Source organism: Bos indicus x Bos taurus, chromosome 3 (assembly GCF_003369695.1).
Source record: "Bos indicus x Bos taurus breed Angus x Brahman F1 hybrid chromosome 3, Bos_hybrid_MaternalHap_v2.0, whole genome shotgun sequence".
NCBI classification, from domain to species: domain Eukaryota; kingdom Metazoa; phylum Chordata; class Mammalia; order Artiodactyla; family Bovidae; genus Bos; species Bos indicus x Bos taurus.
In genome coordinates, this window is record NC_040078.1 from 19,756,769 (window position 1) to 19,894,996 (window position 138,228).

Below are 138,228 nucleotides of genomic sequence, written 5' to 3' on the forward strand. Positions count from 1 at the left end.
ACTCTCTTTTTAAAAAAAAGCTCCAAGAAATCCCAGCAATGAAACACTTTCTAAAGTGTCTAGGCAAAAGGAGCAGGCATGGTGGGAGAGAGAAGAGTAAGGTGACAAAGATCTGGCCAGAATCTCGGGTTCCTTACGTTATGGCACTGGTTGTCCTTATCCCCTCTGCCAACACACTGAGCACCTGTAAAGCACAAAAGCTCTACACAAGACCTGATCTTAGAAAACAGTGTACGCATCCCAAATCAGATGGATAAAAACTATACAACATCCTCAGCCTTCATCTCTCCTGTATTTTCTTGCATATGAGTGGATACCATGTAAGTTCCACAGAAAGGCACACTTAGCAAACTCAACAAAATTTTATAAAGTTAAAAAGTTTAACATATACACAATGGAGTATTACTCAGCCATTAAAAAGAATATATTTGAATCAGTTCTAATGAGGTGGATGAAACTGGAGCCTATTATACAGAGTGAAGTAAACCAGAAAGAAAAACACCAATACAGCATACTAACACATATATATGGAATTTAGAAAGATGGTAACGATAACCCTGTATGTGAGACAGTAAAAGAGACACAGATGTATAGAACAGTCTTTTGGACTCTGTGGGAGAGGCAAGGGTGGGATGATTTCAGAGAATGGCATTGAAACATGTATATCATACGTGAAACGAATCGCCAGTCCAGGTTTGATGCATGATACAGGATGCTCGGGGCTGGTGCACTGGGATGACCCAGAGGGATGGTATGGGGAGGGAGGTGGGAGGGGGGTTCAGGATGGGGAACACGTGTACACCCGTGGAGGATTCATGTCAATGTATGGCAAAACCAATACAATATTGTAAAGTAATTAGCCTCCAATTAAAATAAATAAATTTATATTTTTAAAAAAGTTGATATTAAAGCTTGACATTACATAAATAAATGTTTGAAAGCAAGTTGTTCTGACAGCAGACTACCCTCCTCATTGCAATTTCATAAAATCTAGCCAAAGCGAAGTTGGTATCTCGAGACCAGACTGTTTCCTAACCCCATGGGCCTCTTTTCTGGCCACTTTCCAGCATCGCAGAGGTGCAGCTGGAGGATTTGGGATCTACATACACTTCTCGCACATGAACAAGTTTTCTTTCCTTTCCAGTTTTTAAAAATTCTATTTTAGCTTCTTAAACGGGCATCTGGGCTATGGACACACAGTGGATGCAAATTTACTTAGGTGATTTCTTCTCAGGGAAATTAACTCAGGAGAGTGGGGAGTGCCTGCCTGTTCCTTTGGGAGCAGAGTATATTTCTTTGTCTTCCCCAAAGCTTACATCTAATCCCTCCTCCCAATTAGGTTTCTTCCCTAATGGGTACACATCATAATCTAAGGCAAAGTTTCAGGTCACTTGATGGTACAACTATTAAAGGCTCTGGGTATGTACATATTAGAAATATTATTTCAAAATCTTCTGATAGAAAGTCAGTTATTTAAAAAACAATCGGTCCATAACATCCACCTTTCTTTTACCACTATGCTTCAAGCAATGATGTGAGCTGAGAAATCTGGTCCTTATTATTCTGGACCCTCAGAAGACGTGTTCCCTAAATTTGGCTTCAAATTTTCCAGTTGCATAGAGAGCTTTCCTGAGCCCAAGTTGTAGCCTATAGCATTGTACCCTGCTATAATTTTCTTCTTTAGGACATTCTTAATTTTTACACAATGTTTGTCCTCTGTATTTTTTTTTAAGAGGAAAAAGATGAACACAGTACAAGTTGTGGCCCTTGCACATTAAGTTGAAACAGTTTCCATGGAAACTCCAGTATGAGGCTCTGCGGTCCCTACTGCCCCAGTCACTTCTGTCTCTCTCTCTTCCATCTCCCGCTCCGTGACTACTACAGCATCTACCTCAGCCACCTCTTCAACCATGGCAAAATCAACTCCATTGGGCTGTTGTCGGGCCATGGCCTCCAGTCTGAGACGGTACTGTTCTGCCTCCTGCTCTTTCTTTAGGAGCTGGTGTCGGTACTCCTGGGCTCTTCGATTAGCCTCCTGGAGGCGCTGCTGAAGTAGCTCTCTCTCAGTGCCTTCCTGTAAAAGTAAGCCACACAGGTGAGGATTCCTAAGAGCAGACAAAAAGACAAGGGTTCAGGCCTTGAGAAGTCTGGCTTTTGAGTCTTTGCCTTCTCTCCACCACTGCTAAAAATATTACCTTGCTTTCTTCCACACTGTTTGTCATCTCTTCTATCCTTGGTTTCTTAGTCAGTGGCAATTTCTCTGCTTCTTCTGCCTCTTCCTCAATGACAGTCTCCTCTGCAACCTGACCAGCAGGTACAGTTAGAACTATAAGCCAAAGGACACCAATTGGAGGTGATGAATACATAGTAAAACAAAGAGATTTTGCTTACTTTGAATCAGAAAACAAACTAAAACATATTCTCTGATATCTTACTGTTCATATCTCTTCGGATTTTAGAATCAACGGTAAGGCATGGCTTTGTAGAGAGAAACCAAAAAGATTAGAGGCACTAAGAAGACTTCAGAGGGACTTCCCTGGTGGTTAAGAATCCTTCTTGCAATGCAGGGGATACAGGTTTGAGCTCTCTTTAGGACACGAAGATCCCGTATGACCTGGAGCAACTAAGCCTACATGTGGCAACTAGTGAAGCCCGTGTGCTCTGGAGCCTGAATATCACAATTACTAAGCCTGCACGCTACAACTAGAGAGTTCGTGCACCACAACTAAATATCTTGCATGATGTAATGAAGACCCTATGTGCCACAACTAAGACCCAGAGCCAAATACACATTTTTTAAAAACAGAAAGATAAAGACGACTTCAGAAAGGAAGGGCAATGGTTTGCAGGTGTGGAAGCCATGCAGTTAAGACCCAACTCTGAAGCTTTTATATAAAAGTGTCTGACTATAAATCAGAAGGTGTGACCACTTAGCTTGCAATTCTGGAGGAATAACTTATCTAAAGTAGGTATAATGTCTTAAATAAGAATTTTAAGAAAACTTTCATGAAAGCAGTTTACCATCAGCTATATCTAATTTAACTATTTCTCTTCTCATAGATAAGTGAGAAAAGGGTCAACACATATGCATACAACACACAAGATGTACTGCACACCTATTAGAATGGCTAAAATTTTAAAAACAGTGATAACACCCAACACCCAATTCTGGCAAGAATGTGGAGAAACTGGATTATTCATAAATTGCTGGTGAAAATGTAAAATGGTATAGTCAAACATAAATTTTCATTTTCTGGGGTAAATGTCCAAAAGTACAGTTTCTGGGTCATATGGTAAATACATGTTCAGTTTTGTAAAAAAAAAAATTTTTTTTTTTTCACTGTAGAAATTTTTTTTTACAAAACTGAACATGTATTTACCATATGACCCAGAAACTGTACTTTTGGACATTTACCCCAGAAAATGAAAATTTATGTTCCTATAAAGCCTGTACATGATGAGTCATAACAGCTTTATTCATATATAGCTAAAAGCTGGAGACAACTTAAGTAGTTAAGTGATTATATAAAGTATGGTACATCCATACCATGGAATACTACTCAGCAATAAAAAGAAATGAACTACTGATACAAACATCAACTGGATAGACCTTCAGGGAATTATGCTGAGGGAAAAAAACCCTATTGCAAAAGCTATATACTATATGATTCCATTTCTATAACATTCTTGAAATGACGAAAGTATAATGATAGAGAACAGATGAATTAGTGGTCACCAATGGTTAGGAATGGGGTGGGAAGGGAAGTGGCTGTAGATACAGAGTAGCACAAGGAATCCCTGTGATAGAATTACTTTCTATCTCAACTGTGGTGGTGCACATACAGTAAATTGCACAGAACACAAACTCACAAATGAAGGCAGAGAAAACTGCAAAAAAAATTTCAATAAGGTTGGTGGGTTGCACCAAGGTAAATTTCCTGTCTGTAATATTGCACTATTTGTATATTATACAAAATAGTACAGTAGGCTTCCCAAGTGGCACTAGCGGTAAAGAACCTGCCTGCCAACGCAGCAGACATAAGTGACATGGGTTCAATCCCTGGATCCGGAGGATCCCCTGGAGGAGGGCATGGCAACCCACACCAGCATTCTTGCCTGGAGAATCCCATGGACAGAGGAGCATGGCGGGCTACAGTCCGTGGAGTCGCAAAGAGCTGAATTATGAGTGAAGCGACTTAGCACACATGCACAAAATAGTACAAAATATTTGTACTATTATTCAAAATGCTATCACTTGGGGAAACTGAGTGATAGATATATGGGATTTTTCTATATTATTTCTTACAACTGTACATGAATTATCATGTACAATTACATGTACAATTATCTCAAAATTAAAAGTTAAAATTATATTTAGGTTTTAGGATGCATTATGATTTTCGTTTAAAGCAAAAATTGATAGCATCAATTGATAGCAGTAGAAAGCAGCTTAGATATCTGCTAAGTGGAAATGGAAGTTTTGTCTGGAATTTAAAATTTCTTACAGTTAATTCACAAAATTTTGGCTTTCCTTCTTTGAGCCTGGTTAAATGCATCTGTAAAAAGTAGTGCAGTTTATCCAGGCAAAACCTTGAAAAAAACTCCCCCCCTAGGACTTTCCCAGTGGTCCGGTGGTTAAAACTCTATGCTCCCAATGCAAGGGGCACGGGTTCAATCCTTGGTCAGGGAACTAAGATCCCGCAAGCCAGAGGACTTTAAATTTTTATTTTTTTCCCTTAAAACAACTTCAATCTTAAAAAAGCAAAAAAAAAAAAAAAAACCCCAAAACACCGTTCTCATTTACTTAATTCTAAGTAGTCTCTCACCTACTCTGTGAGCTCCCCCAAACTTTAAGTGATAATGTCCACAAAAACATCAGTAGTATATTTCCAAATAAAATTCCAAGAACTTATGATACCAAAGCTTGGATTATAAAGGTTTAATTCCTACTCTTTCTTCCCATACTGCAAAGATCCATCAATTCAAATAATTTAAAAATTATAGAATCCTCATAATTATTTAGGCCAACTCAAATTGCTGATGACACAAAAGGCAATGATACCAACCCTCCTTTTTCAACCTCTAGTATTTCTGAGGAATGAAGTTGTAACGTTAGTTTCTCTTTTTTTAAAAAAAATTTTACTTAAGTATTTTTTAATAACTAATACATTCAGATGGTTCAAAGATTAAAAGCTATAAAAGCATATACACTTAAAAGCTTCTCATCCATCTCTAGCTGCCCAGGTGCCCTGCCAGAAGGGAACCAATGTTAAATGTTATTTCTGAATGTTCTTCCAGAGATAGTCTAAGTCTACAAATATATTAGCAAATATACATATAAACTTATCCCTTTAAAACATACGGTGTAGCATACTCTACACACTGCCTGTATCTTACTCTTGTCACTTAAGGTATTTTGGAGATCAGACCATACTGGTATATAAGAATCCTCTTCATTGTTTTTAATAGCTGCATAGTATTCCATTGCATGAGTAGGGTATACCATAATTTATTTATCAAGTTCCATTAATGACTTCTACTTAGGTTCTTTTTAATCTGATGATTACAAATAATGCTGTAACAAATAGTATATAGGTCATTTCTGTGTGTGTGAATATAAATTCATAGAAAAATAACTTTTTAACCAGAAGGTATGTGCAGCTTCAATACTGATGCATGTTGACAATTTGCTCTTTAGAGGATGCATTCACACTCTTACCAGTGATTTATAAGAGTGCCTGTTTCCCCATACCCTTGACAGCATCATGCTTTAATGGTATATTGGTACAGTATTTATATTTCTCTTGCCATAAATGAAATAAATTTTCCTATTTTTAAGAACCATCAGTATTTTCTGTGAACTACTAGTTTGCAATACTTGCTCTTTTTTCTATCAGATTATTGGTTTTACTCACATATTTTATATATATTAGGAGAATTTGTGGCATCACACTCCAGTACTCTTGCCTGAAAATCCCATGGATGGAGGAGCCTGGTAAGCTACAGTTCATGGGGTCGTGAAGAGTCGGACACGACTGAGCGACTTCACTTTCACTTTTCACTTTCATGCATTGGAGAAGGAAATGGCAACCCACTCCAGTGTTCTTGCCTGGAGAATCCCAGGGACGGGGGAGCCTGGTGGGCTGCCATCTATGAGGTCGCACAGAGTTGGACACGACTGAATCGACTTAGCAGCAGCAGCAGCAGCAGGAGAATTTGACTGGTTTCGGTTTTTTTTTTTTTCTTTTTCAGAGCTTCTTTGCCCCATCTAGGATATGGCATTCTCCATTTCCCCCTAACTTGCCCTAATGCTTCGTTTTTAGAGGTGTGTTGAGTGTCTAAAATATCTTTTAATAGGACAACTCACCTTGCTGTCCATCTTGCACAGTCACAATAAATGGCTGGCCAATGCCTCCAGCAGGGATTGCAGTTTGTATATTACCCAGAGGGATTCCATCGGTCACTATGGTGATGACCCTCTGGCCTCCACTCCCCACCACTTGCTGGATTGATGAATCAACAGAATTGCCCTCTATGATTTCTTCTGAATTAGCTAGAGATGACAAAAGTAAATATAAAACTACAGCTTAAAAAATTAGGAGTAGAGTAATTTCAGCCTCCTTGAAATTGATAATATCAGGAATAGAAAAACTTGAAATGCATTAGAACAGTATTTTCTAAAATGTCTTCACTGACATGTTAGCTTTCACCAGACAGGTTCTATATACAAACACATTTTCAAAATGTTAGTTTAAATATGCTTAAATTTGTTTTTATTTTGCAGTAAGTATCAGAGACCCTAATAGACAAATGAGCATTGTGACTCTCTAATAGAAAATAAGATATGCTGAGTTTCCCCAACATACTTGATCTTGGGACTCTTTTTTCAGGAAGTATCTTGAAAGTCTAAATAAATCTATAGAGCCTAGAACTATAACTATAAATTAAAGTAGACCTATTTCTATAAGAAATAAAGGCATTTAATAGAGAATTAACAAAATAACATGTCAAGAAGTCAAAACACTGAAGAAGTTTGACAGACAAAAACAGGTGGCTTCTCCCATCTGATTGATCAACAATAACATTAATAGCAACGAACACTATTTACTATGGGCCAGGCACTTTTCTATTAATAAGAACTTTACATGTATCACATTGAATAAAGATTTTCACTTTGGTTAGTCAATATCCCCAGTAACTATTAGGGGAAACAGCTCCTACTACTATGAAATTTCTGTATCTAAAGAGTCACAAGGAGAAGTTTGCAACAGGGGCAGGAACTATCCATATGAGATGCGTTCAGGCAGTTCAATGGAAATAGAGCATTCACACCTCTTAGAAGCAAAGAACAGTTAAATGTTAGAGCTGAAAGGACCCTGATAGATAATCTAATCCAACTACCATGTTAGAGATGAGGAGACAGACCTGAAGAAGTCAAATGATTTATCCAACATCAAAGAGCAAATTATAAAAATTAACAAGCACAAGTTTAATATGTTGCTTTTTCCTCTGCCATGCTGCTCATTCATACACATCTGAGTAGAGATCTTTATGATTGCTACCAGTTGGAAAAATAGAATTAGAGGAATGTTCTCAGCATCTAAATGTCTATGGCAGAAAGAAATCAACAATCTGCTTTCATTTATGATGGAGCAGATTGCCAGAGGGCTCCAGAAAGATTCCTAGATGACTATGTACCCCTATCTATAACTATTTGCCTCCTACCTATATGAAGTCTTAAACCTTTTCCCTGGAGGCCACTAGCTCTGGCTAAGGGACATGAAACCTTTCTGTTTTAAAATCAGAAGGCACTATACAGGATTTATCTCCACAAATCCACTGGGAATGCCAAAGTAACATCTCCAGTGAAATGAAGCATGCCAACCTGGGGTACACAGGATGGAACAATGAGCGAGGCAGCAGTCCCATGTATTTTGATGCTTTAATACAAGGTATCTAGGCTGCTATTTTGAATCATTCTATGATAGTATCAGTCAAAACACAACATAGAGTATTTCCAAAACTATGCTATATAAGACGAAACATTTCAATCTGATGTAACTCGAGTCAGTGCAAACAAGCTTGAAGCTGCAAGAATACAAAGGAGTAACTTACTCATTCTCTGACATTATTCAGCTGACTGATTGTATCACTTAGTGATTTTTCATCCTGATGCTCAGTGACTCTACATCCCTTTATCCTAGTTGTCTCTAACCCTAATTCTTTAACATTTCATGGAAAAGTAAATCTGCTGGAGAGTTGAAAACAAAAGAAGAAATGGTGATTCACCCAGCAGATATCCCTTACCTACCTGTGGCTCTGTGTGAGTTGGAGAGGGGGGCTGATGCCTCAGCAAGAGCTGCAAGGGTGGCCAGCACTGAGGTGGTAGAATTTGAGAAGTGTACTGTTGAGGAGGCATGGGGGTCACCTATTTTGGTAAAAAAGGCAAATGAGGTCCAGTGGAGAGAATAGAGATGAACTAAAATAGCTTATTAAATCAAAATCTCAGCTTTTCCTTAATCTTGCTTTCTAATACAAACTTATATAAACTGATTATCATGGTGTTAAAACTCTTAAGGTTTAAAGTTTTCCCTTTAAAGTGGATTAAGATAATATGCTTGGTATAGGGCCATTACATTCTCTTCATCTGATCATTCTCTTGGCACTGTCAAGGCTGAGCATCAGCAGCTAACACACCAAGAGTTCCAACCACTCCCAAGGCTGGCTGTTCAGAGCCCTTCTTGGCAGCAGGCAGTAAGCATACAGAGCATGCCACACCCCAAGCTAGGCAGTGGTGAGGGAATAGGCCCCTCCTGGGCTTTAGTCAGTCACGCCTCTTCTCTTCACCAGAGGTGAGAAGACTAGGACTGACCTCAAGGGCAAGGACAGTTAAAAACATGCAGTTTCACATTTTGAATGTCAAAGGACAGTACAATAATTGATGCTAAAAAATAACAATTACTTAGTTATGTCATGATGTGCTATTTAAAAAAACTTCGTTCATAACCTTTTCCTTTATGTATGTAATATACTTACAGCTAAGTTCGAAGAGGGAAGTGCATTAGATCTGGCAACAGGCATGCCTAATTTTATGAACCGGAAGTATTACTCAACACTTTTGCATAAATCCAACTTTAATAACATGAATTGCACTTCCCCAGGTCTTTCACTATAATTTCAGAAATAACTTATTGTACCAATCACAAATTAATTGCTGCTTGGCGCCAAATCCACCCTTCTTTGCCTTGTGATACTGAAGCTAATCCTATAAATATTTCCTGTCATCTGGCAGGAGATTAAGTTTTATCACATAGAAGTGACTGCTCCCCATACTGGCTATTCCTATATTCTTTAGAGTTCTCCTCACCTCTTAATAGTTATCCATTGTTACTAACAAGTTTTTAGAAATTAAGTTTATTAATTATATATTTATTATATATATTTATTGTATATACATAAGTATTTCTTACATATGTATAATAAAATTATGTATAATTAAAATATACCACACATGATTTTGTCTCCTGAATGAAATGGACTGATACACTTATCTTTTTTTAAAAAAAGTAATTAGTTACTTTTATTTATTTTGGCTGGGCTGGGTGTTCATTGCGACATAGGCTTTCTTCTGGTTTCAGGGAGCAGGGGCTCCTCTCTAGCTGTGGGGCATGGGCTTCTCATTGTGGTGGCTTCTCTAGTTGTGGAGCATGGGCTCTAGGGCGTGAGGCTTCCACAGTTGCAATTGCTGGGCTCGCGACCACAGGCTCAGTCAGTTGTGGGGCACGGGCTTACTCTGCACCATGTACAAACCTGTATCTCCCGCACTGGCAGGCAGACTCTTTACCTCCGAACCACCAGGGAAGCCCTAAATGTACTCTTACTTTTTGTTTTCTCAATAATATACCTTAAAAAAAGTCAGTTATCTGTAAAATACTTTCAAAGCTTTTGGATAATGACTGTGGGAGTGAAGATAAGGGTGGAGAAAATAATGATATGCTTATTTCAATTCTCTCATACTCAAGGAACCCAGTGAAACACAGTGCGTGACCTCTAGAAAGAGCTTGTGTCAATCTAATGACCTTGTAAGAGCAAGATTAGCTATAGCTTATACTCTAATTTTCCTGCTTAGTTCATGTTTTTCTTATCACTCAGACTATCATACCAAGTGCTGACATAAGAACTCACAAATGAAACAAACAAGGGACAAGCAAGTTTTAGATACATCCCTCATGGAGGTTGGAATATATGTGACAGTAAGTCATTAACAATAAAAAATACACTGCTATTATTTTATCACAGTTAAATACACACAGACAAACACACAAACAAGGCTGTTACACTTAAAGTTCAAGTAGGACAAATCAGGTAGGCCACCAAGCTAAAGGAGACTACTTGTGTAGAACTGCTTCATGAAAAAGGCATTATATACTTTTTAGCATATGATGATTCCAACCTAAGGGTATTTGTTCTCCCTCTAATTCAAACATAATGACTCACCCAACTTCTCTTCAATAACAAGATGAAGAAAGAACATTTGTGAAAAATTAGGTTTAGTATTCTGATAGAATACTAAATTGAAAAGTTGAAACTGAAAAGAAATGATACAAATGATCTCTTTAGACTTATCCCAGAGAGTTCTGGAAAAATAAAGTACCTTATTGTTAAACAATGCTAATTGCTTCGTTTTAATACAAGACCCCCATCAATAAAGTGAAATGTGCATGGCTGCTGGAAGGAAAATGGCATTGTTAGTGACAATTTGTTACCTACTCAGAATGTGGCTTATATAAATAAACTCTTCAGATCAGGATTAGGGGCATGTGCTATGGTTGGCTAGGCAGTCTCACCAAGTCAGTGAAAACTGGTGGTGGTGGTTTAGTCGCTAAGATTCAGAAAAATTAAGTAATTTGCCCAGGGTCATGCAGCTAGTGAATCTCAAGAGCCCAGATTAGAACCTATGTCAGATTCCAAAGCCTGTACTCTTTATGAACCAATACAAGGCAATTCGTACTTGACTTTGGAGTGCATCTTATGATTCTACAGAAAAAGGAAATTTATCTTCATAACTCTGTTTTGCCCTGATTAATATTTAAGTTAAGTCTGCCTTCTCCAGTCACTGCAGTTTGATGGTGGCACTGATGATAACTGATATCTTTAGTCACAAATGGAAAATTGAAAGCAATCTTTACAGTCTGGATTTTGGTATCAAAAATATCCACCAAAATGACAATCCTGGGATACTTACAGTTAATTCTTATAAAAAAAAATTTATGTATTTATTTTATTTTGGGCTGTGGTGGGTCTTCGTTGTGTGTTCGGGCTTTTCTCCAGTTGAGGCAAGCAGGGGCTACTCTTCGTCGAAGTGCACAGGCTTCTCACTGTGGTGGTTTTTCTTGTCTCAAAGTATAGGTGCTAAGTGTGTGGGCTTCAGTAGTTGCAGTGTTTGGGCTCAGTAGTTGTGACTCCTGGGCTCTAAAGCACTGGCTCAGTAGCTGTGGTGCACAGGCTCAGTTGCTCCACAGCAAGTAGGATCTTCCTGAACTGGTGTTGCTTGCATTGCAAGGCAGATTCTTAACCACTAGACCACCAGGGAAGCCCACTTTCAGTTAATTCCTAAAAATATTGTTGGATGATGGGAAACAAGAGGGCTTCTCCACCATTCAGGAAAAGAAAATCTTTAAACCCAGTTCAACAACACAACCCGAATTTGACTTAGAACTTTTCTCCTTTCTTTTATGTGCACTGATAGGCCAATCCCCTCAAGGGAAACAGCTAGGTAGAACTGCTTCATGAGTAGGATGACACCGGAGAGATCAGCTCTAATTATGAGAGGGTTCAGCAATTTCAATTTGCTGCTGTCAACATACAGAAGAGAAAAAAGGAGTAGGTTTGCCAGAAGCAACATGACAAGCATGATATAGGTCCACAGGAACCAAGGCTAAGAATCCTTATGCTGCACGCCTTCAACTTTGTTTATCATTTCAGGTAAGAGTCTGGAGAATTTCAGTAGTTAGACTAAAGACTTAATTCTAGCCCATGTTGTAAACATATTACTTTATTGGCTTCTAAAAACTTTTGAATTAAAAAAACACTTGCTCTAATCAGTGCGGCATGAACCACAACAAACCCAAATGGCTGTGAATATTCTGATTACATGTATACATATATTTAAGATAAACTTTTTGAATCATCCAGCTGAAAACTAAAGCATAGCAATTTTAAATGACAGTTGATAGCTTATAAAATGAAGGGCACTACTGCCCCCTTGTGGGCCTGAGAGAGTCAACCTTCACTGAGAAGTTACATTTTCATTCAACATTAGCTATTACTGAAGCCCTGCTATAAAATGGGTACTGAAATACAAAATCTCAGTCTCACCACAACCTCGTGAAGTAGATTATTATATTCTAATTTAATATATAAGTACAGAAGGCTTAGGGAAGTAAGTAGTATTTCTAAGGTCAAGTATCTTGCTGCTGCTAAGTATCTTAGCCAATTAATAAATCAGTATTTGAAAGCAGTTCTGGAATGCAAAAACCTTTGTATACTGTGTATCTATTCTTTCTAGTTTATACTGCCTCTCAATAATAATACATCAGTCAAGATCCTCCTCTGATATTTTACAAACAACTATGAATGCAGTTGCAATTTTTAAATGAAAATCAGAAAAAGAAAAAGAAACCCAGGGTCAGTAGGAACATTTATTTAAATGAAGACATAATCTCCTCATTGTAAAAAAATATCTGTAAGGAGATGTTGAAAATAAACTTGATTTGTTCTTTTTTATTTAAAAAAATTTATTATAGTTGATTTACAATGTTGTACTAGTTTCTGCTGTACAGCAAAATTAGATTTGCTCCTTTCTAGATAGATTTTTTATTTTTATTTAAAACATAAATACTGTGTACTGGTGGTACAGTAGATAAGACTCTGCCTTCCAATGCAGGGGACGAGGTTTGATCCTGGGTCCAGGAGGATCCCACATGCTGCAGAGCAACCAAGCCTACTAAGCTAGTGCTCTAGAGCCCACGAGCTGCAACTACGGAGCCCACACGCAGCAAGTGCTGAAGCCCACACACCTAGAGCCTGCGCTCCTCAATAAGAGAAACCACCACAACGAGAGCCTGTGCACCCAACTAAGAGTAGCCCCCACCTGCCACAACTAGAGAAAGCCTGAGCAGCAACAAGGACCCAGAGCAGCCAAAAATGAATAAATTAAAACAAATACATACAAGTGTCAAAAGAGCAACACCAAGGGCGTTTCTTCGCTATATTGTTGTTTTATATGTTCTCAAGAACAAATCAGGACTCTTCAACTTTAGTCGAATAACCATACTCACCTCTTTTATATCAGCATCCAACAACCATTTATGTTTATTTTCTTATTTGTTACTGATTTAGACTATAAATATTTAACTATTTTCCTTAGCAGTACCATATTAAAGCACCTTATATTTTCATTTTGGGGTCAGACATAACCCTTCAACAGATTAATCTGTAGGATATTTTACTTTTAACACAGTCAAGCATTTATGTATAATCCTAAAGTATGATCTTCCCTTCCTCCAGAAAGAATAAAGCATTAGCTTTAAAATCTATTATAAATCTTCCATTTGGGGAATATTTTAATAAAGGAGGGGATATCAGACAGAGTATCTATTCATCTTATTAAAAAAACCTGTAATTCGGGTTCATTTTAAGTCTAAAATAAATGTCACATTATCAGAACATCACCTGAGGTTGTCTTGGTGCTGGCTGAAGAAACAAGGCTTGCGAGGTTGACAACTTCTCCTGACGTGAAGATGAATGGGGTAGCCATAGTCACAGGGTTGGCTCTCTCGGGATTAGCATTCACCTGATTCTGCATTGCTTCCTATAAAACAACACAAGATATTTCAAAGTAAGAACACTTACTAACTAGCCTCAGTTATATAGTTACTGAACAGCCATGCCCTCTCCCCCCGTCAATGCTCTGTCAGGCAGATCTAGTTCCGGCACACAATGTCCTAGGGACCTCAGAGTTCTCATTACCACCACTGTTTTTTTCTCAGACCAGGGCAACAGAGAGCTTAGGTTGCTTTCCCTATTACTTCTACCTTAAAAAAAAAAAGGTGTATATTTGCAAAGACTTTTAGACAATTCACTTAACCTCTCTGGACCTGGCTTTTAATTTGAAAAATAAAAGGGTAGCCTAAAAAGGAATTTCCAGCACTAATATTCTATGATCAATTATGTATAAACATGGTGCTAGCTGAAGATCCCTGCAGAGAATCTACAGAGAACAATATTCTCCAGAGTTTTGTCCAACTACTTATTCCATTCTGCCACTGAAGAAATCCCTAAGAGAATATATAACAAACAATCAAATGAGCACCAGATTTTAAAGGCTATTTTCATACACTGCATTTTTGCTTTCAGGGATATCTGCACAATTTTGGTATAAAGATGCTTATCTCTATTTTATTTCGTTGGCTATTTTTTTTTTAACACACAACTATCCCTTTGCTACGAGTTTCAATTGAAGCAGATTATCCATTCTCTGGTTACCGTAAAATTCCTTCTTGAACCTGCCCCTTCTACCCTCCATATCACTTCCTTAATTCTAGCCCTCATTGACTCTTGCCTGGCCTAATGAAAGTCACTAGACGGTAAAGAATCTGCCTGCAATGCGGGACACACAGATTTGATCCCTGGGTTGGGAAGATCCTCTGGAGAATGGAATGGCAATCCACTCCAGTATTCTTGCCTGGAGAGTCCTGGAGACATAAGAGCCTGGTGGGCTACAGTCTGTGGGGTCACAAAGAGTCAGACACGACTGAGCGACTAACACTACTACTACTACTATACGGTCTTTAGCATTGTCTTCTCTCTCAGGTCTGTGTACCGCACTTCAAACAATTACCTTTTTAAAAAACTTTCTCGTATCAATCCTATATTTAAAAGCTTCTATTGAAACATCACAAAATGGCCCATACTCTTGCACACCCCTATGTTCAGAACTCTGCCTTTCAAGTCTTAGCTCCTGCCACTCCTAAACTCTGCTTCTCTTGACCAATCTCTAGGCACAGAACTATTAATACGTACTCTTTCCTGATCATTCCATGCCCTTTCACACTTCTGTGTCTTTGATTTGCTTTTTCTAGCCTAGAGTATCATTTTCTCACATCTCTGCCTAATGCTCCTTCAAAACTCAGTTCAGAGTCTACATATACTTTGATCTTTGCCTTAAGCATGATCAAAACTCCCTCGTAACACCTACCAGGTATCTGTTTATCATCATAGTGTTACATCAGTATAGTACTGTACTGCTTTATATTTTCTCTTTACCTTCATTATGCTGTAAACACTCCAAGGACAGGGCTATGCCCTATTAATCTTTGTATCACTCATCCTGTTATTTCTGATATATACATACTGGCTTAAGAAATCAATGGATGATACCATCACAGCTGATTTTTAATTCTGAGATAGTTTCCTTACGACTCAATATGCTTTAGAGCTATGTTCTATCTCACATCAGTTGATGTATGTTCATAAAACATAAAGAGGCTTTTCATATTATCCCAAGTCAAGCTTAATTAAAAAGGGAAATTTTCATGGAGAAAAAAAATTTCTAAAGCCACATAAATCTCATTTTTGTACTGGTCACAACATTGCTCTTCAATCACCACAGATAATTCAGGGGTTTATAGAATTTTTTTTTAAGATATTAATGACAATCACAAGATTGAGACATAATGAAAGTACTACTTTGATAAGATACAGAAAATTCAGTTTTGATTCAGCTCCTACGAAAAATCCTTAATTTCAGCTGAAGTATACTGTGGTGGTATAAAAAGAACAGGACCTGAAGGATGACCAGAATCTCAGCATTGTTCTTCTCCAGGGCTATGTCAAAAGCAGATTTATCAAACTTGCTGAAAGCATGGACATCAGCTCCATATTTGATAAGCAGCTCTACAACATCTCGATGGTGGTGCTCTGTGGCCCAGTGCAGAGCTGTCATCTTTAGCATGTCCTTGGCATTCACATCTGCACCATTCTGTCATAAAAAAGTAATTTTTTTCAAAGAGATACTGGTTATAGTAGCACAGGTGCAATATCCCATCACCAGATACTGAGGATTTCCATAGTGATTACACATACTCAAATTTAGAAAGGTTTAAGAAATATCAAGGGAAAAACACGTCTAAAATTCTCCTGCATGCTGACAGACACAATGCCTTCAACGAGAGAGTCTTTTAAGGACATCACTGGGAAATTATAACAGATGGGAGAGAAAGGGGAAAAGAACAGATTTTTGTTGCATTTATTAACAGTAAGCTGAGTGCCTGAAACAGGCATAAGAGCAAAGAACACCTGCAGAAGAAGAATGAAGAACAATCAATAGTCTGTTTCGCCTTCAAAAGATTAGAAAGTAAAATACTCATAGCTATGATGACTCTTGAAAGAGCTACAACTCAGTGCTATAAACTGTCCTAAAGTTAATCTTTTCCAACCTAGTTTCCTAATGCCTGTTTAAGTAAGAAAATAGAAAGGTTATTTGTCTTTTTTACAATATAGACCCACCACTATTCTTGCTTTACCCTAACAAGTAGTTCCACGATGTGTGCATGTCCATCAGCTGCAGCCATGTGCAAAGGGGTCCTGTCCACTTTGGTCCGTGCATCCCTGCTAACTCCTGCTCGAAGGAGCACTTCTGCTGTGGAATAATGACCATACTGGGCTGCAAGGTGGAGGGGTGATGTTCCAAGCTGTGGGGAAATAATACTCATTTAATATCAACTGTGTGCAAAGTCCTAAATCGTTACTGGAGGGATACAAACGAAGAAAAGGAGAAGCCTAGGTTCCTGTCCTTGGAGAGAGAATCTGGCTGGACACATAAACTGAAGAAATGATTTAACTAAAATTAATATACTAATGGACAAATAAACATACTATCAATTAAATAAGTGCTAAGTATAATGGCTTTAAGTCAGGTGGACTTAACAAGTAAAATTCCATAAAGGGTATGATTTTAAACAGGGCTTAGAAGGTTAAAAAAATAGAAGAGAGCATGTTGAGTCAGGAACAAAGTGGGGGGACAGGCAGGTTCAAAACAATTCTTGAGAAAAGGGCAAAAACTAGAAAGTGACATGTGAAATTTAGGGTGCAAATCTAATTGGTTGAAATAGAAGTTTGTTACCACAGTAAAGCAAAGCAGAAAGACTGATGAGATGAAGAGCCAAAAGAAAAAAGATTAGCAATAGTGTGTCAATAGCAACAAACAAGGCTGTATCATCTCAAAGTAAATCTTGTTACTATCAAAGTTATCTATCAGCATCCATTTGGTCAGAGATCTAGCCCTTTCCTTGGGTTATGCTCTTTAATTTAAAACCTATTTCATTTATTCTTTGCTTTTCATATATTCAGTCTCTCTGCCTGACTGGATTTAACTCACACTGTGCTTTTCAAGTCTATTTATAGAAATGTTAATCTCCTGGGTTTCCTTTCTTCCTTTTTGTGATGTGTTGGCCTCTAAAGTTATGAATTAATCACCTCAGAATAGAGGACACCGCTTATTGAATTGTTAAAATTAGGCAATGCTAACAAAATCTATGACTACTGAGCAAGCCCGTGTTATAGACTAGACCCTGGACCTTCTGACACTCTGCTCTCCAAGCTGATTGTTCGAACTCATGAAATTACACCTTCCTCTTTAACGTTTTTTTAACAGTGAAAAAGGAAACAAAATGGCTAGGCTATTCGTTATTAATGAGGACATTTTAGAAAAAAGGAAACCAGGAGTTTATTAGTTTAGAAATGTACTCTTAGTATACTGATTTTGTTTAATTTCTAGCTAATTACAGAAGCCTATAACCCAAGTACACTCCAGAGAGAAGTAAACCTTTTAGAAAATACTCCAAAAAACATTATAGAAAATTACAAGTATATAATACCTTACAATTACCACCTATCTATCCACAGGAGATTCGTTCAATTTGGAAAACTAAAAGAAAAAGAAAACCATATATTCAGATGAGACAAAGATAATGAAACTCTTGTAGGGAGACTGAGGCAGAAAGACAATAAACAAAAATCAATTCAGACTATTTAGTCTTTAAGAAAAAGGCTACTAACAGCACACGCTGGGAATAATTAAGAAAGCTTACCCAGTCTGTGGTGAATGGAGCACCATTTGCCATCAATGTTCTCACTTCATCATCTTGGCCTTTTCTTGCTGCTTCTAGCAACCTCTTCCCTAAGTCCACCAAAGACATCTTTATACATAGGAACACAAATTTTCAGGAAGCTGTAACTCAAACACAAGGAAAGATGCCTGTAAAAATATTTTTAGAAGACCTCTTGTATTAGAATACATATTCTAATACAAGTAAGATACTTCTCAAGTGGACTATCTGATAAGGCACTTCTTTTCTACTTCAATACAAATTGTCAGGTATTTGCAAAGTTTCAGGCCCTAAACCGTAGTTCCCTCACTTTCAATCTCCAGTAAAATACTTTGAAAATACATGAAACACATTGCTGCCTTTCTAGCTTAAGGACTCAATAAAACAGCATTGCATCCCTTCGAAACAACCATGGGTAGAAATAATGTGTTACACAAAAATGAATAGACAAACCAAGGATATTGAGACTTGGGTATGTGGAGGACACTTTTTCAAAAATGAACAGAGATGTCACTGTACCTGTCAGAGGTGCCTCAGCAATACCTAGAGTTTTTTAAAGTCATCAGTTTGGCCAGATTATATACTTTGTTTAAAGGTACAGTTACGTCTAAAATCATTACAGTTTTTCACTTAATAATGCTGGCATTATTAAATTGTTGTGAAAGCTCACAGTAAAATAAAAGCATCTGAGTAGGAGAGTTTTTTCCTCATAAAAGGCATACAGTCAACTCTGTCACTTCCCTGGTGGTGCAGTGGATAAGAATCTGCCTGCCAATGCAGGGGACGTGGGTTTAATCCCTGGATCTGGGAAGATTTCACGTGCTGGGGAGTAACTAAGCCCATCCACCCGTGGGCTGGAGCACCCTGGAGCCTGGTCCACCCAGGAGAAGCCATCACAAAGAGAAGCCCATGCACCATAACAAAGAGTAGCTCCTGTCTGCACAAGTGAAGAAAGCCCAAGCGTAGCAAAGAAGACCCAGCGCAGCCAAAAAAAAAAAGCTGCGTTAAACACATGAAATCAAAGGCAATAAATGATGGAGATTGTCTTAAAAAGCAACCAAAATGGCCATTTAAATTGATAGTTGTTGTAAAGTAAATAAGAAAGAGGCCTGGGCATAAATTCAGAGTTGCAGAGGATAATAAGTTCCTGTATGCGATGGAGAATTGTCTGAATGGTATATAATCACCACATATTACAAACTTTCCAACCAGTGAGGAAATGGCTGTTCTTGATAAATCTAATTTTTATTATCTATTTGCTTTCATCTTGTACTTTTTTTGTCTTAGTTGCTCTGTGGCATATGGAATCTTCCTGGACCAGGAATCAAACCCATGTCTCTTGTATTGACAGGCAAATTCTCAACCACTGGACCAGCAAGGAAGTCCCTATAAACTTTTCTGATAAAACGGTGGTGATACTAATAACTGTGATTTTTAAATATTGTATAAAATACATCATTTGGATGATGGGCATTATTTGGTGAACCAATATTTTTCAAATGACCCATATATGTCACAAAATATACAGGTAAAAAGTGTGATTCAAAGGAAAGCACATCAATGGGTTTTAAGGTAATCAAGTATAAAACATTCATTGACATGGTTTCAGATTCCTCACTGCAACTAACTTTTAAGAAATCACCTGCCACTTGTTGGGTTTTTGTGTAACATAGAAGAAGAATAATCACCATTACCTGAACAATCTATTAAAACACTCCTCTGGACTTCCCTGGTGGTCCAGTGGTTAAGAATCTGCCTGCCAATGTGTTATATCTATATATAAAAAAAGTATCGCCAAGCCCTAAACACGTCTATAGGAATCCCCTGGCGGTCCAGTGGTTAGGACTTGACACTAGCACTCCTAGGGCTGGGTTCAATCCCTGGTCAGGCCACTAAGATCCTGCCTCAAGTCACACAGCACATTCCCTCACCTCCCCCTCAAAAAATGAAAAACAAAACAAAACCCAAAACACCTCTACGATAACTGATTACAAAGGGAAAGAAAGTCCTACACAGGAATGTTGAGAAATGTTGACATGCAGCAGATTAAATTCTCCTAATATTGAAATTTCAGCTCTATTCTCTACCACAAAAAAATATTCAGTCGTAGGCTGAGGTATCTGCTTAAGGAGATACCTAGTTTGTTTCACATTCCTGGGAAGCTGATACTTCTGGAAGACAAGATCCTTTAATTAAGTCGATTTTAATCCCACTGCAACTAGTGTCCTTAGCTCCTGAACTCTAACAAAATATTTTTGAGCCCTCAATTTTGTCCACTACAGTCTGCCTTCATATATATGTCAATTTTATCACTTTCAAATCATATTTATGAGTCTGTGTATCAGTACCTCTAAATGACAAGTGACCCAAATGTTTCATCCCATTGTTTAAACTGGCCACCAAAAACCTTATTTCTTATTATAAATTGTAAGTTAAACTTTGGGGTCAGAATGTGAATAGGCTGTTGCATTCATCATTTGATAGGAAAAAAAAAAGTTTCCTAGATATGTATTCAAGGTTCTTTTCTTCCCTTATTCTCACTCTTTGCTTTTAAGTTAAAAGTAAAATGTATTTTTAAAATAATGGCATTTTGGGGGCTCTATGTGTCATTCTCCCATATACCACAAGATGAGAGATGCAGCCTAAGGATAAGAGACAGTCTAGGTACTTCTGAGCTCCCTTGATTACTAAAAACAAAAGGAAAACATTCTCCCTTAGTGAATGTACCTCCACTTTCCCTACTGATCTAACTTGCCTCCCAGGATTTTGGAGATGAATAAAATAACAGAGCATCCACTTCCCCTCCCAAACGAACACACAAGAATTTTCAATAAGTGTTTTTTAATAACTGATGAAGTGCTTGAGCTCTTCACAACAACGTACTCTATTACAAGAGAGTAATTTCGCCTGTTGATACAAAAATTTAGGTGGGGCACTTCTTTCACTGCTCTCAAAGCATATATGAACATAGATGCTTAAGAACATCTCTTGTGGACTGGGTGGATCAAATGGTACAATGAAAATACAGTCTCAGATGGCCAAAAATGTTAAGTTGCTGAAGGTAAATCATAGAATATTCTTTTCCATAGATGTTTTAAAAAGAGAGATGAGAGAGAAAGGTCCTTCTGGAAAGGGAGAGAAGAATGGGACGATGTCTGCGGGCTCAAGAAAATCTGTGAGAAAAGGAGAATGGTTAGGGAAGGAGAAATGGAATTGAAGAGTCCATGATCTGAAGACCTTTTTCTATTGCACACGTCCCCACTGCTCCGCCAGCTGTACAAACTGTGCAAGAACTGGAGGCGGAGCCCTCACTGCTCTTGCTCAGATTGCTGAGCTCATTCATAATCTTTAGGCTATTCCTGGGATCAGAGAGTTAGGGAATCCTTTTTCTCTTCAGTCTTTCTGCAAGAAGGATCGACTAGGGACAGGGAGCCAGGGTCTCAGCCTCGAGGTTAGCCCCCAGCCCGCGCGCCGCGCTGCCCCCTAGCGGTCACCTCTGTGGCCTTGGCTTCCCTCGGTCCAGCTCCCCAGCCCCAGGTCTTACACCCACCCCCTTCTTCACCTCCCAGTCCCCTCCCCTTCCTCCCGGCAGCATCCCCTTCCTCTCCTTCCCTCAGCCGCCCCCGCTCTGGCGAGGGGGCGCCGCTCCGACTGCACCGAGAAGTTCGGGGCCGAGCTGGGAAGCGGTGCAACTTTTCTCGGCAGTCTCCCTTCCAGCCCTGACGCCCCCTTGAGCCCACGCATCTCTTTTTCCCCCTCACCTCCTCGTCCGGGACGCTGCCGGCTGTGCTTTCACCGAGCCTGCCAGTTTTGTCCTGTTTCCTTTTCTAGTTAAGACTCCCTGTCAATGACGGTTACTTTTTGGCCTTTTCACATATGCATATTTTGGGGGCCTTTAACCCCCCCTCGTGAAGAAATGGAGGCAGCAAAATGGCGGACCCGGAAGTGAAGACTCGGCGAATATAATTTCTGGCGGAGGAATCTATGAAGAGAAAATGATAGGAAAACCGTATATGTATTCGAACAGGACGATGATGCGCCCCAGAGGTCACTGTCTATCCTCAGAAGGCCTTTTGAGGTAAAATAGTGTGTATTCGAGACGTTTTAGACAGGACTATTTAGCAAGGCGGAGGATTGTCGATTACGTGTCGTATAGGTCCGGCAGGGGACGGACCCGATGGTTTGTTTTGGCGCCAAGAACCTGGTGAAATCGGATTCTGCTCATCTGTCCCGCTGTTTTTTGGGTGTTTTTAGGAAAGCCATGTTTCGCAGTCCCACCCTCGGGTGAAGATGTCTGGGACGTTGCAGGGTTTGCGCGTGAATTGAGCTCTTCTGCCGGACGGACATGTTTTCCGCTACAGCCTGAACGTAAGGATCCTAGAGCCAAGCGGTCAACAGTTATTTCTTGGTGGGGGCTTAGAAGAGGATGGAGCAGGAATTGCAAATTCATTAAGGCACCTTACTTACCAGTTGATTCCCATCTCCACCTACCATTCGCCAGGAACTAAAGGACAGCGCGAAGCTGGGAAAGAAGACTTTTGAAAATAAATAGAAAAGGAGACATCACTGCTCCACTCTTTATTCGATTTTGGCTTGGTGGAGACCATCAACGCTTTTCAAAGCCTATGGGGAAGATTTACGTGCTTTTTAAAAAAAATTATTTACGTATAGATGATAGTGTGTTAATATCTGCTGTACTGTGTTAATATCTGCTGTACAGCAAAGTGATTCCGTTGTAACTATATATATATGCTTATATTCTTTTCCATTATGGATTATCACAACGTATTGAATATCGTTACCTGCGCTATACAGTAGGACCTGTTTATCCATTCTGTATGTAATAATTGTCATCTGCTAATCCCAAACTCCCAATCCATCCCTTTTCTCAATTTCCGTAGATCCTGTTCATGTTCTTTAAAGGACTTCTTTGGCTTATTGCCCAAGTTGGTGTTTACAGCATCTTTGAGGGTCAAAATCAGTCTTGTTTATAACCTCTTCGGTGTCTCATACAGTAGGCACTCATAATCTACTTATAAATTACCCCAAATAACTTTTTTTTTTTTAATGAAGTGACTTGTAAGTATAAGCATATAACATATTTGGGTTAAGTCGTTTGTTTTCTTAGAGACCCAGGCTGAGATAATGAAGTGCAGATTTAATGTCACAGGTGCCTTCTGCAGCATCTGGAATTACTGCCTAATACATTGGTAGTCAGTGGGCAAGCACAAGAGTGGTTGGTTACAGCTTTCCCCAAAATAATTTTTTTAAGTTGTTTTCACCCTTGTAACATCTGTTCAACCTGAAGTTCATCATTATAATGTATAAAGGCTACTTAAATCCTTCTTCCTCAAAGTTGAACATCAGATAAAATATATAAGCTGAACATGGAAGCAAAGCTAATTTTTTAGATCTATGCTGCTTCCTGTGAAGAGAGAAAACTAGAATCCAGTCCTGGGATTGAATATCTTTATTAAAGAAGTGATTAAATGGCAGCACAAATCAGCAATAATTTGGGGAGGAATGGAGACATGGTGTAGGGTCAGAGTTGATTGTTCATTTCATAGTGTCAAGGGAGCTGAAGAACTGTGCCCAAGGCCCATTTGATCAGTATCCTACACTGAAAATGCAGGAGGGCAAAACTAAAATACTAAGGCCCATGCCTATGCCTTTTAGAGACTAAAATCTTACAAATTATCATAACAGCAAGATTGCATTTTAAGCTTTGAAATCTGATTTTCCTCAGCTAGCATTTTCAGCCCACAGGAACAAAATTGTAAATTGAGTAGGTTTAAAGAAGGAACAACTTTTGAGAGAGTATAACTTTCTGAAATGATTCAGGGCTTTCTTCTTATCATCTCCCACACTGTGTTATTTCCTCTTGTTTCATACCTTCAACTGCCCCTAATTTCTCTGCAAAAAAAGTATATCACAAGAAGCAGCAGGATCACCTTAACCTTTTAGAAACCCTACAGTTTTATAGCAGATAATCTCAAAATTTACAGGGTTTTCACCAACCCCTGAAGAAATATTTATGTTTCTTGGCTTGGAACAACAAATTAGGAAGGTTTGAGCAATCTCTGAAAGCTGATTAAAGTGAACTAAAAAAAAAAATCAGTCCTCCATTTTACACTGCTATACAACTCAGTTGTGGCCTCACCAGTCTTTTTTCTGGATTTAATGTCTGGGGAAGGAAAGGAGGGATCCCTGTGACCAATACTCCATTGCTTGTACCCTTGACTTTGTGACTTGAGGACTTTGGGGAAAAACTGGTAAGATAAATAAATAAATAAATACATAAAACACAACTCAGGCAGATTCATCAGCACCACCTCAACACAGTAGAGGGGAGACAGCAAGATTGATAGGGGAAAAGGGTGGAAGGAAGGGGGTTTGAAACGTCAGGCAATGAGGGCAAAGTGGTGGAAGAGAGAGGTCTTGGGCTTAAAGCAAGTCCAGTTCGAAGGAGTGGATGCTGGCAATGGGAGCTCTCCAAAAGTTGAAGGTGCTGTACTCGAGGAGGGCATCGCCTTCTGGGTTTTTCTCCTGCTCTGCTCCCGGTGCTTTCCCCGTCATTTTGGCAGCGCTGCTGTCCTGGATCTTGTAGGTGGATGTATCTGACAGACCCAGGCCTTCCAGCTCCGACAGATCCAATTCTGGAATGGGCATCCTCCAGAAAAGAAAGGAGCTGTACTGGCTACTCACAGGGTCCCTCATAACTTCCTGGAAAGAAACCAATTATCAGTATTCATGCTACAGCCACCTCTTTGTGGCCCATGGCCTTTTCCCATTTGCCTCTGTACATAATCCAACCAGGACAAGTTTCAGGAATCTGCCTCTATTACCTTTTCCTGCCATTTCCTAACTCTGCCCCATCTTGGAATAACTTATTTACTACCTACTGCTTGGGTCTGGTTTTCAAGGCCTTCCAGAATCTGGCCCCATATTTCCTAGTACATTTTATGCTACAGCTATACTTACTCCTGTCTCTTAACTCTACGCTCTCCATCTTAAATACTATCCAAATTTCAAGGCTCCATTCAAGTCCCTAGAGGAATCTCCATTGACCTCTTACTATATTTCATATCCTTGATTTCTTCCTGTTTAATAGGTCATGGTACCTCTGAAGAGGGTTTCCATGTCCATGATTTTTCTATTTTCCTCCCTGCTTTCTAAACCCTACGGTAAACTCACTTCTTCCAGGAGGACATCCTTAAACTTAACTCCATCTAGCCTATTTCTTGCAATATTTCCCACAATGCCTTGTAGAGTTTTACCTGACTACATCAGTTTGAGGTTACAGATCACTGTTATGTGTTTTATATAAGGATAATGTTAACTCTTTCAAGGGACTGAGAGTTTCCCCAAGTAAAAACCAGTCTATTTTACACCTTCACAAGTGCTGGGCTTCGCACACACACAAAAAAACATCCAAAGCTGCTGACTAATTTTCCCTCAGTATGTAATACATTGAATATTTTCCCACTCCCATTTATAAGCCCACAGATAAATCTTACAGCCTATCTGTTTCTCTCTAGCCTACCTCTCCTTCAGAACAAAACCTGGGTTCTTAAAGTTAATTTTCCTATGCTATAACAGGATTTCTTTTCTCTGATCTCAGTGCTGGAATACACTTGATACAGCAAATGGATTGGAAATTTCAGGAAAGTTTAGATTAGAAGGAGAAGATCCTTTAATAGATTACTTTTCCATGTTCTAATGAGTACTCCTTTCATCTTTCCTGTGTGTCCCATGCACACCCTCAAGTTAGACTATTACACCTCCTTGCGACCTCCCTGTTGCTTACTAACCAAGGGAGGGGGCAAGAAGCATTAGTTGAAATGTTCCAAAGGAGCAGAAAGAACATTCCACTGCCTCTAAAAATAGAACCCCCATCTCACCCATCTCACAAGGCTTTCCTCCAACACACTCCATTGGCTTTCACCAAGCTTTGAGACTCCTAGTGACCTTAAATAAGTTCCAAAATGCCCCCATAAATGTACGGTTATATGCGAGTATAGGGGTTTTAGGAATGTTAAGTGGGTAGACTAGGGTATTTTCAATATTAAAAGTGAATTCTGAGTTGCTCTTTGTCTTCTTAGATGAAAGCTCCAAAATAAACCCTGAGAACTGAGCATTACTCAGCAGAGAAGCTGCTTAGAAGGAGAGTAATTTGGGGACTGGAAAAGGGTGGGGGAACATGTTGGAAAGGTGAGGTCATCATCCTATGATATTCAGCGCTGATCATCTCCACAGTAATTTGCAGAGACATGTGCACAGAAAGCTATTAAAAAAAAAAAAAAAAGTTCCTATAAACCAACTAACCCTGGCTTAGTCTGGGACTGTAGAGACTGTAAGAAGTAAACCTTCCCAGAGGGATTTTAATTAACAGTACTAGTTTGCCCATCTAGCTGGTCTCTTTTATATTTCCTCCAGAGTAAGCTTAATATAATACTGAGCACATCATAGGCTCTCTCTTTTTTTTTTAAGAAATCCTATTTTATTTATTTATTGGCTATAACATGCAGCATATGGGATCTGAGTTCCCCCACCAGAATCAAACCCTCACCCCCTGCACTGGAAGCGTGGTGTCTCAACCACTGGACCGCCGGGGAGGTCCTCCTCCCCCAACCTTTTTTTTAGAAATTCTATTTTAAATAGGCTCTTTAAAGAATAGAATCATGGAGGAGGAGAGGGAAGCATAGGATTTTAAAACAAGAAAACACCTTAGAAATTATCCAGTCAGTTTGGATAGGGTCTCATAATTTCCGGTCTGACCCTTTTTTGATGTGTTATACATAGTTGCCTGCAGCTTGATATAATCCTATACCAGTATTCTCAGAACTGGCAAGAATTCTTACTTCCTGAGGAACAGACATTCAGTGGGTTTGGTGTTGATTATTCCTGTGATTAGTATCTGAATGGTGAAAATGCAAAAGGCAGAAGAGAGGAAGATAGGATCTGAGAAAGGGAAAAGCTCTTTGACAAACTGACTCCTTTTTCAACCAGTGTATGTATAAAAACCATCCAACCAATTCTGAGTGTCTGGCAGAGCTACTCTTGAAATTAAAAAAGCAAAAGGAAATTTTACAAAATAATAACTTAAAAAGCCCCAAATCCCTAGCCATGCCATTCATTGACTCAGAGACATGTATGTGGTACCAAATGCATTTCAGAAAGGCACTCAATCAAGCATATCAGCGCTTAAGTCAAGAATATTGGCTGTACCAAAAATGAAGCTAAAATTTGCATTAGCAATGACATTTTTAATATAGTATGGATTTAATTCCCAAGTACCTGAATTTTGCATAAGGTTCCTTTTCAGCTAGCTTTCTCTTCCCCAAATATTCTCTATCCATGCCTCATCTATCTTTATATCATTTATTTATCTCAAAGGGCTTGGATAGTGCCTTGTACCACAATATATGCTCAATAAATGCTTCCCACTATCCTTCATTTTAAATTATTCACTTGTTATAGGCAATAATAACTTCTAAATATCACCATCTATTCTTAGAGATACACAATTAGCAAATATACAGCATAAAGTGGCTCTCTCTGAGCCACAAGGACACGCCCAAATACCCTTTGTCCAGACCCTCTGTGGGAATCCAGGGCCTACCCAACAGGGCCTTGCTGTGTCATGCTGCCACCATAGAGGGGACAAGGGATGATGGTGGAGGGGAATGGAACCTCCCTGGCATCTCATTATAGGTGTCTCATTCTGGGCTTGGATTTTCCTACTAGCCATGTCCTTCCCCCACCTACTCTACTGAGCTACAATGAAGCATTCCCTTTCCAAAATCTGCCCCCATATCTAGCTCCTGTGGACTGTACTGATTGCAATACAAAATCAGGCAGTTGTCCAACACAGAGGTCCCTACCTTCCTACCTCAAACTGACTTCCGAGCAAAGGTTTGGGAATAGGAGAAGAAGATTTAAAAGAAAAGTCAGGATTAAGCTCAGTATTATCACATCTCTCCCCCCAAACTCCTTTCTATGGAGACAAATAAGTTTGGGGTGAGGGTAGACACATCGATGGAACATGACAGAAAAAAAAATGAAAACACAGGGAAGTAGAGGCCAGAGTGATTGATACAGGAGGACTAGAGAGTCATTTAAAAAAAAAAAAAAAAGCAAATGACAGCTCGAAAAAGAAGATACAGATAACTGATGACAATAATTTTCTTATCTTCAGGACAAATTTTAGGCAGATTGACAACTGAAATAGGGAGATAAATGCTGAAAAATAGCTACACGTAAATTGTTAGAAATTAATGTCCGTGTAAAAGATTATAAGGCATGGATGGAGATCTTCGGAAAGATGTAAAACGGTGAAGAACTACCTACCTATTGTTCCCACCCCACCCTCATTAGTGGGTCTTCAACCTAACTAGCAGCACCTCTCAAATCTTTTCAGCCCATTGCCCCCCTCCCTCAGTCTCGTTTACCTGTTATCAATGAATTACTAGCGTGTTCCAAAGATGGAGGGAGTACCTCAGGGCTCCGGTGTGTGCTCTGGGCTGGAGAAAAAGAAAGCTACTGGGGCTTTGACGGCTTTGTCTTCTCACTCCCTCTCCCTGTTCAGTGACTGAGCCAGTCTGCTCAGTCTCCCCCTGCAATGCAGCCCCTCCTAAGAAGGGCGGAAGGACTCCCCGCCCCCTCCCGGCCTGACTTGGCTAATTCAAATGATAGGTTCCAGAACACTTGAGGGAGGGAGACAGGATTAAAGCATCTCCGTAGGTTTATTGGTCTGCACCACGGTTCCAGCACCCCCGTGCTGACTGATGGAGTAATGAATGAGCACTTAATTGTCCTCTAATTTTAGGTTTATGGATTAAAAAATCTTGACTCTAGATAACGATGGAGAAGAGGAGTGTCCCTTTATTCCCCGATTTAAGGATTTTGAATTACTCGAAGTGTTTTCGAGAATCAGAAAAAATTCTCCAGCCCTCCCTCCTGATTGCCTCCCCACCCTCACAATGGGTAAATAACCTAGCCCCCTTCCATTTGGAGAAGGGTACAGGAAGATCGGGACGGGGGTGTGCTTCTGCGAATCTCTTAACTCGGTTGGGGATGGAGGATTCCGGGGCTCCGCTTCCTTTTTGCCCCGCAACCGCCGGCGCGCAAAGGGAACGTGCGGTTCCGGACTGTCCAGGGTGGGTGCCAGGCCCTCCTCGAGGGCCCACCTTCCCGGGTTCGCCCGGCAGGGCGGCGGCCCTCGGGGGCTTCCGAGGCCCCTCCCACGTCCTTGCACAGCGCAGCGCCTCCTCTGTCCCAAGCAGAGCTGCGCGCTGGGCTCTCAGCCGGACGGGTTTCGTAATCGCGTCGCGGCCGTTTCCGCCCTCGGCCAGCCCCACCTCTGCCGGTCCGCCCTCGGCTCCCCCACCGCGCCGAGGAGCGAGCCCGGGAACCCACACTGGCGTGCCCCGAGCGGGAGCCCCCCATCAGCTGCCGCCGGACGCCTCAATGCCAGAGCAGAGCAGGTGAGGCTTTGGGGTCTGTCCCTCCGCCGGTGCGCCCCGCCTGCCCAGCCTGGCGGAGACGCACCGGATGCTGGGGGTGGGGGAGCAGGCAGTCCGCGGCTGTCGAGATGCTGGGTCGGTGGCAAACGCGGATGCGCTGGGTGAGTAACCGTCCCGGTCCACGCTCCGGCGGTGCGCAGGTGAGGCCAGTGAAAGAGCAGAAGGGAAGACGGGTCTGGAGTGCTGGGGGGAGATGGGCGGTGGAAAGAAGGTCTCTTTTGAGACTCACCAACCTCGGTGCTGGGATGTGCCAACAAAGTGAAGCTGAGCTGGTCCAGGAAGGTCTGAATCTGAGACAAGCAGTCACGGAAGACAGCGACAAAGTCGGAAAGATTCACAGAGAGGCCCCAATCCTAGTTCAACCTTGGGAGAAGCAGAGAATTTCTGGATAGAGTTGCGGGGGTGGGGGCAGAAATGGAGTCTATGGGACTAATTATATTGGGGAGGGGGAGTTGAAGGCCTATCTCTGCTCTCAAGCCTCCACAAGACCTTTCCGGGGGATGGGCCCGGTTGGTGCTGGGCCGAATGCCTGTCACTTGACTGAAAAGCGGGGTCCCCCCTACTTCTCTAGAGCCCCTCAGCAGCCCTCCTCCCTGGAGGTCTTCAGAAGGGCCAGCTGCAGCCCCGGGCTCACGGCCAGAATTGCCCGCTCCATTCTCTCCATTCTCTTTCTCTTTCCCCAGCTGCTTCTTGTGAAGGCTTGTCAAGCAGCGGGTTGGAGGCCTTGGGGCTGGAGGCAGCGGGACCGGGAAAACCGGTTTGGGGCTAGAACAGGACTCGGGAACTACCTCTGTGCATCCTTTCTCCCTGAACCTTTCTCCCATCCATTCTCCTGCTCACTCCCTGGCAGTTTTAATGTTCTTAAGCTCCGTTGTGACCTTGGTGTCTTCTCCAGCTCTGTATTTCACCCTTCCTATTTGGGACTCAAGCCAGGTCAAGGCACTGCTTGACTCAGGATATGGCCTTATCTGATCAGATTCTGACCTCTCCTGCTGTTTACCCAGCCCCTTCCCCTTCATTTGTGGGGTTGAAATAGTGGGTAGTGGGTTCAGGTGCCTCTTCCTCCTGGACTGACCAATTCAGGACTTCGTTTGTCCACAACTCACTCTTTAGGGATTTAGCTGTTTTAAAGGAGAGCGGCAGCCAATCACTCTTACTTCCTCTTCTGACCTTGTTCCCCTCCCCCTTCTCTGCCACCGCATTCACCCGGCCCAGTCTTCTCAGGCTGACCCCACCGCCAAGTTTCAGAGACCCTTATGTCCTGTGTCCTAGGGAATGGAATTTCCTGGTCACTTCTAATCATCATTGGTCATTTCATGCCAAGTCCCACACACACTTTCCCTCCACCCAGCCCTGGCCAGGTCCCTGGAAAAGGAACAGAAACGCCCTTGTTCCCTCCACTGCCCCTTTCCCTCTCTCCTCCCCCTCCTCTCTCCTTTTCCCTCCCACCATCCGCTTCTGTCCACTCAGCTTTGAGCAAGGGCCAGGGGGTGGTTTGGGGGAGAGTCCAGTCTTAGCACAGCCGGTCTGGTAGTGTTGGGGGTTTCCTCTGATTCTTCATTGTTTTCTTCATCCCCTCCCACCCCCCAGCCCTTACCAACCAACACCACCACCATCACAACAAACCCTGTGACTGACTGACTGTCCCACTGACCACAGCCCTCCTCTCTGGACAGCTGCATTCTGACTTCCTCCCTGTCTCATTACTTGTCCCTCCAGTGGTGGAAAGGGAAGTTAGAGGAAGCCTGGACTCCTGGGTCCTTCCATCCCCCAGAAACTGTACCTCAGTGTCTGTGTGATCTCATCTCAAGGCTGAGAAAAAAAAATCCCTCTCAGCTCTTAGATCAGCCTAGGGTGCCAGAGCATCGGGGTTCCAGTCCTGGAGGGAGGGGAGATTCCTATCCAGGCTCCAGTATGGTGTCTGTGAAATTGCCCTATCTGGAATCTTTGAGGTTGCTTGTATTATCCGACTGGAAGAGGCACTGAAGATAGAGGAAACCCATGTGTCCTACCCTGGCAGGCAGTAGTGAAGTAGTGTCCTTGGACACTAATGCTGCTGGAAAGTTCCTCACATCTGGTTGGCTGATGAAGATTGGGGGTGGAAGTGCTAAGGAGGGAAGGGAGAAAGAGAACAGGTCACAGCATGAGGGGAGGAGGCAGGCTGGCCCAGGCCCTGTGGGTTGTGAGGCAGAGCGGAGTGGCACGACATGACACGTGAAGAGGGTGGGGAGCCTGGAAAGAGATTCCTCATGGGACAGAAGATGCCTGGCATGTGTACCTACGACCTGGGCACAGGTGATCACCACAAGACGCACATAGAGAAAGGGCCATGCCACGTATGTGCACGCTGAGGCGCACACACAGGAGTGCGCTGATGCAGAGCACAGATGACACAGTGCCAGCAGTCTTCGGAAAGGCTCTCAAGGTCAAGTAATGAAGGAACTAGTAAATGGCTTTGGGGAGGGGTTGGATCTCACTTGAGGGAAATGAGGAGGAACAAGGGCAGGGAACAGGGAGGGAAGAATTCCTCACTGAAGAAAATCTTTCTTAGGTTCCAACCTGCTGCAGTTAGTCACCCAGGAAGGACCTAGGCAGTCAGAGCCTTTCTTGGTAAAGAAAATCTAGGTGTTCAGGGTAAGGTAAAAGGGAGGGTCAGGGGTGGAGGCCTTGTTTGTGAGAACAAAAAAACCACCATTTCCTCTTTAAAGTCACTTAAATGCCCCTCCCCTTCTGCCCTAAACCCAGGGAGAAGGGAGGTGGAGCTTGAGCACCCCAACTTTGTTCATTTCTGCCAGTATCTTTTGGTCCCCTCCCATCCTGTCACCTTAGCTTCTAGCCCTCTTCCTCTCTCAGCAGCTACAGCTTCTTAACCCCTTGGTGCCCTATTGGTTCTTTGCCTTTCTCTGATCATCATACTTTGAGGTTATGTTTACAGAGGTTAACATTGGTTACAGGACTGTGGCCTTAAACAGGAGCAAGAAGATACAGGCTCATCAGGAGGCTTCTCAAGGAGTGGGGGATGGGGGATTTCTCCTTAACTTTTCTCTCTCTTTACTCTCTGTTCATCCAGGGTTCCAAGTCTGTGGAAGACATAACCTTGCACCTGCCTGCCCACCCCACTCTCTGACCTTGCTAACCTCTCAGGATCTGAGACGCTGACCTTAACCGCTCAGCTCAGAGCTCCAAGGACTCCACTTTGTCTAGACCTGTCCAGCGAAACCCAGGGCGTTGTTACACCTGAGGGGAGTGAGGCGAGGGCAGTCAAGGCACAAGAACAAGAGCCCTCTGGGGCCTCAGGCAGAGGAGTGAAACTGGAACCATCAGGGAACATGAGTGAATTTTGGCACAAACTGGGCTGCTGCGTGGTAGAGAAACCCCAGCCGGTGAGTCTTCCCAACCCCACCCCAACACACACAGAAATCAGCTACCATAGACTGTGACGAAGACACATCATCTGGAATCTGCCGTCTGAAGAGCCCACTTCTTGCCTACCTCTCTATCAGAACAGCTTCTAAGGCCAGGCTGGTGTGGGCATGGAATAAAGGGGCTGAATGATGGAAGGGGTGAACAGTGCCGGCTGTCACTTCCTTTTCCTGTCCATTTTGAGTTGGACAGGAGGTTGTAGGTGGAGCTTAATACCTGTCAGTTTGCCCCATTGTTCCCTCATCAGCCAGAGGTGACTCTGACATGCCTTTCTCTGTCCACTGTGCCGGCCACTGCTCTTACCACCCTGCCTGTGTCCTCTGCATCTGTGTTGTTCTAGCCCCGGCTTTCATACCCTAATGATTTCCCTGTTATAGTGCCATATCCCCTTTGCCCCCAGACCCTTAGCTCTTCCCTGAGTGGTTTTCAAGACTTTCTTCCCTTCTTCCACTGTGATGTAACTCCCCGTCTTCTCCAAGCAGAAGAAGAAGAGGAGACGGATTGACCGGACCATGATTGGGGAACCAATGAATTTTGTCCACCTGACTCACATCGGCTCTGGGGAGATGGGGGCCGGAGATGGACTTGCCATGGTAACGAAGGAATGGGGAGAGGCTGAGATGGGATTGTGGCCTGGAACTGTGCCCCTTTTTGAAAGTTGAACCTGGAGGCATAACACAATACTCGAAGGGAAGCAAGAGGCTAGGATTCTAGTCCTGTTTGCAGGCTGCATAAATCTGAGATCTGGCATTTCAGGTCTCTGGTGTAGTCGCCCTCATCTTTACAATTAGCAAATTGTTCTCCACTGGGATGGAGGATATATGTCTTAATAGTTACTTAGAGGGCTTTTTTCCCAAAATCATAACCCTTTCTTCTATTAAGAACTGTCTCAAAAACAAAACAAAACAAAACTGCTGTCTCAGCAGTTTGAGGTTGGGAGTGTTGGGTCAGGAAAAGGGCTGAGCACCTCTGTTCTAAATACTGTTAAATATGCATTTCTGCTCTCAGAATAACCGAGGACTTCCCTGGTGGTCCATTGGTTAAGACTCTGCACTTTGAATGCAGGGAGCATGGGTTTAATCCCTGGTCAGGGAACTAAGATCCCACCTGCCATGCCCCACCTCCCAAAAAAAAAGAGGGGGTGGGCTTGGAGATATTGAAGGAATCTTTTCACCAGTTATGAAATTGAGATAAATATGAGAGAGTCCTTTGTGAGAGAATCTTACCTATAAAAGACCTAGTATATCGAATCTCATAAAGGTCAATGTGAAGGGAGGCATTGAAACTTCCCTTGGAGGAATGGAGGCTAGTTTTTACCTTCTCGTGATTATTTTCTTGTCAAGGAGATGGGGTCAACCTCTTCCCTGGAGGGCACAGGGCAGAACTCCTGCTGTGCTATATTAAGGTTTTGGAGGGTCTCACATGTGCTTTTTCACAGACAGGTGCAGTTCAGGAGCAGATGAGATCCAAGGGAAACCGAGACAGGCCATGGAGCAATTCTAGGGGCTTATAGCTCCATAGGAATGGTGAGTGATGAGAGCAACTGATCCAGCGCCTCTAGCCCCCTGCCTTGGAACTGTGATCCTTTGCAGGAATGGGAAATGAAGGGAAGAAGAAAGAATTAGGATCCAGAAAGGCAGAGAGAAATGGATGTACAGAGAGAAATAGAAAAAAAGAGCACATTGTGGAAGCAGTTAAGAGTGTAAGCCAGGTGATGCTCTCTCCCAAAGGTTATCTTCGAGGCTAATCTTCATTTTTTTCTTTAATCAGGATCTGCTGCGTGTCCAGCCTCCACTCTGTCCAGCCCCAGAGAGATGCTGCCCCTACCAGTTCTCCTCCCAGAATCAGTGGCCCAGGGCCCCTCTTTCCCTGTCTGTCTCATAGTGCCTCACAAGGCTTGGGGGCTGGACTCCCTTTCCTCCCTCTGGTTGCAGCCCCTCCTGGAGATGGGGTCAAGGCAGCAGGACTGACCAAGTGATGACTAATTGGCCAGAGGAGCTCGGCTGAAGCCTTGGACACTCTCAGATCTGAGATAGGAGATTTCTGAGAACTTGGAATGAGTTCCTGTCTCCTGAATGATGGTCTAGGTGCCATATGTTTTTAAACTGCTAACCTGGAATTCCTTACATGTGGTGGGTAGGTGAGATGACCTAAGCTGAAGCCAGCTTTGCTGAGGAGCTCCCTACCCCCCTGTGTTTGTCTTTCCTCCTGGAGGGAACTGAAGTGGATGTCAGGTCGGGTCTTGGGGGGTGAACTGGCTGCTCTTTCTAGAGTGTGGACTTTAAGTTCACTGTCCCTCCTATCTCTTTGCCAGTACCGGGTTCTTTCTCTCAGGCCTCTAGCCCTGTTTCTGCAGCATTGCTGGCTCCCTCAGATCTTTTCCTCTTTTTTTAATTAAAATTTTAATTTAAGATGAGATCTCTTAATTACCCCATCTTGCTACTACCTCTGCCCTTAACCCCAACCTTGTCATGAGCCTTATTATTTCCCATTGGATAAGAGTTAAGGGGTGAGTCTTAACCTGGAGACATCCCTTTTTAGTCTTGGGGATCTGCCTTCTGCCAACCTCCCTTCTGGCCTAGGTGAGAGGAGGAAGAGGGATCTTGGAGAAGAACCCAGAAGGCCACAAAACTAGGAGTTTATGTCTCAGGGTAGACTTATTGATCACTGAGGATGGTAGGGGTGGTGAGATAAATAGGTTGAAAACAGTCACCCTAAAATGAGCTTAGGATCCTCATAGCATGGGAGTTGGAAGACCTCTAGAGCAAGTTGTCTCAAAACTAGGCACTTTGACATCTTGGGCTGGATAATTCTTTGTAGGGAGGGACTGCCTTGTGCATTGTAGGACATTCAGCAGCATCCCTGCCCACCCTAGTTGTGACAACCAAAAATGTCCCCCGATGTGGCCAAATGTCTCCTAGAGGGCAACCTCCCCGCTGAGAGCCACAGCTTAGAGTCAAGATATTTTCCTCTTACCTGACTTCCACTTGTTCATCCTAAGCCTGAACCATGGATAAATGAGGGCCCCTTGTAAAACAGGTTCAGTAGGGCTGCACCTAATCTCCAGACTCTACTCACTGTGTTGCTTGTGCTTGCGTGGGTTCACGCCTCTGTATGGACATGTGCTGCAATGCTCCATCCTTATTCTCTCCAGGGGAGGGGTTCCTGCGGTGTGGGGGCCTGAACAGGGTGAAATGGGGTTGCAGAAGGAAGGAAGAGAAACAGTAGAGCTGCAGCCAGCCCAGCTTATCCCCCCCAAATTTAAACTGTATTTCTGTGCCCTAGTCCTAGAACCAGACACAAATAAGACTCAGGGAGTTTTGTCTGAAGACCAGCATCCCACTGCCCACCTGGCTGAAGAGTCTGCCTTAGGTGGGAAAATACTGTAGGAGCAGGGTCTTTAAGGCGCTTTCAGTTTTCTCAGGTGTTTTGTTCTGGCCCCTTCCTTGCAGGGTATTTAGAAGGGCAGAACAGATAAGCTCCTGCCTGCTCAGATGAGAAGGCTGGGGTCTCTTTAGCTCAGTAACAGGAAGCATCCTGTTTGATGGGAGTGGGAGTCAGGAATGTGAGAACTAAGGTCCACTCTGCTGATTCCACCATCCATCTGGTTCGCCCCCACCTATAGTAACTGAGGTTTTCATTTTATCAAATTTCAGTGTATTTCCTGCAGTTTTTCAGTGTCTAAGCTTGGTCATAGGGATACATTCCCAATGTACTCAGTTCCAGTCTAGCTAATTGCTCTGCAAGTACTCAGTAGCCTGAGGGTTATACTAGATCTAAAGTGTTAACAGGATAGGGCAGGAAGATGAGGACCTCCTGGAATCTCTGGTCACCCTGATCTTGAGCCTTATTCTACTGCCTGTTCTTTACACACAATCTTCTTTTCTTTGGTGCTCTCTCACCTTTAGCTACCTTCTCTAATGTGTATGCTACCATCATTTTAACAATATTGAGAGTGATGGGAATGGGTTTGAGAGTCATAATTTATATTAAAAATTGTTGGACTTTTAAATACATTTTGAAATAAAAAAAAGTTGAAGCAAAATAGTTGCAGAGTAATCACTACAGGTATGTGTGGGTTAGAGGGGATACATTGTTAATGAAGGCCACTCCAAGAAAGTGGCTGTCGTAGAGTTTTGTTCTGACCTTGCCTCTTCTGAGGAGAGAAGGCTAAGTGTTGTGAAGGCAAGGAGAAGATCACTATCACCTTCCAAGGGCTCAACTTGTTCTTCCTGTTCCTTTTTTGGGGGCATTCATCTGAGATTTTTCAAGTCTTTAAAGAAGTACTTGTTTAAAAACAACTTTAGAAATGAGGAAGATGAAGACTTCCCTGGTGGTCCAGTGGCTAAGACTCCGAGCTCCCAATGTGGGGGCCCCAGGTTCCATCTCTAGACAGGAACCAGAGGCCCCTTGCCACAAACAAGAGTTCACATACTGCAACTAACCCCGAGTGCCTCAAGTAAACCCGGCGCAGTCAAATAAAAATTTAAAAAATAGAGGACATGAATAGACATTAAAAAAATAGAAATGAGGAAGATAAGCAATATCAACATTTTTATCCTGGAGGAGAGGGGAAGAGACCAAGTCAGATGCTGTTAGCTACTCAGTTCAGGTTTAAGGTTCAGGAGATTTATGGTCTCCTTCAGATACCTCTGTACAAAGATACATGACCAAACAGCTTTTTTCTAGTTTTGTTTTTCTGTACTAAAAATATATCCAGTGGGTACTGGGATTCGAGGGGGAGGAGAGGTTGAGATGCTGACACCTCCTCTTGTGGTTGAAGTGGCCATTACCTCTGATTTCTCTTTATCTGGGTGAGGAAACAAAATAGAAGGGAAAATATTATAACCACATCCATATTCTTTTCCCTTCCCTTGCCTCATTTCCCTCTTTCCACAAACCCTCTTCCCCTCAACACTATTGCACACTATGCTTTATTATATTGAATAATGGTACTGGACGTACAAGGAGAAAGACAAGGACAGAAACTGACAAAATAACCAAGTATACATTTTATTGTCTTTCCCCAAAGGACCTATTATCCTGAGACCTTGAGAATATTTTATCAGGTCAGTCAGGAACTTTGGTAGCTCTTTTGGTAAAAGTAAAGGACTATCTTTACTTGAGAGTTCTTAAGTTTCTGGGAATAATCCCAGAAGGACAATTCTTTGGGTTAGTAGTGGTTAAGAGCATTGGCACTAGGGTCAAACAAACCTAGTTTAAATCCTGCTGTGATTCTGCTACTTACTAGCTTTGAAAGCCCTGTTTCTTCATCTGTAAGGTGTGAATAATAATATACGGTTGTTGTGAGGATTGATCCAGGCAAAGTGCACAGAGGAAGACCTCAGATATTGGTGGCTGTTACTGTTAAGCTGCATTAATAAACTGAAAACCATGAATATCTTCCACATGCATTAATCATCTCCACATCAAGAATTCTTTATATAACTACCATCTTAACAATTTGGTCAATAATCATCTAGTGACCAACAGTACATGTTGCCTAATAGCCAAACAGCAGTTGCTCAAGAAATGGTATATGGAATCAATGGCTAACAATAATGTGAATAACCAATGCATATTATGAATCAATAACCAAACAAGTTAACAGTTCATGCAGACATGCTGGCTGGTTTAGCAGCAGGTTTCTGTATATCAGGACTTTTCAGATTCATTAACAAAAATCCTGGCTCATCACTAAACACTTACTGGTTCCATCTCTGTGAACATTGTAGAGAGGTTGTTCCAAATATCCTCCAGCCCAATCCTGACCCGTTTCCAAAAAGCATAGGCTGGGTGGGGGCTGGGAATGGGACTGGGGATAAAAGGGGCGGGTCTGAGTCTGCTGGTTAGAGGGGGGAAGGGGGTAGTGGTGGTGGTGGCCCTGGTGGTGGCCCTGGTGGTGGCCCTGGTGGTGGTCTGAGTGGTGCAGCTGGTGTCAGCACAGAGACCTGCATCTAGGGGGCACTCCTCCCGCTCGCGGTTGCAGGGGCATAGGTGGTAGGTGCAAGGCCGGTGCTCGGTGCGGAGTTGACTCAGCGCCCCAACTCGCAGGCGCCCCGAAAGGCCATGCAGTCTCCCGGCCCGGGTCCGGCTCATAGTGCCCGACTTGCAGTGGCAGTGCCACGGGCCCCAGGGCAACAGCACCAGCCGCAGATCCTCCGGAGCTGGCATGGCCGTGGGCGAGGGAGGCGGCCACTGGTTCAGCGTGGACCCTGCTGAGGACCACGGGTTCGTGGTACTGTCAGAGGGCTGTGAGTCCACATTAGCCTTCCAGCTGGAGTGAGGTAGGCTTGAACTCATCTTGATGTCGGAATCCTGGTCATTCGCTGTCAAGTATGGGCTAGGTCTCCCAGGCGTAATGCGAGTCGTACTGTCAGTCTCCGACTCGGTGTCATTCTTTCTGGCGTAAATCACAACCCCTTCTTCCAAAGACCCATCTTCCTCCTGCGACAATCGTGACCTGCTGCCTGTGGCCACGGTAGAGGCTAAGAGCTCCGCAGCGGCCGGGCCTGCCAGGCGGTCGGCAGCGGCCAGGACGTCGTCCTCATCCTCCATTGTCACCCTCATCCTCGGGGATACAACGCCCGGAGCGGTCCGGGAGGTGGTTCTGTAGCTGCGGGTCATAGGGCCCCCGAAGCGGAAACTGTCCCGCGGCATCGCGGTCGAAGTCAGGCCTTCGGCCCCCGCCGCCCGGGGCCCCAGACTCAGCAGCAGGGCCCAGAGCAGCGCGCCGGCGGCGGGGACCATGGGGCTGGACGGTGTGGGGTTGGGAGGGAGCCAGTGAGGAAGGCTGGGGCTCCCACCTTTCTCCCTCCCTTCAGCTCTCGACCCAGACCCACCGGGTCGTTAGAACCGAGGCCCGCGGGGGCAGGGGCGGGGGCTCGCACGCGCGCGCCGCGCCCCTCCCCCAAGCCCTCTCCCCAAGGGGCGCCCTGGCAGGCCCCGGGACTCAGGTGAAAATCCCCGGGAACATCTGCAGCGAGAACTCCGTGCAGGAACCGACCGACGGATCGTGTGTGATGCAGCGGTTGGGTAAAGAGTAGTTCACTTCCTGGGCGCAGTGCTTAATAAATCTCTGATTTATTAAGAGATAAATTTACTACAGATCAGAATTTACTAAAGAGGACAAAGTACAGGTTTTGAAAGTGCCCCTGCTCGGGCTCACAGGCAGCAGACGTGACTACTGACGGGAAGAGGGAAATAGAGGCTACTGGTTCCTGGCTCCCTGGAGGAGGCCTGCCTTCCCCGTCCACCCGCCCCTCACCTCTACACACTGCGGGAATACCCCAGGTGAAAAGGATCACGGACTCAAAAGGGATGAAGTGATTTGCCCAAGGTTCTACAGCTAAAGCAGCACGGCTTTGCACTTTCCTATAAAAAAAATGCCAGGACATGCAGCCCTCCAGCTGAAACGAAAGTTACCCAGCACATCAGGGCCCTGCTTTGAAGTCGGGGGCATGGAAGGAAAGACATCCCACAGAGATGTGAAGATCCAGTGGTACTGGGGTTGAAGATGAGATGATTTACAAAACAGCTCAGGTTTAGGGTATAGGCAGATCCGTATCTTTGATTGGTTCTTAAGCCCATTTTTCCAGTCCTATGCTAGGTTCTTCCTGAGCCATGGAGATCATGGTCCAGCCTAGGAGGAAAAGAGGGGGAAAAATCGGTACAAGAGCAGACCTGGTTTTAATTCAGGGGTTTGGGGAGAGAAGCCAGGTGAATTGGAAGATGCTTGGGTCAGTCATCATTCCTTTGCTCCCTAACAACCCTCCCCCACTGGATATTCTCTCCTATTCACTGCCAACATCCTTTCTTAATTTCTACAGCTGGTCTGAATCTCCTTAAATTCTTTGCTGTGATTACTCCTTTATTCCTTGATGCACTTTTAGGGGTAATTTTTTCATTCTTTTTACAGTAGTGTCCTTAATTTCTTCTCTGCATGTATGGCATTTTCCCAGATATACGGAAGCAGCTGAAAGCAGAACCTGTCTTTCAGTTCCTTTGTATCTCCCTCAAGGCATTAAGAAAACGGGAACTGGCTTTTACATATCCCATCCCAAACTTTTATCCTTAAACCAGGACTCACTGTCTGACAACTTCTGGGATGTGGACCTGATCCATGGAGATGAGTTGGGCCAACTCTCCAAGGCTGTTCAGAAAACGGATCTTTCGTGTGAACTTGGAACTGAAAAGAGAGGATCAACCAAGTGTGTTTTATACTAAGAAGAGGGCTCTTGGAGATACTTACAAAGTGCAACATAACAAGTAGAGAGTGGTTAAGGCTAGAAAGAGCCACAGTGGGGCAAGAAGGTCTTAATCTTGATTGTGAAAGTGGGGAGGGGGCAGGGGGTCTTTGTCCCCCGAACAAGTACCTGATGAAGGGCCGAAGCAATGCCAGGAATGCCTTCATGTACCATGTAGCGTGGACAACCACCAGAGCACGCAGGTTTTTCCGGAGCCTGAAGAACATGAGACCATCCTACTCTCTTTCCGCCTTCATACCTGATGATCAGGTGGAGCTACCTTCTGTACTTTAGTTTCCTTCACTTCTTCTCTAATTTCTAGAGTTCTCTGACAGTTGGATTGAATCCCCATTCCTTTAATTGCCATCTCAGCTCCATCCATCTTGCTTAACCTTCTCATTTTTTAGGAAACTCTTCTCTCAGAATCCTTTAGCCTGGTCTTCTCAGCCCCACTTCCTTCCTATGCCCTGTGCCCTATGCTCCCCATATTTCTTTTTGTATAGTCCTTCATCCCTCCATGGCAAGGTGAAGACCAGTGAGGAGAGAGAAAAAAGGAACCAGAAGAGAAAAGTGGCCAAATGGAAGATGGAAGGAAGAAAGGAAAAAAAGAAAAACCAGGAGGGAAAAAAATCATATAAGGCAGGGGTTGTGGGTTCGGTCCCTGGTAGGGGAACTAAAATCCCACATGCCTTGGAGCAACTACACCCATGCACTGCAACTACTGAACTTGTGTACCTAGACCAAAGAGTTTGTGCACTGCAACAAAAGATACTGTGTGACACAGGAAGACCCTGCACGTCACAGCTAAGACCCAACACAGTTAAATTTAAAAAAAAAGGGCATAAGGGTCAGGGATGAAGGCAGACAAGAAAAGACAATGGAGATGTGGAAAATGAAATAATCAGCAACACTATGAGAAAAGGAAGGGCTGCCTGCCATGTGCCAGGCAAGGCACCATGTTGATTTATTTGATTTTCACAAATGCTTAGTGGCAAAGATATTAATTTTATCATTGTCATTTTACAGAGAAGGAAACTGAACCCCAGAAAGGTTAAATAACTTGTCCAAAGTCATACAGGTAGTAAATGATAAAGGTAAGATTTGAAACTAGATTTCCTTGACTCCAAGAGAAAACAGAAAATAGGAGAACCTTGGAAAGGGTTGTAGGGGGACAAAGAAAAGTGGAAGAGGGAGTTCCCTGGTGGCCCTAGTGGTTAGGATTCCAGGCTTTCACTGACAGTGCCTGGAGTTCAATCTTTGGTCAGGAAAATGAGATCCCAGAGCCAAAAAAAAAAAAAGTAGAAGAGACCAATTAGAAGAAAAAAATGGAAAGATGAAAGAGAAAAGGATAAGAGAGAGTTACAGTTCTCTTGTCCAAGAGGCTCACCGCCGATCCAGAGTGTGATAACATTGGCGTATCCAGCTCAGAGGTGGAACCTGCGCCCTACTTGTGCCTCCACTCAGGTGAACCAGCAGATAATTTTCAGCTACCAGCAGCTCCAGAGTTCCCACTATGTACCTGGACAGATGAAATTGTCAGGGAAGGTATGCATTTTGGGTTGTGGGGAAAGAGAGGGACATTGCTGTAGACTCGACAGTCAGGGGTGCTTTTTAACATTTGCCTCCGTAACATCCACTCTGGAGCCCTTTAAGCCTTGCACCTCACCTGAACAAGTGTTCCATGACATAGGTGTAGTTGGGGATGCTGCTTCTGGGTAGGTAACAGGAAGCAAAGAGGATAACAGCATTGAGGCCATCACCATGGTAGCCTGGGGAGGAGAAGGAGAAAACTCACTCAATAAATAAGTACTGATGGGCAGTACGTCTGTTTAGGTTGAGCATCTCTGTGGGTCTCTAGAAGTTGAAGGAAGGATTCTGAACCCAATAACTGAATTTCCAGCTTCAGCATTTTATTCAAGAAGTCACAGTTCTTAACCCTTCATTTATTATAGCCATTACCTCCATGAGATAGGACTTTCTTATAGGGCTCAATGACAGTCATGTCCACTCGCTGCTCCCGCTGTCCTGTTCGGAACACCCTCCAGCGATGACCATCTTCTCCAGCCACATCCCACATACAACTGTGGCCTAGCCTTTCAGCTGCCTCACTGGCCCCTAGGCCCTCTGCCCGGGGCAGCTCATCTAAAAAGAGGGATGGGGAAGGATCAACAAGGCAGAATACGTGTCTTCAGCATCTTGAAACTTCCTTAGATTCTTAGCATTTATTACCCCAACAACTAATTTCTCATTTTCCCCCCATGACTAGCCCTGGTTTGTCCAGTCAACCCAACCTGTTGCTGATTTCTCTTTCTTGTGACTTATCATCCTCACTTTGTCACTGGACAATGGCCTGAAGGTAATCTTGAACTATGGTAGCTTGATGGCCCCTGCCATTTTCCCAGATTCCTTCTTTCTTCTAATGCTTTTCCTTCCTTGGGTGAGCTCATTTATTCCCGTGTCTTCAGTTACTGCCAGTATGGTGATGACTCCTCTCTAACCTAGACTGCTTTCCTGATACCAGACCCATATTCTTGAATGTCTGGAGTGGACACCTCTATTTTGTGTTTCTCTGTCATCTCCAAGTCACCAGTGCAACTCACACTCATTCTCTTCCTCCTCTTTCCTATATTCTTTCTTGATGAATGACCCCATCCATTTAACTGCCTAGGAGAGAAAATTCTATGCCATCCAAGACTCTTACTTCTTTACCAGCCCTCAAGCCAGATCCTCGTCCATCTACTTCCATTAGATAATAAATTATTCTTTCTGCTTTCACTGTCCTGGTATAACTTCTTAGCATTTCTTATCTGACCTTAGTACTAGCCTTCTATCTCCCTACTCTTAGCTGTTTTCCTCCATCCCACCCACCACTGCTAGAGCAAACATTTTTTCCTCCCCTCCCATTTTCACTCAAATAGCAATATTCTATATTCACTAATTTTTTGCATGATTTTTCCATAGCCATAGAAAGAACTGCTTCATCTTAAAAAATAGTTTCATTCTATCCCATTGTATGGGTGTACAGTAATAGAATTAACATCCTACTCACAGATCTTTAGGCTGTTTTCAATCTTTTAAAAGCCATTAAACCTGATCATGTTATTCCCTTGATTAAAACTCACTGCCTACAGGATAAAATCTAAGCGCCTTAGTGTGGCAGCTGGGACCTCCATAATTTGACCCTTGCCTATTTAAGACAGTCTTTTGTCACTCTCTTCACTGCCCAGTCCTTCAGATCTGTAATATAATAATGTATATTTTGGTTTTGTTCCTGGCTCCTGACAATAAAGGTGAAAGTAGTCTCTTTTCCTATTCATAACAGGTCTCTTTCAACCACACAAGTTTATGTCAATGAGGTGACTTTGGAAAGCTCCTATGGATGGGTGACTGGTTACCAGGCGAAGTGACCATGATTAGAGGGATGAACTTTTGCCATCTGCCCTCTGAGAAGGGGAGAGATTGGAGGTCATGCTAAATCACAAATGGTCAGTGATTTAATCAGTCATGCCTACATATGAAGCCTCCATAAAAAAAAACCCTAACTGAGACTTCCCTGGTGGTACGACAGATAAGAATCTGCCTACCAATGCAAGGAACATGGGTTCAATCCCTGGTCTGGGAAGATTCTACATGCCACAGAGCAACTAAGCCCAAGAGCCACAACTCCTGAACCTGCACTCTAGAGCCTGCCCTGCTGCAACTCCTGAGCCCATGTGCTGCAACTACTGAAGCCTGCGTGCCCAGAGCCTGTGCACACTGCGACTGGAGAGCAGCCTCCGCTCGTCCCAACTCGAAAAAGCCCACGCACAGCAATGAGGACCCAGCACAAGCGAAAAGTCATACTATAGACAAACAAACCCTAACTGAAGGGATGCGGAGAGGTTCCTGTTTGGTGACACACAGAGGTGCTGGGAGGTTGGTGCTCCCCTTTCACATAACTTGTCCTATGTATTGCTTCCTTCTGGCTGTTTCTGAGCTGTATCCTCTTATAATAAACCTGTAATCTAGTAAGTAAACTGTTTTCCCAAGTTCTGTGAGCTGTTCTAGCAAATTATCAAATCTGAGGAGGGTGTGGTGGGCACCTGTGATTTATCCCCTGTCAGTCAGAAGCACAGGTGACAACCTGGACGTGTGATTGAAGTCTGAAGTCTGAGGGCAGTCTTGTGGGTGAGCCCTCAACCTGTAGTGTCTGTACTATCTCCAGGTAAGTGTTGTGACTGAATTGTAGGACATCCAATTTGCGTCTGGAGAATCGGTGGGCGGAAACTGATACATTTGGTATCAAAAGTGTTGTGAGTAGAGAAGAAATCAAAGTTTTCCTTAATATCCAAAGAGTCACGCTCAATACCTTGAATTCCCCATCATGCCACGCTATTGCCCAATTTGCTTTTTCCGTCTAGAATGCCTCTCCAGCTACCTGATAAACTCAGAATTGTTTCCTCTGTGAAGTCTTTCTTAATACCTCTCAGCCAGAACTGACCTTTGCCTTCTCCCTGCTTAATCTGTATCCTACATACATGTAGATCATAATCTTTACCAAACTTAATCTATACATGTTTATTTTATACTAAACAGACAATTCCCTGAGGGTATGGATTATCTTATTCATCTTCATAACCTGGCTGTAGCTCATTGATGTCTTCCCTTGTGGCTCAAATGGTAAAGAATACACCTGCAATGTGGGAGACCCAGGTTCAACCCCTGGGCCGGGAAGATCCCCTGGAGAAGGGAATGGCAATCCACTCCAGTATTCTTGCCTAGAGAATTCCATAGACAGAGGAGCCTGGTAGGCTGGAGTGCGTGGGCTCGCAAAGAGTTGGACATGACTGAGCGACTACACTTTCACTTCCAGCTCACTGATAGCATTTAACAGTTATTCAATAAAATTTCCCTCAATAAATGAAGTGGCCCTCCCCTCATACTGACTACATTGGATCTGTAGGCTCCACCTTTCCATTCCAAGGAAATTCTGCACATCTTACCTCTTGATCCCCTTATTAGTTCTAACTTCAGTCCCATTAAATCCATCCTGAGCTGCTTTAAGACTGGCCTCTACTTCTACCAGCTCAGTCCTCAGCTTTCTTTCTCACCTTCCCATTCAAATTCATGTCCACTGTCCAGCAGCTCCGAGTCTGAAGGTGTTTCCAACTCGTCTACCTCCAGGTCAGAACTGCCATCAGAAGAGGAAGGTCCAGAGTGGGTGGGAGACGCTCCACTATCTCCAGGCCCCTTAGTCAGAGTCAGTCGCAACTCCGGGGCAGAAAGACGCTTGCGCATGGGGCGCCGGCCACACAGGGCTAAAGTGCTGGGGGTGCCTGGGGTTGGAGGAGGAGGAAAAAAAGAAGAGAAAGATGGATGTGTTGGCGCAGGACATTAGAATTCCTGTATATGTAAGTGATACTATGGGGTGAATTCTAAAGAAGGACTAATGCGGGACATTTGGGAAAAGGGAGGTAGACCCACAGGGGACAGGCTGGCATAACCTTGACTCTAGAATCAAGGACTTGAGGCCTAGGTTCTCATTTACCTACCTGCCTGTGTGTCTCTTTCAGGATCATGAGGATCCTCAGAAGGGCCAATCTCTTCAGAAAGCAATCTAGACGGGGAAAGCCAAAAAGGGGGCAGAAACATAGGTTAAGGCTTATTAAGCCAGGTATCACTTTATCAACTCTGTTTCCCTACCATAATTTTATTTCTTCTTTCTTTTCCCATCTCTCTCTCTTTCAAGTCCAAATTTACCATCCCCACCCTCCATTTGTGACCAGCTCTTCTTTTCCCCAGCCTCACTCATACATCTCACCTAGGGAATTCTTCATCTTGCCATTCTTCCTTCAGCTCCAGTTCCCCAAGTCTCAAGGATGCTCCTAGTATTGCTGTTTCTGCATTCTCCTTGATGCTAAGATAGTCCCGCAGAAAGAAAATATTATTATGAGACAAACTAGGTATATCTTTTATATATATATATATATATATATATATATATTATTTATTTGGCTGTGCCAGATCTTAGTTGTAGCACCTGGGGTCTAGTTCCCTGACCAGGGATTGAACCTGGGCCCCTGCATTGGGAGTGCAGAGTCTTCCACTGGACCACCAGGGAAGTCCCTAGGCAATGTCTTAAGGAAACTGGATAGTAGGTGAGAACACTGGTGTGAATAGTAGTAAGGTACAGAGCAGAGGCCAGGCCTTAAAAAGAACTCAGATCTGTTGTCTCCTAGATGTTTCTACCACCTTCACTTGTTGAAAGGCAGTCATCCCTACTGCTGGGTATAGGAGCAGAGGGAGCATGGAGGGTCCCTCTAAGATCCCTCTAGCTCTAAGGTCAAAAGCTAAATTATTTTGACCTGTGTGGCAGTTGTTCCACCTGGACTGTCGGGGTGAGAGGTATTTCACATCACAATAGGCTGGAACCTGACAGACCTGCCCAGCTGTCACTGGGCAAAGCTGGGAAAGATGGCACCTTGTCAGGCTTGCTTTACCTCCATCATGCTGGGGAGTGGTTAGGGGAACCATGGCATGGGTGGACGGGTGGGGGGAGAAGATAAGGAGGAAGAGAGATTTGCTGGGAAGGAAGACCTGGATCTTAGCACAGTTCTGGGGCAGCTTTTCTCATGGCCATTCTGCAGGGTGGGAGTTAGAAAATGGAGAACAGGGGCAGATATCAATGTATAGAAATTTCCTTAAAAGAAAAGCAATAGGGAATTACCCTGGAATCCCATTCCCTAATTCCCATAGGATACTGGTACTTCCTACCTAAGGCCACCCCCATCCCTTCCCTGCCAATTAGTTCTCTTAGTCTAGTCTCTGCTAGGACTTGGTAAGAGCTGGATGGTGGGAAAATCCCTGAGGACTATTCACTCCTTGTTTCCGATCACGTCAGCCAAGATCTTACTCACCCGAGATCCACCGTCTTTTCTCCGGCTTCTTGTATAGTTCCCATCTTCACAAGTCTTCCTGTCACCTTGAAACACTTGTAGTTGTCGGGGAGCTGGATGCCCCAGCTCCCCAACACTTCTGTGCCCCCTTTTTCTCTGTCTCAGCTGTCGTTGCTCTTGCCTCCAAGGAGGAAGGAGGGGTGGAAGGGAGGTAACCTCACCTTCAAACAGGTTTTGCCACCTCCCTTCCCAAGAAGCAGGTCTGCACAAAAGACAAACCCTGCCTATGTGGGGGCGGGTTGTGGGGAGGAGAGTACATTTTCTAAAGTGGCTAGTCTTGGGTGAGTCTAGGAAGACAATTTTCTAGACTCCTTAAAACCTTCTGGAAGCTGCTTTAAAAAAAAAAGGCAATGGTATAAACCATTTTGGTTTTAAAATTATCGTGTGCCTACTTTTTCAAGCATAAGCAAAATCAAGGACACAGAAGTATGTGATAGAGTTCTGGAAGAAGAAACATTAAAGGAAAGGCTGAGGATGAAGGGAGATAAAAAGACTGTTGCTCCTTATTCCCAAAGAGAGTCAACAGAAGGAAGACAGTAAGTACAGTAGAAAGAAGGGAAATGAATCTTGAGGAAGTTAAAACAATTATCCAAGGGAAAGGGCTGATTATAGTTGTAAAAAGAGACAATAAGACCTCAAACAGGAAAAAAGTATTTAATACTTTAACAAAATGCAAAATAAAAGTAACCAAGTTACAAAACGTAAATTCCTTTGGTTCAATAATCACACCACTATTTTACCTTCCAATGGCTACAAACATCATCCCTTCAAAGTGAAGTCAGACCGTTTCCCTTATATGAAGACATCATGTCAAAACCATCACATACCCCACTGTTCCGCCAAACTGTTGACAACCCACAGGAAACAGAGCTGTTGGGGAGGAAAAGAGGGAGAAGGTTGGTCTGAAGAGAAAAGAGGGACTCTACACATGCAGAACAAGTCGGGGGGTGGGGGGGCTCTGTGCTGGGTCACTATGGTAGGAATCATACCCCTGTACATGCTACATGAGGCTGAGGACCTTGGTACAATTACAGAGAAACAAACAATCCAGTGACCCTGAGCACTCCCAGGGAAACAGAAACAAAAACAAAAAACCAGAGGGGCTGAGGTGGCAACGGGACAGAAACCAGGGAACATCAGTTTTGCAGACGGGGAAATGAGACTTGAAGGAGTGAGTGTCTGGACAAAAGACATAGTTTATGGCACTCGTTATGAAACTTCTTGTTTCCTTCTACTCTCTCCAAGAGGAGAATGAGATGGGTAAGAAATCAGTAGAGCCAGGGCTCTCATGGTATTTTTGCCATCTTTTGAGAAGAGTGCCCAGGAGTCTTAAGGTCTTCCCAGGGGTCTCCTGAACCAGGGGTCTTCTGGATCCCTGTGGCTCTGGCTCAGAGATTCAGAGAAACTGAGAGCTAGGCCACCTGATCAGGACAGAAGACAAGGGCCTCCAATCTGCCCCTAAATAATCCTGAAACAGTCACAATAAGCTAATAGAAATTTAGCCATTTGGGATCAGACACCATCACCTAACTGGGGGGCAGAGAGAGGAGTTATGGAGGTGGAAATGAGCTAAAGGCTAAAACCAGAATAAGCTTAAGGTAGGTACTGTATTCAATAAATACTTGAATTAATAAGAGAATAAATGAATACTGGAGACAATGCATGTTTGGTTCCATAAGAAATACCAGTTCTGTCAAAGAGCCTGACTGAGGGCACTCTTGGGGTACACATTATTTCTGTGCCACTCTGCGGCACCTGTATGTTACTACATTATGTAATACATACTAATGTATGTTATCACATTATGACCCTGGCAAATGAAACAGATGATAGTCAGTGCGGTATTCAACAGTTAAATTAAATAATAAAATTTGTTTGATTGGTTGAGATTGTGGGGGAAAAAGGTAGAAAGCCAGCTCAGCTTTCTTTCTCTTCTTTCTCCTCCTAGTAATGACAACAGTACACCAGATCCTGGAACAATGAAGAAGACGGAACTGCTGAAACACCTCAAAACATGCATTCAGGATGGTTCAAGCAACCTCTCTCACTTTCCCCTTCCCTCTCAACGGTCATTTCTTAGACAGGGAGGCAGTGGTAGGTTCTGACAGCGAGATCTGACTACATTTCTCGAAGATGACTTCGGCTGAGAACTTCGGCAGCCCCTGATCCAGGGGGCACTCGTCCACCAGGCTGTTCATGGGCGTGGGGGGCAGTGGAGGCTCCTCCTCATCCTGACTCAGTCCAGAAAGCAGGGAGTTGCCTGCCCTGTCCAATTCTTTGTCCACCTGTTCCCTTGACACACCCTCTGTCTCAGGCTGTCCTAAAGGGATGTTCGTGGAGTCAAAATACGCTGACAGGGCTTCCTGGAGCAGAGGCAGAACTTTCTTTCGAGAGATCTGGGTGTTGCCTTGAAGATAGGCTTGGAGGTCAGGGTGGCTGCTTGGGACAGGGGTCAGCTTCAGGGGTGGAGAGTGGGAATGTTCCAGGATTCCACAGATCTAAAGAGGAGACAAGATGGGGAGATGGTATATAAGGTGGTGAAGCAAAAGGCTGAGACTTCTAAGAGACGCCTCTAGCAGAAGAGGAAAAAAAAAAAATGTGTTTTTTTTTTAATTTAAATTAAGTCATCCAGAGTTGTTTTATTGCTTGCACATCAGCTAATACTGATTATTAATATACAGTATTTTAGAAACAGAAGAAACGTTTGAGATCATATATTTCATTTTATTAATAAGTAAACCAAAGTCCAGAGAGATTTGATGTCTTGAACACAGATGATGGTAGAGTCTGAACCAGAATCTGGGACTCCCCGCTCCTAGAATTTTGTTGTTTCCAAGGGTACTGCTCTGTTTAAAAACTTGAACTCTATCCTTAGCTGAGATGGGCCAAGTATCTGCATTGAAGTCAGGGGAACGATAGAGGCAGAAAGAATGAATAGATCCAATGGGGCTGGGAAGTATGCCAGGCACTGCGCTATGTCTGGCCATTTTCAAATACTAATTTTCTCAATCCTCACAACTACCTTACTGGTTGGTATTACTATTACCCTCATTTATAGTTAGGGAAACTGAAGCTTAGATAGATTAGGTACTTGCCAAAGGTCAACTCTGAATGAAGCAAAGCTGATAGTTGAACTCAGGTCTGTCACTAGAGCAGTGTCCTAAATTATTATATACCATCTTACCAAAGGAGAAAGAGAGGAAATGGTAGGGCAGACGGTGAAAAGAGGACTACCATTTCCCAGCATAGAGGCAGCCAGGGCGATGGTCAAGTCATCAGAGGGACTGTGGCAGGCAGAAGAGGGGAGATTCAGGAAGGTGGGGTCAAAGCACCCTTTCCTTCATGACATGATTACTAAGAGTTCCTTGTGCCCAGCAATGAACTTCACATATGATACTATGTTTCACGATCACATCACACTAGGTAGTAATATGCCATTTATGGACTCAGAAGTCAACTGACTTCCCTTTGGTCAACGTGCCAGTAAGTGGCAAATCTGGGACAGTAAAGCCTATTTATCTACCTTTAAAAGGGTAGCTCTTTCCACAATGCCAAACTTACTTTCCATTGAATGAAATTATGTTTGCTTCCTGGAGGAGAAGATAAAGACAGAGAGAGGTGGGAAAAAGCAGACATACCTTTTATGATCAAAAAGATTATCTGGCTGAATCCAGACCAGTCTAGCAGTCCTCATTGCTAAGAAATCCAAAGAATCTCTGGACTGCCTTAAGTCCACTCTTAAATTCTTCCCTGAGTTTATAAGTAACCAACAGAGGAAAAGAAAGGTGAAGAAGTGAGAAAGATGGCCAAATGGAAGATCAGAGTTAAAAACCAAACCTGCTCCTCAACTACTCTGCAGTTAGCACAGAGTAACTAATCCTTGCCCGGTTAAAGAGTGAAAAAGGTTTCTCTTCTGTTTTCAGTTTTCAAAGCAATAAAGTAAAAAGAAAGAAACTGATTTCCAGGAATTAGGAAATAGTGATTAAGTCAAGTTTTAACTCCAGATTTATAACAGGTTCTTTTAGCCCAATTTCAAGTCCTACTAAGTAGGAATTGTGTCTCTAATTTTCTTTGGAATCTCCGTTTCTCACCAATAGCATGATTAAGGATAGTCATATATAGAGAAAATGGAAAAAAAGGAGGAGGGAGTCTGGAAATAGATCAAGGACCTCTGTATAAATACAAGAACCAAGGAGAAGTCTTTATAGAACAGAGCAGTGCACACAGGCTGTACTCCATAGGACCCCTAGGATAGAGACTCACCGTCATTCGAAGTGCTGCGTGGGGACAGAAAACAGCCAACTGCCGCACTGGCTCATTGTAAGTGTTGAAAAAGATAGTCATGGCAACCAGGGCATCGTAGCTGTGAGCCTGGCAGAAGGCACAGAGATCTGCAAGGAGGCCAGACCTCTGCAGAAAAGCCTAAAACAGAAGAAACGGACAGGGCTGAGGGCTACAGCTGGACCCTCATTATCATCCCCACAGAAGATGCTTGTGAAAGGCTTCTTGCATGGTAACCTGGGACTTGTACTCCATAAAAAAGGTATCTAGTATTTCCTCTGTGCTATGTGTGTGCTGGAAGGCAACATATAGAATGAGGAGAATATAGGCTTTGGGTTCCGACAGAATTGGTTAGAAAATCAGCTCTATTGCTTCTCAGTTATATGATCAAGGATCCCTGATCATAAATTTCCTTATGTCAAATGAGGATAAATCATTTATCGAACATAATTGTTTTTGGTTTTTTTTTTGCTTCTTTAGCCATGAACTTTATTGTTTGAATATTTGCAATTATTATTCTATACACAAACGTTAATTTCTTACAAAACTCTGTATTCCATATTGCTAGGTCACTTTGCTCTTCATTTTATGTCACATTTCCATCAAGAACTATTTCCCCAAATCACAATCTGCCTGATTGTGTGTTGTTGTTGTTCAGTTGCTAAGTTGTGTACGACTCTGCGATGCCATAGACTAGCCCACCAGGCTCATCTGTCCATCTGTCCATGAGATTTTCCAGGCAAGAATACTGGAGTGGGTTGCCATTTCCATCTCCACATAATTGTTTTAAGAACTAAAAAATGATAATGTAACTAACATGCTGGACATGTCCAAGGCTATCTTGCTTTTGCAATCAAACAAGCAAGGTCTTTGCCTTGTGGGTATTTTTATTCTAAATAAAAACAGAATATAAATGGTGCATACAAATAAGCACAGACAACATGACAACTGCATCCTGGGCTCTTCATTCTTTGTCTGTCTATATTCTTCTCCAAAATCTCATGCAGTGTTTCCTCCAATGAATAACACCACCAGCTGCTCCAGATTAGGGCTTTTCTTTGTTCTTGGTATTTCTAATGAGTCAATTTATACTGTGATTATGGTACTTGGAAAGCCTTTTGTGTTCTTTAATTTTTTTTCTCTAGTTTTTTTTATTATAAAAAAAGTTTTTTTAAAGAAAGTTTTTGGCTGTGCCATGTGCCATGTGGGATCTTAGTTCCCAGAACAGGCTCTGAACCCCTGCTCCCTGCAGTGAAAGCGCAGAGTCCTAACCACTGGACTGCCAGGGAATTCCAAGCCTTTTGTGCTCTTATGTTAGGTTCCCAAACTAGGTTATGAGTAGCAAGAGAAGAGGCCAAACTATCCTTTTTTTAGTTATTTAGTGTTTTTTACATGTTACTTAGGAGAAAGCTGTGCAGTCTATGAAAGTATGTGTTTAGATCAGGTTGTTGACTGATTTAACCCAATATGATATGGAACTAGGTATTAAAATACCACTATGAGAGTTATATTCATTCACCCATTTGACAGATTCAGTGAGCATCCACTACGTGTCAGGCACTGTCAAAGTGCTGGAGATATACCCCAAAACAAAACAAACAGGGTCCCTGCTTTGGGGGAGTTGATAAACTAGCAGAGGAATAGAGACAAAAAACAAGGAAACCATGAAACGTGATTATTTCAGTGTGCTAAGTGTTATGAAAAACCTGTTGGCAGGTTAAGACTCTGTGCTTTCCACTGCAGGGGCCCAGGCTTGATCCCTGGTCAGGGAACTAGATCTTGCAAACTGCATGGCCAAAAATAAAAAGTAATTCTTAGAGACTTTTGAGCACAAAGGGTATTACTTTAGTTAGGGTAATCAGCAAAAACCTTTTAAAGGAGGAGATACCTGAGCTAAGTCCTGAACTAAAAGAAGGAGCCAGCTCTGCAGGAGTGCAAAGGCTCTGGGTTGAGAGTGAGTTTAATGGTTCTGAAAAACAGAAAGCAAATCAGGGTGGCTGCAGTACTGTAAGTGCAGGAATGGGGCTGGAATGAGCAGATGTCAGAGAAAAGGATGAAGGCCTGATCAAAGATGGCCCTTTAAACCACAGTAAGGCTTTAGGTTTTATTAGAAGTGTGATGAGAAGGCAGTAAAGGGAGGAGGGCCAATAGGATCTGACACGTCTTTTTTTGTCCATGCCTTGTGGCTTGCAGGATCTCAGTTCCCCAACCAAGGATTGAACCCAGGCCAGAGCAGCCAAAGCACCAAATCCTAACCGCTAGACCACCAGGGAATGCCCCTGGATCTGACTTATGTCTTAAAAGGGATCACTCTGGCTGCTGTGGGGAGAACGGTTTGCAGGGACTGAAAGTGGAGACAGGGAAACCAGCGTGGGGTCACTACAGGTCACTGGGGGTCTCACAGTGCAGTGAGAGATGATGGACTGTGGAGTTACAGTAGAGATGGAGAAAAGTAGGTACAAGATATATTTTGGAGGTGAGCCAGGAATAAGGGACAAGGTTACAAACAAAACTGAAGGTTTTCTCTCTCCACTCACACCTACATCTTGCTCTTACCTCCATATCCATATATATTGCACTAATGGCCACCTTAGTGCCTTGTCTGGAGATGGTCTTCTGGTCCTTTCTCAGCATCTGCTCTGTGGTCAGTCCTAGAAATTGGATGTGAGACTAAGGGTCAAACAAGAGAACCAAGAGAACCCAGGGTCCTAGGATCAGGAAGGTGATGACACCAAGACACGTCAAGGAAGAGGAAAAACACAGTCGCTCTTTGAGGCACAAAGAACAGGGCTCATACCTCAGGATGTAATTCTAGAATGGAAATTTATTTTAAATAAAAAATTATTTTCAATTACTGGGTCACAACAGTTACCTTTAGAGCAAGGGACTTTGGGGAGCAGGGAGAATGGAAGAAGGGAGGCTTTTACTCCTGATTTTCCCCTTTCTGGGTTGTTTCACTTTTCTAAAAGTACATGTGGGACCTTTTTAAATATCCACAAGCAGTGAAAGAAAGTCGCTCAGTCATGTCCAACTCTTAGACTGTACCCCGCCAGGCTCCTCTGTCTATGGAATTCTCCAGGCAAGAAGAATGGAGTGGGTTGCCATGCCCTTCTCCCGACGCAGGGACTGAACCTGGCTCTCCTCTACTGCAGGTGGATTCTTTACTGTCTGAGCCACCAGGGAAAGCTGGTGGTCCATTTCTTTCTCTTTTTTAAAATATCAACAAGAAATAGCTGGGTAAAAAAAGTCATGGAAGTTTTTCTTCTTTTATTTTGTCCTTTCTATTACTGTTTTTGTTTAGTCGCTAAGTCGTGTTTGACTCTTTGCAACCCCATAGACTGCAGCACGCCAGGCTTCCCTGTCCTTCACTATCTCCTAGAGTTTGCTCAAATTCATGTCCATTGAGTCAGTGATGCTATCTAACCATCTCATCCTCTGCCTGCCCCCTTCTCCTGCCTTCATTTTTTCCCCAGCATCAGGGTCTTTTCCAGTGAACTGACTCTTTGCATCAGGTGTCCAAAGTATTGGCACTTCAGCATCAGTACTTCCAATGAACATTTAGGGTTGATTTCCTTTAGGATTGACTGGTTTGATCTCCTTGCAGTCCAAGGGACTCTCAAGAGTCTTCTCCAGTACCACAATTCAAAAGCATCAATATCCTTTGTATACTTACCCTAAATGTTTCTTCTGCTTCCCTAACCAGTGATCTAGATCTCCCTCTCAGTACAGCTGACCCTCTGTATGCAGGCTTCACACTCATAGATAAGGAGGGCCGGCTGTATTCATATATTTTGCTATTTTATATAAGGGACTTGAGTTCATCCAAGCATTCTGGCATCTGTGAGGGATCCTGGAACCACTTACCTGCAGATCCGAGGGACAACTATATTCCTTCAGCATACTTATGTCTATATTTTCTTTCTTTTTAAAAAAAAATTCATTTTTTTTGGCTGTGCTGGGTGTTAGCTGCAGCATGTGGGATCTAGTTCCCTGACCAGGGATCAAACCTGGTCTCCCTGTATTGGAAGTGCAGAGTCTTAACTGCTGGATCACCAGGGAAGTCCTTAAATGTCTGTATTTTCTAATTCGACTGAAAACCTCTGAGACTCTTAATATATTCCTTCTTATCCACACAACATACTAGCCAGCTTCTTTCTGGTGTAAAGCTTAAATCATTTAGCATGCTCTGACATTGTTTCGCTGGTTTTCAAGCATATAATGAACAAGGCTTTTGTCCACTAGTTTAACATTTCATACCTGATACATCAAACTTGGCCTTTTGCAGAGAATCAAAGATGTCATTTCTGCTGGGCAGATCTGGGAAGAGGGCCTCCAGCTTCTCTACATAGTGGCTGTCCTTGAGGGTTGCCTTTCCAATCTTAAGGTCCATGTTCACACAGTCCAGGAGGATTGTTCCTGCGGAGAAGGAGCATGGCAGAACTCAAATGCTGTGGCACTCCATTCCTGGCAACTAGAGCACACATTACCCTCAAACCCAATGGACACAATACCTAAGGAGACTGTATGGCAACTCACGGAAAACAAAACAACTGGGACCGTGTCCTGAGTGAGACATCCCAAATCCAAACTGAAATGTAGGCACAGAAATGGGGAAAAGGTAGAAAGGAAGTGTATCTCAATTCCTGGAGATTTTGAAACCTAGTCAGAGAGAGATGACCTCTCTTCCGTAGGCCAAATTCCAGTTGGAAGAGATAGTTGAATCCAGTTCTCTCTCTCTCTCTTTTTTTTTAACAAATGGAGAAAATAAGAACAAAAAAGGTTAAGAGATTTGTTCAAGGTCATATAACTACTTCCTGGGCAGAAATGGTATTAGAATTCATTTCCTGCTTCTTTGGCTAGTCCTCCTTCCATTATACAATGCTACTAATAGGCAGCTCCTAGGTCTGTTGTTTCATGCTTCCTTTCTACTCTCTCCAACAAAATATTCCCCAAGCCTTCAAAGGACAAAGTACTTGAAAGCCTTTATAATGCCTAACTGCTCCTTGAAAGAACCTCCTTCGTTATGGACTAACTGGCTTTGAGAGGGTATGGTCAGGCTGGAAGACTCTGAACTTCTTCACTTTCCCTTCTCTGGGATGGGATAAAGGGTCAGGTCCCAACCCCCAAGCCACCCTCACCATGAAGAAGGGCTGCAGTTTGCCTGTCCAAGATCTCTGGTGCCCCCTGCAGGATTCTCTCGGCCACCAGGGTAGCGCAGGACCCCACCAGTTCAACTGAAACATGGCAGGGAGGGCAGTGTCTCTGATCGATGGGCCGATGGTCTAGCACCTCTGCCACTGCCTCCTCTAGGGCTGCGTCACTTCTGTGTGGGAAAGGGGGGATGTGGGGGAAAGAGAAAGAAAGACAGGTAGGGGCACTCCAGCTGCACCTCCACATGAAGAAAATACAGACATCCTAGGTGAACACGTAGATCTTTGATCACTTCCACCTCTGCCCCACTCCTCTCAATTCTTGTCTTAAATACTATAACTGAGGCCATCTTTAAATACTGCATAAGTGAATTTGACAAAGTATCAGCTACCCATATCTCATCCACGTTTGATGTGCCTTTCCAGTTGACACCTGGACACCCAACATCTAAATCTCTCCTATTTCCTTAATTCACTTAACATCGCAATTTCATGCAACTCACAGGATCCTATGGCTTCTGGCTCAACTCCCATCCATTCCCTTCTCTCCAGCCCTCTGCTGCTGCCTTATTCTAGGCCCTTAATCTCTCTCATCTGAACTACTCCAATAGTTCCTTAACCAAACATTTGCTTTCAGGGTCCTCCTAAACTGTCCTCCACAAGGCTACCTGCATGATCATTTGAAAAATGCAAATTTGGTTCTGCTAAGACCTGGAATAAAGAGAACTGACAATAGCTCCCCGCTGCTCTAAAATAAAGTCTAATCTCCTGGAAGGGCCTACAAGGTCTTCATGATCAGGCCCCTGCCTATTAGTTATCTTTTTTATGTCCTGCTTCTCCCTCATAGTTTATGTTCCAGTCATGCAAAACAAATTCCAGTTCTCCCAAGTCACCATACTATTTCATGCCTACCTGCATTTTACTTATCTGAATGTTCATTACTCTGCCTGGATACTTTTCCTAATTACCTCACCTCCTCATACACCAAGCAAACATCGAGTCTTTCAAGACTGAGATCAAGGATCCGTTTTGTTAGAAAAACTTTCCTGACATCCTCCACTCCCCACTTGTATATTTAACCACTCCATCCTCCATGCACCTACTGTCCCCTAAATGACAGTTACCACTTACCTCTAACACCCATTACAAGGACCCGTTTGTCTAGTTCCCTCCTGACTAACAACTGCTTGAGAACAGACTCCACTTCACCTTCATCCTCTAAACAGAAGTTTATTAATGAGTGAGTAGATAGATGGACTAGCGCCCGAAGGCTATCCTATCAGTACCCCTGCTATAACCAGTGTGCTCAAGGAGAAAAATATACATATTAGTATTAGTAGGAGCCAGAGACACTTGGAAAGATCAGTATTCATATTGCTTTGTTGGCCAGTTTTTTCCAATCCTAAATTAGGGATGGAATTATTATAGGTGTGTTCATTTATTAAATAGCACTAATGAGATACTGCTTTATGAAGGAAATGATTTTGCTAATTTTTTAAAAATACAATTGTAACCATTATTCAAAGGTTTCTATTACAATAAATCTGCCATGAAATCTTAAAACAATGATACCAAAGGTAGATCTAAATTATTTCCGAGTTATCCTTTAGTTTGAACTCTTCATGTTTCTATTTCTTTTTATTACTTGTATAATTAAAGAAGTGACAATATTTTTTACTGCCTTTCTATATCTGGTATCACTCATCAATTATGATTAGCCCATGAGATCCCTGAGAGCAAACATTCTTCTCTTTGAAAATCTTACTCATCACAGCCCATGGCACACGATATGTATCAGCTTTATTTCTTCCACGTACTTGGGTAAGACATGATGGTCAACAAGGATGAGGGTGAGCTGGCCAGCCTGGTGCAGTGCATGGAGGTCAATCTCATCCCGGAAAATCAAGACGGACTCTGGAATGTGAATCTTCTGAAGGAAGAAGACATTGTCACCTCGTAGAGGTAGCTCTGAACGTTTTATATTTAAAACTGGCACAAAGACTTCCTCGGCCTCAGTTGTCTGGATAGGAAAGTGAAAAGAAGATATGGCTGTGTTATGTGACAGGATAGGAAGTCACAAGACCACTGGGACTAAGGAGACATGATCTTGGGGAAGTTACTGCCTTCGTCAAAGCCACAGTTTTCCAGTCTGATCAAAATAAAAGGATGACCCTTACCCTCTTTCTTTCTTAGCAATAACATGAAGGTCAACAAGACAACTCATGGAAAAGGCCTAGTTCTGGATGCTGCAGAGAAGAAACTATCGGTCCTCCAGAGCCGACACGGGCATGAGGAATATACACAGACCACTGACACCCACTGTTGTTCAGTTGCTAAGTTGGGTCTGACTCTTTGCAACCCCATGGACTGTAGCACACCAGGCTTCCCTATCTCCACTATCTCCCAGAGTTTGCTCAAATTCATGCCCAATGAGTCAGTGATAACCCAGTAACTGACTATGAATACTGCTTTATGGTTTACAAATTCTTCTGCTCATTGTACAAAATACATCTGCTCATTTGATCCTTACAGCAACACTGCAAAGTATTATCATTTCAGATTGTATAGTTACTGATATGAGACTTAGCAAAGTTAAGGGATCTGAGTTACCTAAGGCTAAATGCTATCAAACAGCAAAGCTGGGTTTTGAATCCAAATCTTTTCTTTCTAAGGGACTCTGTTCCTAGGTACTCACCTTTGCCAGGTAAAAAGCCAGGGCAAGGGCTGACACCATGGAGTCCAAGTCACAGGCTTCATTTCCCAGCACAACATGTATGGGTCGGGACTCCTAGAGAGGCGGGAGAATGGGATTAACAAAAGCATCCTCTAATCATGTCCATTTATCTAATACACATGTAGGGCTGCACACACATCCTCTCGGTGATCTTCATAGAGGAGGTAGGTCAGATATTCTTATGGGTCCTCATTTCCCGGATAAGGATATTAGCTAAAAGGGCATATGTGTTCTGGCCAAGCTTTAAGCATTCCACACGTGTCTACTTAATGGAAACGTACTCCTTCCTCTCTACCACACTGTCTCCTTGAATGTTAAACTTTCAGAAGAGCAGTAAATAATCCTCTGATTCTTACGCTCCTTGGGAAACTCAAGGAGTAGTCAAAGGTACAGCATCTGGGGTAGCTGATGTATTCAAACCATATCAACTCTGGTTTGTACTTTTTTCCTATTTTCAAATAGGGAAAAGAATCCTTTTACTTCTAAATGAGAACAGGCGAATAGACTTTGAAAATAAAACTAAAAATAAGATCAAGTCCCTTATCCAAATATCTAGTCCATGAAATTCCCCCTACTCAGAGGAGTGTCAATGATAGCCAGATTAACCAACACTCTCACACCCAAGAAACTGACACTTTCTCCAATGGGTTCAGACTAAAACAAAAACAATTGCTGCTGCTGGAACTTTTATTTTTAAAGCTTTGAAAATCCAGCAGCTGATAAGAAGTCTGAAGAGGGAGGCACATCTGTTGTTAGTATTAACCTTGTAATTTTGCATCTCCCTATCGGACTTTAAATAAAATACACTAAAACCTACAGATGCCCAAAATAGCAAAGATGCATTTGGCCAGGTGAGATGAGACCATATCATCCATGGCTCGGCTTAGGCACAAGGATTCTCTTACCAGTTTACTTTTGAATTTCTATCTCAGCCTACTTCTCAAAGAGAGGAAGGAATACGAGAGATTCCTTAAGAGATGCACTAGCTGCTGAATTTCAGCCCCACTGGCCTTTTGAACTGCACAATTCTTGGCTGCAGGGGCTGTCTGCCTGTGCATTGTCATATGTTTGGCAGCACCCCCAAACTCCACCTCCAGTCATGACAATCAAAATGTCTCCAGATTTGCCAAATATTCCACACGGGACAAAATCACCCCCAGTTGAGAACTGCTGGGTTACAGAAAAGTGAAAATCCACTCTGGCTTCTTCAGTCAGGGAAGATATGCTAGACAGAAGATTTTAGAGAAGTGGGGAAGCATTTAGAAGAGTAAAACATAATAAGCAATGGTTTATCAAGTAATATAACTTTAGGAAGAAAGAGAATCTAGGGGGACCTAGAATCAGCTTCCCTGTATTTGACTGTTATCCACTCTCCTCACTCGCCAGAAACCCAAAGCCAGAAAGGGCCAATTTTAGAAGACTTCTGGTGGTAAAAACTGTCCTGTCTAGTAACTAGGTAAGCTTTTATTTTGAAACCACCCTCTTCTCCATCTTCTACTCCCAGCCCTAGTTGCTGTTCTTGTTCAGTTGCTAAGTCATGTCCAACTCCTGTGACTCCATGGACCGTAGCCCGCCAGGCTCCTCTGGGACTTCCCAAGCAAGAATACTGCAGTGAGTAGCCCTACAGAGAAGGACAAAAGGCAGAGGTTGTCTGTCAAGGTTTTGCACAAACAGCTTCTGGGAAAAAGGGTTTCCCCGGTGGACTCAGTGACAAAGAATCTGCCTGCGATGCAGGAGAGGCAGGAAACATGGGTTCCAATTCCTGGATTGGGAAGATCCCATGGAGGAGGAAATGGCAACCTACTCCAGTATTCTTGCCTGGGAAAATCCCATGGACAGAGGAGCCTGGCAGGCTATAGTCCATGGGGTCCCAGAGACGGACACGACCGTGCGACTGAACACACACGCACCCCAAAGGTCACATTTTTTAATTTTTTACCTCTGGGGAAAGTCTGCCCTTAGGTTCTCCCTTCTGCCCATTTCTCTAAGCCTATTTCAAGAGTGTGGCAGCCAAGACCCATTCACACTGAACAGCATGGGAGAGGGAAGATTCTTTTCAATATTAAACTCTTTGCCAACACAATATGAGAATTCTGTACCCAAGACCCAAGGCCCATAATAACCCCTCTGACTTGCAATTTGTCCTCCTGATACCAGAGAAGGCGCCTCTGTTTCCTGGATACCACGGACCAGATGGCTGTGGACCAAAGTGACAACAAAGCACTTGAGATAAGTGGCTGCAGAGATAACTGGCTCACAGAAGCAGTAAGGGAGGGCACGTGTTCTCTAGAGGAACTATATACACAAGAGAGGCCACACGGTCCTGACCCCGGAGAATAAAGGTAAGAGAAACACAGGACAGGCAGAGCAGGAGAGGTCTATTGCTGGGCTTGAAGAGGCCCTCAGAGAACCCTTCCAAAATTCACACTGGTGCTGCTTCCTTCCAAGTGGCAGCTGAACTAGACTCAATCAGATCCCCAGCACCAGGAGAAGGCTAAGCAGAAAGTAGGGACCAAATACAACGTCATGGCTCTGAGGGGAGGAGGAATGACCACCAGAGGAAGGTGAATAACTAAGCCCTTGTGCTCAGCCAAGCTCAGACCGCAACCAGAAAGAATTAAAACGAAAGGAATACTCTGGGACCGTCAGCAAATCTTGGAACAGGAGCAACCAAGGGAGGTGGTGGCATTCCTTCCCCCCGCCCCCCGCCGTCAGCACCCACCACTCCCCTAGCCTGACTGGTCCATTCACCGCCCACGATGCGCACATTCCCAGCTCTGTCCTTTGCACTGTTTGCTTTTCTCTGAGAGCAGCCGAACTGTCACTGGAAAAGACCACAGGCTGGGGTTGAATCCCAGCTCTGCTTCTTGTAGGACTTTGGCCTCTCTAAGCTTCTTTTTCCTCATATAAAAATGGGGATACCACTGTAACCAATTTCATGAAGTTGTTATGAGGATTAAATGAGACAGCACATAAGAGCCAACTCTGTCATAGTTCAGAGGAGTTTCCTTCCATCTTCTTTCTCCAGCCCTTGCTGTCCTTACCCGAGCCCCCGCTCTCTGCAAATTGTCCCTGCACCCAAGCCACACCAGCCTCTTCTACTTCCAGCTTCCTGTACCTGGGGTACAGAACTTAACTACCACCTTAAGGAGCTCGCTATCTGTTCATGGGCGTGTATCACAAATCCTTAACATAGCTTACAAGTTAGGTGACTATATACTTTGCTGTTCAAACCAGTACTCTTTTGAGAATGAAAAGGGCTGCAATTAATGATTATATTTCAATAAACTATCCTGGGCAAGCCAGGTATATGAATGCCTAACTTACAAGGTACGATTCTCCTCATTTAGGAAAAACACGTGTAACTCTTAACCCCCATGCCATCCCCCACTAGCTGAAAGCACAAGCCAAACAGCCTCAGTTTTCTGACCATCAGAGAAGAGTTCAGGGCAAATATAGCTATACTTAGAGCATGAGGAAACCTGAGCTGCCAATGGAAGAAATACAATCTGAGAGCCACAAGTAGATATAAACTTTTTTTTTTCCCTTCCTTTAAAAAACCCACTAGTTGAAATGACTGTATTCTGATGTTCTTTGTGGCCTCAATGGTGTGAGAGGGGATGGTTTTAGGGCTAGCAGAGTCAACCCCTTCCCTTCTGAGGCTGAATACGGTCTGATGCTTACTCTACAAACTAGTTAATGAAGAAAGAAAAAAGGAGACAAGGAGTCAGAGATAGAGAAGCATTTCCGGCAGGGAAGATGGGACTAACTGACAGTGATGCAAGGACTGTAAATTTCTAGGGAGAGTCAGCCAATCCTGATTTCTGCCTCATGCCTGAGAAGTGCAGACAACACACGTTATCCAAAGCTTCTGGATGAACACCTCAACTAGAATGTGGCCGCACCCTGAAGCCAAGACTAACCCGCCTGCCGCCAAACTAAAAGTGACAGATGACTTACCATGACTAGGACATTTAGTTAAATAAGATTTCTTTTAAATAGAACAATCTACTATCATTGTGGTGGCAGACTAGAAAATTTCACTGGTATCAAATGCTGAAAATATGGTATCAATAGGAAAGTTGGCTGAGTTATCAGCTGTTTCTGTCTTATATAAAAGTCCAAGTATTCACAATTTCCTAAAAGTTATACTGTATTTTAACAGCAACCCTCAAACTTAATAGTGTCTCTGGGGACTTCCCTGGTGGTTCAGAGGCTAAGACTCCACGCTCCCAATGCAGGGGGCCCAGGTTCCATTCCTGCTCAGGAAACTATATCCCACAATCCGCAACTAAAGATCTAGCATGCCACAATGAAGAAAGAAGATCCCGCATGCCACAACTAAGACCCGCCACAGCCAAACAAATACATAAAAACTAAAAAAAAAACAAAAAACCCACAACAGTATCTCATGGAATAAACCTACATGTCCATTGACAGAGGAATGGATAAAAGAGATGTGGTACATATATACAATGGAATATTACTCAGCCATTAAAAAGAATGAAATAATGCCATTCGCAGCAATGTGGATGGACCTAGAGATTGTCATACTGAGTGAAGTCAGTCAGCAGAGAAGGAGAAATATTGTATGACATCCCTTATTTGTGGAATCTAAAAAGTAATGATACAAATGAACTTACAAAACAGAAAGAGATTCACAGACTTAGAGAACAAACATGGTTGCCAGGGAGAATGGACAGTTAGGGAGTTTGGGATGGTCATGTACACAACGCTGTATTTAACATGGATAACCAGCAAGGACCTGCTGTAGAGTACGTGGAAGTCTGCTCAATGATATGTAGCAGCCCGGATTGGGAGGGAGTTTGGGAAAGAAGGGATACCTATATATGTATGGTTGAATCCCTTTGCTTGTTCACCTGAAACCATCATAACATTGTTAATCAGCTATACCCCAATACAAAATAAAAAGTTTAAAAAAATAGTTTCTAAATCATGTCTTTCTTTAGCTAAGAAACAAGTGTGGCCTCTGGGAAGTTGGAAATGGAGAAGAAAAAGATCTTTCTCACTTTCTAATTGTATAACTTTTTTGTATTAACTTTTTTTTCACTCTGTACATTTTCTACTTCCATAATTAAAAACAATCTAAATCATTGGGTGTCCACCGGTATCTCCTACTACCAGGCCACCCACTAACATTGCTAGTCTAACTTTCTAATTTCTCTTGGCCCACGCTAGGTTGTGTGATAAGAGCTCTAAGATATGATCTTTCCTTCGCAAGTTTGGAAAAAGGAAGATCTAGATCTTGTTCCCTGGGAGAATGAATTCAGGCAGAGAAAAGTCAGGATATCAGTTAATACTGAAAAAATCCAGTGTTTCTCAGCTTCATATTCCTGAGGAAGACATACTCTTAACCTGGGACACTTCTAGAGAGTAGATGCTATAGAATAGAGGCATGCAATGAAATGCTATCTGGTAAGGTTTCAGGCTCAAAGACTCTTTATCAAATGGTGAAAAAGACTGGTTATTTGGGTCATTAGGGAAAAATCCAACTTCTTGGCCCTTGGAATGGTGCCCAAAAGCCTCTATATTAGTCTTTAATGAGGTCCCTGTGGTGGAAATCAGAGGTAACCAAAATGAATTGGTCCCAGATTGTCTTATACATTAAAATGACCTTCCCAAATTTGTATTTCACAAGGAAAAACGTAGAGTAATTCGTTTTACACTAACTGAACTTCACTCCTATTCTTTGTTTTTGGCCATGCTACACGACACACACGGGATCTTATGTCCCCCACTAGGGATCAAAACTGCACCCGCTACGTTGGAAGGGTGGAGTCTTAACAACTGGACTGCCAGGGAAGTCCAGAACTTCACTCCCATTCTTCAGGTGAGGACATTCCTTTATAACAGCAGCTGATTCTGCAGGAGGAATTAGGTGACTTTTAGGATTTGTTACAGACCAGAATCTTATTTCCCAGGTGAATTTGTCGAGTTTAAGATACTTTAAAAGGAAGCAGAGTCAACCATCTGTCAAGGTTTCTCCAAGGGTAGTATAACTTGAAGCAGGGGGGCCAGGTGACCTCCTGGAGCCTCTCTCTGGCCCGTTGTTTGCTGCTAACTGGGAATAGCGACCTAACGTTGCACGACCAGTTAGCAAGGCTGGGAGACTCCAACTGGCTCAGAGAGTACCAAAAATAAGCCACAAAGCATTCAGGAGTCATGCATACAGTTTTGATTCCAAATATACTTTGTGCTTATCCCCATCCAGGTCGCGGATTTTTATGTAATTTGTGTGTGTTAAGGCCAAGGAAGTAAACTGGAGGCAAAGGAATGCAAGCCTGATGTACTGTGTGCGTTTACCTTAAAAACAGATTTAAAGTGTAACACCATGACCACCTTTAATTTAGAAGGAGTTAGGCCCGTCAGACAAAAACCGCCGTTGAGAGGCGACAAAGCCGTGGGCACAGGTTCCCTCGTACTCCCGGGGTTCACCTGGAGGCCAAGGCGCCAGTAAGGCCTCGTGAATGGAGAACTGAAAGAAGGGCGGGGAGAAGGGAACAAATACACCTCGCGGCCGGCACAGCCCGGGTCCCATTGACGGAACTAACCCAGAGACACCGAGCAGGGGCTCAGAGGCAGGACCCGGCCCCACGATTCCGCCTCCCCGCTCACGAGCAGACCCCAAAGGCTGGCGCCCCTAAGTGAGCATGCATTCCCACTCTCAAAGGCTAGGTTCTCCTTCCTCCCTCCTCAGGTTTCCAAGCCTCCACCCCGCAATTCCGCGTTCCCTCCACACAAACCTTCGGTGCTCCCCAGATCCCACATCTTCGTCTTTCCTGGACCCCAGGATCCATTCCTTACGATAACAAACAGGGGTCCCTTACCTGCAGAGCAGCTCGACAACCCTGCAGGTAGTTCTCCATGGTGAAGCCCAAGGTGTGCCGCCGCCCCTCGCCGCGGAGAGGTTAACCGGCGAATGAGCCCCGCCCCGGACTCAGGGGCTTGCGGCGAGTCGGGAGGCGGGACTCGAACCCGCCACACGGCGATTCACCCCGGGAGGAAGTGCGTAACCGGGCGCCCCGGGAGTCCGACGATGCCCCGCCCCCAGCGGCGGAGGCCAAGTTCTGCGCCCAGAGACTCACGGGAGGCGCGAAGTGCAGCGTGGTGCGGGGGCATCCTGGGAAATGTAGTCCCGCATCTCCGCTATGGTTTCCCCAAGAATTGCGGGAAGGAGAATTATCTGAGTTCACAAGTGTGTATGTGTCATATAATCTATCCTTGTGGCTTCTGAACTTTCCGTCTTTAGTCAGGCTAAGTATAGCGTCTTTCCATAAATTATATCGACCACCTGGTTGACATCTAAAATTCCCCTGGGCAAAAACAACTAACTCATCTTTCTTGAATTCTCTTCCTTACCAAATTGACCAATTATGTGGTCTTCCTTGTTATAAAAAATTTTAATAATCTCTGACCCCTCTTCTTTACCTAACACCTACAGTCTCTTGCCAACTCCTGCTGCTTCTTTTACAACTCTGTCGCCTGTTGGCAAATGTCTCATTCTTCCCCGGTCTGTTGTAACCTGGGATCTATACTCCCTGCTTCCCCAGTTGTTCCAACTCCCCTTTCAGCCTGCAGAGTTGCTTGAAGTTTCATCCTGCCGTAGCCCTGAGTAGAGCTTGGAAGGCCTTTCAGAATGTAGAGTTGTGTTCCAACCTCCTTTAACTGCCACCTTCCAGCCCCAGAGTAGTGCAGAGTACTGCAAGTATATGTACTCTCATCATCAAAGGTTCCCTCAGTTATGAATCCGTCCCTTTTTTTTCTGCCGCCAGCCTCACACCAGTTTTTCCTCCTCACCAAGCTAGGAATTGAGAGGAAGTGATGGATGAGAAGCTGAGGCCTTTGGGGGTAACAAGGACCAGACCACAGGGATATGGGATCCCCTGCATGCTCAGCTAGTTTTCTGCTTGCTGCACTCTCCCCAGAGCCCGCTGCTTCTTCCACACCTTCTGCATTACCAGGGTGCAGCCCAACCGGTTTCATTTCTTAACTAAAAAAAACGAAAAAATGATACAGTAAGGATTTCGAAAGGATCGGGATTTTTTTCCCTTTAAATGAATAAATATGAAAATATCAGGCTCTTTGGCCCTGTTTTTGTGGAGGCAGAGCAGAGGACTGCCGCACCCAGGGAGATCCAACAAGCTTCTGCTGTCCAGCCCTGCTCCTCCCAGCGCAGCCAGGGCCCTTGCTCTTCCCTATTCTCACCAGAGAGGCACAAGTGCTCCATCCCTTCCAGCGGCAGGCGGAGAGAAGAGAAAGGGTCTGTTGTTTTTCTCTCCTTGTTTCTCTCGCTCACTGCTGATCACCAAGCTGCTGACCAGGTCAGAAACCCCGAATAGAAATCCGCCAGTGCCGGGCAAGCTCCTCCTCCTTCGGGGAGCTTGTCCTTGACTGATTTTTCTTTGTCCCGATGGTGAAAAAAGAGAGAACGAGAAAGAAGAAAAGAAAAACCACAAACTTCCTTTGAAAACCAGCGCTTGTAGACGGGGCCTGGAGCGCGCGCCCTGGACGCGGCGATTCAGAAATCCTGAAGACGCTCTGAGCGATCTGGGCGCACCTGGGCTGCACCCCTGCCTGCCTGCACCCCTGCCTGCCTGCACCCTTCTCCAGGGCCCCCCGGTCGTGGGCGTGAGCCCGGAAGTAGCCACGAGCCAGCCGGGACCGCCGCTCGTAAACGTGGGGAAACCTGTGTAGACTCTGGCGTTGACAGCTGGGAGGCGGCCGGGACTGTGGCGGCGACCCCCTCTGAGCCCACCTCCCTCACCGCAGTCCGGGAGTTGAACCCTCCTTCGAAGTCCTGGAACAGCCCCCACTTCTTTAAGGTAAAAACCGTCTTAACCATTTCCTTCACCTTTTCTCCTTTTCCTCTCTAGCTTTGGGGAGGTGACACTGCCTATCCTCCCACCCTGGGTCTCTGTACGTCTGGGTTTCTAGAGGCGCTCGGGCAGAAGGAGTAAGTAAAAGAGATGCTACCTTTCCCCCGTTTAATTACACCTTCCCCCTCTCCCTTGCTAACAAGTAGACAGGGCACTGTGGTGGACTTATTTTGAGGGGAAAATCTAAACCATTAGTTGCGTGAAGATTTGGGTCAGAGTGAGAGGGAGATTGGAGGGGAACCCTACGCTCTTGAAGGGAGAGTAAAGTTCCTGGGGAGCGGGGGTGGGAGCGGGGACGTGTCTTCTTGAAGCTACAGACCTGATTCCTGCATTCTTCCAACTTCTGGCTATTTATTGCCACTGGCTAGGGAGGAGCAGGGGCTGTTTTACCTCCTCTGTCCGCCACCAGAGGATTATTCCAGAAAGTATAGGACTTAGTTAAGAGGGGAAGAATGAATTCCTAGTTTGTTTAAGGACCTGTGAGTCTCAGAATGCATCACGCTCTGGAGTACTCCATGCTCACTCCACTGGTGTGCACCTTGTAGCCTGGAACTCTTCCATTACACTCCCTCCCCTCTTCTGAAGGATTAGCCCTCTTAGCTTTCAACCCAGTTTCTCTGAGACCCAGCTTCCTCTGGTAGTCCAGTTCTGGGTTCTTTTGGCTCACTGGACTGCCCAGCCCCCACTTAATTATAGATCATTTCTGGCATTTGGATAGAAAAGATAAGAAGTAAGCCCTGTTTTTCTCCAGGCTTTTAAAAAATTGTCCCAGGCTCTGGTTTCTGCTTCTGAGGCTCATTCTAAATGTCATTTGGGAAGGAAGGAAAAAAGGAGAGAGATTAAAAAAAAAAGGTGTAAGGCCTGCGGGCAAATTTTGCTACTCTGATTCTAAATTAATCACATGGAAATAAGATGCAGCTAGCATAGATTGGAAAATCCCATGGACGGAGGAGCCTGGTAGGCTGCAGTCCATGAGGTCGCTAAGAGTCGGACACGACTGAGCGACTTCACTTTGACTTTTCACTTTCATGCATTGGAGAAGGAAATGGCAACCCACTCCAGTGTTCTTGCCTGGAGAATCCCAGGGACGGGGGAGCCTGGTGGGCTGCTGTCTGTGGGGTCGCACAGAGTCGGACACGACTGAAGCGACTTAGCAGCAGAAGCAGCAGCAGCATAGATTATATTTGAATCAGAAGGATGATCAATTTGGGTGACTAGTCTTATTTCCATAACTTTTACATTTCTCAACTTCACCTCCGAGGCTTTACCTTAGCCCTAAATCCTACCTGATTGTGAAAGGAAGCATAGTCTCAGGTTAGGAGGAAGCAAGAGAAAAGATTTCTAACAAGTTTATTTCTCTACCTTTCTCACCCTGACCAAGGTGAAGAGGGGAGCAAGGAGGTTGAAGGGAGATATTTTCCAGGAGGCAGAGTTTGTGGCTTTTTATCATCTACTATCCATGGTGTTAATTAAATGTCATGCTTAGTGCTGGGAGAGAGCAGGTTAAACAGGTCCAGAGTTGACATTTAAAATGACCTAGATGGGAATAGATTGAAAGAACATTTGCACAGATAGGTGAATGTAGAGGGAGTAATTTTTTTAATGTAAATCAATAATCAGTATTTTCATATTCCATGTAGTGAGCAAGGGAGTACTGGGTTTGAGCAGTTTTCAGAGCATAGAGGAACTGAGGAGAAGTTGCTATCCCAACTCCAGCTGGCAAGAGAAGCTAGCTTACTGGAAGAACGGGGCTGGGGGTGGGGTGGGACAAGTTGTACCTCTAACCTGAAATCACTTATCAGAACCCGTCTCTGTTTCAAGTCACCTTGCCCGCATTTCCCCTCTCCAGCCTACAGGAAGCTCCTCCCAGGACCTTTTTGTTGTGGTTTGCAATTGTATAAAGCTGGAATTATAAAGGTGGAATCCTTCAAGGAGAAAGACTTCTTTCTCACCAGTGTTTCCCCTTTAGGAGTATGATACTGACTCTTTTTCTCCACCCCAAGCACTGTTTAGCTCTTTGGCCTTGGGATGAAGCAGAGAAAACAGGACCCTAAAGATATAAGCCCTGTGTGCTCAGGATGTTCCCTGAAGAGTCAAGGGCAGGGGTGGGGGATGAGGCAGAGGAGTTACCCTACTTCCAGCTATGGTGGGTTTTACTGACACAATGCTTACTTCAAGGTTAGCTAAAGATCACCGTATTAAGATCACTGTCAGTATTGTATAACATTTCTTTCTCCATCTCTTTTCCTTCTTTCTCCTTTTGCTCTCCCTTTCTATCTTGTCTTCATTCCTTGTTGTTTCTGTTTCAGGAAAGCTGACGCCACCCAATGTCCTCAATCCCACCAGAATTATCCCTTCCAAACCTTTGAGTCCTATACCCTCTTTGGTCCCATCTGGTCACAGCAAGTTAGAGGTGACAGCTCAGCCTGGGACCCTTCTGTTTAACCTAAAACTGTACTGCCCGTAGCCTGGAGTGGCTGAACAGACGCTCACCAAGCCTTCTGCACTACATTCCTTTGCCAAATTTTTCTGGGTCTGTTTACTTTTCAGCCCAATGATTTCCTTCTTATTGGATCCGTCTCCCTTTTGCATATCAAGCTTAGAGTAAGGTCAGTCTCTGAGGACAGTAAAGCCCCTCAGTCAGCCCTTCCTGACCATGGAACACTATCAACCTGAGCATCCAGCCCCTGGTGAGACCAGGACTGCAGAAGCGGTCAGCCCTGAAAACCACAAGGTCTTGTCAGAACCCAAAGAGCACCCTCAGGACAAGGATGCCAAAGAGGCAGACGGGGCAGCTGGAGAGCAGGAGCCAGTAGACCAAGCTTCACTGCCAGCCCAAGGCCAGGATAACTTCGAGTCCCCTCCACCAGATGCTAGCTCAAGCCAACCAGGGCCAGCCAGGGAGACTCGACCTGAGACAGAGACAGCGGGGGCCTGCTCCAGGCTCCAGGAGCTTCCCCAGTCCCCTAGGGCCCGACAGCCTGAGCTAGACTTCTACTGTGTCAAGTGGATCCCCTGGAAAGGAGAACAGACACCTATCATCACCCAGAGCGCCAATGGCCCTTGCCCTCTCATCGCCATCGCGAATATCCTTTTTCTTCAGTGGAAGGTAAGAGGGAGTTTGGATGGGGTCTTAGGAAATGTTGATCATTCTGCTTTTCTCAAGCCTGTCAAACTTTCCAGGTTTTTCTTCCTTTATCTCCAGGTTGAACAAATGAGATCAGATATTTGCAAAAACAAGACAATTATCTGTCCTACTCCTGCGTCTTCCACTGTCTGGCAAATGGGAATGCCTTGCAGTTCTTCCCATTCAGTCCCTTGCTCCAGTTGCAAGCCGTTTTTGCCCACCACACCTGACTGCTGGATAAGCCCTGCCCTCCCGCCTTTCTCTGGGTTCCTCCTTCAGTGCTCCCTGAAGGAAAGCACACACCTGGCTCACTTTTTTTTTTTAATTTATTAATTTTTGGCTGTGCTGCGTCTTTGTTGCTGCACACAGGCTTTCTCTAGTTGTGGCCGGGTGGGGGCTACTCCTTGCTGTGGTGCGTGGGCTTAGCTGCCACATGGCATGTGGAATATTCCCAGACCAGGGATCGAATTTGTCCCCTGCATTGGCAAGCAGATTCTTTACCAATGACTGGCCAACTCTTTGATCTCTCCTTGCCTCCAGGTAAAGCTGCCGCCTCAGAAAGAAGTGATCACATCCGACGAGCTCATGGCCCATCTCGGTGAGTGACTGGGCCTTCAAGAGGAATTACCTGAAAGGTTCCAGTGCTATCTACTGAGCCAGAAATCCAGAGTATTGAGAGGGACTCCGCATTCAGGGATCTTATGTGGCAGGGAGGGTAAATGTCTATAGGGTTTCTCTGCAAGGCTGGGGAATGAAAAGCAAAAATCAAGGTGTCAGGAGTCCTGGGTCGTCACCCTCATTCTTCCCTTAGCTTTCACATGTGACCTTGAGTGGGTCCTTCACCTTTTGTGGCTTCTTTCTTCCTCTGATAAACGAAGGCCCTTTGCAACTCTGAAAATCTGTGGTTCTGTGATATACCTCTGTTTTCTTAGAGAAGAGGAAGCAGCTTTTGGGACAGTGGTGGGGTAAGCTGATAAGGAATCCTGTCTTGTAGGAGACTGCCTTCTGTCCATCAAACCTCAGGAAAAGTCAGAGGGACTTCAGCTTAATTTTCAGCAGGTGAGGTGAAAGGTCTGTGAACTGGGGGCTTGCAGGTTCATAAGGGGCACCCAGGCTATTAAGAGAAGCCTTTCTGATGCTTCTCAAGAGGGTTCTTTGAACCATCATTTCTTTCTGCAGGAGGGAGAGAGTGTATCTCTGTCTTAGAAAACATGTTCGTTTACATAAAATAAAGAAGGATTGAGAAAAGGGAGGACTTTCCATTGTAAGAGGAAACCAGGGGGAAAAAGCAACAAGATTAATTGTTTTGTTTTGTTTTGTTTTGTTTTCTGGAGGTAGGAGTGGAACAAGAAGAGGGAAGGCTAGAATATCCATCATTTTCTTTTTCCACCAGTTTTATTGATATATAATCGACATATAATACTGTGTAAGGTTTATTTTTTCATTTCATTTAATTTTTTTAATTGAAGTATAGTTGATTTACAATACTGTGTTAGTTTCAGGTATATAGTGTGGTGATTCAGTATTTTTGCAGATTAAATTCTGTAATAAGTTATTATAAGATACTGGGTATCTTATAATTAGTTTGGCTGGGTATATGGGACTTACCTGGTGGTTCAGTGATTGAGACTCTGTGCTTCCAATACAGAGGGCATGGGTTCGATCCCTGATTGGGGAACTAAGATCCCACGTGCCTCACAGCCAGTAAACAAGTAAATAAATAAAATTTTTTTTAAAAAGATACTGGCTATAATTCCATGTGGTATACAGTATATCCTTGTTGCTTATCTATAACACTAAGTTTAAAATGTACAGTGTGCTGATTTGACCTATCCATTGTTTTCTTTTCCACCCCAGAATGTGGACGATGCAATGACAGTGCTGCCTAAACTGGCCACAGGTCTGGATGTCAATGTGCGGTTCACAGGCGTCTCTGATTTTGAGTACACTCCTGAGTGCAGTGTCTTTGACCTCCTTGGCATTCCTCTGTACCATGGCTGGCTTGTTGATCCCCAGGTGAGGGTGGGAGGGCCCAAATGAGACAGCCAGCTCAAGCTGAGAGAGAAGCAGAATTTTGTGGGGTTGGGGTTAGGGAGGTAGGGAGTAGATTGGCTAGGGAGGGGATTGATGTTTCAAGGTTGGATTCAGTGTGGAATTCCTTTAGTTTTTAACTTTTGGGGGTAACATTCAAACACAAGCAAGCAATTTGAAGATGGGTCAGTTCTTTAGACATCAAAAGTTTCAGGAAGCTTTTGTCATAGGGTTGCAATCCTTGTGGGCTTGGTTCATTTCCTTCCTAAAAAAAGCTCTCCATTTTTGGGGGTACCACCCCACTCCACTGCCCACGCAGAGTCCTGAGGCTGTGAGTGCAGTCGGGAAGCTGAGTTACAACCAGCTGGTAGAGAAGATCATCACCTGCAAGCACTCCAGTGACACCAACCTTGTGACAGAAGGTGACATTCCTCCCTTCTCCTCAGCAATCTTATGTGGAGGGAATGATGGCTACCGAGGTTTAGTGTTTATTGTCTGTTTTTCCACCACCACGTCCCATGAGAATGTAGGCACCGGGAGCGGGAGTTTGGGGAGTTGTCTGTTTCGTTCACTGATGTATCCCCCGGTACCTAGTGCAGTGCCTGTTTGCTCCGATAGCATCTATTTATCTGGCTGAGTCTTAGTTGCAACATGTGGGATTTTTTTTTAGTGGCAGCATGGGCTTCCCACGTGGTTTAGTGGGTAAAGAATCTGCCTGCAGTGCAGGACATGCAAGAGACTCAAGTTTGATCCCTGGGTTGAGAAGATCCCCTGGAGGAAGGGCATGGCAATCCACTCCGGTATTTTTGCCTTATGAATCCCCGTGGACAGAGGAGCCTGGCGGGCTACAATCCGTAGGGGTGCAAAGAGTAGGACACGAGTGAAGCAACTTAGCATGTGTGTACACCTGCATCTTTCTCTCTCATTTTTTAAAAATAATGATTTATTTATCTGTGGAGGGCCTTAGTTGTGGCATGTGGGATCTAGTTCTCTGACCTGGGCCCTCTGCATTGGGAGCATAGAGTCTTAGCCACTGGACCACTAGGGAGGTCCCCACCTGCGTCTCTTAGCTATGGTGTTTGGAATCTAGTTCTCTGACCAAGAATCGAATCCGGGCTTCCTGAATTGGGAACTCGGAGTCTTAGCCACTGGACCACCAGGGAAGTTCAGCATCTGTTGAATGGATGAATTTAACCAGGCTTCAAGGAAGGGATTTCCCAAGGTGGGACTGATCCCTAGGGCTTTGATAGGGGCTCTCTGGATGATCCTCCTGTGGACTTTGGATTTGAGTCCCCTGTCCCTCTTTTCTTGTCCTTGCTGCCAGGCCTGATTGCAGAGCAGTTTCTGGAGACCACTGCTGCCCAGCTGACCTACCATGGCCTATGTGAACTAACAGCAGCTGCCAAGGAGGGCGAACTTAGCGTCTTTTTCCGGAACAACCACTTCAGCACTATGACTAAGCATAAGGTGATTCGGGTTTGGAGGTGGGAGGTTGGAGTGCTGTCTATTTCCTCATGCCTATTTCTTCCGGGTCAGTATTTCAGTCAGGACAAGGTAGATTAAGCTGTGGTAACAAATGACCCCTAAAATCCCTGTGGTTCACCATGACAAAGGTTTATTTTTTCATTCATGTGTGTGTCCACTGTGGGTTGGCTGCAGTTCTGTCCCACATCATCTTCAGTCTGGGGCCCTGGCTGACAAAACAGCCTTTCTCTGGAACATAGGAGAGCAAGAGGAACACACCACGCACGGCGTTGGCTCTGCTACCATCTCACTGCCCAGAGCGAAATGTAAGGAGTGAGCTTGCCATCAGTGGGCCAAGAAAGTGCACGTCCTCTGCCAGGAAGGAGCAGTGGAAGTTTTGAACAATACTATAGTTTTCCAAGGCTTCCCTCGTGGTTTAGACTGTAAAGAATCTGCCTGTAGTGCAAGAGACCCGGGTTTGATCCCTGGGTTGGGAAGATCCTCTGGAGAATAGAATGGCAACCCATTCCTGTATTCCTGCCTAGAGAATTCCATGGAAAGAGGAGCCTGGTGGGCTACACTCTATGGGGTCACAAAGAGTCAAACACGAGCGAGCGACTAACACACACATAGTTTTCCAAAGCTAGAAATTGTCTAAGCGTTCTAGGAATTGAGTAGAAGAGAGAAAGATCTTTGGTTCTTAAAGGACTTATCCTCATAGGCATCCCGTGAGCCCAGAGAACCTCGGGAAGTAGGGTAGGAAGACTCCCGCCCCGCAGTGCTTGACCGCAGTGACTGCCACACTTACACGCCACTGACCATGCCCTCAGCCCTTCTGCCCACAGCCATGTGTACTTAGCAAGAGGTCCACGCACTCACACTGCACGTTTCAGCTAGCGTGCCGACCAGTCACAGGGGCTCTGCGAAGCTCAGATCACTTCTGCCGTGCGCTGCTCCTGCCGCCCGTCCCACCAGCGCGTGTGTTCTCTCCCGCACAGGGCCACTTGTACCTACTGGTCACTGACCAGGGCTTTCTCCAGGAGGAGCAAGTGGTGTGGGAGAGCCTGCACAACGTGGACGGAGACAGCTGTTTCTGTGACTCTGACTTTCACCTCAGCCACTCCCCGGGCAAGGGACCCGGAACGGGAGGTGGGAGTGGCTCCCCAGAAAAGCAGCGGCAGGTGGACCAGGTGTGTGGGGCCTTGGGGACCGGGGTGGGGTGCAGAGCGCATGTCTGCCTCGGAGAGCTTTGTGCCCAAGGCGGGCAGCCTGTATCTTATCTTCTAGAGACTGTAACTTATGACACTGTGCCCTTCTCTGGGCTCTGTAGACCATCTCTGCGCTTGGTGTGTGTTCTCTGGCATCACAGATAAAATACGCGGCTGTGTGTTTCTCTCTGGAGGAGGAGTGGGGAGATTGGAAGGATAAGGAAAGGCTGAGCTGGTTTGGAAGCCTAAGCCCAGCCTGGCCAGCCCCCTGCCCCAGCCTCCCTCACTGCCCTTGTTCTTGCCCCTGTCTCTAGGACTACCTGATCGCCTTGTCCCTACAGCAGCAGCAGCCCCCGCCCCAGGGCACATCGGGTCTGAGCGACTTGGAACTGGCCCAGCAGCTTCAGCAAGAGGAGTACCAGCAGCACCAAGCGGCCCAGGCTGCCCCTGCACGGGCCCCATCACCGCAGGTGGGCCTGCTCCTCCTTGCTCTTAGTGCTGCCCCTCCAGCATCCCTGCATCCCCAGCGTGCCACTCCGGCTTCCCTGATCCAGACTTGTTATTGCCACCAGCATTTCTTCAAGGTTTCCCTCGGGGCCCTTCTGTCTGTCCCTCTGCCCTGGGTCCCCTCCTGTCTTTCTCTCCCCACAGCCCCTCCCAGTCCTGACCCTGCTTCCATCTAGAGTCCCTGTCCTTGTTCCGCCATGGGTTCGGATGGGTGACCAGCTGTTAAATCTGACACAGGGGAGAGGAGCTGCATCTGGACGCCCAGCTGCTGAGCGTCGGCAAAGGCCGAAGCAAGAGTCCGACTGTGTCCTCCTGTAGCCCTGCTCGGGCCCGGCTGCCTTGCCTCCGCTTTCAGAGGTGGGGGCTATTTGCTTGCTCCCCCTCAACTTGAGATATGCAGGGTAACTTATTTATGGGATGTTGGGGATCAGAGCAGGCAGTGAATGCTAAGGTCAGACTTGGTGACCTCTTTGCCCTCATGTGCTGCCTCCTCTTCCTCCCAACCATCCAGGACAACATTGGAGTTGATGGGGTGAGGATTTCTGATTTCTAACTCTTTTCCCCCAGAATAGTCACATTAATGTACAGACTCAGGCTCCAGGGTGAAGTTCCTGTCTAGAATCCATCTCTGCTATTTCCCACCCCTGACTGGCTGGGTCATCCTATAGGCCCATCCGAATCCATCCATCCATCTGTTTGTTTCAGGGTTTGATTTGGGTTTCTATCTCTATTATTTTTAATGCCTTCCTAGGGGTTTGGAAATAAAACTTCTTTCCTGAAGTCTGTTGTTTGCCTTACCCTGCAGCGGTTAAGTATTTGACCCAATTGAGGAATGCAAAGCGTGGTGGGGGTGGGAGGGGTGCAGGGATGGTAGAGGCTAGAGGGGGTGGCCTGTCATTTCTAATAGAGCCAGCAGGGGGAGCCAAAAGTCCACTTTGTCCTTTCTTGTTTTTTGTTTTTTTTTTTTCATGTGGTTGTTGCTGTTTACCCACTCCAGTATTCTTGCCTGGAGAATTCCATGGACAGAGAGCCTGGCAGGCTACGGTCCATAGTGTCGTAAAGAGTCAGACATGACTGAAGCAACTTAGCATGTACACATGTTGTTTAGTTGCTAAGTCATGTTCACCTCTTGCCACACTATGGACTGTAGCCTGCCAGGCTCCTCTGTCCGTGGGGATTCTCCAGGCAAGAATACTTCAATGAGCTGCCATTTCCTTCTCTAGGGGACTGTCCCGACCCAGGGGTCAAACCCATGTCGCCTGCATTAGCAGGCGGATTCTTTACCCACTGAGTCACCAGGGAAGCCCCTTCTTTTGGAGCTAGAACTCTAATTTGGGGGGTGGGTTTCTAAGTCCCAGCTTTGGACAGATGAATTTGAGGACTGTATGCCCCGCTAACCCACCCAAATGTTCCCATTCAGGGAAAGGGTAGCTTGATCCTCCTACTTGCTTCTCAGGTCATACAGACGGTCCTTTGCTACTTCTAGCCATTTCTGGCCTCGTGGTTCCTGGTTCTCTTATTTTGCCTGAAATTTCCTGGGGAAGAGAGAATAATGGGCGTGAGGGGGGATGCACAGAGGAGGCAGGTTGTTGACAACGGCAGTTCAGAGCCTCAAACAGGACTCCTGTTGAATATCCAAGGGCACATCAAAGGCACCTCCAACTTCAAGGCCTCCTCCCAGCCAGTGTCCTGCTCCACCCAAACTTCAGTCAGGGGACACAAATGACAGTGAAGTTTGCCAAAAGAAATCAAGCATCAGCGAGATGTTCTGGCCAGAATTCAGGAAGAATGAATAGGACAGAAACTATCCAAGCGATCTTGTTTTGCACACCCAGGACAGAGCTAGGGGATCCAGGTGCAGGCATCACTTTGAAATGAGAGAGGTGAAGGAATTTAAAAGAAACTTTGAGTTCTGGCCTCAACAAGAAGCTGGAACATGTGGTGCTCAGTGAGGGGTCATTATTTGGAGGCCCAGCTAGTCTCCTGCAGGCTCAGCCAAACAAGAAAATCTCAGATCCTTGAAGGTCATGCGGGGATGAGGTCTCAAAGGTCTTCCGCCCTGCACAGGGCTAGTAGGGCTGACCGGCAGTCCCCTTTCACTGCATCCTGCAGACAGCAAAGTCAGATGTTAGGAAGACCTGCCACCATCGTGGCTCAGGCACTCTGTTCTCTCCCTCGTGCTGGTCCAGAGCTTGTTTGGTTTCTAGAGTTCTAGAGTTCTGGTTCTAAATTAACCAGAGACCCAGGAGTTCTCCAGGCCATGAATATGCCCCACTGTGTGCAGGGTGGAGGTAAAAGATGAAGCTCTGGGGCTCCAGGTTAAGAACCAGCCAAGCCTCACCTGGAGGGAAGAGTAGAGGGACTTGCCAAATTTTTTTCTGAACTCGGCTCGGATACTTAGAAGATCAGTCTCACTTCGAGAAATAAGGATGCGCATCAGTGCTTGGTAATTGGGTTCAGTCTCCTGGTAGAGGAAAAAACAGAATGGGGATGTGGTGGTAGGGAAATTCTCACAGGGCAGGGATTGGGCCACATGGTGAATTATTATAGGGAGTGCTGGTGAGGAGAAAGTCAAGAAAAAGAGAAATATACATTATCTGGGGGCAAACATTATCTGTGTCCATCCTCAAGGGAGATGATGTGGCAGGAAAAATCAGTTGCTGCGGGGAATATTTACAGCAATATCACTCATTCCTTCCACATCTTTTCTGGCGTTGCCATTAGCTTAGAGTCTCACTCCAAGAGCAAGGACTCAAGAAAGGATAGAGATGTGCTACCTGTGAAGACTTACAGCATGATAGTCAAGAGACTGTTAACAGGGAATGTCTAAGGAGGACACTCACCCTATCCCTAAACTGTCATCGGTTTCTCCTGGTTAGACCCCTGAGGTTCAGCATCATTCTCTTTCTCCTGTACCTGCAACAGGCCTCTTGCCTTTTGGTTAAAGACAGTCACGGAGGGTTCAGTTTAGAAATAATAGAGGTATATGTGTGCTAAGTCGCTTCAAGTAGTGTCTGACTCTGTGCAACCCTATAGACTGTAGCCTGCCAGGCTCTTCTGTCCATGGTGTTCTCCAGGCAAGAATACTGGAGTGGGGCACCATTTATTTCTCCAGGGCAGGGGTTGAACCCACTGTCCCTTATGTCTCCTGCATTGGCAGGAGGGTTCTTTACCACTAGCGCCACCTGTGAAGTGAAAGTTGCTCAGTCGTGTCTGACTCTTTGCGACCCCATGGACTATACAGTCCATGGAATTCACCAGGCCAGAATACTGGATTGGGTAGCCTTTCCCTTCCCCAGGGGATCTTCCCAACCCAGGGATCGAACCCAGGTCTTCCACATTGCAGGCAAATTCTTTACCAGCTGAGCCAAAAAGGAAGCCCAAGAATACTGGAGTGGGTAGCCTATCCCTTCTGCAGGACATCTTCCCGACCCAGGAATCAAACTGGGGTCTCCTGCATTGCAGGCGGATTCTTTACCAACTGAGCTATCAGGGAAGCCCCAATAGAGGTATCATCAAATCAGGAGCTATAACTGATTATAATAATGTTATCATGAGAGATTTCTAAATAAAGTATTTTGGTTGGAAAAATCCTGTTTGTGTCATGAGCTGGGTACTGCTGCTGTCATCATTTTCTAATATCCTCTTTTTCAGAGTTTCCTCAGGCACCTGCCTTCTGAGACCCTTCCCAGAATTGCCTGAAACCCACACTTATGGCAACCCTACACATCATAAACTCCCAGAAGAAACAAAAAATGATGGAGGGAATATAGGATGCTATATTTTATTTGGACTCATTACCTAATTGTCAGTGGGCCTGATGGCTACTTTTTTTTTTTTTTTTTCACTTTTAATTTAATCTGATTAGTTTTTTGGCTGCACAGCTCGTGGGATTTTAGTTCCCCCACCAGGGATCAGCAGTTAGAGCACAGAATCCTAACCACTGGGCTGCTAGGGAATTCCCTGATGGCTACTCTTTTGGACGGCATGTACCATTGGTTTTGTATTGTGACGAAGATTGCTGAATGCTTCCCAGTATCCATTCTTCCCTTCTTGCAACTCTTGTACTCCACAGTTGTAGAACTGGGGTAAGAGTTGCTCATTAAGTGAATATTCCCAGTGTGTAAAGTGGCTCTCCACACTAAACCTATATCAAATATCATTCTTCTCTTGTTACCTGAGGGTATATTGGCATCTCATACTGCCCTAGGATCTTTATAAAGAACATTCATTTTATGGTTCAAATTGGTCTGAATTTGGACTGCAAGGAGATCCAACCAGTCCATCCTAAAGGAAATCAGTGCTGAATATTCATTGGAAGGACTGATGTTGAAGCCAAAACTCTTAATACTTTGGCCACCTGATAAGAAGAGCTGACTCATTTGAAAAGACCCTGATGCTGGGAGGGATTGAGGGCAGGAGGAGAAGGGGACGACAGAGGATGAGATGGTTGGATGGCGTAACCAACTCAATGGACATGAGTTTGGGTAAACTCCAGGAGTTGGTGATGGACAGGGAGGCCTGGCGTGCTGCAGTCCATGGGGCTGCAAAGAGTCGGACACGACGAGCGACTGAACTGAACTGTCCTGAATCAGCCATCACTTAAAGGTCATTTTTCTGAATAAATATTTATCACAATTATGTTTTTACATATTTCTCACAAAAGAATAGTATGGAAGTATCTTGACTGAGTTTTTCTTTTAAAAAAAAATTTTTTTTCCAGAAAAATAAGCCTGCATCACTTCTTGACTCCTTCTAAGATTAAACCCACAATTTATATCCAGGAGTCTAAAGTCCTGTAATCCAAATACATTACAATCACTGCTGGAGTACAGGTTCTTTTTATGACAGGAATTTAGAGAACTACAACTTTTCAAGTGAATCCTAGAGTTCACTGATTATAATAGTACAGGATTTATTGGATAAGTACAATAATCTACTGTCAAAATGGAAATCTCTGGATGATAAATAAATGCTTCCCTGATGGCTCAGTGGTAAAGAATCTGCCTGCCAATGCAGGAGACACGGGTTCAATCCCTGGTGCAGGAAGACCCCATATGCCACGGAGCAATTAAAGCTCGTGTACCACAACTCCTGGCTCGAGCTGGAGAGCCCAAGAGCCGCAACTACTGAAGCCCGAGTGCCCCAGAGCCTACGCTCTGCAACAAGAGAAGCCACTGCAAAGAGAAGCCCACACACCACAGCAAAGAGACCCCACTCGCAGCGACTAAAGAAAGCCCTCACAGCAGTGAAGACCCAGCATAGCCGTAAATAAATAAACAAAAAGAAAACGTTTTAAGAAAGTTTCTGTGTAACATTTTGAATAGTTGTCAATAGGCATCATGGTTTCTCAACCAGTGTACCAAAAACTATTCCATCTTCAAAGTTTGGGTGGGATTTTTATTTATAGGCCTTGGGGGACAGTTGTATTAGGACACCTAGTTGAATGAGCAGAATGACTGGATTCTGTTTATGAAATTACTCAAACCAAGATTGCCAATTTAAGTTTGGATTATATAGAACAAAGTCTGATCAGTATGGAGAAAGGTGATCTTGGGTACCAAGAGTAGGCTATAGCTTATAGTATAGACCAACACCTATGGAATAGACTAGGAGTTGACATGTGGCAGTTAAAATTTGTCCTATAGGATCATTATGTGTATTGTAGGGAGACTGCTGTGTGACCTTGGGCGAGGTACTTAACCTCTCTGTGCTTCAGTTTTTTGTCTATTAAACAAGGATGGAGTGTTAATGTGAGGACTTACTGAAACGTGCTCAGCAGAGGCCTTGGCACACAAGGAGCCCCTCAGAAACGGGCGGCTATTTCTTTCTTCTTTTTAGTGTTATCGCCAGCCTCATTCTGGCAACAACTGAACCCGGACAAGGCAGTGTCTTTACAGAGCAAATTCATATCTGTATCTGGCCACCTAGACATTCATTGGACCAAAAATTTTAGCTTTAGGGCCCTGATGGGTCAATGGACTTATCTCTAACCACAGCTCCCTCCTCTACTCTTGACAAGACAATTTGTAAACTTAGGAAAAGAGAGCTACTCCATGTTTACAAAGTAATATGAGATGGTTACATTAGCAACAGCGTGAAACTTCCTCTCTCTTGCCCAGGAGGTGTCTCCCGCCGGTTTTTGTTCCACCGCAAGGGGAAAGGAGCGTCAGTCTTACCTGGAGGGCTTGATGAAGTTTATCAGCAAAGTACAGGGGTGTGTTCCGGATCACCGAGGCTGGAAGCAAAGAGACAAAGATGGAGACAGACCACCGCCATTCCACAGGAGACCTCTGCCCCACGGGTTCCAAGCAGACCCCTTACCTAGGTTGAGCAGAGCCACGCAGGCGGCTCCATGGAAACGGGCCCGGACAGTCTTCTCCAGCTCATGCCCCGTGTACCACTGGTACTGGTTCAACACTGGTGCACACGGAAGGGAGTTAGAAGAATACATGGGGGAGGGGGTGGCTATCCCAGAGAAGGATGAGCCCTCCCCACCTTCCTCAGCCAGAACTCGTCATTAAAGCAAGTTGGAGAGACCGGAAGACTCCTGTGTACCTCGGACGAGGTGTTCGGGATTGCGCTGGGTGAAGACAAGGACCCACGTCCTCTCTGTGCTGGGTCCTTCAGCCTGCTTTAATGCCTGGGAGCAGGGAGCAAATCAGAATCACTGGTTTGGGGATTGGGGAGCCACGGTTATGGTGTTCCCAGAATCCATAAACATGGAAAAGCTTATTTTAACCTATAAATTAGTTGCATTTATTTATCTGTGTAGCACAGCATGTGGGACCTTAGTTCTGCAACCAGGGATAGAACCTATGCCCCCTGCCGTGGAAGGAATTAAATGATCCCCAAATGCCCATGAGAGGAGAATGTGTGAGTTCAGGAGTCAGAGTCCAGATGAGTGGAAAAAGCTCCATGTGTGACACTGCCCGACCCTCCATGTCCGCCTTACGTCATCGAGGATTCCTTCCCAAGGCAAGGACAATTTTGCAAGACAAGTGGGGACACAGGTCACCGGCTCTAAGATACAGTGTCTTACGTGCACGACGGTGTAAACTCCCCCCACCCCTTGCTCACCTGGATGTCCTGTGCAGCCAGGTTATAGTCAATGATTCCAGTGTAGGCCTCGCGGCCCCCCTAGGAGGAGAAACTCTCAGGAGGACTCTTTGGAGGGCAGTTTTTTATCACCAGACCAACAAACCAAACCCTGGTCTTCCCCTAAAGCCCTCTCCTGTTCATTACACCACAGGTGGGTGCTCCCCAGTGGGGTAACTCCCTTCCTCCCAGACCAGTCCCCCTTACCTTGGCCAGGGCCAGGAGCAAGTCCCGCAAGATGCCCCTGGTCTCAGACTTGATGTCCTCCGCAGCGTCCACTTGGAAATCTGGGATGGGAGCAGGAGCTCTCTGAATCCTCCTGATTTTTCCCAATGAGGATACCTCCAGGACCTGTCAGATGCCTGTGCCCTGTCAGTCCCGCTGTCCCCTGCTTGATGGCCACTAGTTCCCAGCATGTAAGGCAGAAGCACCACCATGGCCACCCTGAAAGCATCTCTAAGCCACGAGTAACCTGTGCGCTGTGGGGTCGTGCCCTGTGGGGCCTCATCTCCCAGTGCCAGACTGCGGGGAGCGGGAGGCAATCAGTTACTCGGGTGGTGGCCAGACAATGAAAAGAGGATGGGGGTGCCCATATTGTGACGCAAGATGGCTAGGGCCAGTCCCCCTCCTTGGAAGTGAGGCTAGGTGATGAGGGAGGTAGAATGTGAAGAAAGGAAAGAGCAGGAAAGGGAGAAAAGGAAGGGGAAAAGAGAAGCAGGAAGGAAAAAGGGGTAGGAGAGGGGTTAAGAAAATCAATTTCCCGGGAGGTCCAGCAGTTAAGACTCCACACTTTCATGCAGGGCACACTGGTTCCATCCATGGTTGAGGAACCAAGATCCCACATGCCCGGGATCTTTTGGCATAGCCAAAAAGTTAAAAAAAAAAAAAAAGATAGGCCGAGGTGGGACATCAAAGGAAAACTGGGGAAAGCAAGAAAAAGAGGGGGTGTGTTAAGATGAGGGTGAGAAAAAACTAGTTACCAATTAGTGGGTGAGGCATGTGGCAGTCACTGCAGGGACAGCAGCCAGGGGCCGAGAATTGACACCTACAAAAGCAGGTCCCCACCTTTCCCCCTGGCTGCATCGAGCTTCCATTCAGCCTGGGATGTGGGGTGATGGCAGAATCAGCAAGGGGCTGGGAAGGTGACTTGGGTGCCCTTGGGACTGTCACAGGGCTCAACATTGTCATTACCTCGGGATCCACCCTGGAACCCCAGACTATGACAGTTAATGATTGCTTCTCTCTCTTTAATGATGACAACTGGCTGTCTCCCTGGGGAGACTGAGCCCAGTGGGCGGTGGGGGAGGAGAGACCCCAAGGGAACAACAGAAGCAGAAAGGCTCCCAGAGGGCTCCCTGCAGGGAGTGCAGGGGAGGCGAGGACTGTCCTGTCCAGCTCTTAGAGCTCCATCCTCCACACTCTTACTATGTTTGTAGACTGCCAGGCACTCCTGCAGCTGGGGTGGGGTTCGGGTGGCAAGAATTTCCAAGGCCACATCTTCAGCAGAACCTGAGCCCTACAAGAAATTGGGAAGCCACTCTGAGACTGAGCCATGTTGTTAGAATGGTGGGGAGCAGACGCTGACCACTTGTCCTTCTGAGGGTCAACAGGGACTACTTTTCCAGGGGGCTTCTGCCAAGTCCACTCCTCTGGAGTGGGCAAAGGCAAGGCAGTCAACGTATTCTTTCCCTCAATAGGGTCATCACTCCTGGCAAAGCTCCTCTCCTGGTATCTTCAATGTGCTTAGTTGCTCAGTCCTGTCTGACTCTTTGCGACCCCATGGACTGCAGCCCACCAGGCTCCTCTGTCCATGGGGATTCTCCAGGCATGAATACTAGAGTGGGTTGTCATGCCCTCCTCCAGGGGATCTGCCCAACCCAGGGATTGAACCTTGGTCTCCTGCATTGCAGGCAGTTTTTACTGTCTGAACCACAAGGGAAGCCCAAGAATACCGGAATGGGTAACCTATCCCTTCTCCAGGGATCTTCCTGACCCAGGAATTGAATCGGGGTCTCCTGCACTGCAGGTAGATTCTTTACCAGCTGAGCTACCAGGGTACCTTCAAGGCTGTCCTCAATTCCCGGGCATCGAGATGGGCTGCAGGCTGCAGCAGAGCAACCACGATCCTCTCCAGGTTGCCAGAGAGTGCTGCCTGCAAGGACTTCAGTAGGTCCTACAAGAAACAGTCCCCATGGCAGAGGAACGGCATGAGGGGGAGAGTCCCAGGTGTGTGAGGAGGTTTGGGAATATTTCGCTGGCTCTCATCTCAGACCTAACCACCAGGCTTACCTTCCCCCCACAGACTGGGTTTAGCAGGGGGTAAGGGCTGGTCTCAGCTGGTCTCAACTGCTCTTGTTGTGCCCAAGTTTCCTGGGAGCTTCTCATCCCAGCCCACTGCTCCTGGGAATCAGTGTGGTCTCACCTGCTGGGTGCGTTCATGGAAGGCTCGAGAGATGAGCTGCCTTTGCTCTCGGCTCCGGTTGGTCAGCACGTCCAGAATGGCAATACGGTCAACACCTGAACCAAGGTGAGGGCTGGCCCGTGAGCCTGGCAGAGCCCTGTCAGGGTCTTTACAGAGTTGAGATCCCCTTAGTCCTTGACTTGAAGCCTCCGGAGGAGGAAATGACAAGGTCTGGGAAAAGCTACATCACCCCTACCACCATTTGATCCTGAAGAAGTTGCCAATGGCATGTAAATCTGACCCAAAGTTAAGCAAAGGTGGCCTGGTACAGTGCAGAAAATGGCCTTTTGGGATCACAGGCTTGCTTTAGAATCCCAGCTATGCAATATTTTGAGCTGTGTGATCTTGGGCAAGGCTTTTGACCTCCCTAAGCCCCAGTTTCCTCATCTGTGAAACAGAAATAGTATGACTTGCCTCACAGGGCTGTTGTGAAAATGGAGATAAATACCTACTGGGTACCAGACACACAGGAATGAAGGCATTCCACAAACATCTATTGAGTATTGTCAGTTCCTCCTTCTGGCTCCTTGGTCTACAGACTGGTTTCTAAAAGATAGATGCCCAAGCGCAGAGGGAAATGGCTCACCTTGACCTGCTATGGCCTTCAGCAGCCTCTGTACATCCTTGTCCGCACTGAAGCTCAAGAAGGTCCTGAGGGTGCCCAGGGTGCCCCAAGCTGCAGTCTGTAAGATAGGGAGGTACCAGAGTCTGCCCATGCTCCTCCCCAGTGACCCAGCCAGGCCCTTGGCATAGCCTCAGGCTAGATCTTCCTTTCCTACTCCTCACCCCACCCCACAGCCTCTGCATTGATATGAAAATAATTTTAAAAAATAATTCCTACAATCCCAGCAGCCCTTACCTTGTTGGCAAGGCCCAGGTGACTGAGGATCTCCTGAGTCAAGGAGAGTCCCATCTTCCCGTGGGTCACAGACATGGTGCTACTGGCTGCCCTGGGGGGAGGGACATAGGAGCCAATTGAGGGGAACGTCCCCCTCGCCCCTCAGGGCCTCTTTATGACGCCCAGGCCTGGGAGCCTGGGAGCCCTTTGCCCACTCCTTTCCCTTGTTGCAGAAAAAAAGAACAACCTGCTTGGCAGGTTGGGGAGCCCAAGGGGAAGGTAAGAATGGTGCCCCCACCTTTCCCACCACTCACCGTCGTTAGGAAGCAAGGTTTGATCAGGGATGCTGCCAGACCTAGTGCCAAAACAGACCCTCCCAGACTCCAGGGCTGGTCCCCAGGGTCCCCAGCCCCGTGGTCTGAGATGGATGATCCCCTCCTGAGGTGCACCTCCCCCTCCCTTCCATGGCCTGGCTGGTTGTTCCTGGGGCAGTGTGGAGGAGGTGAGGATTAAGTATGCAGAGTGGGAAATAACAGCACCTCCCCTCACCGTCAGCCCCAGACTACAAGTGAGACTGTCACCTGCCTGTCAGCTTCCACCACTGTGCTGCGTGTCTTTCGCCCTCGGAGTTTCCCGCTGGAATCTTTAGGTCAGCAGCCACAGTCTCTGAGCTGAGGTGAGTGTGTGTTCTTGTGGGTACATGGGTACCTGGACAAGGACTCAGGCACTCATGTTAGAAAAGTCCTTTCTCCCTCCCCCAAGTGATCAGCGAGTTCCTACCAATCTCCCCCCTCCCTCAGCATGAGAGCCCAGGTCCAGTGCTTACCCAGAGGTGCTGGGGGCTAAGTGGGTGTCGTCAGGCTCTGGCGCGGTGCCTTTGTGGGCACCAGCTCCGGTGTGGCCTGGTACAGGACAGCGGTATGTGCCGCCCAAGCCGAACAGCCAGTCAGATGACCTCTGCAGCAGACCAGCCCCACTGTCCTCGGGCTCTGGCCCCTCCCAACTGTGGGAGAGGACCAGGCTGTACCGTGTCCCACATGCAAACACCTCCCTACAGCATCTCTCCTCCCAGGAACTGGCCTCAGCCCAAACAAGAGAACTCCGCTGGCCTCTCAGCAGCTCAGCCCTGACACAGGAGGCTTTGTGCACTGCTTTCTCTGTGGGGCTGGGTTGGGACCACAGAAGCCCAGTCTCTGAGTTCAGTTTCTGACCTGGCTCTGCCTCTGACTCCAGCTCCCTGCGGGGGGGTTGGGGGGGCAGGTCAGACAGGCTCCAGGCTGATTTGGAGGCTGATAGAGAAAAACCTGTTGGGGCACATACCAGTGGGGCACCCCAGCCTGTACCCCAGAGAGATCCCAACCCAGAACCCCTTGATGATTGACTTATTGGAGCAGTAGTGAGTGGGACTGATGGAAAGAGTAGGGTGGGGAGACTGTGTAAACCTCCGCGGAAGGAAGAGCACAGGTATTTCTGAGTGGGGGAAGATCAGCAGAGTCAAGAAAGAAAAATGAGAAGGGTAATCCCCGTGGACAGAAGCATCGTGTGCCCAAAAGGCAATAGGGAGATGAAGGAGGCTCCTGGGTCCCTGCGTCTTAGATTCCTGCTGCTGCCTTTTAGCAGCCAGGACTATTTTAGCGGTAGGTGATGCAACTCCAGCAGCTTTCTTGGAGGCTGTCAGGGCACAGAACAGCAGGTAAACAGTTTTAGGGAGCCAAAGGGGCCCCTGAGCAGGCAATTACTCGAATCTCACCGACAACTCCCTAGGGCCTGGGAGCAGTCTCCTTCCTGCAATGCTAGACAGGTCAGGCAGGGGCTGGGCACAGAAGCTATCTGCACTCCTCTGCCATGCTCCTACCCTGGAAGGTTTTCCTGCATCCCTGAGGAAGGACCGGCCGCTCATCCTCAGAGCAGACCAGGCCTAAGGAGGTGCTATAAAGGGAGATTTTCATGGTGACAATCACTGCACCTCATTTTTCTCTCCTGTTAAAGGGGAAAGCATGCACCGATTTTTGCTAAAGAACGTGGATTCAGTCCCAGTTCTGCCACTTGTTAAGTTCTATAACCTCAGCTAGTCATTTCAGGTCTTCCTGTCTCTGTTTCTTTACCCAGGGGAAAAAAAGGGAATAATGGGAGAGGATGAAGTGTTGTGGGTGGGGCTTGGGGGAGTAGGAGGGTTGGGTGATTGGAGGGGGAATCCTGGCAGCACCTGGGAATAGGCTTCCTGGGGGGATTAAATGAAGTAATATGTGTGATGGCATTTGAGACAGAAAAATGCCCTGTAGGGCAGTCGAGTGGTTAAGACTCCATGCTTCCATTGCAGGGGGCACGGTTCAATCTCTGGTCAGGGAACTAAGATCCAGCATGCTGCAGGGTGGCCAAAAAAAAAGCCCAGATCCTGATTTATACCAATAGGTCATTCTGTGGGATTACATCTAAAATAATAAACAATATTCTGACGTGCATTATAAACTAAGGTTGCCAGATTTAGTAAATAACAATAATTTGTTAGTACTGAGTATGACCCACATGTTTCATAGAATGTGTGTGTGTGTGCTAAGTTACTTCAATTGTATCTGACTCTTTGATACCGGATGGACTGTAGCCTTCCATGGGGAGTCCCCCAAGCAAGGCTATACAATGCTAATAGGGCTTCCCAGGTGATGCTAGTGGTAAAGAACCCACCTGCCAATTCAGGAGACATAAGAGACTAGATTTGATTTCTGGGTTGGGAAGAGCTCCTAGAAGAGGGCATGGCAACCCACTCCAGTATTCTTGCCTGGAGAATTCCATGGGCAGAGGAGCCTGGCGCACTATAGGCCATAGGTTCGCAAAGAGTTGGACATGACTAAAGCGACTTAGCATGCATGCACGATGCTAATAAATTATTTAACTGAGTGTCCTATATTTTATCTGGCAGCCTGAAAAATGGGATGCAGTTTCAGCATGGTGATTAAAAGCAAATGTTCTGAAGCCAGACTCCTTTGACTTAGAATTCTGGTCTGCTGTGTGACTCTGGCAACCATCTTAACATTTCTCTCCTCAGTTTCTTCCTTGTCAAAACAGAGGTTAAAAAAAACTGGTGATAATAACAGTGTTTATATTATAGACTATTGTGAGGATTAAATAAATATATGGAAAGCACTTTAGGAGAGTGCTGGGCGTTGAATGGTAAATACAGGTAAAATATTTACTAATTTCTAATAATACATATGTTATAATGTTATTTTATAGTGGTAACTGTTATTAGCATCTCCCTAAGAGTTCCAACCTTGGCTCTCTTCTGCCGCTTCTTTTTTTAAATCCCCAATCTGGCCACAAGAGGCCATCAAAAGAGAGCCACTGCAAGAAAGCCTTGAGACCCCCTGGTGGCCATTCGTGGTCTAGGAGGCTCTGATTCCCCCTGGTATCCCTCAGATACCAAGGGGCTCTCTTGGCCCGAGGACATGAGGTTCCCCAGAGGACTCCATGGGCAGGCAGGGTTGGGGAAGAGCCTCAGGTAGACATTCACTCCAGGGGCCCCGCTGAGACGGATCTCAGCACACACGCAGGAGACTTCTAGGCTGGTATAGCAGAAGAGCAGCTTCACAGCCAGGGTCCCTGGGCTTTGGCTTTCTGTACCCTTGAGAATCTCTTTTGGGCATGTTCCAAGTATGCGTAGGGGGAAATGAAGGGCAAAAGAGGGCTCCTGTTTCTCCAGTCTAAACCTCTGCAAGGTAATGCTGGCTGACCTGCAAGGCTGAATACTGAATTTGGAGGAGGCAGAAGAGTGGTCCTGACTGCCTAGCATTATGAGGAGGTGTGTGATGCATTTACAGATGTCTCTCTGAGACTGGTGGAAGCTTTACTCCTTTTGTCCCTGGGTTTTGTTTTGTTAAACTCCAGGGTCAGATTGAGGCCCTTTTCAGATTTACTAAAACACCCTCCAGGGCATCTCTGGTGGCTCATGGGTAAAGAATGCTCCTACAATGCAGGAGCTGCAGGAGTTGCAGGTTTGATTCCCTGCATCAGGAAGATCCCCTGGAGAAGGATTTGGCAATCCACTCCAGTATCCTTGCCTGGAGAATTCCATGGACAGAGGAGCCTGGTGGGCTACAGTGCATGGGGTTGCAAATGAGTTGGACAAGACTTAGCGACTGAACAACAGCAACAAATCACCCTCCATACCCATGCTCTAAATCTTAGAATTTCAGAGTTGGAGAAGATCTTAGGGATGACCTGACCTACCACCCTCTTGTTACTGACTCAAGGAGACTGAGTGACTTCCAAGGGCCATGGTGTTGGGACCAGAATCCAGGTCTCCTAACTTCTCAGTGCTTTCCTCATCACTCAGATGAGAAGGTCAACTGGAAAAAAAAAAGCACAACTTAAAAGTAGAGAATTATGTTTTGTTTGGTGGACAATACTGGGAACTTAAGCCTGGAATGCAGCCTCTCAAATAGCTCTGACGGTCTGCTCTGAAGAAGTAAAGGAGGAGCCAGGATATATAGGAATTTTGTAACAAAAGCCAGGTAGTCAGAATATCAAAAGATTACTGTTTATTAAGGAAAACAAGACATGTCAAATCAATGAATGTAGTGCTTTTTTATGTAAGGAAAGATGCAAAAGTCAGGGCTCGCTGAAATCATTCCTTTGATATCTATCTCAGCTATCTGGGGCCAGTATCCTGTGTTTTCCCATCCTGCGTCTCCAAAGGGTGCACCATTGTGGGAGTGACTGCAATGGCTGATAGCTTAATGGAGGGCATCCTATTTTCATTTTGAGTTCTCTCAGGACTCATCATCCTGGCAGCTATAATACGATGGCTTGATGGCTGCAATATCCTTTCTTTACTGATATGGTAGGCAAAATTTTTTCATTCAGAAGGGCATGACTGACTTGGGGTCTCCTCTTAGGAGGACAAGCAGCAAGTAACATACAGAGCCATAGCTGTTGACTCATGAAAACTTGTTCAGCTCTAGGTCCATATTGCTTTTCTGCACTCTGCATGGGTTTCAGAATACACAGAAATTCCTCCTGGCTATTTCTCCTCTTGTTATAAAACTTTTTCTCCCCAGAATTCCTTGCATCTTAATCCCGCTGCTCATGTTTTGGCCAAGCTCTACTCTTTTTATCCAGAGTCTTGTGTATTACACAGGCAAGCCTGACCTGGGAAGACCAAGACCCATTTCCACAACTAGAGTCCACATCTTTGCCTGCTCCAGATACCTAAATCCCCGGCCAAAGGCCTATTTGTGTCCTGTGCCTCTGGACACCTCAGCAGCCCATACAGAGGAAGTGAGTCACTGCAAGGCGGGCAGCTTGGGGCACTGTGGGCGTGGCCATGCCAGGCCTGGGCCATGGGGGATGGGTCAGAGTGATCAAGAGCTCCTGGTCCAAACTATGCAGAGAGAGAGAGAGAGGGAGAGTGAGTTTCTAAATTGGTTGTGCTCAGTTGCTCAGTCATGTCCAAGTCTTTTGGGACCCTATGAACTGTAACACGCCAGGCTTCTCTTCCATGGAATTTTCCAGGCAAGAATACTGAAGTGGGTTCCATTTCCTACTCCAGGAGATCTTCCTGACCCAGGGATTGAACCTGCGTCTCTTGCATTGGCAGATGGATTTTTTACCACTGAGCCACCAGGGAAGCCCCTTCTAAACAGGCAGCATCATTCAAATGCTGCCTGAGGTCCAGTTTCTCTTTCTCCATCCATCTTCTTTGTCTCCTGGGGGAGGGGTATACCCTCTTATCTTTACTTTTCAGGCCTGTCTATTCAGCTTCAGCCCCAAACTTCCCCTCCCACTGCTATCTTAAAGTTAACTGGTCTTCAGTGCTCTGAGGAATCATTTATAAAGTCTGGTGAGGGCCTTGGGGAAGTCTAGGAAAATTTCCTGAGAAAAGGGTTCAGAAACTAAAGGAGGAAAGCCAAGTAAGACAGATCTGGGGAGGGGGTAGAGAGGTACCCAAAGTTTAGCTGGGGCCCAAAGAGGAGACACTGGAACCCTACTGGAAAAGGGAAGCTGGGGCGGGAACTCAAGAAAGGTGGGGGGAACTTGGGAATGGGAGGGGGTGGGGGTGGGTGGGTTGTAGCCTAGGTGTAGAAAGGATATGACTTGCAAATAAAGGAGTTTACCCTTTGGCAAAGGAATTAAAGGCTGGAGGGATTGCTGGGAACTGGAAAATCAGGCAAATCTGGGGCTGAAAAAGGCTAGAGTCCCCTGGGTACTGGTTCAGTGGTGAGGGGCCAGGGGGTGGCCCAACAAGTTTCATTCCCCCCCTGTTGGCCTGGGCTGGGGGGCCCACTGCAAAAGCAAAGGAAAAGTTGGAAATCAGACAGCTTCTGCCTCTTTACCTCTCCAGATAGTGTCTTCAGTGAGGACCAAGCTCTCAAACTGGATGAGTGAAACATCATATTATTTCTTAAGAGAACTGTCAAAACACCTGAACTTGACTAGATAAACCCTGAAACAAGGGTTCTACCTGTCAGAGGTTCTACCTGTCTCGGTATAAAAACACCAACATTTCATTAAGGTAAAAAATGGTTACCTCTGCTAGGCGGGCCCTCTTTAAACAAACCCTCAAACACATCTTAGTCACACTCTGTCCTTAGGAATCAAGGCCAGTTTTCTAGGATAAACATGTTACATCTTCCTGAAACATCAATTTTACCAGTCTAGGGGAAAAACATTTTAAAATATGAATTTTTGAACACGGATAAGCAGTGGTCTAGATTGAAATCTCAGATACGTTTTACATAGCAAAAGTTGGGGACTGGCTCCTTCAGAGTCTGCCGGCAGTAGGGTATGTGTGCCACTGTGGGGTAGATTTTACAACACTGGTGTGGAAACGGTGAGGATTTTAAGGCCGAGCTGGGGTGGGGGACGCCCTAGGGGTCCCAGCCGAATCTCGAGGGCCCGCTGCCCGGGTCGGTTCTGGAGAGAGAGGTGCTGGGCCTCGGCGCGCGGGCCTTGGGAAGAAACCGCAGGGGCTGCGGGGGCCGGGAGCCGGGGCGCCCTCCTCTCTCCGCTGCCCGGTGGGGCTGGAGGTGGGAAGTGTGGCCACCGGTCTGGCCGCTGAGAGAACTGGGGGCCGCAGCCGGCCGGAGGGCGAGGGCCGCACTTGGGGGCTGCCGGGGTGGTGCAGGGGCACGGCCGTTCCGCGCCCCGAGCCCCTCGCGGGTTTGTCCCGGGGTCCTCGGAGCGCGCCCCTAACCGAGAGACCAGAGGCTGGGAGACCCCACACTGCCTCCCTCATCGGGGGCTTCTTCCCCCCGGTGCAGCGCCTGCAGTGGGCCTCCGCCGCCCGCCGGGTGCAGCGAGGGCTCAGCTCCCAAGCTTCCACCGCCCGCCCCCGGCCGGGGAGGGGGCGGTGGCAGGCGGCGGGCGCTGGGCGCGGCTACCCCGCGCGGAGGCCCGGGCCCCGCCGCGCGCCCGCCCGCCCTCCTCTCCCCTTCCGTCGCCGGGCCGTAGGCCCACGCCCAGTCTCCCGGCTGCTGTGTTGCTCGCGGCCTTTCTTTCCCGGGCTGGCTGGGCTCGCTCTCGGCTCGGCTGGGCTCGGCGGGCGGCGGGAGGAGGAGGAAGGAGGGAGGGAGCGGGCAGGCAGGCGGGCGGAAGGGGGAGGAGAGGAGCGAGCGGAGCCAGTCCGGAGGGGGCCCGGAGCTCGGACGAGGGGAGAGACGGAGCAGCGGCTCCCGGCCGGGCCAGCTCCGCGACGCCGCAGCCGCCGCCGAGTGAGTCGGAACCCGCGCCCGGGAGTCCGCGGCGCCGCGCGCAGGGGTGGGGAGGCACGGGGCGCGGAAAAGTTGGGAGAACTGCGGGGGCCGCGAGGACGCGGCTCGGCGGCCAGGGCCTGGCGGGGCCGGGAGCGGGCCGTGGAGCGGAGCGAGGCGCGGGCGCACACCCTCGGGCGGCCGGCGCTGGGCGCCGCCGCTGGCTCTGGGGCCTCTGCCCCGCGCGCTCATGGCGGCGGCGGGCCTGGCGGAGGGCGGGCCGGAGCGCCTCGCGGGAGCGGCCGGGCCCCCAGCGCCGCCTGAGGGCAGGCTGGCCGGCCGCCCGGGCGTCCTCGAGCGCGCCGCCCGGAGCGCGGAGGAGTCCTCCTGGGCAACAGGTAGGAGCTGGGAGTTGAGGACGCGGGGCTGCCCACGGACGGCCGAGCCTCCGGCGCCCTTTTTTGGGGAGGAGAAAGTCCGGTGAGCAGTTGCACGAGAGCCCCCTGCTTGGCAGAGAGCCCGCGGCGCGGCCCCTGGCTGGGGAATCCCGTGGCTAGAGTGAGAGGAGAGTGAAGCTTTTTCTAATCGGTTCACTGTGCCCACTCCGGGAGGGAGGTCAGGGCGTCCATGTGCTTAACGGGAAACAGGAAGGAGTGGCTCAGAGTGTCTGCCCCTGGCCCCCGCCCCGTGGCTAAGGCTCTTATACCGTTATGGGGTGTGTGGGGCAGGGGTAGGGGGAGCTGCTGGTGAAACTGGTTTTCTGGGCCTCCCTTTGCTAATTTCTGGCCCGGAGGCTCTCTGGCAAGTAGGTTAATTGCATGTGTGGGGTTTTAATCTGTGGCCTGAGTTTAGAGGTTCACTTCCTAAGGTAGACTCTTGGTGTCAAAATCTGATCGATTCTTCACCTGAGTTGCCAGGTACAGGAGATAGGGGGTTCTGAGGATCCTGAGGAATGGAGTGAGCCCCTCTTTCTGGAGAAGTGAATCAGGAAAGGCCTCCAGCAGGCAGTCACTCCCACATCTGTCTTAGCGGAGGTTGCAGTCCCATAGCGGAGTCCAGGTGGCTGGGCCTAATGTGGGTGGCTGACTGGGCTTGTGATGGTGCTCCTAAGGGTAAGGACTGTCTGCAGCCTCCTCCCTCAGGGCCTGACCCTAATCATACAGTGACCTGCACAAACCCTGTTTTGAAGAGAGAGAGAGTTCCTTGTCTTCCTTGGTACCCCACAGTCCACTCCCTTCACTGGGGCCTCTGGCCGGCTTCCCCTCTGGGAGGGAGGGCCTTCACTTTCCCGTCACTGGCCACAGGCTGGCCGATCCTTCACTGTGCCTTTAGCATGCCCCCTGCCCGCCCAGCCCCCCACATCCCCATCTACTTCCTGAATTTGCCAGTCATTCTCTCCCTCTGGGGGCTGTAATCTCCTGCAGTCTTTGGCTGTGTTGGGGCCACAGAAAAACTAAAATTTTGAGACCTCTACTTCAGCCTGGAGGGATGACACACCTCTTCTTGGCTTCATCCATTGCTCACAGCTTTCTAGTTTGTGACCTGGTGTAGCTGCCTGAAAAAGTTTTCAACAAGCTGGACTATTCAGGTCCTCTGCCACTTCTTTCCACTTCTTTTTTGTAGACCGCCAGGCTCCAGTGAAAGCTGGGAGCCTCTGGGATCCTGTCTTTGTCACTCTCTCTTCCCTTACTGATTGTATTGTATCTTCTTCAATTATTTCTCCACACTCTGAGAGCCGTTGGGACTATTATCACGTTGAGTCTGTGAGATCTCTTCCTCATAGCCTCAAACTTCTGCCCTCCTAGCAGACTGGGTCTACAAGTCCCCTTGGGGACTCTCTGCCCCTTTTCATCTGTCTGTGGGAGTCTGGGATGGGTCAGTCAGAGTTGGGCAAAAGGTAGCAGCTGGGTGGAGCTCTGTTCAAGTTCCTGGTAATCCAATGCCCATGAAATCCCTGCTCAGCTGGCCGTTCTCCAGCCTGTGCCTCATAAAGTGGTGTCTGTGTCTCTGAGGCAGGTGTATTTGTGCATGAGAGAGACAGAGACACATACACATGCACACACCCTATTGTTTCTTCATGTGTGTGGGGGAGTAAATCGTTTGAGTGGAAAAATACCTACAGGTGTGATTTTCTCCACCAGGAAATTAAGTAATGTGACCCAGAAAAGCAAGCACGAAGGCACATTCCCTTTTCTTGACCCACCTTTTTGTTGGTGGGATCCATTGCTTGGCTTGGTGTGCCAGGGACGCCACTGGGAGTGGACTGGTAGGTTCTGTGGGGATGTATAAGTGCAGCTGGCGGGCCTGGCCCAGGAGCCCCTATTGTCTTCCCTTCCCCCTCACATGGAGTCCGAAGTCCTGACCCTGCTGAATCTGGTGCCTCTTCCTGCTGGGCTAGGCTCCAGGGGTGAGGGGCAGGGTCCAGGCCACCACTCCTCTGCTAATGGAAGTGCTGGGCAGTAGGGGAGGGCTGTGGTCACAGAAAGCCTGAAACCCGGGGGTGAGAGAGCCCCCATTCACAACTCCCAAAACATCACACTCTCTGCTCACACCATCTTCTGCTGTCCCTGTTTGGAGCAGGCAGGGGCCAGGTGCTACCTTGTCCTGGGATTGAGATAGTTGCGCTGTCCAGGCGCTTGCCTTTGACCCATCTCTGACTTTCTGCCTGCTTCTCTGCCTCCTCACCTTCTTTGTAGGCATGAGGCATTCCTGGGCCCCCGGGAGTCATGGAGAGGGACTCTATGCTTGGCCTCCAGGATCCCAGCCAGCCCTCTGAGTCTTTTTAATCCTCAAAATATCTGTGACAAAAGAAACTTACCTGCCGGTTTCCACTGACCAGGGTAGGAATGGGGCCCAATGTCTAGGCCAGACAGTACCCTTGGCTTTAGTCCTCAATGGAGGACAAATTGGGCCCCAAGGGACTAGCAGTCAGGTGACTGAGTCAGGTCTGTTTCTTCACCTCCAATCAGACTAAGCAAAGAAGGTGGCAAGAAGAGCTGGAGGGGTGCCACCGCATGTAGGCTTTCTGCCTTGTCCCTTCTTTACTAAATTTTCTACAACTTCTCTCAAAGAAAAAAGTGTGTCTGTGTGCACTGTCGTGTGGGGAGAGTTCTACTCTGATAACTGTGTTTAGTTTTGTTCAGTTCCGAAGGCTTCCATCTCTTTAACTAATTAAATATTTATTCTGGCCAAGGTGGAGAGGGAAGGGGCAGTGTCCTCAGGAGCTGAGGCCTGGAATGTGTGTGTGTGTGTGTGCGTGCGTGTATGTGTGTAGAACCCGTGCTGTTGGGGGCGGGTGGAGCTGAAACTCCTTTACTGTCAGAGCTGCCCTCTGCTTTCATCTGAAAGAGCAGTGACCAGGAGTGGGGACAAGAGGGTAAAGTCCTTGAGCTGAAATGCTGACCCGTGACAGGCTGAGAGGGATTTCGCAAGTGCTTCTGTGGTGGGTGGGGGCGGAGCTGTGGAGCAGCCCAGCTCAGCTGTGATATGATCAGCCTTCAGCGAGGCACCGGTTGGTCTCCAGTTCACAGCAGAGAACAATCTCCCAACTCTATTTCCTCCGCAGCAGGGAGGGGACCACCTTCCTTCTGTGTCAGCTTTTAGTCTCAAGGCCAGCCTGGAGACCACCTACCTGGCCTCCCTCCTCGGAGGATGAGGGCTTGGTAGCCTGGAAGCTTTGCCCTTGTCATCCTACTGGGTTCACTGCTGAGTCCTAGGACTGCCAGTTGTGTGGACCACCATCGCTGATTCTACACCATCATCTTGCTCCTTCTCTCAGCTCCAAGCAGCTGCTGTTCCCGCGTGAGCCTCAGATCGTACCTTCCTTCACTTGGTATCCAAGTGGTCACCACCACCCTGTAGATCCTTTCTCTTTCCGTGGACGAAACGGGGGAGGGAGGTGGTACAAAGCAGCAGCTCTTTCCTGAGCACTGAGGGTATTTGTGATGGGTGTTCCCTGAGCAGACTAGTATTTTATTTTCCAAAGGAGCCTTAATCCAAGTAGCTCCTAATTCTACCAGATGTCTTAGTCTGCTGTATCGACTCTCTATCCTCCAACTCCTGACTCCCTGCAGCCTTGTCTTCATTTTGTTTCTGAGAATAGGCTTCACATAGAGTCCTTCTGCCTTATGTTTGGGAATGGATGGCTTGGGCATGGGCTATTAATTTTGTGTGCAGTATTTTGATGTCCATTGATTGTCCTTGAGCTCAGCACTATTTGGGGGCATGATTTTGGTTTATTCTGGCCTCTTAATTTTCCCTAGGACCTGCTGCCTCAGTGGGTTATAGGGAAGGGGGAGAAAGGTCTTGCCCCAGCCCTGCAATCCTTTCTTGGGCTCCCTGGCAAGGAAGCTTCCAGTTATGGGTTGATTTGGGAGCTCTGATGGTTCAGATGGTAAAGAATCTGCCTGCAATGCAGGAGACCTGGGTTTGATCCCTGCCTCAGGAAGATCCCTTGGAGAAGGGATTGGCTACCCACTCCTGTATTCTTACCTGGAGAGTTCCATGGACAGAAACCTGGCGGGCTCAGTCCATAAAGTTACAAAGAGTCGGATATGACTGAGTGACTAACACATGGGAGGTCTAGGAAGAGGTTGGAGGGTGGGGGGAAGGGATGATGACTCTGATTTCACTTAAGATTTTTGGCCACGGCTTCTAGGCTAGATCCTGTCTAGTTTCCGTGTAAGAATAGCAAAATGATGGCGAGACCCCAAGGTTCTTGTCTAGGGAATCAGGACTTCCAGGGGATGTTAATGTCACCTTTGGTTGATATTAAGAGTAACTGTTAGAACTGGAAAGCCACTATATTACAGATGGGCACACTGATTCATCCACATGGCCAAGACCAGAGCCCAGGGCCTGAGTCTTTGCCCCTGCTCTTTTTGTTACACTGTGAAAACTGTCTTCCGTCTCCTTCTGCACTGCTGCCTGCTTTGATGCCCTCTACTTCTCCCTTCCTCACTCAGGATGCTCCAGACCTTACATGACTACTTCTGGTGGGAACGGCTGTGGCTCCCTGTGAACTTAACCTGGGCTGATCTAGAAGACCGAGATGGACGTGTCTACGCCAAAGCCTCTGACCTCTATATCACACTACCCCTGGCCTTGCTCTTCCTCATCATTCGATACTTCTTTGAGCTGTGAGCATACCAACCTACCCCCATGCCTTCCTTGGCTCCCAGCTGCAGTTTCTTGTACTTCAAGTTTGTCTCTTGCTGTTTAATTGGTCCTGCACACTGGTGTTCTCACCACCCAGGTCCCTGCCTACTGTGTGCCCCCCACTAAAGGCAGCATTGTCTTTCTGAGGGCTCAGCACCCCCAGGCCCATTCCTTCAATGGTTATTTGTTCTTGCCCTCCACCCGCCTGGTGGCTAGTGAACACAGGCAGCTTTGTCAGCTATGGGCAGCCCAAGGCAGCCAGAGAGGGGGTTGCTGGGAAACTGAGGCCCAGGATAAAGTTGCCTGAGCTTGCAATATCCCCCTCCAGGCCCTCTAGTTTAGGGGCTAACAGGCTTGCCTGCTTCAAGAGAGTCAGACACCCCTCACTCCTATCCCTTCCCCAGTTACGTGGCTACACCACTGGCTGCCCTCCTGAATGTCAAAGAGAAAACCCGGCTGCGGGCACCTCCAAACCCCACTTTGGAGCATTTCTACATGACCAGTGGCAAGCAGCCCAAACAGGTATGAGCTGCAGACCCTGTTCTGGGAGTTACTGAGTCCTGGTAGGGAGTGAGGAGGTGGGGTGCAGAAATGGGAAGGCATCTCCCCTTCCCTTCAGATGGGGCCAACTTGGGTCATTACTGGCAGAGGGGCGGGGAGGGCGAGTGAAGCAGAACATAATGGGCTTCTCACCCCACCCAGGCAGATGTGGAGCTTCTGTCACGGCAGAGCGGGCTCTCTGGCCGCCAGGTAGAGCGCTGGTTCCGCCGCCGTCGCAACCAGGACCGGCCCAGTCTCCTCAAGAAGTTTCGAGAAGCAAGGTAGGGGCAGTTGAGGCAAGAGAAACTGGGTGGCAGAGGAAGGTCTACTGTGTTTTGCTGGGAGGTGGGGCTGCAGCTGTATGTGGAGAAATTACTCCCGGGTGAGGAGGCACATTTGGTTGAGTATTTCCTTGAGAGGGTATCTGGGGGGAGGGCTGCGCCGTTCTTCCATTCCACTCTCCTAGCCATGTCTGCTTCCTCTTCCAGCTGGAGATTCACATTTTACCTGATTGCTTTCATCGCCGGCACGGCCGTCATTGTAGACGTGAGTGGGGATTACTTGGGGAGGGCAAGTGGGGGAGTAGGTTCTCTGGCAAGGTGGGGTGAAGCCCAGAATTTAGGTGCCTCCTCCTTTAACCTCTTATTACCATTTCTCTGCAGAAACCCTGGTTCTATGACCTGAGGAAAGTTTGGGAGGGATATCCCATACAGGTACATGATGGGTCCTGATTCCTTATATGGGGTAATTAGTCCTTATGTGGGGTGAGAATCAGTGTAGGATAGGATTGGGACATACACATCCTTGTGAAGAGTTGATCTCAGACACGTGGCAGAAGGGACTGCAGTCATGGTGTTAATCTTAAGTGCAAGGAGGGCTGGGTTTGGAGAGGCGAGACCATTGGGTCCAGTGGCTCTGGGGTCCGTTAAACTTCCTCTTTTCTCTCTCAGAGCATCATCCCTTCCCAGTATTGGTACTACATGATTGAACTGTCTTTCTACTGGTCCTTGCTCTTCAGCATTGCTTCTGACGTCAAGCGAAAGGTGAGTCATGGGGCTGTACCACTGAGTAGGAGCCAAAATGAAGCGCGGTATGAACCACCTCCCCTTTGACTTCTGGGTGCTTTGGATGGAGTTGTGGGATAAGTGGAATTAAAGGGGGAAGAACGGAAGCTAGGGAACAGGAAACAGTCCTCTGGAGGTTGCATCTTTTCTACAGGATTTCAAGGAGCAGATCATCCATCACGTGGCCACCATCATCCTCATCAGTTTCTCCTGGTTTGCCAATTACGTCCGAGCAGGGACTCTTATCATGGCTCTGCACGACTCTTCTGACTACCTGCTAGAGGTCAGGCTTCCTGGGCATTTCTTCAAGCCTAGAGACCTTGGTGCAGGTTCTTCTGTCCCTCTATCCTTTGCTTGGGGTAGTGGTGGGTGGGGGTGGGTGTTCCTGGGACCAAGGAGGTGGGGGCACAGAGCTAGTGTGGTTAAGTGGGATGTATGTATGAATGTATATGGGAGTCAGGAGCCCGTGATGATCGGTGGGGGCTATCTACACAGTCAGCCAAGATGTTTAACTACGCGGGATGGAAAAACACCTGCAACAACATCTTCATCGTCTTCGCCATTGTCTTCATCATCACCCGACTGGTCATCCTGCCCTTCTGGTGAGTAGGATACCAGACTAGACTGTTTGAAGAAATCAGGAATCTTCTCCCTGGCCCCATTTGTCTGTCCTCAGTCTTGACCCCCTCTTTTCTGTGTTAACAGTTCTTGTCTCTCCCCATCCCAAGGATCCTGCACTGCACGCTGGTGTACCCACTGGAGCTCTATCCCGCCTTCTTTGGCTATTACTTCTTCAATTTCATGATGGGAGTGCTACAGCTGCTGCATATCTTCTGGGCCTACCTCATTTTGCGCATGGCCCACAAGTTCATAACTGGAAAGGTAATGGTTCTGTCTCCATTCTGTAGGCCCTACTACTCTCAACTCTAGGAACGGCCCAAATTCCCTCCCATATCAGCAACCCTCTAAAACCTACTGTGGGGCCCTGGGTATAGCTGGAAAAAGCCCACCGAGAGAGGCAGTCCTTAGGGGTTGGTAACCCTGCTCATCCCTTTCACAGGTAGTAGAAGATGAACGCAGTGACCGGGAAGAAACAGAGAGCTCAGAGGGGGAGGAGGCTGCAGCTGGGGGAGGAGCAAAGAACCGGCCCCTGGCCAATGGCCACCCCATCCTCAACAACAACCATCGTAAGAATGACTGAACCATTGTCCCTGCTGCCCCTCAGATTAACGTATAAAGCCAAGGAAATACCCCACCCTCCCCACAGGGTCACTTTAAGCTCTGGGGAGAAGGAGAAAGCGAGAGGAGCGTGTTCTTCTCTGTGCCCCACCCCCTGCTACTGTCACCCAGTTGCCTTTAAACCAAATTCTTATCAGCCCATCTCCAGGAATGGGAGGTTGGCTATATCCTTTGTTGGGGGAGGGGGATTGGTCTTATTTTCCAAGTTGTCCTTTCTACTGATTTTGAGACCTTTCCTCAGTTCTGGGGGTGGGGGTTATAAGTCACATTCCTTACTCTTCAGAATCTGGCCCTGTCTGTCTGCCTTTGACTCCCTGACCTCCAGAGCCAGGGTCGTGCCTTACTGTCCCACCTGTGGGCCTCATTCTGCCAAAGTTGGACCAAGGCTCACCTTTCTAATCTCCCTAACTTGGACCAGAAACCAAAGCTGAGCTGACTTTTAACTTTTTCCCTTCTAAGATCCAAATGAACTGAGTGTAGGTGGGTGCACGTGACCCTTATCCTACCTCTGCCAAAAAGTGGGGGCCACAATGTGGACTGCTCAGACAGTCTTCTGTTACTTCTCTGCCAGCTGTCCCTGTAGTCACAGGTCCAAGATCTTACTGCCTCCTTTCTCTGGCCTCTTTCCCTAGGCTAGCTGGTTTGGAGTAGAATGGCAACTAGTTCTAATTTTTATTTATTAAACATTTGGGGTTTGGGTTTTAAAGCCTGAATTACAGCTAGCACCTGGCATTTCAGCAGAGGGACCACTTCAGACCAAAATGTACTGTTAATGGTTTTTTTTTTTAATTAAAATATATTAAAGATTAAGTAAAACATGGCAACAAGTGTTTGAGACTCTTATGAACTGAGAAGAGTGATCAACTAAATAAACTAAGGTAGTCTTCCTCATGCCTTCCTCATGGTTATGTAACCTTAAAAAATATCACATGGCAAATAAGAAAAAGCAAAGTAGAGAAAGGTCAGGATTAATGACAGCTGCCTGTTGGGAAGGGTGGGGGAAAAGCTCATCTCTCATCAAGACCTAGAACTGGGAACTGAGGGAAAGAAATCAAATCACAATCTTAGTTTTAACATCTTGTTACTTTCAAGAAACAATACAAACCAGGGATAGTAAAATACACAGCCCTCATTCTAGGAATAAAGTCTGTTAAAAGGATGAACACTTGAACAAATGTAGGATGGGAGGGGTGAGCCACAGGAGGACTGGAGGGATGTCAGGCCCAGGTTAGAGTGGTAACCTCTCCCACCCCCAGTGCCTCAGGAGGCAGGGGAGGGGCCCTGCCTGCTAGCACCGCAATGGAAGGGGTCTCCTGATCCAGAACCCCCATTTCTATCTACTAGGAGCTGGGGAGTAGCTAGACTAGAAACTTGGGGGTCAGAATTCAATAGTCAGGAAGACCCAGTTCCTGAGGAAAGGGCAGTTCAGAAGGTTAGGAGGAAGGCTGTCCTCTAAAGAAGACGCCCTCGGCATTCGATGGCCCCGCAGCAGCAAAGCAACTCCTTGCCTTCCACGCTGCCCACCTCATAGTTGTAGTCCCAGGTAAGCTCGGTGCCAGCCCGGATTCTCCTGAAGAGGAAGAGGAGGAAGGGGTGTGGTCAAACAGCAGAAACCCAGGCCTGCGATGACTGAATGTGCAGGGGGAGCTGGATCCCAGATGGAAGAGAGGCCCTTTGAATGTCCTGGCCCCTCCCCAACCTGGGCTTTTCCCACCCACCCATCCCCTTTCCTGATTCCCTCTTACTTGCTGGCGAAGAAGGCCACCCACGGGAAGCGGAGATCATGAGTATCCACGAAGACATTCTGGACAAACAGGTTAGGGCTGCAACTGTGCTGTAAGTTTAAGTACAGATTCACTTTGGAACCAAGGAAACAGAATCTGGTTTTGTGGGGTGAGTGAGAGCTGGATGAAAACAATGCCATTTGATCCTCCCATGGCAACAGAGATTTTGAAAGGCACCTCTTTAAAGATCCTTTGCAATCAAGAATTTTAATGAGAAAAGATGGGTTTATGGAGTTGTATTTAAAAGAACTAGAAATGTGAGGACTAGGGGATAACCAGCACATACAGGTGAGCGAAAGGGGTCTCACATTGAGGTAGCGGCCCAGGTTGCCTTCAAGCTTGGCATCGATGATGTAGCAAGACTCCTCCCCATCATAGAACTGGCGTGTGTTCTTACGAATGGGTGCACTCTCCCCCTTTTCCACAGATGCCATGTTGGTTGATTTAATGGCAATGCCATGGGTTGATTTCAAAGCAAAACCCCGGGTGGATTTTACTGCCACTTGGCGCTTCATTGGACCTGGAGAAGGAGAAGAATGGGGCTAGGTCCACCCCACCTCATGATTGGACCTTCTACTTCCTTTTTTTTCCTGCTTCCATTTTTATCCCACCCAGTGCACCTCAGGAATACCAATAAGCTGGGACTCTGAGGCAAAGGCCCAAGGTGGCAGTTTTTTTCAAGCAGGATTAGATCTGCTGGATACAGAAGCAGAGGGAAAAGAACTAGAAAGAACAGAGGGAGGGGATATGTCACACATTATTAACAGTTTAGCTGGAAGTCAGGGAGTCTTCCCAGGGATGCTTCCTAAGATCTGAATTTTTCCCCTACTGGTTCCTTCCTACTACTCCACAAATTCTTCCAGACTACCAGACATGTTCTTCTTGTCCTCAAAGTCATCCCCTTCAGAGCCAGAGGAGATGGTCTGGATATCATCACTGTCCACGGCTGCGGCTGAAGTCTGGCCAGCAGTGGGCTTCCGGCTGGTCCCACTTTCCCCCTCACTTTCTGTGCTGCTGGACAGGGTCAGGATATCCTGAGGAAGCAGAAGGGTGAAAAGAAGGAATAAGAGTAAATGGAGAGGGACTTCCCTGGTGGTCCAGTGGCTGGGATTCCACACTCCCAGGAGAGGGGACCTGGTGTGGATCCCTGGTCAGAGAACTGGATCCCACAAACTGCAACTAAAGAAGATTCTCCATGCTGCAAGGAAGATAGAAGATCCCGCGTGCAGCACCTGGGGCCTGGTGAAGCCAAAAAATATATATGTATAAAAAAAACGAGTAAATGCAAAGGACCTCTTGGAATCCCTGCTTTTAGGTACAGTTAGGCATGAAGGGGTTGAGACTATAGCAAGATTAGATGCTGGATGAAGGAAAATGAGGCAGGAAGTCAAGGCCAGAGAAAAAGGAAAATATCCAACAGTAATTACGGTGACAGACTTGACACGAGAAGAACGCTCCTTTACTCGCGCTCTAGAGTAAAACAGGAGGCTGGGTAAGGCACAGCTTGAGAAAGGCCACTTACATCAGGGTTTGGCTGAGCAGAGGCCATGAGTCGTCGGCTCTGATGCATACTAGTTTTACTTGGTGGGCGGCGAAGTCCTTCAGGCTTCACAGGAGAAGGATTGTAACCATAATTTCGAGAGCTTTCAGTAACTCTGATGGGAGAGGAAGACATGAGAGGGGTCAGGTTTACTGGCTGTTTCTCAGGCTGATTTTGTAGGCTCGAGAGAAGGAAGATTTGGAAACAGGTAAAAAAGCAAAGCACTTACATTGACATCCTGTTTCGGTCATCAGGGTCCTGGAAAACAGAGCGAGTGAACGGCTGAATGTCTCCATGGTTCTAGATAATATATCCAACAACTGTAGACTTCACCTCAGATGACCTCTAAAGATATCAGCCAGCGAGAGGTACACTATCTCAAGTGGGGTGTGTGTGGAGAAATTACTCTCCAACTTGAGAATAACGATCATTTTCATCAGGAAGCCCCACTGGGAGGGGTCTTTAACCCTTCCCAATAATAGGGCATTACAAAATGTGCATGGAAAACACCATGGGCAGAATATTCTAAGGACAAGGGACCGTTCACCACCTGTAATGTGCTAAGTTTCAACATCATTAAAAATATGTTAAGATCAATTCTTGTTTTTCTACTATAATGAAAACAATGATGTAGATAAATTGAGGTAGCAGTTTTAAAAAATTATTTTTAAATCCCCCACTTTGGAATGAATCAGGTACTTTCCCCACAGCAGGCTGATTTTAAAATAATTTGGTTCTTCAAACAAACACGGGGTCACAAGAATCAGACACGACTTAGCAACTACACCACCACAGGAATGTATCAGGGGGAAGATTAATCAGGTTTGCCATAAAAATCCATCAAATAAATCATCTGCATGTGAAGACTCATGGTGAGGGAATTCCTTGGCAGTCTATCCCGTGGTTAGAACTCTGTGCTTCCACTGCAGGGGACACAAGTTCAATCCCTGGTCAGGGAACTAAGATCCCCAAGCCATGTGGTATGGTCAAAAACGATAACAAAAGCACTCATGGTCTCGTCGTGAGATTGCGTTAAGTTTGTCACATCAAACTTATGTAACAGCCACAATTCTTAGAGTTTCCTGCCACTGCTTACCTCTTTCTTGGCCTGCTTGATGTCTCCCTCATCCTTGAAGCCAAGCCCTGAGGTGGAAGCCTTCTCAGCTTCCCCTCTGCTTCCCCCAGTGCGGCCTTCCCCACCTTCACTAGTCTTGAAGGATGAACGGCTATCAGAGTCAGCAAAGCCACCTTCACTGACACTGTTGCAGCTCAACCACGAGGCCACTTTGTTCTTAGGTGTCTCTTCAGAGGAAGGTGGATTGCAGCCACCTACAGGGATTGATGGAGGGACAGGAATATGTGGGGGCCCTAGGTCTGGGGGGCGAGAGTCCTTGGAAGACATCTCAGACAATCCATTCTCCTTCTGGCCCCGGGTCTGCCGTCGGGTAGCATAGCTGCGCCACACCGAGCTGGTGCTGAAGTCCTCGTCCTTACAGAAGTTGTCATCTGAGCTGTCGTCATTGGACTCCTCGGGGTCCTCTGTACCACTGTTGCCGTCTTCCTGGTCCTTCAAGTCTACACCACTGCTGTCAGAGGAGCAGGGGGCATCACTCTCATACCCCTCCTTGAAGTTCTCCACGCTCTCAATATGGTCCAGATTGGCAAAGTACTCATCACCCATTTCTAGGCCCTCCTTGTCAGCAAAGTCATCTGTCAGGATCTTCCCTGGGAATGAAGAGAAAGCCTTCCAGGGTTATGAGGAGCTTTTAGAAAGAATAAAGTTCATTTCATCAATACCTAGCCCCACAGTACAGAGTCAAATAACATTCATTATGGTCTCTTGTTTCCCTTTGATGATACCTCCTCCTTAGTGTCTTAACTGTGAGAGTAAGGGGAGCTTTAAATCTTGCCCTTTCTGCCACCCCATTCTCCCTAAGTTATGCTGAATCTCTGGGTAGAGTGATGTGGGGAAAAATGACACATGTCATTTTTTTCTAAAACCATGTCTCTCTCTGCTGAAACATGTCCACAATTTCATCCCTTTTTGTTCTTATTCTCCTGAAGCACTTTTGACCCTTCCTGATCCACTCAGACAGTCACATCACTCATGTTCTTTATAGAAGAAAATTCTGTCTTCTTCTTTCTCCTAGTTCACAGGTTAAGCATTTTATTCTTAAATTCAACTTGTCTCTGATTCAATGTTCCACCATGTTCTAACCCCAGAAAGCAACCCTTTCATCACTAACCTGCATAAATACAGACAAAGGAGCCTTTGGCAATGTCATCCAAGCAACGGATACCCCAGCCCTTGTTCTGGGTCTTGAAGAGCTGCAGACGAACCTGCAGGCCATGCTGTACCAACCGGTTTGTGCACATGTTAGGGTCACATTTGCAGCGTTTGTTACACTCATAAACTCTGGGAGGAGATCACAATAAAATCAATCATAACATGATCACTAGAGCATCTGTTACATTCACAGAACTGTTACAATTTTTAAGGTGTCATCATTTATCAGGTAATGATCTAAATAAGCAGACTTACTGAACTGTCTATGCTCTTCGATTTGTTTGGAAATATAGCTCAAAGAAATAACTCAGAAGGGGGAAAAGTGATTAATACAGATATTTATAGCACTAAAGACAGTTACAGTGAATAAAAGAATGCCCAACACCTGGAGAAAAGCTAAGCGAACCAGGATGTGAATATGGATTAAGAGCCATTAAAATACATCAGCCTGTAGAAACAGATACAATAAAATATATTTAAGGAAATCAGAAGCCCATATAATAGATACTGAAAGGGAGCAAAAGATGAGGAACTGGAAGTTCACGGGACTCTTGCTTTTGGTACTGATTTTCATTCTTTTATTCAGTGAACATTTATTAAACACCAAGAGCTATACTAGACAGTGGGAACACGGCAATGGAAAAGGTCATGATCACTCCTCTCAGGGAGCTCATTTCTATCTAGTTTAAGGTATTACAACTTAACTATTTAAAAAATAAACTATTGAAATTAATCAGAGAGCTAGTAAATATCAACATTAAAGGAAGATAATACACTGAGAAAACTGTCATATTCTTAGGGAGTATCTATTTTTATGCTCTATTTCATGTTATGATTTAACTTCTTACTTTTATGGTGTGTGAATTTAAGGAAGACAATTGCTTTTAGAAAGATGACAACAGTACAGTTAGTTGATGACATCAGTAAAATCTCTCTAGGCAAAGGTAACAGCAGCTTCTATTTACCAAGCACATATACTTTGTGTTTGGCATTATATCAATGCTTTATATACATTCTCTTATTCTATCCTTACAGCAGCCCTATAAAGGTATTTTTTTTAATTTATGAAAACATTAAAGCATAATACACATAGAGAGAAGAATATGTAAAAGTCTACAGCTCACCAATTTTTCACAAACTGAACACACCATGTAACCAATACCACATCAAGAAAGAACTTTGTTAGGTCTCTTAACACTCTACTGGGGTTGGGAAAGTATTAATGTTCATATCCTCTGTTAACTAAAACAGGATCAGTTTGGAAAGGACAAGTCCAGAATGTGAATTCAGGTGTAAGCACCACTAAGGGCTTCCCTGGTGGCTCAGCGGTAAAGAACTCACCTGCCAATGTAGGAGATGTGGGTTCAATCCCTGGGTTGGTAAGATCCCTGGAGAAAGACATGGCAGCCCACCCAAGTATTCCTGCCTAGGAAATCCCACAGATAGAGGAGCCTTGCGGGATACAGTCCATAGGGTTGGAAGAGTCAAGACAGGACTGAGTGATTGAACAACTACTACTAATCACCACCACATGGAACTTTCAGAACAGCTAACAGAGTACCATTCATCCATTCAACAGGATTTACGTGGTTACTATGTGCTGTGCCCTGGGTAAAATCTGCTGATGATACAATGGTAAGCAAGAGAAACAAGGTTCCTGCCCTCATGGAGATTACCTCTTAATGGAAAAAGAGACCAAAAACAAGTCAACAAATAAAATGAAAGTTGTCACAGATACTATAAAAGGACAAACTCTGAATGAGACAATTAAAGGAGTGAAAATGACCTAGTTTTAGAGTGACCAGGAAAGGTCTCTCTGAGGAGGTGACAGCAAAGCTGAGAGCTCAAGGTCAAAGAAGATAATCATGCAAACCACAGTGGAAGGATGCCAAGAAGAGGGCACAGTATGTACAAAGGCTCTCGAGGTAGGCTGGCAAACACTGAGTGAGCTGGATCCAGGCACTGAAGAGTATCAGTGTGGCTGGAACAGTTTTGGAAGGAGAGAGATAGGAAGGGGTCAGACAGTACACCGTCTTGTGATCCAAGATTAAGAGTCAGAATAAAACCCAAAGTGCAGTGGAAAGCTCTTGAAGAGTTTTAAGCAGGGGAGGAACATATTTGTGGTTATGTGAAAATACTTTTATGAAACATTTCAAACCTATAAAAAAGCTATAATGAACCCTCACAGCATTATCAAATCTAAACATTGTTACAGGATCCAATTTTATTACAAGTAAAACATCAATGATACAATGTAGCTAAAGCTAACAGCTGTCTTTTCCTTTGCTTAGTTTTCAATATGCATTCAGCTTAAATTTACGTCCTGATTTCCTCTGATGATACTCAGACACATCAGGCTTTCTATCAAACCCTCTTTCCCACAAGCTTCTCCTGCAGCCAAGTCTGATCTGCTCTCACACTGGCTGTTCTCTACATCTAGGGCACAGCTGTCAGCCTGGAAGCCCCCTTAACTTCACTATCATGTGGGATTCCCCTCACTCTTCTTTGGAGCTGGATCCACTGTTTCCTGGATCAGTATATGCCTTCCTCTGTCTTGTCTTTCCCCCTCACTTAGAACATTTCCAGTAACTTTCTGAGAGGGGAAATAATGGAAAAATCTGAGGTATTTCATGTCTAAAAAAATGTTAGCCTACTTTAACCCACAACTGATAGTTTTCCTGGGTTTAGAACTCTGGGTTAGGAATAATTTTCCTGTGCTTCCCTAGTGGCTGAGTGGTAAGGAATCTGCCGGCCAATGCAAGAGACACAGGTTCGCTCCCTGATCTGGGAAGATCCCACAAGCCACAGAGCAACTAAGCCCATGCAGCACAGCTACTGCACCTGTGCTCTAGGGCCCGGGAACTGCTACGAGCTCACGTGCACTACACACTGTGCCATGACAACGGGAGAGGCCGCCGTGGTGAGGGGCCTGTGCACGGACGGCAACTAGAGTAGCACCCCCCTTGTCACAACTAGAAAAGAGCCTGTGCAGCGACGAAGACCCAGCACAGGCAAAAATAAGAAACAAATAAAATTATATACATATAAAAGAAATAATTTTCCTTAGAATTCGGAATAGATTCCTTAATTGCCATCTAACTACAGACATTATTTTAAGAAGGCTGAAGTTACTCTGAATTCTTTTTGTGGTATCTTTCGCTTATGTAGAAAGTTTCAGTATTTTCTTTTTGTCCTCGGTGTGCTGTGGATATAATGATCATGTTTTACCACGTGCTTTAGTGGGCATCTATTTGCATCTGTTATGCTAGAACCTGATTTCACTTTGGAAACACAGACCCTTTCATTAAGGGGCAGCATCTGAATTATTTCACTGATCATTCTTTCCTCTTTGTCCTTCCTGTTAATTATGTATTGCTTACGTACTAGGCTAATTAGGTCACACATTCCTGTATATCCAACTTACCACATTATGTCCCACTTTGCTCACTGTCCTCTCTCTGCCTTGCCTGTCCTTCTCAATCTCACATGCTGATCTCATGTCTCTTCTCAGTCTTACATGTTTTTATCCCCTCTGTCCAATTTCCAGTTGCAGATCCCAGGACTTACTTCTGGGCACATTCTCTTTTCTATCATCAATGTTCTCTCCAGATGAACTCATCCAAGTTGTAACTACCACTCCTGAGCTGACGATTCCTAATTCTTTATGCCAGTCCTTACAGTTCTCTCTAGAAATCTCAATGCCTTCTTGACATTTCCACCTGGGTTGCCTAACAGACACCTCAAACTTAATGTGACCAGAACAGCTGAATTTCACTCCAACCTGCAACTCTAGCTCTAGTCTTCCATTTTGGTACAAAAACCAACACACACCTAGTTCTTCAAGTATAAAATTTAGGACTTGTCCTTGATTCTCTTCTCCTTCGCATTCCATAGTCAATCTATCACGTTCTGTAGCTCTATCTCCAAGTGCATCCCTGAGCACATGTGCCGCCAACTACTGAAGCTTGTAAGCCCCAGAGCTTGTGTCTGCAAACAGGAGAAATCATGGCGATGAGAAGCCTGTGCACCGCAACCAGAGAGTAGTGCTTCCCCAGCAACAGCTAGAGAAAAGTCTGCGCAGAAAGGGCAACCCACTACAGCCAAAAATAAATATATAAAATTATTAACAAAAAAACCATTTTCCTTAGAATTCTGAATAGATTACTCAATTGCCATCTAGTGTCTAGCATTATTTTGAGAAGGCCGAAGTCACTGTGAATCACTTCTCTTTTGTGGTATCTATCTTCTCATTTCTACTGCCACTTTCATTCTAGGACAAGCCCAGCAACCACCACTTCTTACCTGTGTTCCTGAAATTATCTAATTGAGCTTCCAAATTCTATTGCTGCTGCCCTAGAGCTTATTTTTCACAGAGAAGTCAGAGTAATCTTTACAAGGCGGACATCAGTAGTCTGCTTAAAATACTCTTAACAGCTTCCTATCACATCATGAATTTCGTTCTAATTTTTATTCTGATTTATAAAGTACTATAAATCAGGCCCCTGCCTATTTCTCCTCTCTGAATACGTCTCACTTGCCAGAGTAAACCACAATCTGTTAGAATAATCATATAGCTATGAAATCAGGTCATATTTACTGCAACAGAAAACTACTAGATACTACTCAATCATTTCAAGGAAAGCCCAAAGAAGAAATATGTGCTGGGAATTTGGTAAGTAAGATTTAATTGATAAAATGTCTGTTTCAGGTTTTTTTTTTTTGGCTTCAGTTTTATAATGCTGCTGTTTCCTACAAACACAGACAAACAAGAATTCAGTCTCTGAGGTGCTGAACTTTCCCCTGACTACTTACCCTGTGGGCAGACATTCTTCTAGTCTCTTGTATTGGTAGCCAGAGTTGGGGTTGATTTGGCCTCCTGGGGTGCAGGCTGTAGCCTGGATAGTTAGCTGATGGCAGGCACACTTGGACCTGCATAAAACAGAAGAGTACAACTACTAGAGCTGGGGGACTTTCTTCAGAGGCGAGAAGTACTACTGAGAAAAGGAGGGTGACAAGGTAGTAACATTTCTTTTTCTTCTCCCATATGTGTAAATGAGAAAGGAAAGGACAGTAGGAATATGACAGAGTAAGAGTAAGATAAAGAGACACAGAATAACAACTAGCAACTGAATGCATGATGGGGGGAAGCAAAGGAAAAGGAGAATCAGAGGAAAAAACAAACATAAGACACATGTGTTGCTGTTCAGTTGCTAAGTTGCGTCTGACTCTTTGTGATCCCATGGACTGCAGCACACTGGGCTTCCCTGTCCTCCACTATCTCTTGGAGTTTGCTCAAGTTTATGTCCAATGAGTCGTGATGCTATCTAAACATGTACCCAGGATTATGCTGTGGGGTCCCAGCCTCTCTGGAGGCCTTATAGAAGGAGCTACAGCTAAGAAAGCAGATCAAGGAAGGTGAGGCAAGGAGAAGTGCAGTATAAGGCAAAGAAAGTGGTGGAAATACAGGAAACCACAACAAAGTTGGAGGCAGGGCCACAATTCCCTAAGCAACTCACTTGTCCCGGCACCCATCTTTGCAGTCACAGCCGACAAGAAACTCAGGGCCTGTGTTAATGAAAACACCCTTGCCCGGGATCCGTTCCTTGCTGTAGGCCACCTGAGGTGGGGGAGTCGTGTCAATCTCGTTAACGCAGGATAGAGGAACGTCTTCCTTCCCATAGGTGATGTCCAAAATATAGTAAAAAGGCTTATAGGGCTGAAACTTTCGGTCCACAAGAACATATGGATCCAAACAGAACATCTCCAGGAAGAGGAAGTCACAGCCAGTCTCAAAAAGGTAACGCTCAATCTCCTGCATTGTCCGAAGGCAGAGGCCACAGGGTGTCTTATAGATAACATGAAAGCCCATCTTGCGGTTTACTCGGCGCCGGGCTGTCATTCGCCGAAAGTCATAGAGTAGTGGGACTAACAGAGGGTTCTTGCCCCGATACTGCTCACTTCTCATAGGTCTGACTCGAGACAGACAAGTATAGCTGCAGACATGAGGTAAGTAGAAAAGCTTCTCCATGGGGGCACGGTAGGAGGGCTCTGCAGGGGCCCGCTCCAGCATGCCATGGAAGGCTGGGGGTGCTGGGGGAGCTGGGGGTGCTGGGGCAGAGGTTGTGGAGCCTAAAGGTGACCTGAAAACGAGATGCAAGAGATCAGATCAGAAGGCAACAGGACCTCTCTGTTGTATAAGTAGCCCATTAGCTGGCTAAGCCACTTCTCTAACCTGTCAAATAGCTATACTCTTGAAGCTAAAGATGACACAAGTAAATCAAACTTCCCCTTGTCTTAATGGACAAGGAAACACCCTGGTTACTCTTCATTAACTGATAATAACTGTTTCAACAGTGTGTCTTTTCCTGAATTTTATTTTTTCCTGTGAATTATGGGACTAGCATCCAGTCTTCTATCCATGCTAGTTGCTTCTACTATGTTTCCTATAAATGCCCTTACTGACCTCCAGGATTCAAGGAAAGAGGCTACCAAGTTCCCTTTCTATTGTACTGATGACGACACCATATTCAACAAGCAGTCTTAACAAATGACTTTCTGGTGATTGTATTTCTAGGCACCTAGTTTCTAATTCAATTATTCTTACTTTTTGTTTCCTGGAAAATTCCAAGGTTAAAGCTTTCAAGTCCAAACTTCTCACCATCATAATCTTAACAAGGCCCCTTGTGGCCAAGGAACCTCCCCATACAGTGACCACTCAGTCCACATTGCCAACATTCCCCACAGAGAGCCTGAGATTTTCTCACCTATATGTCTGATTGATCCCAGGTTTCCCACCAGGGGCATTTTCACTGAGTGCAGGGGATGTAGGGGAGGAATGACCAGAGCCCACAGATCCTGGCCGGAAAGATGTGCTTTTTTTGGCTACCTGCTTCCGAGATTGGGCAAGCTGGCCTTCCAAGCTTCTAGGAGATTAGAGATCATACAGTAAGGGATACAGAAAATGTAATATAAAAGAAACTGCTGAAAAAGAAGGAATAGCACTCACTCACTGTCACCTGCCTGGGGGGACAGAGCTGGACCAGGTGGGGCAGGTGGGGCAGGTGGGGCTGTCGGCTGTGGGGGTTCCATAGGCTTGAACTGGGTTCCAGTACTTGTTAGATCCTGAGTGTACTGGACCACAGGACCTTTGCTTCTCACAGCACCTATAAGAAAAGGAAATTGACCATAGAGAACATAAGAGCTGTGCCATTTATATTCATCCACAGATCTGATTCTCAATTTATATAATAAAGCAACAACGGAAACATTTTAAGTGCTAAGACTGTTAGATCTCATTATTTATACCAAAAAGTGGGAATACTGACACAGGCTGACTTTCATTTAAATAGTAAGATTTTATCTTCCCGCCTCAGACAATTTACATTCATAATTATTCTATTGCTGTCATTGTTATTTAACTGCTAAGTCATGTCTGACTCTTTGTGACCTTATGACTTAGCCCACCAGGCTCTTCTGTCCATGAGATTTCCCAGGCAAGAATACTGGAGTGGACTGTCATTTTCTCCTCCAGGGGATGTTCCCAACCCAAGGATTGAACCTGTTTCTCCCGCATTGGCAGGTGGATTCTTTACTACCGAGCCACCAGGGAAGCCAATTATGTTATACTTTGGTAAAAATTTTCAAAAATACACTCTCTGATCAATTGATGTTGTCAAGAAAAATTAACCAAAAAGTATGCCAGGAACATATAAAAACAAAACCAAAATTTTAAAACAAGTTAACCACACGTGGTGGAGAAAAATTAGACTGGAAGGCACGGGATATGGCTTCAATCCCTGAACTGAGAAGCTTCCACATGCCACAGAGCAACTAAACCCATGTGCCATAACTACTGAGCCTGTGCTCTAAAACCCGGGAGCCAGAACTACTAAGCCCGCATGCTCTAGGGCCTATGCTTTGCAACAAGAGAAGCCACTGTAATGAGAAGCCTGGACACTGAAATGATGAGTAGCCCCTGCTAGCTGCAACTAGAGAAAGTCCTTGAGCAATGAAGACCCACGGCAGCCAAAAAAAAAACAAAAAACAAAAACAAAAGACCACAGATAACATACACAAAGCAGATAATCCTCATGTGAATAACAGAGGTAGTTACTACCAACAATACCCCTAACCTAAGCCAGTTGTTTCAGATTTTTATGTGTTTTTGAGAACAAATCAGAGCCATAGCATGTTGAGGCAGCAACACAAATTCATCACCACTACTGGAAACTTAGGAACACGTCCTGTTTTCAATGTGGCAGTAGTGTCATCCTGGTAAACAAAGGATATAGCCATCGTACATACACCTCTTTGCTGATTCGTCCATTTCTTCCCTCTCCCAGATAGCTTTCAGGACTTACCCATATTTGGACGTGTTCTGAGCTGTCCCCCTTGCTTCTTCTCTAGTGCAGAGGCGGATGATGTCTTCATGCTGAACATGGGCTCCAGTCGCGTAGAGCCTCGATAGATCCATTCACATCTTTTGTCATCCTAGAGGATTGCAAGGAAGGAAAGGTGGCAGGGGAATGGGTTAAAGGCCAGAATCTACCCTGCCACTTGTGAAGAATACCATGTGCCTCCCTTGGGGGAAATCTCCCTGATGAACGCCCAATTCCCTATCTATTCAATAAATTTATGTGCTAGGCTCCACAACAGGCATCAGGAATTAAACAACAACAATAAAACCCCCCAAAACAAAAACACGTATATTCCTTGTTTAAAAAAATGACAAGAGATAGATGTTTATACTGAGTATAAGACATGTAACAAGGATCATTAGGATCAGAGGGCTGAGATAGCTCAGAGAAGAAATATAATTCTAAGAAAGGTGTGAGAGGGGAGAAAAGGACAAGTACAGAAGATTTAAGAGTTAAGCTGGGCCTTGAAAGATCACCAACACCTCAGAATTCACTGATCCCTCTTTTTTGTCCCATTACACTATCGATAACCGTGGGAAAACAGAACTAGCAGCCTTCTCTGTACCTACATGCATTGTGGATACTCCTGGAGAAAAGCAAAAACCAAAACACTATCATGCAGATTAGAGTCTTAAATTCAGGGACTTTATTTTTAATAACCACGCATAGAGGAATGAAAAAAAAGTAAAACATGACCCAAAACAGTGAGAACAGGTAAGAGAGTAACAAAGAAGAAAAGCTGTGGCATGGCTACATATCCACAGTTATGCTACGCTCCCCCACCCACCCGAATCCCCACCCCTGAGCCTCCAAAGAAGAGTACCAGAAAGAGGATCCTGACTAGGCTGCCGTCCACCTCCTCGACTCGGGACTTCCACCACGTGCCTTCCCACTCGGTCTTGATCAGCTGGCCACTCTTGAGCAACACCATGGGGCGGTTGGGGTAAGCGGTGATATACTCTTCTATGAAGTCTCGGCAGGAGATGTCTTCTATGTCCTCCCAAGTCTTTTTCACTGTCCCAAGGAAGAAGTAGGGCTGAGAGAGGGCAGGTGGGGCATGTCTTGATAGGGGAAAAGGGTTGACAAGGAGACGTTTGGCATTTTTCAAGTTGGGAGGGAGAAAAAAAATAAATGAAGAAATCATAACCTCAAGGGAAGCAAAACCATGACCACTTAAAAGTACTGAACCTAATGTGCAAACGCACACTCAAATTCTGCAAATACTAAATGAATTAGCAGTATGTAAACACAGGTGAGTCACTCATTTCCTAGACATGGATGTTTCCTCTTAGGAAAAGTCAAGTGGAAGTTCTTGCTTACTTGATAAGTCTAAAGGTAAATCAAAAAGAATCAGGTGGCACCATAAACTGATTTAAAAAAAACCTGTCCTTCCTTCTCATGCTCCATCAGGCTTTCAAAGGACCCTGAGTGTATTTACTGCCGTGTTATGTGGAAACAGCCATTTTACTTGACTTTCCTGCAACTAAAAACAGTTGCTTCTATAAGAGTCTCTCCTAAGCCAGAGTCACAAGTATAGAGGACACTATGAAGACCCCATCTAATACAGGCTCTGTAGAAAGCACTCTGAAAGCACTACACAGACTGCAGATTTACACAAATGTTAAACATGAGACTAGGAAAGAAGTAACATCTTCTCAAACTTAAATCACTCAGAAATGAAATTAAAACACATCTACAATACGTGCATCCACTCAAAGTCAGTCATGATCTTCTAATGTCTGACTCTATGGCTGCCAAGACCTAACACTAGACATGAGCAAATAAAACTGTTCTCTCTCAAAGAACATTAATCAAACTTATGCTCTCAGAGACTAAAACACCAAGAACATTAGGGCTTTTCCACTGGTTGTCTTAAGAAATACAAGGTAGAAGAGGAAGCAAAAAGAGCTAAGGAAAAAAGGAGGGACACTCACGTGGCCGGCAAATGGGATACAGTTCAGACTGTGTCACATAGGAAGCATAGCCATCATCAAAGAAAATGAGAAACCTGTAAGGAAAGAGTGATGGTACAAAGACTGCAGGTTATTATATTTAACATGACCAGAAATTATTATAGCTTCCATTCCTCTGGATCACAAACAAGACACAATCCAGGGAACATGTTCCAGTGTACTATTTTCTTTCTACTAGTCTTTCTTCTCATCCCAAGAGTTAAGAATTCTCCCTTAGGTTAGCACATGCAAACTATTATATATAGAATGGATAAACAGTAAGGTCCCACTGTATAGCACAGGGAACTATATTCAATATCCTGTAATAAATCATAATGGAAAAGAATATTAGAATTCTCCCTTAATCTAACCAACATATCCCCACTTTCCCAAAAGTGATTTATTCTTGTTATACTATTGGACTCTCACATTGCTGAAAAATATTTAGTCTCCATTTCTTCCTTCTGTATGAATTCTCTATTCCCCTAACCATTAATCAATCTGGATTACTCTCCCCTGACCAAATTTTCTCTTTGAGAAAAGGGAAAAGGGAAAAAAAGGGGGGAAAGGGAGCAAGAAAGAACCACCCACATGACTCTGTGGCAAAGAAAAGAGAGTTTCCAGCCACTAAGGACTAAGAACATCAGAGCTAACTGTGAGATCTGGGCTATGGCTTAAACAGGGCAGATGATGTGCTCCTGGTTTCCACTCTCTTTACAATCTTCTGTCTAGGTACCTGAGCTTGTTTTTGACGTTTGGTGTCTCAGCTACAATGCCAGCATAGAGCCAGACCTGATTCCCATCTTTGTATTTGGCCACTACTCGACTGCCCACATACAACTTGTCAGCAGGAGGGTGGTAATCGTAGGCAATGTGGTTTCCTGACAGAAGACTCTTTCCTTTGTTGTCAAATTTCACCTTGTACTTCTTCCCTGACCCTGAGTCAAACGGAAAAGAGAAACAAAAATTTTTAAAAACCATCAGTTTCTGTGTGAGACACTGATGCTATGTTCTGGTTGCTATGTGAGAGACAAAAGCCAAAGGCTGTGGGGAAAAGACACAATCAGTGACGGCGGCCTGTGGGCTATGCATTAGCCCTCCCTCTAGCCTGAACATACCAACTGTCTGGATGGCAATAAGGGTGCCTTTGTGCCACGTCTTAGTTCTTTTTTTGCCAAGGATGCGCATGTTGACGACCAAGTCACCATCTTTGCTCAATTCTCCAGGCATCTGACTCAAGGTTCCTAGGAAGAAAGCAAAGTTGCTATAAAGAGATATGGCACAGATTGGGGAAAGAATGGAAAATAAAGAGGGTACTGGGTTATTGGGACAAATGGGGTAATCTCTGATCCTTAACCACTTTTCCTGCTCCCTTGGCCAAGGGCAGAAATATAAGACACAGTTGACTCAACTCTTTACGCTAACAGGAAAAATATGAATTGAAATTCACATGTAACTCAAGACCATCTCACTGTAACCAAATATTTCTGACTCCTTATTAACAACATTAACTATTACTCATTAAATGCCAAGCAGCATGGTGGCTCAGACCATAAAGAATCCACCTGCAATGTGGGAGACCTGGGTTTAATAACTGGGTTAGGAAGATCCCTGGAGGAGGGCATGGCAACCCACTCCAGTATTCTTGCCTGAAGAATCCCCATGGACAGAGGAACCTGGTGGGCCACAGTCCATGGGATGGCAGAGTCTGACATGACTGAGCAACTAAGCACAGCACAGCTTTTATAAATCATTTTCCTGGGAGGGATCTCTTAATAGCTGCATTCTACAAACAAAGCTTCCTTCAGACCTCTTTTTTCGAGTTTGAGTTACTGTTTTCTTTAACCTTCATCTGAAAGAAGGTATCAAAAAAAGAAAGAAAGAAAGAAAGAAGGTATCATTAGCACGGAGCTAAAAAGGTATTTGGACAAAGGCATCACATGGTAGAAAGCCAGCAGACAAACGACTTAAGCCAAGAGATGTCCCCAGTGGTCCAGTGGTTAGGACTCTGCACTTTCAGTGCTGTGGGCCTGGGTTCGATCCCTGGTCAGGGTACTAAGACCCTACAAGCTGAGTGATGCAGCCAAAAAAAAAAAAAAGACTTAAGCAAACAGCAAGGAGAATCTGTGGTATTAAAAGAATCCTACAGAGGTAGAGAAAGATATTGAAATGTTAAAACACAGTCAGTAGCCATGAAATCTCTGTAGGACTTCACCTCTGCACCTATACCAAGATGCCTCCTGACTCTAACCTTTGTGTAGATCCTGGGAATTACTCTTCTTGTTGACAGCATCCATGAACTTCTGGACATCTTGAGCCGATTTTCTTAAGGCAGCCATAGCTTCACGGAGCTGTAAGGAAGGGGATAAGGGAGACAAGTTTTTAAATAGTAGCACCGTTTCTTGAGAATAACAACTTGTCTTTTAAAAAATGAAAAAGACTGAGTTATGTTTAGAAGCTTACAGTTACTTCTAGAAGCTTATAGTTACTCTATCAGGCAAAACTTGACCTTTCTTACAAATCTGGTTCAGAAATCAGCTTAAGGAAGCTTCCCTTGATTAATTAATCTAGCTTATCACTGCCAAATTCTATATTCATACAGCACTCAGTGTATGTATCTATAAGGAGCCTTTGCATTCTTATAACATCTATTAGAGAACTGCAACCCGTGAGGCTGACTTCAGGGTGACTGGTTATATCTTGATGACTGAACTGACTTAACGGTTAGGCCAAAAGTTTCTTCTATCTTCATATTCTTCTCTCTCATCCTTCTCCTACTCATTTCAAGTTACCTTCTGGTCTTTTGGAGTTCTGTTCCCAGCATCACCTAGATAAGAAAAATTGAGTGTAAAAGACTTATACATAAGAATTTCCAAGAAATCAAGAACCAAACTATCATGGGAACACTAATGATAACAACTATGAACCAGATATAGATACACATATCTATGTAAAAGTACAAAAAGCATTCAGAAAGATAAACAGCAAATAGATGACAATTCTTACCTGGGGACAAAATACTGGTACAGATGACAGTCTATGGGATCTGGGATGTTCAAATACTTGAATTTTTATAACTATAATTTTTTTATGGGTTATCTGAATGATTTGAAAAATGAAATGTGGCCAGTGAATTAAGCTAAAATGTTTCTTCTTGAGTAGTGCTGTCCAGTAGATAATGGTGATGGTTGTACAACCTTGTGAATACACTAAAAACCACTGAGTTATACATTTTAAAGGGGTAAATTTGTTATGTAAATTACATCTGATTTTTAAAATTTTTTAGTCAAATTTAAAGGCTTCCGTGATAGCTCAGTTGATAAAGAATCTGCCTGTAATGCAGGAGACCATGGTTCAATTCCTGCTATGATAGACATATTCTGTTTCTGCACTGTCCAATCTATTAAAATTTGGCTACTAAGCACATGAAATGAGTTTTAAATTTTACTGAAGTGAAGTAAAAGTTGCTCAGTAGTGTCCGACTCTTTGTGACCCCATGGACTATACAATACATGGAATTCTCTAGGCCAGAATACTGAAGGGGTAGCCTTTCCCTTCTCCAGAGGATCTTCCCAACCTAGGGACTGAACCCAGGTCTCCCACATTGCAGGTGGATTCTTTACCAGCTGAGCCACAAGGGAAGTCCAAGAATACTGGAATGGGTAGCCTATCCGTTTTCCAGCGGATTTTCTCGATCTAGAACTCAAACCATGTCTCTTGCATTGCAGGCAGATTCTTTACCAACTGAGTTATCAAGGAAGCCTTTGCTGCTGCTGCTGCTGCTGCTAAGTTGCTGCAGTCGTGTCCGACTCTGTGCGACCCCATAGACAGCAGACCACCAGGCTCCCCCGTCCCTGGGATTCTCCAGGCAAGAACACTGGAGTGGGCTGCCATTTCCTTCTCCAATGCATGAAAGTGAAAAGTGAAAGTTGCTCAGTTGTTTGACTGAGTACTGGAGTGGGGTGCCACTGCCTTCTCCGATGGAAGCCTTTAAATTTGACTAAAAAATTTAAAAAATCAGATGTAACTTACATAACAAATTCATCCCTTTAAAATGTTTAATTCAGTGGTTTTTAGTGTATTCACAAGGTTGTACAACCATCACCATTATCTAATTCTAGAACATTTTCATCACCCTGAAAAGAAATCCCACTAAGTATGGGGTTTCTATTAACAGTCATTCCCCATTCCACCATATTGGCAACCTCCAGCAACTACTAATCTACTATCTGTCTCTACGGTTTTGCCTTTTCTATACTTCACATAAATGGAATCATATGTGGTACGTCACATGAGATTTATCTATGTTGCAGCATTATTAGCACTTCATTTTTATGATTAATATTCCATTGTATGACTATATTATATTTTATTTATCCATTCATCAGTTGATGGACATTTGGGTTATTTATACTTTTTGGCTGTTATGAATAATGTTGATAGGCACATTTGTATATGAGTTTTCAAAAATAATTAAAAAATTATTTCTGGCTGTGCTGGGTTTTAATTGTGATGCACATGCTTTCTCTTTCTCTAGCTGCAGTGGGCGGGCACTACTCTAGTTGTGGTGGTGTATGGGCTTCTCCGAGCGGTGGCTTCTTTTGTTGTGGAACACTGGCTCTAGGGTGCTTAGGCTTCAGTAGCTGTAGGCTCAGCAGGGTGCAGCACACAGGCTTGGTTGCCCTAAGGCATGTGGGATTTTAGTTCCTGGACCAGGGATCAAGCCCATGTACCTTGCATTTGCAGGAGGATTCTTAACTGCTGGACCATCAGGAAGTCCCTATATGAGTTTTTATGTGGGCATATATTGTCATTTTTCTTGGATTATGGCTAGGAGTAGAACTGCCAGGCCATAAAGTAACTCAATGTTTAACCTTTTGGTGAATTCAAAGACTTGTCCAAAGTGGCTGTACCATTTTGCATTCTCACCAGCAATTTTAGAGGGTTCCAATTTCTCCACATCCTTACCAATACTTACATTACTATCTTTTTTCTTACAGCTATCCTAATAAGTAGTTTTGACTTGCATTTTCTTAATAGCTAATGATGTTAAACATCTTTTCATATACTTATTAGTCATTTACACATCTTCGTTGAAGAAGTATCTATTCAAATATTTTGCCTATTTTTAAATGGGCTATTTGTCTTTTTACTCTTAAGTTTAAGAGTTACTCATATATCCTGGAAAATACTAGACTTCACATTTCACGTAATTTTTTAATTTTTGGCCCTGCCATGTGGTTTGCAGGATCTTAGTTCCCCAACCAGGGACTGAACCCAGGATTTCCACAATGAAAACTCAGCATCCTAAACACCAGACCACCAGGAATCCTCACATTTCACATAATTTAAATAGCCACATGTGAATGGTGGCTACTGTATTATACAGTGAAGTTTCAGAGATTTATAACATTTAAAAATGGAAGGCAATGGTGATAATCATTTTGCAATAAATATATATATCAAATCATTATGTCTTATACCTTAAATACTATATTATCAACTATATCTCAGTAAAACTTGGAGGGAAAAGTGGCAAAAATAAATAAATGAAAAGCAATGTAAATGACCAAAAATGAAATAAAAATTTAGTGAGATCGTCAGATAAAAAAATCTATATGCAAAAGTCAACTTCATGTCTAAATACTAGCAAAACTATTTAGAAATGTAGTTTTTTTAAAAAGTTAGTGCAAGCTTTCTGTGGAGAAAATGAATCAACCTTAATGAAAAATATTAAGGACTAAATACATTATCTTTGTATGGGAGATTTAAATACTATGTAAATTATTAACTCTCTATACCCAGCTGTGGATGTGACTGGTGATAGAAGCAAGGTCCGATGCTATAAAGAGCAATACTGCATAGGAACCTGGAATGTCAGGTCCATGAATCAAGGCAAATTGGAAGTGGTCAAACAAGAGATGGCAAGAGTGAATGTCGACATTCTAGGAATCAGCGAACTCAAATGGACTGGAATGGGTGAATTTAACTCAGATGACCATTATATCTACTACTGCGGGCAGGAATCTCTCAGAAGAAATGGAGTGGCCATTATGGTCAACAAAAGAATCCAAAATGCAGCACTTGGATGCAATCTCAAAAACGACAGAATGATCTCTGTTCGTTTCCAAGGCAAACCATTCAATATCACAGTAATTCAAGTCTATGCCCCAACCAGTAACACTGAAGAAGCTGAAGTTGAATGGTTCTATGAAGACCTACAAGACCTTTCAGAACTAACACCCAAAAAAGATGTCCTTTTCATTATAGGGGACTGGAATGCAAAAGTAGGAAGTCAAGAAACACCTGGAGTAACAGGCAAATTTGGCCTTGGAATATGGAATGAAGCAGGGCAAAGACTGATGTTTTGCCAAGAAAATGCACTGGTCATAACAAATACCCTCTTCCAACAACACAAGAGAAGACTCTATACAAGGACATCACCAGATGGTCAACACTGAAATCAGATTGATTATATTCTTTGCAGCCAAAGATGAAGAAGCTCTATACAGTCAGCAAAAACAAGACCAGGAGCTGACTGTGGCTCAGATCATGAACACTTTATTGCCAAATTCAGACTTAAATTGAAGAAAGTAGGGAAAACCACTAGACCATTCAGGTATGACCTCAATCAAATCCCTTATGATTATACAGTGGAAGTGAGAAATAGATTTAAGGACCTAGATCTGATAGATAGAGTGCCTGATGAACTATGGAATGAGGTTCGTGACATTGCACAGGAGACAGGGATCAAGACCAGTCCCATGGAAAAGAAATGCAAAAAAGCAAAATGGCTGTCTGGGGAGGCCTTACAAATAGCTGTGAAAAGAAGAGAAGCGAAAAGCAAAGGAGAAAAAGAAAGATATAAACATCTTAATGCAGAGTTCCAAAGAACAGCAAGAAGAGATAAGAAAGCCTTCTTCAGCGATCAATGCAAAGAAATAGAGGAAAACAACAGAATGGGAAAGACTAGGGATCTCTTCAAGAATATCAGAGATACCAAAGGAACATTTCATGCAAAGATGAGCTCGATAAGGACAGAAATGGTATGGACCTAACAGAAGCAGAACATATTAAGAAGAGATTGCAAGAATACACAGAAGAACTGTACAAAAAAGATCTTCATGACCCAGATAATCATGATGGTGTGATCACTCACCTAGAGCCAGACATCCTGGAATGTGAAGTCAAGTGCGCCTTAGAAAGCATCACTACGAACAAAGTTAGTGGGAGTGATGGAATTCCAGTTGAGCTATTCCAAATCTTGAAAGAATATGCTGTGAAAGTGCTGCACTCAATATGCCAGCAAATTTGGAAAACTCAGCAGTGGCCACAGGACTGGAAAAGGTCCGTTTTCATTCCAATCCCAAAGAAAGGCAATGCCAAAGAATGCTCAAACTACCGCACAAATGCACTCATCTCACACGCTAGTAAAGTAATGCTCAAAATTCTCCAAGCCAGGCTTCAGCAATATGTGAACCGTGAACTTCCAGATGTTCAAGCTGGTTTTAGAAAAGGCAGAGGAACCAGAGATCAAATTGCCAACATCCGCTGGATCATGGAAAAAGCAAGAGAGTTCCAGAAAAACATCTATTTCTGCTTTATTGACTATGCCAAAGCCTTGACTGTGTGCATCACAATAAACTGTGGAAAATTCTGAAAGAGATGGGAATACCAGACCACCTGATCTGCCTCTTGAGAAATCTGTATGCAGGTCAGGAAGCAACAGTGAGAACTGGACATGGAACAACAGACTGGTTCTAAATAGGAAAAAGAGTTCGTCAAGGCTGTATATTGTCACCCTGTTTATTTAACTTATATGCAGAGTACATCATGAGAAATGCTGGACTGGAAGAAACACAAGCTGGAATCAAGACTGCCGGGAGAAATATCAATAACCTCAGATACGCAGATGACACCACCCTTATGGCAGAAAGTGAAGAGGAACTCAAAAGCCTCTTGATGAAAGTGAAAGTGGAGAGTGAAAAAGTTGGCTTAAAGCTCAACATCCAGAAAACGAAGATCATGGCATCCGGTCCCACCACTTCATGGGAAATAGATGGGGAAACAGTGGAAACAGTGTCAGACTTTATTTTTGTGGGCTCTAAAATCACTGCAGATGGTGACTGCAGCCATGAAATTAAAAGATGCTTACTCCTTGGAAGGAAAGTTATGACCAACCTAGATAGCATATTCAAAAGCAGACACATTACTTTGCCAACAAAGGTCCATCTAGTCAAGGCTATGGTTTTTCCTGTGGTCATGTATGGATGTGAGAGTTGGACTGTGAAGAAGGCTGAGCACCCAAGAATTGATGCTTTTGAATGGTGGTGTTGGAGAAGACTCTTGAGAGTCCCTTGGACTGCAAGGAGATCCAACCAGTCCATTCTGAAGGAGATCAGCCCTGGGATTTCTTTGGAAGGAATGATGCTAAAGCTGAAACTCCAGTACTTTGGCCACCTCATGCGAAGAGTTGACTCATTGGAAAAGACTCTAATGCTGGGAGGGATTGGTGGCAAGAGAAGGGGACGACAGAAGATGAGATGGCTGGATGGCATCACTGACTCAATGGCCGTTGAGTCTGACTGAACTGAACTGAAGGTTGAAAATTCCATATCCAAAGAACCAGCAAATCCACTCTTACAGTATCCTACGATATCCTAAAAAGATTCTTGCATGTGTGCATCAAGGATCAAGTATAAGAATATTTACAGCATTATTTATAATTGCAAAAAAACTAAAAACAAATGAAATGTCAATTGTTAGGAGACAGATAAACTGGCATGTTCACATAATGGAGTGCCACACTGCAGCAGTAACTGTATGAAGCACCGCACGTCAGCATGATACTGATGAAGTCATCGAAAAATCCATGCAGTGTCTAAGATTCCATTTACCTAGCTCAAATATAGGCAAAATTATAGCACTTTTGGTGATACTGAAGAGACAAGACTGGACAAGCCCCCCATGCAGAAAACAAATACAAAACTGGACAAAATGGCCAAAAAAATAAAATAAAATAATTTCAGGATGCTGGAAACTGTCCAAAGGCAAACAATAGATTGATAAGTATTTATTTCCGAAAAACTGCTTAACCTTATGGTAACAAAAGTGGGAGTCTACGGATCTCTTTCCTGGGGCAGCTCCCATCCCTGTTCCACTGTCAGCATGGTGGGCAAAAACTGTACCTTTACCATCAAAGGGCTAGCACTAACAAGTAGCTCTGCTAGTCTGAGGCTGTAGCTCTTGCTTAAGAGTGAACAACAAACCAGTCAGGGATTTAAGGAGATTCTGAAAATGAGAGAGCCACACTCAGGCTTTAGGTAAATTCTCTATACATTCTTGGGTGACTATTAAAATACGCACATGCAAAGAGGACACAAGTATGCCTGATTAACCCAAGGTCAAAGAAAAAAAAAAAATCAGGAAATTAAAATTTATGAGGTACATGAAAATTAAAACTCAACATAAAAAAACCTATGAGATGCATGCAGCAAAGCAATGCTTAGAGGGAAATTTATAGCTTTAAATGTTTATACCAGGAAGGAAGAAAGGTCGAGTCAATAGTCTCAGCTTCAACTTTAAGGAGGGACTTCCCTCCTAGTCCGGTGGCTAAGACTCTGAACTCACAATGAATGGGCCTGGGTTCACTCCCTGGTGAGGGAACTAGGGATCCTGTGAGGGATCCCACATGCCACAACTAAGACTCCTATGCCACAACAAAGATCAAACATCCTGTGTGCCGCAACTAAACCCTGGTGCAGCCAAAATAAATATTAAAAAAAGGAAAGAAACTAAAAAAAGAAAAGCAAACCAAACCCAAGAAAACTGGAAGGAAGAAAATAATAAAGACCAGAGTAGAAATCAATGAAATGGTTAACAGAAAAAGAGTAGCAAAAATAAATCAATGAACTCCCAATACTTGTTCTTTATAAAAGAACTAAAATTGATTAAACCAGTAGCTAGATTAACCAAGAAACAAGGATGAGATCCAAAAAACCATATCAGGAATGAAAGGGACATCACTATAGAACTACAGAAATTAAAAGGGATCATAAGGGAAAAAAGATCTTCACAACCCAGATAATCACGATGGTGTGATCATTGACCTAGAGCCAGACATCCTGGAATGTGAAGTCAAGTGGGCCTTAGAAAGCATCACTACGAACAAAGCTAGTGGAGGTGATGGAATTCTGGTTGAGCTATTCCAAATCCTGAAAGATGATGCTGTGAAAGTGCTCCACTCAACATGCCAGCAAATTTGGAAAACTGAGCAGTGGCCACAGGACTGGAAAAGGTCCGTTTTCATTCCAATCCCAAAGAAAGGCAATGCCAAAGAATGCTCAAACTACCACACAAATGCACTCATCTCACACGCTAGTAAAGTAATGCTCAAAATTCTCCAAGCCAGGCTTCAGCAATATGTGAACCATGAACTTCCTGATGTTCAAGCTGGTTTTAGAGAAGGCAGAGGAACCAGAGTTCAAATTTCCAACATCCGCTGGATCATGGAAAAAGCAAGAGAGTTCCAGAAAAACATCTATTTCTGCTTTATTGACTATGCCAAAGCCTTGACTGTGTGCATCACAATAAACTGTGGAAAATTCTGAAAGAGATGGGAATACCAGACCACCTGATCTGCCTCTTGAGAAATCTGTATGCAGGTCAGGAAGCAACAGTGAGAACTGGACATGGAACAACAGACTGGTTCCAAATAGGAAAAGGAGTTCGTCAAGGCTGTATATTGTCACCCTGCTTATTTAACTTATATGCAGAGTACATCATGAGAAACGCTGGACTGGAAGGAACACAAGCTGGAATCAAGACTGCCAGGAGAAATATCAATAACCTCAGGTATGCAGATGACACCACCCTTATGGCAGAAAGTGAAGAGGAACTAAAGAGCCTCTTGATGAAAGTGAAAGTGGAGAGTGAAAAAGTTGGCTTAAAGCTCAACATCCAGAAAACGAAGACCATGGCATCCAGTCCCATCACTTCATGGGAAATAGATGGGGAAACAGTGGAAACAGTGTCAGACTTTATTTTTGTGGGCTCCAAAATCACTGCAGATGGTGACTGCAGCCATGAAATTAAAAGATGCTTACTCCTTGGAAGGAAAGTTATGACCAACCTAGATAGCATATTCAAAAGCAGACACATTACTTTGCCAACAAAGGTCCATCTAGTCAAGGCTATGGTTTTTCCTGTGGTCATGTATGGATGTGAGAGTTGGACTGTGAAGAAAGCTGAGCACCGATGAATTGATGCTTTTGAATGGTGGTGTTGGAGAAGACTCTTGAGAGTCCCTTGGACTGCAAGGAGATCCAACCGGTCCATCCTAAAGGAGATCAGTCCTGGGTGTTCATTGGAAGGACTGATGTTGAAGCTGAAACTCCAGTACTTTGGCCACCTCATGTGAAGAGTTGACTCATTGGAAAAGATCCTGATGCTGGGAGAGATTGGTGGCAAGAGGAGAAGGGGACGACAGAGGATGAGATGACTGGATGGCATCACTGACTCGATGGACGTGAGTCTCGGTGAACTCCGGGAGTTGGTGATGGACAGGGAGGCCTGGTGTGTTGCGATTCATGGGATCGCAAAGAGTCGGACACGACTGAGCGACTGATCTGATCTGATGAATAACATATGACAATCATTTAGACAACTTTGATAAAGTGAACAAATTCCTAGAAAGACACAAATGAACAAAACCAACTTGAGAAGGAATAGAAAACTTAAATAAATATATCAGGTAAAGACAATGGAGGGCTTCCTTGGTGGTCCAGTGGTAAAGACTCTGAGCTCCCAATGTAGGGGGCCCAGGTTTGATCCCTGGTCAGACAACTAGATCCCACATGCAGGAACTAAAAATCCCATGTGCTGCAACTAAGATCTGGAGCAGCCAAATAAATAAATACAAATAAGTATATTAAAAGAAAAGAAAATGGATTAGTAATTAAAAGCCTTCCCACAATAAATTACAATGTGATATGCTGAATTGGATCTTGGAACAGAAAAACCAGAAATGGAATAAGGTCTGGAGTTTAGATAAAAAGAAAGTATCAATGTTTGTTTCTCAGTTTTGACCAATATCTAGCATGGCAACATGAGAAGAAACTGGTAAAAGGTATGAAGGAACTGTCTATTACCTCTGCAACTTTTCCACAAATCTAAAGTGATTTCAAATTAAAAAGCTTATTTATAAAAAAGCTTTCCACGAAGAAAAGTCCAAGCCAAGACGGTTTCATTGCTGAATTTATCAAACATTTAAGGAAGAAATAATACCATCCCACACAACTCAGAGGAAGGAACACCTCCCAACTCATCTTGTAAGGCCTGTATTACCTTGATGCTATAGCCAAAGACATCACTACAAAACTACAAACAGCCCTCAAATGTATGTGCAAAAACTGTTAAACATTTGCAAATCCAATACAACAACATATAAAAAGGATTATACACTAAGACAAAGTGGGGAGGGGGGCAAGGATGAGAGATTTATTCCAGGGACAAAAGATTGGTTTAACATCCAAAAAATAATTATTGTAATACATTCTATTAATAGGATAAATGATACAAGCCATATGATCATCTGAGGACAATACAGAAAAAGGAGCTAACAAAATCTAAAATTGAATCCAGTTATGATAAAAGCTCTCAGGAAACTAGGAACAGAAGCAACTTCCATCAATCTGATAAAGGATACCTACAACTTACACCATATTAATATGTAAATAAAATGTTTTCCTGCCAAAATCAGGAATAAGGAAAGGATGTCTGCTTTCAAACTTCTTTTCAACATCACAATGAAGGTTCTAGCAAGCATAATAAAACAAGGGTGGGGGAAAAAAGGACTTCTAGATTAGAAAGGAAGAAGTAAAATGACTATTTCCACATAGCATGATCTAATATATAGAAAGTTCTAAGGGAGCCATGAAAAACTTCCAGGAAATTGATAAGCTGATGCGAAAATTTATTTGGACTATATATGAAATACAAATGAATTTGGAGGATTTTCACAAAGTGATTTTAATACTTACTGTCAAGCTATAGTAATTAAGACAGTGTGGTGCTGGTAAAAAATAAACATTTAGATCAAGTGAAGTGAAGTCGCTCAGTCATGTCTGACTCTTTGAGACCCCATGGACTGCAGCCTAACAGGCTCCTCCGTCCATGGGATTTTCCAAGCAAGAATACTGGAGTGGGTTGCCATTTTCTTCTCCAGGAGATCTTCCCGACCCAGGGATTGAACCCAGGTCTCCTGCATTGTAGGCAGATGCTTTACCATCGTAGCCACCAGGGAAATGTGACCCTCAAATATATGGCCAGCTGACTTTCGACAAGCATCCTGAAAGGACACTCTTTTCAACAAGTGGTGGTGGAACAACTAGATAGCTGTTAAGTGAAACAAACCAACCAACTACCCTCAATCCTTACTTTAAGAATTTTTATTCTTCAAAAGACATCATTAAGAAAATGAAGAGGCCACATCTGAGAGAAAATGTTTATAAAACAGACCTAATAAATGAATAGTACCTAAAGTACAATAAGTCAGGAGACATATATATTGACTTAGAAAAGCCAACAGTAAAAAGACAACCAATTTTTTCAAAAAGGCAAAATGATCTGAACAGATAGTTGCCTAAAATACATACATAAATGGCAAATGTATGTGAAAAGATGCTCAATGTCTTTAGAAACATACAAACTACAATCACAATGTGAAGGAGTCCCCCAGTGGTCTAATGGTTAGGATTCTGGGCTTTCACTGCTGTGGCCCAAGATCCCGCGCAGAATGATACTGTCATGCACCCACTAGAATGGCTAAATGAATGACAATACCAATCACTGACAAGGATGTCTCCCATACTTTGCTAGCAGGAATGTAAAATGATACACTTTGGAAAACACAACAGCAGTTTCTTCAAAACTCATACGTTTACCTTAAGACCTAGCAATTCTACTCTTGGGTGGAATATCCAAGAGACATGAAACAAAACATGGACATTAAAACTTCCACACAAATATTCATAGCAACATTATTCATAATGACCCCAAACTGCAAACAACCCAAATGTTTATCAACTGAGGAATGGATAAAAACATATGGCTATCCATACAATGGAAAGTTATTCAACAAAAAAGGAACAAACTACTGATAAACGCAACAAGGATGAACCTCAAACACATTATGTTAAATGACAGAAGGCAGACATGATAGATGACATACTGTGACCCTACTTAATAGTAAATTTCTAGAACAGGCAAAAACTTCACAGAGAAAGCAAGCAGATCAGTGGTTGCCAGAGGGTGACAATACAGACTAATGACAAACAAGCATGAAGGCACTTTCTGGGGTGATGCAAGAGTTCTAAAACTGGATTGGGGTGAAGACTGCAGTACTATAAAATTATTCACTAAAACTCAACTTGTACACTTAAAGTAGGTGAATTTTATAGTATGTAAATTATACCTTAAAAATTGTTATAGACAAAACCAAATAATCTGCTTTGAGATATATATATATACACACACACATACATGTTAAATGCCATCTATTAAAAAAGCAAGGAAATTTAGAATACAGATTATACAGAATGGGGAAAGGAGAATAATTCAATCAGGAAGTAGCAGGTAGGGAAGATCCATGACACTAACAATCTTCTATTTTTTTTTTTTTCTGTAACAGACAAGTCCAATAGTTAGGAATATGAAGTTAGTGAGAACGGTTTCTCCTCTCTTATCGTCTATCTGCTCATCTTCCCATGTTTCAGTTTCAATCCAGAGACTTTCCAGTCCATAGCCTCATCTCTTACCTGAATCAATACTAAGGACATCATCGTCTTCATCAGGAATCTCAATTATTTCTGTAGGCCGGGAAGCTTCATCTTCAGAGCTGCTGTCCCGGTACTGTAGTCCCAGTTTGGAATAAAAGTCCTTCACCAAAGACTCACAGTTAGTCACTGCCCTAATATTGGAACACATGTAGAAAAGGTCAAAGCCAGCAGAAGCAGGGGTAAAAGCCATTAGAATTTATTTATATATATTTAACTATATAATGACTTCTATTCAAACAGATCATATTCCAAAGTGTCTCTGTTTTGAATTTAAGAGGCTTATCCCATAGAAAAAAAAAAAAAAATTGTGGTTTCTTGAAAAATCCAAAGTAAGTTCAAAGCATGGTCCTTTCAACTTCATTATTTACCTTTTGTTGTTTGAAAATACATTCTAAGTGACAAGTAGGGCAAAAGAAACCACTCTTCTGGGGGTTTAGAGTAGAAATAAGGTTCGAGGAACTTGTTAAAGCTTCACAGTTACATAAAACAGCAAATCTTCACAATATGCACTCCCTAGATGATTCTAGTAAGAAAACAAAACAGCTGTTCTGAAGTAGAGTGTAGGATAAAGAAGCGGAAGGGACTCAAGACTTGGACTCCCCTACTGCTGATCAGTAGCTCAGATGGTAAAGAATCCGCCTGCAATGCAGGAGACCTGGGTTTGACCCCTGGGTCAGGAAGATCTCCTGGAGAAGGAAATGGCAACCCATTCCAGTACTCTTCCCTGGAGAATTATATGGACGGAGGAACCAGGTGGGCCACAGTCCATGGGATCACAAAGAGTCAGACAGGACTGTGTGACTAACTTTCACTGCTGATCATATATTAACTGCTGATAGATGAATATTATATGATGACTGTGCAGACAATTTGGGCCTTAACCTTTGAGGAAGAGCAAGGTTCTCCATGTCTGTACCTTCTAAAGTACAATGTCATAACAATTATACTATTTTAAAAATGTCTGCCAATGGGCAGATTTACTATTTCCTATGTGGTTCTTACCTGGATGCATCATCAAAGAGTTGGTCAACATGGGCCACCTCAGATTCCTTTTGTATTACCCAAGTCTCCAACTCTGCTAGTTGCTTCTTGCGCTGCTGTACACAGTCCATCTTTTCCAGTTCTTCATCAATGAACTGTCGAAGCTCCTCCATTGAGATGCCCAGCTCCTCAACCACGGACTGTTGCAGCTCTGCAATTTCTTCAGACTCCACTGCTGCTGTTGCAGCTGCCAAACCAAGGCACCCAGGGAGGGAGGACATATTGCTGTCCTCTACATGGAGCAGGAAACTAAAATTACTTTTGGAGTGATCATAACCACAATAGAGAATTTCAGTCCCCTAATAAAACTCATTCCTACTCAGCTACTTGTTACTCAGATATACGTAGTTAGGTTTGAGTCCATGTCCACCCCCCACCCCCAACCCCCGAGTTCTCCAGTGTCTGAAGCTGAGATTTTGTAGAGTTCTCATCTCCTATAGGCTGTAGACTATAGGCCTGAGTAAAATGAAAAAGTTTGACAGGGCACGGAGGACATATATCACACAAGGAGCTACCAAAAATAATGTTTTAGGAAACTGAAAAGAAGCAATTTATTGAGGTAGATATTTCTGTGACCTGTGTTCCTTGACTAATGAGATAAATCTTTACACGCTATGCTAATTTGAGCAAATACCCCCACCTGGAGGGGAAGGTTTGGTTTACAACTCCCTAATTCGTTGTTTTCTCTTTAATTACTTTTCTCCTTACATCACTTTGTTTTCACGTTGAAAGACACTTAAGTACACAAAAGCTTGCAGCACAAAAGGTTTTCCCAAAGTAAAATGAAATAAAATAATATGGGAATAAAAGGTGGCTACCTAAATCGACACTTCAAATACTCGCACATACAACACACACTGGTGTTAACTGCTTTTTCGATCAAACGGTTAAAGCAAAACTGAAGCCAGAACGCCATGCGACCCCAGTGCCAGTTCTCACTGTCTCCATTTCTCTTTTGACCACACGCCGCCCCACCCCCGCGCTACCCATTTTAGGGGTGCGTCCCACCCACCCGCAAATCCAGTTCAACACCGTCCCCGCTTGTCTCCGGGAAAGACCTCCTTCCCACCCTCGCCCGACCTCTTACAACAAACAAAACATTCCATACAAGCCCTTGGTCTCCGAATACCTCAATTAACAGTATTTCCCACACCTCCCTGCTTCCAGCTAAAGATGGCTCTTTCTCACCAGCCAGACCCCAGACTCACGACGCAGGGGTCGGCCTCGGTAGGAAAGAACGAAACCAAACAGAAAAGGGAGCAGGGGGAGGGGAAGAAGCGTGAGGGAGGGAAGGGGAAGGCGGTGGGGGGGGGGGGGGGAGCCGGAAAAAAAAAAAAAAAAGACGCCGGAAGCAAGCCTGAGGTGCCGTTCCGGTTGCTGCGACGGTAGCCTGATGGGGTCAAACCCAAAGCCGCAGGGCTCCCCTCGAAGGCTGGGAAACTCAGGGGCGTACGCATGCGTCAAGGAAAATCCTTCCAGGGCACACGTGAGAAACGATTGGCGGGTAAAGTGGGCGTGGTTTAGATACATTACAGAAAGGCTCCGCCTCTTCTACCACCCCTCAACTGGTGGTAGTAGTACTAAGTTTGTTGTGCAGAGGCTCAGTCGGCGAACACTAAGGTTTAGAATTCTCCCTTGTACTTGAGTTTGTTGTGTTACATAAACCGTACAAATTGTAATAAGTCGAGTTCCGTTCAGTTGCTCAGTCGTGTCCTACTTTGCGACCCTATGGACTGCAGCACGACAGGCTTCCCTGTCCATCACCAACTCCCGGAGCGTGCTCAAACTCATGTTTATCGAGTAGGTGATGCCACGTCTCAGCCTCTGTCGTACCCTTCTCCTCCTGCCTTCAATCTTTCCCAGTATCAGGGTCTTTTCCAATGTCAGTTCTTCGCATCAGGTGGAAGGTGTAATATGAAAAACAGGAAAATAGCTTTTCCACCCCCATCACTTAACCACCTCTGCTCCTTTGAGGTAAATCAACTTAGTTTTCTAGGCTTGTGTGTACAAGATCAAACATGAATTTTTTTGTTTCTGTTTTCACTTAACATGTGGACGTTCCATGAAGTCAATTAAAAGTTTTCTTTTTGATAGTTGTGTAATACTTTGTAATATGGTTAAATCATACTTAGAAATTTGGATTGTGCTCAGTTTTTAGCCACAACAAAAATTCAACAATAAATATTAAACATCCTTTTGCAGTAGTACATTTATTTCTGTGAAAGAGATCCCCCAAAATGGAATCTGAGTTGAAAAAATATGTATTTTCCCCTATTTTTATCAGAATCCACTGTCAAATTACTTTTCAAAAAGGTTGAAACAATTTTTACTTTCACTAGCAAATCTGTGAAAGTGTCTCTTTCCCCACATTCTCATTTAGGACTGTTTGTTAACTTTAATTTTTAAGAATTTGATATGTATTTAAATGATACCTGTGTCAGGATAGACTAGGCTATGTTGCGGAAACACCACCAAAAGTTTAAAACAAGAAGCATGTGTTATTCGTTCACACCGCATAATCATCTCTAAAAGGGTGACAATGGAGTTCTGCTCACCACAGCTACTCAGAAACCCAGGCTGATGTGCCACC

The 138,228-nt window shown here is 44.9% G+C and overlaps 10 protein-coding genes, 1 long non-coding RNA gene and 1 other non-coding gene across 36 annotated transcripts; 4 read left to right on the top strand and 8 right to left on the bottom strand.

Moving 5' to 3' along the window:
- Positions 1-867: 867 nt before the first annotated feature.
- Positions 868-22,089, bottom strand: GABPB2 (GA binding protein transcription factor subunit beta 2). Of its 4 annotated transcripts, XM_027534075.1 has the most exons (9): positions 21,932-22,089; positions 18,153-18,292; positions 16,587-16,754; positions 15,848-16,042; positions 13,735-13,873; positions 8,312-8,428; positions 6,368-6,553; positions 2,196-2,326; positions 868-2,074 (listed from the first exon to the last, which is right to left on the bottom strand). In XM_027534075.1, exons 2-9 carry the CDS (start codon positions 18,258-18,260, stop codon positions 1,775-1,777), a joined length of 1,344 nt encoding a protein of 447 aa, XP_027389876.1. In that variant the 5' UTR covers positions 18,261-18,292; positions 21,932-22,089; the 3' UTR covers positions 868-1,774. The 4 variants fall into 4 exon arrangements, with proteins under 4 accessions (XP_027389876.1, XP_027389893.1, XP_027389885.1 ...); XM_027534092.1 differs by lacking the exon at positions 16,587-16,754; XM_027534084.1 differs by lacking the exon at positions 8,312-8,428.
- On the top strand, positions 21,380-24,284 carry LOC113887227. The gene is made up of 2 exons (XR_003509673.1): positions 21,380-21,621; positions 22,085-24,284. It is a non-coding gene; the product is annotated as an uncharacterized LOC113887227 (long non-coding RNA).
- MLLT11 (MLLT11, transcription factor 7 cofactor) lies at positions 23,626-28,784 on the bottom strand. Its single transcript, XM_027534220.1, has 2 exons — positions 28,622-28,784; positions 23,626-24,893 (listed from the first exon to the last, which is right to left on the bottom strand). The coding sequence occupies exon 2, from the start codon at positions 24,885-24,887 to the stop codon at positions 24,615-24,617; it is 273 nt and encodes a 90-aa protein (XP_027390021.1). The 5' UTR covers positions 24,888-24,893; positions 28,622-28,784; the 3' UTR covers positions 23,626-24,614.
- A 674-nt stretch (positions 28,785-29,458) lies between these two features.
- CDC42SE1 (CDC42 small effector 1) lies at positions 29,459-37,163 on the top strand. 2 transcript variants are annotated; one of them, XM_027534233.1, is made up of 5 exons: positions 29,459-29,656; positions 32,766-33,078; positions 33,601-33,711; positions 34,557-34,644; positions 34,889-37,163. In XM_027534233.1, exons 2-4 carry the CDS (start codon positions 33,025-33,027, stop codon positions 34,629-34,631), a joined length of 240 nt encoding a protein of 79 aa, XP_027390034.1. In that variant the 5' UTR covers positions 29,459-29,656; positions 32,766-33,024; the 3' UTR covers positions 34,632-34,644; positions 34,889-37,163. The 2 variants fall into 2 exon arrangements, with proteins under 2 accessions (XP_027390034.1, XP_027390040.1); XM_027534239.1 differs by lacking the exon at positions 29,459-29,656 and adding an exon at positions 29,747-29,835.
- Positions 36,664-40,113, bottom strand: C3H1orf56 (chromosome 3 C1orf56 homolog). The gene has a single exon (XM_027534210.1). It carries the CDS (start codon positions 39,866-39,868, stop codon positions 38,816-38,818), a length of 1,053 nt encoding a protein of 350 aa, XP_027390011.1. The 5' UTR covers positions 39,869-40,113; the 3' UTR covers positions 36,664-38,815.
- A 69-nt stretch (positions 40,114-40,182) lies between these two features.
- Positions 40,183-48,832, bottom strand: BNIPL (BCL2 interacting protein like). Its single transcript, XM_027534198.1, has 10 exons — positions 48,261-48,832; positions 47,165-47,260; positions 46,896-46,960; positions 46,455-46,679; positions 43,324-43,506; positions 43,031-43,133; positions 42,752-42,883; positions 41,494-41,580; positions 41,208-41,306; positions 40,183-40,760 (listed from the first exon to the last, which is right to left on the bottom strand). The coding sequence occupies exons 1-10, from the start codon at positions 48,302-48,304 to the stop codon at positions 40,724-40,726; spliced, it is 1,071 nt and encodes a 356-aa protein (XP_027389999.1). The 5' UTR covers positions 48,305-48,832; the 3' UTR covers positions 40,183-40,723.
- On the bottom strand, positions 47,395-47,464 carry TRNAG-CCC. Its single transcript has one exon. It is a non-coding gene; the product is annotated as a tRNA-Gly (tRNA).
- A 105-nt stretch (positions 48,833-48,937) lies between the features above and the next one.
- PRUNE1 (prune exopolyphosphatase 1) lies at positions 48,938-68,777 on the bottom strand. 4 transcript variants are annotated; one of them, XM_027534038.1, is made up of 9 exons: positions 68,691-68,777; positions 67,313-68,475; positions 60,426-60,518; positions 59,548-59,750; positions 57,719-57,903; positions 56,838-56,996; positions 55,137-55,231; positions 52,563-52,721; positions 48,938-50,797 (listed from the first exon to the last, which is right to left on the bottom strand). In XM_027534038.1, the coding sequence occupies exons 2-9, from the start codon at positions 67,349-67,351 to the stop codon at positions 50,369-50,371; spliced, it is 1,362 nt and encodes a 453-aa protein (XP_027389839.1). In that variant the 5' UTR covers positions 67,352-68,475; positions 68,691-68,777; the 3' UTR covers positions 48,938-50,368. The 4 variants fall into 4 exon arrangements, with proteins under 4 accessions (XP_027389839.1, XP_027389863.1, XP_027389855.1 ...); XM_027534062.1 differs by lacking the exon at positions 57,719-57,903; XM_027534054.1 differs by lacking the exon at positions 52,563-52,721.
- Positions 68,697-83,884, top strand: MINDY1 (MINDY lysine 48 deubiquitinase 1). Of its 4 annotated transcripts, none has more exons than XM_027534019.1 (11): positions 68,697-69,307; positions 71,671-72,470; positions 73,029-73,086; positions 73,483-73,547; positions 74,346-74,504; positions 74,839-74,941; positions 75,844-75,986; positions 76,982-77,173; positions 77,506-77,661; positions 77,936-78,055; positions 83,821-83,884. In XM_027534019.1, exons 2-10 carry the CDS (start codon positions 72,018-72,020, stop codon positions 78,014-78,016), a joined length of 1,410 nt encoding a protein of 469 aa, XP_027389820.1. In that variant the 5' UTR covers positions 68,697-69,307; positions 71,671-72,017; the 3' UTR covers positions 78,017-78,055; positions 83,821-83,884. The 4 variants fall into 4 exon arrangements, with proteins under 4 accessions (XP_027389820.1, XP_027389801.1, XP_027389830.1 ...); XM_027534000.1 differs by lacking the exon at positions 83,821-83,884 and adding an exon at positions 81,353-82,429; XM_027534009.1 differs by lacking the exon at positions 83,821-83,884 and having other exon boundaries at positions 68,699-68,806; positions 68,909-69,307; positions 77,936-78,478.
- ANXA9 (annexin A9) lies at positions 79,301-89,185 on the bottom strand. Of its 9 annotated transcripts, none has more exons than XM_027534186.1 (14): positions 88,922-89,183; positions 88,677-88,766; positions 88,117-88,207; positions 87,844-87,940; positions 87,219-87,364; positions 86,856-86,969; positions 86,222-86,312; positions 85,004-85,083; positions 84,779-84,838; positions 84,257-84,341; positions 84,023-84,118; positions 83,878-83,936; positions 80,040-80,162; positions 79,301-79,804 (listed from the first exon to the last, which is right to left on the bottom strand). In XM_027534186.1, exons 3-14 carry the CDS (start codon positions 88,189-88,191, stop codon positions 79,742-79,744), a joined length of 1,089 nt encoding a protein of 362 aa, XP_027389987.1. In that variant the 5' UTR covers positions 88,192-88,207; positions 88,677-88,766; positions 88,922-89,183; the 3' UTR covers positions 79,301-79,741. The 9 variants fall into 9 exon arrangements, with proteins under 9 accessions (XP_027389987.1, XP_027389933.1, XP_027389915.1 ...); XM_027534132.1 differs by having other exon boundaries at positions 88,677-88,803; XM_027534114.1 differs by having other exon boundaries at positions 88,681-88,803; positions 88,922-89,182.
- Positions 89,186-95,535: 6,350 nt separating this feature from the next.
- CERS2 (ceramide synthase 2) lies at positions 95,536-104,604 on the top strand. Of its 4 annotated transcripts, none has more exons than XM_027534287.1 (11): positions 95,536-95,801; positions 100,745-100,918; positions 101,342-101,459; positions 101,640-101,758; positions 101,966-102,023; positions 102,140-102,190; positions 102,428-102,520; positions 102,696-102,824; positions 103,037-103,143; positions 103,270-103,423; positions 103,602-104,604. In XM_027534287.1, exons 2-11 carry the CDS (start codon positions 100,746-100,748, stop codon positions 103,740-103,742), a joined length of 1,143 nt encoding a protein of 380 aa, XP_027390088.1. In that variant the 5' UTR covers positions 95,536-95,801; position 100,745; the 3' UTR covers positions 103,743-104,604. The 4 variants fall into 4 exon arrangements, with proteins under 4 accessions (XP_027390088.1, XP_027390114.1, XP_027390095.1 ...); XM_027534313.1 differs by lacking the exon at positions 95,536-95,801 and adding an exon at positions 96,152-96,178; XM_027534294.1 differs by lacking the exon at positions 95,536-95,801 and adding an exon at positions 97,124-99,581.
- Positions 104,545-136,979, bottom strand: SETDB1 (SET domain bifurcated histone lysine methyltransferase 1). Of its 4 annotated transcripts, none has more exons than XM_027534260.1 (22): positions 136,768-136,957; positions 135,600-135,870; positions 134,577-134,728; positions 122,553-122,587; positions 122,012-122,111; positions 120,879-121,004; positions 120,497-120,698; positions 119,743-119,816; positions 118,632-118,822; positions 117,752-117,881; positions 116,398-116,554; positions 116,156-116,314; positions 114,908-115,531; positions 114,204-114,320; positions 109,351-109,520; positions 108,201-108,829; positions 107,334-107,362; positions 107,087-107,219; positions 106,433-106,598; positions 105,873-106,084; positions 105,526-105,614; positions 104,545-105,350 (listed from the first exon to the last, which is right to left on the bottom strand). In XM_027534260.1, the coding sequence occupies exons 2-22, from the start codon at positions 135,857-135,859 to the stop codon at positions 105,233-105,235; spliced, it is 3,873 nt and encodes a 1,290-aa protein (XP_027390061.1). In that variant the 5' UTR covers positions 135,860-135,870; positions 136,768-136,957; the 3' UTR covers positions 104,545-105,232. The 4 variants fall into 4 exon arrangements, with proteins under 4 accessions (XP_027390061.1, XP_027390074.1, XP_027390069.1 ...); XM_027534273.1 differs by having other exon boundaries at positions 104,845-105,350; positions 116,156-116,311; XM_027534268.1 differs by having other exon boundaries at positions 104,853-105,350; positions 136,827-136,979.
- Between the last annotated feature and the right edge of the window lie 1,249 nt (positions 136,980-138,228).

Bases quoted from the DNA above. Each gene is read 5' to 3' on its own strand.
- SETDB1 (XM_027534260.1), bottom strand. From the start codon at position 135,859: ATGTCCTCCCTCCCTGGGTGCCTTGGTTTGGCAGCTGCAACAGCAGCA. The intron at 122,112-122,552 runs GTAACTTGAAAT...CCTTCCTTACAG, and splicing joins GAACTCCAAAAGACCAGAAG to CTCCGTGAAGCTATGGCTGC. The intron at 107,363-108,200 runs GTAAGCAGTGGC...TCTGTTTTCCAG, and splicing joins TCAAGCAGGCCAAGAAAGAG to GACCCTGATGACCGAAACAG.
- ANXA9 (XM_027534138.1), bottom strand. From the start codon at position 88,191: ATGTCTGTGACCCACGGGAAGATGGGACTCTCCTTGACTCAGGAGATC. The intron at 87,941-88,116 runs GTAAGGGCTGCT...CCTATCTTACAG, and splicing joins ACCTGGGCCTTGCCAACAAG to ACTGCAGCTTGGGGCACCCT. The intron at 85,084-86,221 runs GTAAGAGTGTGG...CTCCCATCCCAG, and splicing joins CCTGGCAGTCTACAAACATA to ATTTCCAAGTGGACGCTGCG.
- MINDY1 (XM_027534019.1), top strand. From the start codon at position 72,018: ATGGAACACTATCAACCTGAGCATCCAGCCCCTGGTGAGACCAGGACT. The intron at 73,087-73,482 runs GTGAGTGACTGG...CCTGTCTTGTAG, and splicing joins CGAGCTCATGGCCCATCTCG to GAGACTGCCTTCTGTCCATC. The intron at 74,942-75,843 runs GTGACATTCCTC...CCTTGCTGCCAG, and splicing joins CACCAACCTTGTGACAGAAG to GCCTGATTGCAGAGCAGTTT.
- GABPB2 (XM_027534075.1), bottom strand. From the start codon at position 18,260: ATGTCTTTGGTGGACTTAGGGAAGAGGTTGCTAGAAGCAGCAAGAAAA. The intron at 16,755-18,152 runs GTAAGCTTTCTT...ATTTCCCCACAG, and splicing joins CTCCATTCACCACAGACTGG to CTTGGAACATCACCCCTCCA. The intron at 2,075-2,195 runs GTAATATTTTTA...TTACTTTTACAG, and splicing joins ACAGTGTGGAAGAAAGCAAG to GAAGGCACTGAGAGAGAGCT.
- CDC42SE1 (XM_027534233.1), top strand. From the start codon at position 33,025: ATGAGTGAATTTTGGCACAAACTGGGCTGCTGCGTGGTAGAGAAACCC. The intron at 33,079-33,600 runs GTGAGTCTTCCC...TTCTCCAAGCAG, and splicing joins TGGTAGAGAAACCCCAGCCG to AAGAAGAAGAGGAGACGGAT. The intron at 33,712-34,556 runs GTAACGAAGGAA...GCTTTTTCACAG, and splicing joins CCGGAGATGGACTTGCCATG to ACAGGTGCAGTTCAGGAGCA.
- CERS2 (XM_027534287.1), top strand. From the start codon at position 100,746: ATGCTCCAGACCTTACATGACTACTTCTGGTGGGAACGGCTGTGGCTC. The intron at 101,759-101,965 runs GTAGGGGCAGTT...TTCCTCTTCCAG, and splicing joins AAGAAGTTTCGAGAAGCAAG to CTGGAGATTCACATTTTACC. The intron at 102,024-102,139 runs GTGAGTGGGGAT...ATTTCTCTGCAG, and splicing joins GCACGGCCGTCATTGTAGAC to AAACCCTGGTTCTATGACCT.
- MLLT11 (XM_027534220.1), bottom strand. From the start codon at position 24,887: ATGAGGGACCCTGTGAGTAGCCAGTACAGCTCCTTTCTTTTCTGGAGG.
- C3H1orf56 (XM_027534210.1), bottom strand. From the start codon at position 39,868: ATGGTCCCCGCCGCCGGCGCGCTGCTCTGGGCCCTGCTGCTGAGTCTG.
- BNIPL (XM_027534198.1), bottom strand. From the start codon at position 48,304: ATGGGAACTATACAAGAAGCCGGAGAAAAGACGGTGGATCTCGG. The intron at 41,581-42,751 runs GTGAGCCTCTTG...CATGTTCTTCAG, and splicing joins TATCACACTCTGGATCGGCG to GCTCCGGAAAAACCTGCGTG. The intron at 41,307-41,493 runs GTACTTGTTCGG...CTCTCTTTTCAG, and splicing joins TTGCTTCGGCCCTTCATCAG to TTCCAAGTTCACACGAAAGA.
- PRUNE1 (XM_027534038.1), bottom strand. From the start codon at position 67,351: ATGGAGAACTACCTGCAGGGTTGTCGAGCTGCTCTGCAG. The intron at 56,997-57,718 runs GTGAGGGTGGCT...CCTTCTCCGCAG, and splicing joins AACTGCAGCCCTTCTTCATG to GAACAATCCTCCTGGACTGT. The intron at 52,722-55,136 runs GTAAGAGCAAGA...CTTCTGTTTTAG, and splicing joins CAATATATATGGATATGGAG to GCTTTTCTGCAGAGGTCTGG.